Raw genomic sequence first — 144,179 nt, 5'->3', positions numbered from 1 at the left:
GAGACTACTAGTTTGCAGTTTCTGCAGTCAGTGCATGTAACAGCATGGTACTGTAGCTTTAGATAAACATGCTAGTTAAAATGCACTGAGTTCAAATGGAGCTCAGCATGTCTTCTAATATGGTATCTGTAGTGCAGCACAGTTCTTGATACGTTGTGTTTGAAGGGCAGGACTGACTGTTTACACTGAGAATCAGTGCTGTTCTGGTGATTTGTAGCTTTAATGAATTGCTGATTTCAGGAGGTGCACCTTTGTATGTGAATTTCTACTAAGTAGGGATTTTCCTTATCTTTTTCTTTAATGCAAAAAACTTGCTTATTTTAACTGATACTATGTTTGGCTCATTATATGCTGACCCGTGCTTCATTAAAAAATTAATATCCAGAAAGAAAGTAGCTCGTCCTGCGCTTTTAGATTGCGCTCCAGGCCCTGATTCCCTGCTTGGCCAGTGGGAGAGCCCTGGCACTGCCCTCTCGTGGTGGGCTGGCAGCAGGGGACCAGCTCATCTGCTAGTCCAGCAAAGACAGCATTTACCAGAGCTTCAGGGTCTGCTGCTGGGTACCAGGCTGTGAGCACAGTCATGTTATCCTAGAACAGGGTCAGAAGTTTACAGGTAAAATAACCATCCACATTAACTCTACCAAAGCTCAGGTAGGGCTTAGGGGAAAAAGTGGGTGTGGTATTTTAAATTTGTGATTAAAGTCATAGAATGGCTGGGATTGAAAGGGATCATGAAGATCTAGTTCCAACTCTCTTGCCATGAGCAGGGACACCTTTCACTAGACCAGGTTGCTGAGAGCTCCATCCAGCCTGGCCTTGAATACTGGCAGGGATGGGGCATCCACAACTCCTCTGAGCAACCTGTTCCAGCACCTCGCCACACTCACAGGAGAGAACTTCTTCCCAATATCGAGTGTAAACCTACTTTCTGTCAGTTGGCAGCCATCCCCCTTACCCTGTCACTACATGTCTTTGTAAAAAGTCCCCTCCATTTTCCTTGTAGGCTCCCTTCAGGTACTGGAAGGCCACAGTTAGGTCACCCCAAAGCTCCCTTTTCTCGAGGCTGAACAAAACCAAATCTCTCAACCTTTCCTCTTAAGAGAGGTGCTCCATCTTCTGTTCAACTTGGTGGCCAGTGTTTGCACCAGCCTATCAAGCAAGCCATGGAAAAGAGAGGCATGTGCAGCTGAGGGCATTGAGGCTTAGATAGCTTTAAATTCACAGAAGAATGTGTAGGTTATGGGAGAGCATTCATAGTATTTGATGTTTTGTACTGCACATAGCTTTTAATCCTTCTCCCAAAGACAGTGTTGCCTTTGATTCTTGAGGCAGCTTTATACATGGGCAGATAGGACCTATAGAGAGCTTGCAGAATTCTTTTACAGCATGGTACCTGTTTGAGCTGACCTTCATTGCTTGCTAAAAATCTCAACAGTCAAGGAAACCAAAGCAAAGAGGAAGAGAAAGCTGATTGTGGACAGTGTGAAAGAACTGGACAGCAAGACTATTCGAGCCCAATTAAGTGACTACTCTGATATTGTTACTACTTTGGATTTGGCACCTCCTACTAAGAAATTGATGATGTGGAAAGAAACTGGTGGAGTTGAAAAGCTGTTCTCTCTGCCTGCACAGCCTTTGTGGAACAACAGACTACTGAAGGTAATGTTTTTGTGCAAGTTCATTTTTAAATGGACTATATTCAGAATTGTGCTTCATGTACATCAAATGTTAGCATATAAATAGTGATATAGTGATGGCAGTATTCGTAATTGGAAGAAAAAACATTAAAAGAACCAAGGTAAATATTTTGAACATTGCTGTTATCAGTTACAAAGATAAATAAATTTTTAGAAGTTAGTACTGTTGGAGAGGAGCTTAAAAACTGAGAAAGATAGGCCATAATTACTTAATCCAAAATGAAATAAAAGGACACTGAGAACTGCAATAGTGAATAATGTAATATTTCCTTTGTAGCTCTTTACTCGCTGTCTTACACCTCTGGTACCAGAAGACCTGAGAAAGAGGAGGAAAGGTGGAGAAGCTGACAATCTTGATGAGTTCCTTAAAGACTTTGAAAACCCAGAGGTTCCCAGGGAGGAGCAGCAACAGCAACAGCAGCAACGAGATGTCATTGGTTTGTGTCTTGTCAAAGATGCTCTGCTTTCCCTCAGAGCATATTTTTCTCTTTTAGCTGTGCTTTGTATTAAGTCATCAAAGATTATGTGTGAAACAATGAGCTTTGTAATGGTTGTTTAGCTTGATGTGATACAACCTCTGACATAAAATAACTTTTTTCCTCTAGAAATAGGGGATGCTTAGGAATTGCTTGAACCAGTGGATTAAAAGTGCAGGCTATTGAGAGTGCTCAATTATAAAATAATAGCAGATTGGATATTGGTACAGTTTCTAATAACATTCTTAAGTATCTAAAAGAAGATTTGTTGTGGAATACAGATGAACCTATTCTGGAAGAACCGAGCCGTTTGCAAGAGTCGATGATGGAAGGCAGCAGAACCAACCTGGATGAGTCAGTTATGCCACCCCCACCAGCTCAGACTGGTGTGAAACGCAAACTGCAGCAAGTAGAACCAGAGCCAGTGTTACCTGTGAGTAAGCTTTTACTGTTTTAATGGGGAATGAGAAGTGGGCAGTGCCTTTGAGTAGGAAATGACACAGATTTGAGGCTCTAGCTTTCTGTGGTCCTTTGAGATTCAGTGTAGTAGTATGAGAACATTTGTCCCTGGGTATCATTGCGGTGCCTTTGTTAGGTGAAAATCTTACTGAAACATTTAAAATGCTGACAGGATACAGAAATTACACTATTTCCTCCAGTAGAAGTCTTCAAGGAGTCTAGTGTATTGCTAGGTACCAGTGTTTTAATTCCTTCATGTTTGTATTGATGAGAACAGCATTTTGATATTTTGAATATGACTAGTTCCAGTGAGTTAAAGTGTGTTCATGTAGCATTGCATCTGGTGATGTGGGATTTTAAATTTGCATGTGCCAATCCAAGGAATGAGATCAGTAGTTTGGATGGTAGCATAGTCAAGTTACTGGAAAGCCTTTTTACTTTACAGTGGTATAATTTCTGGTTTGAGTAGAATCTAAAGGATTGAAAATAGACACATAGACAGCAAAACAAAATTGGTTTTTGGTTTTCAAAAATGAAAAATTCTGACAAATGGCTAAGATTATGTACTTGGATTTTATTAAACTGGTCTGTAGCACCATTGTTCTATTGTAAAAGAACTGACAAAATTATACTGTTTGTTAAACTGTATTGTGTGCTCTGAAAGCATCCGCCATCACAACAGCTGGAAATACCACCTGTAGAAATGCCTCCAGAGGAGCCCCAAAACATCTGCCAGCTAATACCAGAGCTAGAACTTCTGCCAGAAAAAGAGAAGGAGAAGGAAAAGGAGAAGGAGGAAGAGGAGGAGGAAGAAGTAAGAATTCTGTGTAGAATCAGTTTGTGTGTTTCCCACAAGTGGATGAATGTTTGACTGTGGATTCAGTAAAAGGCATAAGCAAAATAACTCTCTTGTCTGTCCTTACAAATAGCCCTTGGAAATGAAAATTCTTAAATTATTTCATGACAATTTAATAATATTTATATTATTTAATTTTTTAAATTACATATACATTATGTTTTGAATTAGTGTTCTCTTGTTCTCACCCATGGCTGGATTAAACCACTATATATATTTATGATGCCTTAGATAAGAATTTTTGAACTTTAGGGGTGTGGTTCATTTTAAATAGCTTGTGCTATTTAATGAAAGTAGCTTTTTGCAAGAAAATCAGCCATGTCCTCAAACAGGACAAGTTGTCTCTTAGCTACAGTATTTAATAGCCTATGGTAACAAACTTCATTGATGTCTTTTATTTTACACCTGCTTCCAGGAAGAAGACGGCACAGGGGGTGATCAGGATCAAGAAGAAAGGAGATGGAACAAGAGGACTCAACAAATGCTCCATGGCCTTCAGGTACACATGATCATTTGCTTTCTCTTAAAGTAGCTTTTGAGTGTGTCCACTGATGCTTTTGAGCTGAGTTAAAATGTCAAGAAAGAGCTTTCTTTATGGTCAATGTTACAGCCTAAAATACCAGTTATCTTAGAGGGGGAGAATGCATGTAGTTGATTAAATCTGTATCAAACAATTGTATTGAAATGAAATTATACTTTTATAATTGTCACTTACTGTTTAGAGAACATTTGAATTTTCAACCTTTAAGTCCACACTCCATGTGCAACTAAGATTTCCAGAAATTTAAATTATAAAATAACTGACTGTATTTTTGATGAAATTATAGCACCTCTAACTTTTTGCTATGTGTCTTTAAGCAAACCCCCACAAGAGTCTGGGGATAACACCATTGTACAGGATGTTTACTTCCTGTCTAGGCTGGTTTGAAAACTTTTATGCCATGAGAAGCTGAATCTATTAACAACTGTGGAAATGTGACTTTGGCTGATTTCTAGCATGTGGATTCAGTCTGCACAGACATATACCTGTCTGTAGGATGGATTCTTGCTTGCTGGAACTAAAGAGGCTTTTTCTGATACGATGACTGAACACCACGGTGTTCACCCTGAACTGAAGTGCAAACTTCCTTTGCTTATCAAACTCTGTTTGTCCTCCACATACTCTTGGACTACCTTTGCCTTTCAGCCTGGTTTGTAGCTCCTTTGTTCCCTTAAACATTTTGGCAGCTCGTGAGATTTGGCTGAATGCCACATCCCAAATGGTCACACACCCCTCTTCTCTCTCCCAGCTTTAAATGCAGAGCATGATGCTCTATGGCATGGATTATCCTTTTGGCCATTTAGGGTCAGCTGTCCTGGCTGTGTCCTCTCCCAACTCCTTGTGCACCTCCAGCCTACTTGATGCAAAACAGCACCATATGAGCTGTTGTGAAGAAAATTAACTCTGCCCCAGACCATTTTAACTGATTAAAATAAAAAAACCCATAAAAGTAATTTCTAAAGTATACAGATGTTGAGTTGGTAGTGTTGTATAGTGTTTTCCTCTCTGAATGTTTTATCACAGTTTTTGAAGAGAGCTATAGAATTCTCTTTGGCCATAACTAGCTTTTTTCAGTTATATCTTCCATGTACCCAAAAGAGCATCACATTGGATGGCTGAAACATTAAATGAGATTTGGAGTTAAGGTCTGATTCCTATAAAATAACTTGGTTTGGCCAGCCAGATATCTTTTCGTCTTGTTGAAATTCATTCCAGGACAGACAGTTCTGCTTTAAATCGAAGACTTCAGCTGTTGTCCTGGCCAGCAAAAAGATGTATTATCATGGTTGTTTTTTTTTAATATATTCTTGCCAAGACTTTGAGAAAATCTTAGTGACTTTGGGTACTTAGTTTAAGACAGAGGAGTTTTAGAAATAAACAGGCTTTCACCTTGGGAAATTATGCATCTTTTAAAGAATGTTAGCTCTTGAAATTTTACTTTATTATTTTTGGAATTACATTTATTTTGAGAAATAAAGCTTGGTTTTTCTTTATTTTTTTCTTATTAAGAAAAAATTGTCCTGTAGTCAAAAAAGACTGGTTAGCTATTGCTGCAGAAATAAAATCTTGTGCTATACAACAGTGTTTCTGGAATACATTCAGCAGATTCAAGAATGATTTTTCACACATCCCTGGAAAGCCTACTAGGTTTCATTTAGCTAAGATCCATAAAGAAATGTTCACGTACACATTGTAATGTTCCCATTCTTCTGAATCCCTCTGTGTCCTGGGGTTGACAACAAACAGAATCTTGCCAAGAGTCATTGTTGTTTCTGTGTAGTTCTCTATTTAACTTGTGGTATCAATGTTGTGTTTTTCAGAGAGCCCTTGCTAAGACTGGAGCAGAATCTATCAGTTTGCTTGAGCTGTGCAGAAATACGAATAGAAAACAAGCAGCTGCCAAGTTCTACAGTTTCCTGGTACTGAAGAAGCAGCAAGCTATAGAGCTGACACAGGAGGAGCCCTACAGTGACATCATTGCCACCCCTGGTCCCAGGTTTCACATTATCTGAATGGTTCCCTAGAGCAGAGCTAGCGCTCGTCTCACCAGTGCGTGCGTGTATTGCCCCGTCTGTAGGGCCCACAAGACCATTGCAGTAAATTTAGATTTTATTGTCTGTATAAAGTCCTTGGTTTTCTCTTGGGGTTATTTTGGGGTTTGTATTTTAACTTTACCACTCAAATTTTTAGTGAAACTGCTGGCTGGGTTGGGTGACTTGAGTTCCAGCTGCAGAAACCAGACATCTCAAGCACCCAGATAAAGATTGTTTTAGCAGCTCAGAGCAGATGTGTGCAATATTGGTGCATGTGATGTTGAGTATCAATGAAAATGTCTTACAATAATTTGACTAGTTGATTCAGTAGAGATATTTTTAACCTATACAAGTAAATCTGAATGGCCAACCTTTTGTCTGATTAAAAACTTTGCCAAACTCATCTGAAATGTTCGGTCTGCTTCTCATAGTAGTAGTTTTTTCTCCCCTTCTCTAGATCTTTGTGCATACCGTGGGTCTCTTAAAGCTGCCAATATGAAAGGTAGTGCCTGATATGTCAGCTTGCTGTGTCACTGCATTTTTGCAGTCAGATTTTTGTAGCCCTTGATGCTAAGGGGAAACGAGTGTCTGTGGAAAGCACTTCCTCTACGTGATACATGAAAGGACAGAACACGTGAAGCATTTTAGATGAAACATTCCTTTTCACTTATCACCTTGTTATGGTCCACTACTGATAATGGCTAATTACTGTTAATAAGTGACAAATGAAAACTAGTAATTTCATTTAACCATTTAAGAAATCATAATGCTTTGGGTTTGTTAGAGCTGTATATAAACTCCAGACTTTTTAAAACAGACTTCTAGATTGTAAATTACCTGATTTTTTTATTAAGCAAGCATCTGACAGTACGAATAAGAAAAATTGCTAAATTCAGATACCACGTGTACCAAAAGGGCAACAGACTTTGAATATAGAGTACAGATGGGCACAATTCCACTTAATTGTGTAGTGTATTAATGGCTCTTTGGATATATTTATGGTTTTAGTGTCAATTTTTTCTGATAATGTACACTCCCATGTTCAAAACGTTTTACCAGTTTTGCAAAAGAAGTCCGGTTTGATTTTCTTTCTAAAGAATGAAGCTTTACTGTTAGACCAGGTAGCACCAGAAATTATGTGAATATGTTGATTATGGAGACCTGTCTTAACTTTTTTTAGGGCAAAATTATTCACAGTGAAGGTTCTGGTTTTAATGTTGGCACTTTTGTGAAATAATTTTGGGACTCTTAAATTTCAGTGTATACTCAACTGTAAAATTATGTGAATGTTTAAAAAACTCTGAGACTACATGATGACCATGTTTTACTAATCCTTGAAAAAGTTAATGTATAAAGTTACTGCAGCTTTATTTTCAACATGATGTGCCTGTAAAACCATAATTTTCTCCTTTGTAAAAAGAGACATTGTAGATAACTTGAATGTTTAATTATAGAAAAGGTCATTAGTTTCTTGTTACACGTTTTTAGTCTGTTTTTGTTGCTTTTCAAAGTTAATATTCTTGAAAATAGTTGATGCTGTTATGTATAACTTTTCTAATAAAAGTTGTGTTATAAGCTGTTATGTATTAGCTCTGTATCTTGTTTGAACACCTCCCATTTATGTAGGAGAGACTGAGCACTAAGAAATGGGTTATTTTGGTATTCAGTATGGAAAGTTTTAGCTCTTTAAATGATTAAGCTTGAATATGTAAATAGAATTTTTACCATTAGGAAGGAAGTGTTACTCTACTGGCTGTACTGTGCTTTTGTTCAAGGATTCTATGTTAGGAATGTGCGTGTGGAAAGTTATGGGAGACTGTCTATAAAATGTGATTCATCTGCATGCCTGTCCCTTCTGAATGCCAGAACATCTCCAGCTTGGAGTCTTTTAGGTCTGCTGTTCCCTGCTTCTGGAATTGCCTCTGCATGTATGTCAGTGCCTCTAAGTTACATGCTCCTCCTGGTACATCCAGACTCTTGGATCCCAGGCTGTGGCTGCAGCACATGGAGTCAGTTGGTTACCTCTAGGTTTATACATACAGGGGCGGTGAATTCTGACTGACACAGGCCGAGTGAGCTGGCTTAGTCTGGGCTCCACACACAGGGGACTGTCCTGCTTTTGAGTGACCTATGGAACCGCCTGGGCCCATCCCACGTGTGCTGTAATTCCCGGGGGCAGGATGTGTAATTCCTGTGGGCTGCAGGCTGGCCAGTGCTGAGCCAGGCCAAGTGTGTACATGTGCAGGTGCAGCACTGGGAAAGTGACTTTCATTATTTTGGTTCAATCTCTTTGAGAGAGAACTGTGGGAATTTGGGTGCTCAGACTAGGATGAAAGCTCTTCTTGGCTTTCCTTATATCAATAGGTTATATCAATAATCTAGTACAGTTTTATCAGCAGTTTGGCTCTTTGTTCATCACTGTGATCAACACTCATGATGAATTGATTTTGCTCAAATGTATGCCTGGTGAACCTCTAATCTGGGACACTGAGTGCAAGCTCTGCTTTACCACGTACAGGATTTGTTGCTAGTTCTGACCATGGCTTACAAGTAGTACCAACAGGCTTGCCTTCCTTGGGAAGGAGGCTTTGTGGTAATGCACTGATCAGCTGTTGAATGAGGTCTGAGGAATGGTGATAGAGCATTGGTGCTGATGATGAGATGGAGAAGGGCTCTCTGTTGCACAGCATTCATTGATTTCCCTATGACTGCTGCTGTTTTTGTTTTTGAAGTGCTTCAATAACTTCGTAAAGAAGTACAGCATCTGCATTTTATCATAGTTCCTCCTCAAACAAGTGTTGAATTTTTGAAGTTTTAAAGAAATTATGCATAAGCATTCACTTAGTGTTTACTAGGTAGAAGACGTTTTTGTCGCAGCTCAGTGAGTAACATCTCTTTTCAGAACGCTGTCTTGGGAGGGATTTAGATTTGATTGAGAGCATTACTGCAGAATGTATTCTTCACTGCTTCCCAGTCAGGCTGGACTGGCTCTAGTGCCTTTGGCTGTAGTGCTGCACTGCAGCAGTGAGGGGAAGGAACTGCTGTGAACGCTTCTCTGTGCTCCATCTTCCCAGTGGTGGCAATTTTGTTCTGTCTGCAGAGCTTAACTGCTCACAGTGGGGGTACTATGCATGCCCTGCTTTCCAAATTACTCCTTGGTGTGTAAAAAAGAGAACAGTTCAGGATTCTAAGGAAGTATTTCTTCAAGGAAATGGAGTCATTGAATGAGTTCCTGCCCTATGTGTGTGATCACCTTGAAGCCACACTGCTCTGTTTTATTCCATCTGGAGTGGAAGGGGAGAAGGCAGGTGATGTTATCTACAGCTGGAGGTTAAATACTGCTCTGTTTCTGGGAAGAGTATGAGTAGAGGATGCTTCCTAATTCACAAGATGTGATTTCAACCAGCTTATAAAGCAATGAACTAGCAGCTGTTCTGTGCAATTTTGCTTCAGGGACTTTGTTGGAGGGTCAAGTATATGGTGCTGAGGATGTTGATCTGTACCCATCTTCTGTGGGCACAAAATTGCCTTTTTCTGCTTGAGTGTTTACAGCTGACATCATACACTGGCAAATCAAGGAAGTCAAATTTCCAAGGTTTTTTTTTTGCTCCATGTTGTTCCACTGCTACACCCGAGTCTGTGTCATGGTACTTAATATTACTTTCTTGGGGATAGTGGGGTTAAGGTAGATTTTTCTGTTTCTAAATCTCTTAAGGGTCCATAGATTGTACACCTTTGCTCAAGTGGTTGTGTTTATCTTTGTGCTTTTTCAGACCTTTTTTCTGTTTCACCTCCAAGAAGCGGCTGGAGCAAATATACTGTGAATTTCAGCAGCGTGAACATAAAGAAAGCTGAACTGCCAAGAAGTAAATTGTCCCAACACACAAGGAAAAAAGGACAGTTCTCTGCATTTCTTGCTGACCTCTAAAGGTCTAGTAAAGCTATGGGAGAGGCACGAACAGGAGGTAGAAGGAAAGATTTTCTCTAGTTCTTATAACAGGACCTGGTTTTATATTTGTTTTAGCTTAAAACATCTTCATGCAGAATAAAAAAAATCCAAAATCTCAGGTAGGAAAAATATTCATATTAGTTAAACACTACTTTTAGTGTTCTATTATGAGTAGGATAAGGTGCCAGAAACTTTCTGGGAGAGCACACCCTCCAGTTTCATTTGGCCCTAGATATTCCCCAGCAGCCAGGAAAGATGCAAAAGGTAGTTTGGTTGTCATGAGCTGGGTCTCTACATGTTCTACTTTCCCCAGCCCCCCTGCTTTTCTAGTTTGCCTAATTTTTGTTTTCAATAAAAACATTAAAGATCATAACATTGCCTGAAACTAACACTAAATAATTGAGGATGTGTGGTTGACCTTTAATCATGGATGTTTATAAATGTTTGAAACTGATCAAGAATACATGTGATGAGAAACAGAGAGTTGCTCGTGACACTTGGCATTGTTCTAGAGCAGATGGGGGTTTAAAGCCAGTGCTGTTCTCCATGCAGGGACTCCTCTCTAAATTAAACTCTGCTGCTACATTCTTGAAACACTTTCTCCTTCCCTGCCTTGCAGTGCCCAGCTGGTGCTGGCAATTAAGTGTACAATGTAGTTTTCTAGGTTTGGGGGTATTGGGAACTGATTCAGGGTAAAACCCACCAAAAGAAACACGGGTTTTTTTTCCCAGCTGGATCAATTTCTACATCCTGTGCACTGGGCAGCCACACAGAAATTTGTGCCAGCATAACACAAGAAGCACCAGGCAGGAGAAGAGAGAAGGGAAGGAGTAAGGATTTCTTTTTTGTACGGCTGTGCCAACTTTGCATGTGTGTTAAATCAGTTTAAGAAAACTACTCACAAAGTTGCAGTTTGAATTCAGGAGTCCCGGCCCTGGCTAAAACTGTGTACTGGCCTGTTCATCATCAACTTGCACACCACTTATTAATATTCTGTTTTTCCAAGGCAGACGTTGGAAGTTCTCCCTGAAATCAGGTATTTCTATGACAGAGCCCAAGCCCAGCCTCTGCCAGCAGATGTGTCCGCACTAATTTTCTGTTCATTTTGTGAAAGTTAATATATCCAGTCCTCACGTTACTGGAGAGGAAGCCAGAATCGCAGTCAGTTCACCGGCAGCATGTACCACACAGCGCACTGGATTGCGAACTCTGAAACGAAGGGATCAGATTACCATAAAATGTTCCACTGCTGAGCATTTTTGCAGGAAAGTTCAGCTAAATTTGTCTTTGTACAAATTAAGCTGCTTCTCATATTTCTTGACTATGGGACTAATCTCCAAAACAAAAGAAATGCTGATGTTTAAGGAATAAGAAACCACAGTCAATGTTATAAGAAAAAATAGAAGGAGAATCAGCTTAGCATTTGGATTTCAAAGCCAAATTTGATGTTTAGGAATGTTTCTCTGGTCAAGTAACTAATGAGAGACCCTGAAAATAAACAAACGGTACCATTTTGCATTTTGTAATTACATGAATGCAAACTTGTACCTAGTCCTGCTGATGCTGAGGGGGGCAGCAATGAGCTGGAAAAGGCACACAAAGATTTGTTATGATGGCAGCTACTTAGCAACATGAGCTGCAGGCTTGATCATATCTCGAGACTGAAATAAGTGCAGGAGACACCAGTGCTTCCAGTGCTAAGTTTCATCTCCACATCTGCGAGAAGCAGTTCCAGTTCATTAACTGTGGCAGGCCGTTTGCTCCCTGAGGTGTGAATTGGGGCTGGGACCTCTGGGATCTCTTGCCTTCACCACTGAGCCTATGGAATTATACAGAGGCTCTCTGATAAAAAATTAGTTTAAAAACCAAGCCCAAAAAGAGCAGACCCACCACATGCAAGAGGAATCTATCAGGAATATTTAAATCATCTTCATGTCAGCAGCAAAGCCACTATCATTCCCATCTCTCTTGTGCTATTCCCTTGGCAGGGCAATGTGACCATCGGAGTGTTGCAGGTGTTGGGCAGGTTCTGCTGATCACCAAGGAGCTGCTTTTGGTGAGGCACAGCTGAACAAGCAGCTCAGCCCCAGTGCACACAGCTGTGCAGGAAGACTTTACTTGTACTCCTGACCCGACTGCTCAGAGCTGTTCCCTGGAGGCTGATGCGTGTTACTCTCAACAGACAGAGCTGGGGAGGAGGAGGATGAGCCTTCCGCAGAGAACAGTGTTAAGTCCAGCAAGAGGGGTGCACATATAGCCTTACATGAAATTATTCTGCATTTATGGCACTTCATTCTTATGACTTAGTACTGCCACTTCTGTTAGGAAAGGACCCTTCTGGTTCAGTGTGATGTGCAGATCATTCATGCCCTGAGGGAAATAACAGCAGGTACCAAACCCAGCCAGATGTGCTGGGCATATATATAATGGAGCAACACAACTCTGAATCCCTAAGGCTGGACTGAAAGTGAGAGAACTGTTGAGTTTTCATTGCAAGCAAGGTGGAGACATAAAGTCTGCCAGCTGTGGAGGTGGATTTAGCAGGATGAGAGACAGGGCCTGCAGTTTGGCTGCTGGGACAAGGATATGAGAAAGTTTCCCACCTGCTCAATAGATCACAAGTTCAAATATGAACATGCTGTCTCTGTGGTCTTTCCTCAAAACCCCTCTATGTCTCTTATCATCCCTGAGGCCTGGTTTTTCAGCAGTAACAAAGTTTTCTGACTAATTTGAGGGCCAAGACATTTTCAATTGAAGGACAGAAAGGGTAATTAAACATTGGAATGTGTTGCCCAGGGAAGTGATGGAGTCACAGTCCCTGGAGGTATTTAAGAAAAGACTGGATGCGGCACTTTGTGCCATGGTCTAGTTCATATGGTGGTGTTTATTCATAGGTTGGACTCAATGATCTCAGAGGTCTTTTCCAACCTAATTATCCTGTGATTTTGTGACGACATTTCTGGAACCAAGGTGTACTGCAAAGCAAAGCACACCCTTACCTCACATGCAAAATAAGGTATCATCACTGGAAAACCATAACCAAAACAAGCTTACCATACTGGAAGGAAAGGTGAGACTACTCTTTCTAGATTTTCATGCTCTTATCTCCTCAGTTTGGTACTTCTATTTTTGTATTAAAAACTAAGCAATAGTAATTTTTTGAACTTGACACTTTTTTCCTTATGGTAAGGGAAGCTAAGCAGCAAAATGCCTGAGTAAATGGCAAAGCAGTACTTGTGATCTGTGAAGAAAATGGGGCATACTATGGGTGATTGTGCCTGGTTGAGGCAGCACTCTATGAGAAGGGTACCACAGCTGCTGGATTGTGGTAGTGTAGTGACTGAATAAAACACACAGTTCCTGGCTCCACAGGTGAGAACCTTGGCCTGAGTGTTTTGCCCACAGGGAAAACGGATGCTGTTATGCAGTTGCCCCAAGTGTGGTAGTCAGCTGTGAGCTGCCAAGAGCTCCCTGCAGCCTTGGACTCGGGGTTTGCCAGATCCACAGAAGCAGACTGTGCAAGGACACAGGAGTAAACACTTCTCCATGAATGGCACTCAGCAAGCCACCTGGACTATGAAGTTCCACTCTCCTCCTTCCCCTCCAGTAGAGGAATTTCCCAGCCTGTCCTGGGAAATTTTCTAGTAAGAAGCCCAAATTGTGCCAAAGCTTCACCAAGGGTGAAGCCCATGTGAGAGGACCCTTTGAAGATGACTGAGCTGTGTCCCTCACATTGCTCCCCTACATCCCATCACCTCAAGCACATCACAGCTGCAGAGGAAAGCCACTACTCTGTTCCTCATCACAGCACAACCTGCCAGTGGCAGAGGTGAGGAGCAGGGTGCAGAGATCATCTCTCACCAGGAGCCTCACAGTTAGGACAGAGGCCTTGAACCAAAGTCATCAATGCACAATCAGCTCTTCATCACTTGGGAAAGGCTTAGACTAGGGTACCAGGACAAGGCACTTCCAAGCAAAAATCAAGCTGTTTTCACCTGAATGTTACACAGATGTTAGTAATGAATGCTCATCCATGATTCTTTTCCCCCTACTCCAATGGAGAAGTATCAAGTCGGCACTAAGTTTTAAATCCACCAACATGACTTAAAATGCTACAGTAAACTTGGGTCTGACATTTAAAGAAAAAAAATAGTGTTTGAAGGTCATTGAACAAACCTACTACAAAAACTATACATAATTTGAAAGCTTTAGCTTCTAATTGATGTTTTTCAAAATAATTCTGTTCCAAACACAGGACAGAGAAATCCAGTTTAACCAAAAGGTACAAATAGCAAACAAGCACGACATACTTGATTGCAGAATGTATAATTTGATAAATCATCACCATAATGTAGTCTGTCCATGTTCAAAACATATCCTCCTATAACCAGGTCACAGATTCTGTTAAATGTAGTAGAAGCAGCTAGCATTTAAAACAGTCCTCCAGAAACTGTATTTTCTCCATAATTTTTTTCCTTCACTCAGCTAAATTAGAGCTTTTTCAGGTTTAGGGTTTAGAAGCTCAGTTGTCTAGTAGGTATGAGTTCTTGATGAAAGCCATGTAACAGTGGGCAAAAAGTCAAGAAAATATTGCAAGCAGTTCATTTCCTGGTGCCTGAAGGATGTGTGTGAGGTCAAATCTTTTGTTGTGACTCCATATTCCCTTCTGAAAGGGAAAGGATAGTTGTCTTCATGACATTTCTGCAAGGATATTTTAATTTTAGAAGATCTCACTGTAAAAAGAAGGACCAAGAAGATGAGCAACCCAGGGAAGACTCTTAAGTTCTTGAAATATTTAAAGTACTATGAGGTGGAAACAATCCACAGAAAAATATCATCAGCTCCTTGCTAACAACCTAAGTATCTCCCTGCTTCACCACTGAGGACTGAGCTAACCTACTCCCTCCATGTCTGGATTGGTCTCAAAAAGCAAGAAACTTTTCTCAGAAAAAGTCTTTCCCAGAAATCACATTCCCAAATATCCTTTCTGTGAGTTTGCAACTGCAGTCATTTGGCTTTCAGTTATTTTTCTCCAGCACTGGCAATTTGTTGTTTCTCTCAAATGTTCATCTGGCTCTGTTTTGCTTAATCATAGTGTCTCCCAAAGGTCTGCTCTAATGAGTTTCTGCATTCGTACCATATGCTTTCTTTGCCATGGAGAGGTTTCGTTGTATACAAAACAGATTTTGAGATTCTTTCTATTCCCTTTCTCTTCTATCCTCATATCTGAAAAGTCTTCTTGGCAAAAGAGTTTTCTCAGGTCTCTTTACCTGGCTAGTTAGACCACATCTAAACAATGCTCCCATTTAAATTAGGTATGTGCCAAAACTTTGAAAGTCATTGTCCAGTTGCTTGATTTGGATTTAGGTTAACTTTTTTGGAGTCCTCATTTGAAATCCCAGAGGCTAAGGTCATCCGCACATTAATAATGTGGTGGCAACTCCCAGTGACAGGAGACACCAAATTTCTAATGAAAGAGCTGTGTTTCTAGGGGTGGTAGAATTGTATAAAAGGAATAAATTCTTTACTGAGAGGGTGCTGAGACAAGTTGCCCAGAGAAGTTGTGGAGACCCCATCCTTGGAAGTATTCAAGGCCAAATGGGACAAGGCATTGAGTTGGAAAGTGTCCCTGCCCATGGCAGGGGAGTTGGAATGAGATGATCTTTAAGGTCTCTTCCAATATATACCATTCTATAACTCTGATTCTGTGACTGCCATAATTTCTGGCAATTTTTCTCTCTCTGTACCCACAAATTCCCATTCCAAGTCACTTCTGCCACACATCTATTATTGACAGCACTGCTTAGCTTAGAGAAGGATCTCAATTCCAGTTCCAGTAGCACAAAAGAATTCTTTCCTACATTTTTCCTATATAAAACACTGTCTCTAGTTTTCTCTTTTAGATTCAATGGAAGCAGTGTTCAAGTGACGTTCCAGTTTTTCTGATTGTCCATCCAGCTGAAAGCCTCCATGAGTGTTCTCACATTGCCTGTTCTCTGGTACAAAATGCAATCTGTTGTCTGGTAATGTGGGGATGCATGGAAGAACCTGGTGCTTTTAGTCTTAGGAGCAGCAGGGAGGAAAACATCTAGTTCCAATACAGCTGTGGCACGAAGCCTTCTGGGAGGGAGCCATTCATGTACTGGCCATATGTGAAATACAGGAAGATGTTGACTGACCTGCAGGATGAAGGCAAGGACAGTGGACTAATGTGCACTGCAGGCTGGGACAATTGTGTAGACGAGTTCATACTGGTGAGCATCGGGAACATTTGTCAGAACAGATTTGTTTAGAATAACACTGGGGAGAAGTAACAGTTTTCCTATAGTGAAGGACTTTATTATTTATGGTACTAGATTAAAAACAGCAACACTCCCTGATATTCCTCAGAAGGACACTATTTACCTTTTGGAAGCTGTCATTTCTCAGCCTGTTTGTTACTGGAGGCTCATATGCAGGTCTGATGCACTTTGTCACCATCCCAGGGCAGCATCCAGGATGGTCAACCCCCTCAGCAGTGGTGCCAACCACAGCCCAACTCAGAGCTGTGCTGGATCTACCTTTGCATCCATTCATGGCACTGAGAAGGATATCTCAGACCCTCTTGGTGATGAGAATCCTGTCTAAGGAGGAGACTCACCACAACTGAAGTTCACTGGTGATGTGCTGCCCTCTCTGCTTCGCAAGTCCCTTGGCAAGTAAGCAGAGCATTAACAGCAGAGGATGGTGTTTTTCTCTGAGACATTACCTAACTATCAGCCAATAGCACCAAATCTTACCTGCTTATCTAGGCACTGCCAGAAGAGCAGAAAACAAAACTGTGCTTATGTTTCCAAGATCAGTTCCACTTTGTCTGCTGAAGTTACTGCAGCTAAAACATTTTACAGTATTTGAGATTTTTTGCCAGGGTGTTTGTCATATATCCTTTTTTTTCAGTCAGAATGTAAAAATGCGGGTGTTTAAAGTGGTAGGTGCTGCTGCCTATCTCTTGTCCCCAGCAAGCCTCTCCTGTCAAAAGGCAGGCTGAGTTAACATTCAGGCAATGCAGTCAAACTTCCACTCAACACTCACTGCAGCTGGCTCAGCGATGGAGGCAAGAAAGGCTCTTTTGCAAGGTTTTATTCCAGCAGAGTAACACCACCGCCAAAGGACAAACCCGGGGAAAGAGAAAGAGCCACGTGTAGCAGGCAGCTTATAAAGGGGAAGGGGTGGGGTGCGGAGCTAAGGGCTGGGCAGAGGGGCCTGGCCTCCAGGGGTAGGGGGGTGGCCACCAGGGGTACCAAGCCAGTGACAGGGGAAGGAGAAACCAGAGGAAGTTGCAACACCAAGTCCATGGGGTCTGTTTTTCCCTTTGGGAGGGATGACTCTATAGACTCTATAGTAGTTAATATTTCCAGGGCGGAGGGCTTGGGGATTGACCAAGGAGAGAGAATTCATGGGATGCTACAAGAATGGATTTTCAAATTATCTAGTTTCATCTTCTTTTGCCTGGTTTTACAGACATTTCCCAGTGTTCAGGCTACTTAATGCAAACACTGGCCTTACCTGCAGGATGTCCCCTGGTAAACCTGACTATTAGTTATACAAGCTCAGATGTTTCATAAGCTGGCAAGACCTCTTGGAACACTCCAAAATATGTTGCATTAATGTATGGGAAGAGGCTTAATCTACTTTTATATCCATTTTCAATAAACCACAATTTTCTCCAAAAGATCTGCCTAAAACCCTTGTCTCCCAACTTGAAATATGTTTCTGAAAGCAATAACATTTTCCATTACACCAGCAAAGTAGATATTAACTTTTATTTCTCAGAGTATCAGAACTTCCCATCCCTAAAGGGATGGCTTCTGTGTATCACTGCAAACTTGATAAATGACGTGCAATGAATCGAATTCGTGTCCCACCTTCAAGGCAGGGTTATTATAAAACAGAGGGAGCTATAGTAAGTGGAGTCAGAAAAACATCTCCTCCTGTTCTTAGCATACTTGGAGATTTCTGGCAAAAATTAGGACAAGGTGTTACTTCTGGATGTGCCCTTAACTGTAAGGGCAGCTTGCCACATGCTTCACTCATTTAGAGAAAACATCCCTGTGATGGATGACCCAACTATATAAAAATAATAGCCTGGTGATAAATTTAATGTGCAGCTTTGACCTCCTGCCTTTCTAGTACTTATGTGCTGCCGTTTTGCTTTGGCTGTCAGAGGAGGAGGGAGTCAAAGCAGGGAGCTCCTCATCTGACCCACCACCCACACCATGGCCAGTACTGGAGAAAGGAACACAGGAGGGGATCTCTTTCCCCAGGAAAACAAACCTACCAAGAACTACAAATTCCAAACTATAATTAAACCCCCAGTACAGAGAAGGAAGACCATCTCTTGGTTTTTTGCATATTGAGTAAGACAGAAAAAAACCTCCTCTCAGGGTTTAGAAAGGACAGAACAAATTGCCTGTTGCAGTTAGAAGCCACTTGCTCTCTGAAGAGACAGGCACAAGATTGGCTGCTGGGTGAATATCATAGTTCAGCACTGATCACTGGTTTGTCATTTTATTTTCCTGTTTGGTAGTCCTATTGTAGCTGCTCTGCCTATTGTCTCCATGTCCAGTTGAAATCTCCATGGTCACCCTCCTCTCAAGTGATTGGTGTGGTGAAGGCAGGTGAGTTGGACAAGTGCTGTAACAGAAGCCTGTCCTCTAACCCTGCACCTCAGATTTCTTCTAGTCAGGCTGTCCTGCTCAACAGGTACATTGAAAAACTCCAGTGAGAAATGGATCTGGCTGCTGTCAAAGAGCAGGAGTTTGGATGAGATGTTTGTTCATTCTTTAAAATAACCTTAGACAAACTGCAGCTTCCTGGGACTATACTTCCATCCAGAAATGCAGGTAAGCTAGGTATGATGGGGATCTTTGATGCCTCTCTGATGATTCTCCTCACGCTTTATCAGAAGCAAAACAAAATTGCTCTTGATGCTGAAATAAATTACCCTGATGTACAGATGCCTGTGTAGTGATCCGTCTGATGTCCAGACACATTCCTGGAAGAAGATCCTCAGATTCCTGACATATTTTTTCCAACCCAAACCTGCAGTCATCCAGCCCTGGTGCTTGTTGAAAGGTGGGTACAAAACCAGACGCTGGGTTTGGTCTCCTGCTCTTAAAACCCCACTGCTTTCTTGAAACCCATTGTGTCCACCTCTTCCAGCCAAGCTCCAACCTGCACCGTGGACTCTGCTTTCCAGCAGCAAGCCAGGGCTAGCACAGCATTCATGTCTGATGGAAAGGGCAGTTTCATTACTTCTAAAATTATTTGCTCAATGTGCAATGGGAGTGCTTGGCACAGAAAGATGCATAGCAGATGCTACAGATAAAGCAAAAGGGTTTGGGGATATCTCATGGCTGCTAAAAGGCACAGCCAGAAAAAGACCCACCCATTTCCCTCTAAAATGTTTGTGTGCAGGTAACAAAGATACACAGCCTGCATTCCGATAGTAGATGAAAATGTTATAAAATCCATTTTCAGGGCACATCTAGCAGGCAAACAGGCTGTCATCAGCTCTGATTCTGCCATTTCATTTTCACTCACTCTCATTCATGTGGAAAGATCCTGGAGCACCCTGGGCTGTGATCTGCTCAGTTCTATTTTTGGCTGTCTCCTCTCTGAAGGAAAGTGATTTCTCACATGTGGTGTTTTCCAATTATCACTTGTTGAGACATACCCCCTGGTTATATAACAAAGAGAATCAGGTGGCAAGTACATATTTACAAGTCTTTATTCTAGGGCACAGGAATACTTTATTGATCTGAGCTTTGAAATGAAGCTCTGGGTACTCTTGAGAATCATGTTTCTTCTCAGTGAGTTGATCCAGCTTCTTACTCTTCTGTGAGAGATAGAGAAAATTAACATCTAATTTACTTGTGTGTATATGTGAATAGGCTGTTGGTGGTCAATTGTACAGTGTTTAAAATATGCAAGTGTCTCCTACAATATCCTGTATTCTATGTGATATTAAACAGGCTTTTTTTTCCCAGTTACTGCTCACCCACTGCCCACCAAGGTGTGACTCAGCTGCTTCCTTAGTTTCAAAAGCTTAATCTTTTTGGTCTAAAGTATTACTTTGTAAAGCACTTTATCAGGAAAAGCATGGATTTGTGGAGGGATGAGTGGGTGAGCAAGCACCTTGCTGTGGCCTTTCTGTTTTCTCTGTCCCACTCTCCAGATATACAAGATTACCTCGGAGCTCTCTCAGCAGCATAAGTTTGAAAACTGAAAAAAGCATGATAATGATGAAAAATGAAGTATTTCCATTAGTAGAAGTGTATTTTGCATCAAAAATTAGCTTAATTATTGACAACATTACAGTAACACATCAAAGACAGGAAAACAAAACTCAGCAAGTAGGCTGGGGTTGCACCAGAATTTGAGAGGGGACAAAGCTGGGACAGCTGACCCTAACTGACCAAAGCAATATTCCGTAACATATGGTGTCACTGTCAGTGTATAAAGCTGGAGGAAAAAGAAGGAAGGAGGGAACATTCAGAAGGATGGCATTTGTCAAGTCACTGTTATGTGGGATGGAGCCCTGCTTTCCTGGGAATATCTGAACACCCACCTGTCCATGGGAAGGCTTGAATCAACTCCTTGTTTTGCTTTGATTGTGTGCACAGTTTTGCTTTACCTATTAAATGGTCTTTGTCTCAATCCGCACAAGATTTCTCACTTTAACACTTCCTGTTCTTTCCAGCATCCCACCAGGGGGGGTTGATGAGTGGCTGTGTGGGGTTGAGTTGCCAGCCAGGATTAAACCATGACACTTCCCCATCATCTGCTGAACCAGCAGTCCTGGGGCAGGTCTCTGAAGTTCCCCAGTGCATCTCAGCTGTGACAACAGGACCAGCAGGGTCTTGCTTGGAGCAGCCTTGTCAACAGCTGAGGGTCCCTTCTGTGTGAATGTGCAGATCAGCAAAACCTCCAGTCACTGGTTTTCCTCCATTCCACAAGATCCCAGAAGTGGCAAAAGTCCTAGTGAGAGCTAGTGAGAAGAGAGGATCTGCTTTGTTGATGCTGTGGATGTTTCATGGCTAATAACTTTTGATTATTTTTGGCAACCACCTTTTCCTTTGCACCACAGTGGTCAGCAGTTGTCTATTCTTATTGAAACTTGAAAAAATTTAACATATTTCTGCAGCTGCTGTTACTTTGATGAGCAATTTATCCCAGGATCTTTTCACCATCAGTTTCCCTCCCCCAGCTGTTTGCTCACATCTCTTGGAATGATTTCATGATCAGCTTCAAGCTCATAGTAGTCAATACCCCAGGTTTTTTTACAGGTCATTGAGCTACAGTTCATTTTCTTGCTTGTAGCTTTGGAGACTGAAATTGAGATGCACCAACATTCCCTTAATTTCTGATTCTTTTCTACCAATCTTTTCATTTAGAGACATCCTACTTTTTCTAGGCTGATAAGAGACCCTTTATCCCCCTTCTTTTTATGCATTTTTTCATTCAGAAAATCATATTGGAGAACCAACTCATAGGGCTTATCATCTATAAGTACAAATATTCAGCCTGTGGTTAGTTGTTTTGGCTCTGGTTGAAATAAAAAAGAGTACCAGATGTAAATATAATACCTGTAGGGACTGGGAAATGAAAAGAGAAATCCACAGTTTTTCTGAGAGTGCACACAGTAAGTGCAGGAGCTTCCTCTCTAAGATATGAAGTCTGGACTGTGCAGCCTTGCTTAGTGCTGGGACACCAGTCTTGGAGATTTCTGTGAGCAACAGTGAACAGAAAGAGTGCTGAGAAAGAAAAAATAGGTACAATCGTGCTACAAAAAAACATGGGCAACAAATTGCAAAGTTCAATAATAGCATCAGATAGCTGGGATGGAAAATGCCCTAAGAATGTATGATTACTCTCTGCAGAGGCTTGCAGTTGAAATCTCAATAAACTAAGTGGACTATTTCCTTATCAAATGTGACAGAGGGCAGAGCAGACTGTACAAATAAGCCATTATTTAAAGTCACCCTACTGAATAGTCTGACACCTGGAAATTCATCTACCAGTGAGATACCCTGCCTAAGTAAGTGACATTTCTGAACCTTTTCTACCTGTCAGTCATTAAGTTAGAAATCATTATGAGATTGAATAGTATGTTACTGGAAAAAATAAATGGTATGAGGAAAAAAAGGTCATTTTCCTCTACTCAGCTTTGTTTCCCATGCGGCCTTCTGTGCTTTTCCTGCCTTCTATGGATAGGTTGGATTCATCCTAATCTGAAGGAAGAGTCCAGTGGACACTTCTATATGTGCATTTCTGATCCATAGAATCACAGTATCACAGATTCAACTAGGTTGGAAAAAACCTTTGAGACCTCATGAAGTTCAACCTATGACCAAACATCATCTTGTCAACTAGACCATGGCACTGAGTACCACATCCAGTCTTTTCTTACACAACCTCCAGGAATGGTGACTCCACTATCTCCCTAGGAATCCCATTCCAATGCCCAATCACCCTTGCTGTGAAGAACTTCTTCCTAATGTCCAACCTAAACCTTCTCTGATGCAGCCTGTGTCCCCTTCTTCTATCACAAGTTGCCTGGAGCTGCCTGACACAATAAACCAGCGTGGTGGGTTTTATTGAAATGGATTTTATTGAAAAGAATAAGCAAGGGAGTTCATTTTTAAGGCAGCAAGGGTAAATCTGCTACAATTTTGCAAAGTTAATTAAAAACTGAACAATCTCATGATTGCATCAGTGTTCCTATTAAGACTAAATCAATAAACCAATGGGTTCGAATCACGGAATCGGTAAATTAATGCAGTGAGTAATCAAACTGGAGGGTGGAAATGAAAGGAATTACTTTATGTTAGTCCCGTTTTCAGCCCTCGTGAGAAAAAGGCAGCTTCCTTTCCATTTCTGGTTGCAGGCTGTAGTCTAACCAACTCATGAAACTATTTAGTCAGTGAAGAATCCCCCTTGCCATGCCAAGGGGACGTTGCAATCCCATCCTGTTTCACTTTGAGGAAATGCGTTTTAGAGAGTTCTCAGAGGTCCCTCTTTAACACGGCCTCTTCCTGCTGAGCTGCTGCCAGTGGTTTTGGGTTAACTGCTCTCTCCGAGTACCACAAAAGCTATAAACTTCCCAAAGATGAAAAAAGACTCCTTCCACAACTTGCAGAATAAATGTTACTAAGAAGACCCTCTGCCCCCAGGCTATCTGCTCTGTCCCCTCCCCAAACACTTCTTCACATCAGCAAATTGCCAGGTACTGCTCTCATGACCCATCTGCCTTGTGGAAAGGTTATTCCAGCACAGAGCTAAACATGTCCTGTAGCAATTACTCCAGCTGAGTGGCTTTGGAAGTGGAAAAATTACTTGTGATCAAAGACACTTTTCCTTGATTATATCCATGACTCTGAATTTGCTATTCCAGTACAAAATGTCCATCTAGTTATTTGTGGCACATAGGAAGCCACTCACATGGATGTCACAGAACATCCTCCCTCCAGACCTGGACTAAGTCCCCCTACACAGACTTGCTGTCCCTGCCCTCTGTGCCCACTGATTAGCCAAATATGTGGCAAAACTTCAGAACAATTTGAAATAATAACTTTGTTTTATTGTTTGTTTTATTTAAAGCCTCTCTAAAACTCAAGCTGTCTTATTTCTCAGAAGAGAGACCTAAGCCTCCTTGCTGTGTCCGTGACTTGCTGCCCTGTCTTTATCCAGGCAATTTCAGGAGGCTGTACTCTGTAAAACTAGATGCCATGCTATTTTCCAAACATTTCATGCACTTTATTGTCAATACAGAGTAATGCAAGGAAAACAGTGGATTTTTACTGGTGGAGATTTAATTCAGGTTTCACTGGTAAAATCTGGAGAGACACATTTTTAAAGATACTTTCTAGCAGGATTTTTAGCACTATCTTCACGTCTGATTTGTAATCTTATGAGTTTCTAGCTCTCGCTCAGATGAGTTCCTTCAGAAATCAGGTGTAATGCCAAATTACACCTGATGGGTGGTGGGTGTTTTGAGAAAACATAAAATTGTCCTATTTGTTTACCCATGTTTCAAACCCCTCTGTTACTCAAGCATGCTACTGTGCAAAGTGTCCCTGTAGGTATGATTTCCTATGTTTGTCCTTTTTGGTGTATTGCTTCAGTTAGGAGGGTGACTGTCAGATGAACACACTCATGAAGAATGGATTAGGATTAGGATATTATGATCAACACAAGATAAGGAAACCAAAATGCTGGAATTCTTATCCCTCACATGTAAAGTGGAAAATATACTTCTGCTTTTGTTTTCTTGTGTATAACATAGGATCAGGAAAGGTTCGCCTCCTATGTCCATCAGCACAGGTTATTACAGAATGGAGGGTCAAATCCTGGTCAGGGTGGCTCTCCTCCCGATAGTATGGGTCTCCCTCCTACTATCAATATTGTTCCTGTCCAAGTGCAGTGAAGTCCTCTAGGGTCACTGCACTGTGGTCTTCAGGGCAGCCAGGACAAGGGGTGAGAGACGCAGAAATCTTGACTCCATGTTTCAGAAGGCTGGTTTATTATATTATAATATATATTATATTACAAAACCACACTAAAACTATACTAAAAGAACAGTGAGAAAGATGCATCAGAAGATGAGACAAAGGCTTCTGATCAAAGTGGTCTCTGATCACATCTCACAGCAGACACTGGGGAAGAATGGGTTTTCATGGGGGCACTGGCATTGGGCCAGCGTCAAACCTTGACACTCCCAAAGAGTCTGACCCAGCTGCCTCCTTGATTGGTTATTAAGTATTAACATCCAACATTGACCAATCAAGGAAGCACCTGTTGCATTCCACACTAGCAGATAATAATTGTTTACATCTTGAAGCTGAGGCCCCTCAGCTTCTCAGGAGAAGAAAATCCTGACAAAAGGATTTTCATAAAAATGTCGTGGTGACACTGCACCACACTGAACAGTCAGTATAACGAAATTATTTCCTCCAGCTGAAATCACTGTTATGGTCTAAGGACTGGGGTTCAGCCAGCTGGGCACAAACTCATTGTGCCACCACTGAGTAACTCCAGAGGGCTGGGTAGGCCATGGTATTATTGTCATAGACTTCTGTGGGAGAAGGGAAAAATATACAGGCAGTTTAGTGCACTTCACTGGATTTGACATTTTTTTAATGAATTGGAAAAAATGCATGGTAAATTCATTAAGACTTTTCCGTGGGGTTCTCTAACCAGAATACCCTAGCTGGGATTTGAAGGACTTGAGACAAGATGTAGAAGTTTTCCCCTTGGATGAAGCCCAGAGAACATACTGGAAAGATAAATACATGCTTCTCTCCTCATCTTTTCTTTCTCTGTAAAACGTTTAGGCTTAGATCTTCCCTGGAGATAAACTGGCACAGTTTCAGTCGTTGCAGCAGAGCTGCAATAATTTACAAAGGGCCTGTACATTTTAAATCACGGCAGTTATGGCAGAGAGAGAGAGAGAGAGGGAAAATCGCAAACCGCGGTCACTCCTGAAGGACCACGTCCCCTCCAGCCCCGGTCCCCTCGGCTGCTCTCCTTGAGCCCGCTCCGAAGCCGGGCTCGGCGGAGGTTCTCCCTCATCCACAGCGCCCAGTGTGAGCAGGGCACGAGATGTGTGTGGAGCAGAGCTGCGGTTTAGTGCCCGTCCCGGGGCCACCCAGGCCTGGGGTCCCCGCTGTGTGTGGAGCGGGGCCCGGGACCCCAGCCAGGCCCTGAGCCGCCCCCGGGGAGCTCGGGCTGCCCCGCTGCCCTTCCCCAGCCCAGCGGAGCGGGGCCCGGGACCCCAGCCGGGCCCTGAGCCGCCCCCGGGGAGCTCGGGCTGCCCCGCTGCCCTTCCCCAGCCCAGCGGAGCGGGGCCCGGGACCCCAGCCGGGCCCTGAGCCGCCCCCGGGGAGCTCGGGCTGCCCCGCTGCCCTTCCCCAGCCCAGCGGAGCGGGGCCCGGGACCCCAGCCGGGCCCTGAGCCGCCCCCGGGGAGCTCGGGCTGCCCCGCTCCCCTTCCCCAGCCCAGCGGAGCGGGGCCCGCCCGCGGCCTCCCCACATCCCGCGCAGACCTCCGGCTTCCCATTTAGCGTCCTTCACAAGTAATTAATGCACAGGGCCGTATGCTGATTCCGCAGAGCCCATTAATCACTTTTGCTGAGGCACGGGGACTGTTTGTACAGAGTTTGCAGAGATTATCGCCCTGGCTCCGGGATTTGTCACGCTGCATTACAAATGGTGCTTTAGTGAGCTCCAGGGGTCCCGGGGGACATAACCTGTCTGAGGCAAAGGCAAATATTGTCAAGCAGCAGAGGTTTCCCAAGAAGGGGCTTATCTGTTCCAGATTGCTTGATCATATAAATAGGACTTCAATATGAGATACATATACAATTAATTCCTCAAGGGTTACATTTGATAATGGCACAGAAATTAATCTTCAGTCACAGAAATAACACTAGCTGTTTCAGAGAATTTAAGTAAAAGCCCGTAGAGATATCCACTATCAAGAATATTGCTTTATTTTACCTTTTGATAGAATATTGCTCTTATTGTAACCTGCTGAGATTTCTGTTTTGAACATGTTCTAACAGGGATTAATTAATTAGTAACCAAAGGGAAGGGCACCGCAGCTACAAAACAGCTGAGCCTCAAGCAGTGTCCTCTATGAGGGTCCCAGCTTTGAGATCCAGTCTCCCATCCACAACCTGGTAGAAGGATGACCCAAGATGAGACACACTCCAATATACAAAAAAAGTGGTGCTTATCACTAGGCAGGTGAGCACGATATCAAGAGAAATGTGTCCAGGGACTGGGATATATAGTTTTGGCCTGGAAAAAAGCCATGCTGGGAAATCCTTCAGAAAAAAATGTGAAAGCAGGGCAATAGCCTTCTTCTTCAACATAATGCTATCAGATACCTTTGTGGTGGAGGTAAGCTTGTGTATAACTGGAGAGTAGTTGAGAAAGCCTTAAAATCAAGTGTGGTTTTATAAAAGTATACATAAAAAAAGTTTTGTTACTTAGAAGTTTAGTAATTATGTATTTTGAGCAATCCTACCACCTGCAGCTTGAGTCAGCTAGCTACTTCAGAGAGTTCTGGAAGGCACAAGTGAACAGATGGTGTGTTTGTTGACACCATCAGGTAGTGGGCAGTGAATATTAGTAAACTGGCAAGTGCCCACCAAAAATTATTCTAAAGCACATAATTAAATAAATTATAAATAACAACAACAGCAACAACAACCCTAAAAAATAATAATTAAAAATCTCATTAGTTGAAAAGGAAGGAGTAGGGGGAGGAATGAAGAGTTTTTTCAGATTAATTATACAGCCTTATTTTTTACCTTTTCCTAGTCCATTACACACAGAGACCAAGTAAAAATCTAATCAATTAAACAGCCCTCAGATACTCTACATAACTGAAGCTAATTGTCTACCAATTTTATATTGTCAAGCATACGTAATAACAATGTTCTAGTTCTCACTATCATTAAGAAGTAAATACAGACTTGAAAACAAGTCCCCCAGAAATCACAAAAGGCCAAATACATGGAAGAAAATTCCACTGTCTGGCATAACGCAGTGATTTGTATGAATGCCATATCCCCATTTTAATTTTACCGTCTTCTCGGAAGCTTGGCAGGCCTGCCTGGGTTCTGATAGCACCAATCTTCGTGCAAATTTACCTCTGACTCAAGCTTAACACCAGTGGTGTTGTTTGTGTTTAGGGCAACAATAAATCTGACGTCTTTACTACACAAAGAAAAAAGAAAGACTGCATTTATGTGGGCATTCTAATGATGATGCAGAACTCTTTTTATTTTATATCCAGTTTTGTTTTTTATTTTATATCCAGTTTAATTAATTTAAAATTAATTAATTTAAAATTATTTTAATTAATTTAAAAAAATCTAATATAAGCAGGCAACTCATATTCTGAAAAGTCATAGATACTGAGAGGCAAGGCCTACAAATGGGATAAAAATACAAACATGGGACTTGAGGGAAATTCTGGTTATGGACATGGAGCCACGAAGCCTTTGAGGACTGCGAGAACTGTGGCAGGGCATGCAAAGAGGCAGTCAAGAAAGCTAAGGCTTGGCTAGACCTGAAATTAACCAGAGATGTCAAGACCAGCAAGAAATGAGTATTCAGACACATGACCAAAAAGCAGAATCACAGATAAGACACAGGACCATTGCTAAACGTGGCAGGGAGATTAGCTACTTCTCAGTGCAAGGCCACTGTCTATAATAATTGAAAAGTCATGGAAATCAGGAGTGGATCCCCCAGGGATTGACACTAGGCCCCATGGTGCTGAACATCTTCATAAATGATCTGGATGATGGGACTGAAAGCAGCCTCAGCAAGTTTACTGACTACACCATGCTAGATGGTGAGGGGGGCATGTCAGAAGGGAGAGACATCTCACAGAGAGACCTGGGCAGGCTGGGAGAGCAGGAGAGCAAGAACTGGATGAAATTGAACAAGTGCAAGGTCCTGCGCCTGGGACAACATAACCAAAGAGCCCAGAACAGGCCAGGATCTGTGCTTGGGGAGCTGAATCACTGAAAGGGGCCTGAGCATGGATGACAAGCTGACCACAAGTCAGCAGTGTGTGGCTGCAGCCACAAAGGTAAATTGGATCCCAGGCTGCATCTGCAGGGGCTTAACTTGCAGTGGTAGGGACTTCACCATCCCGCTCAGTGCTTGTCAGGCTGCACTTGGAGTAGTGTGTCTTGTTCTGGCGCCCACAATTAATGAAAGATGTAAGCAGATTCGAGAAGGTCCAAAGAGGGGCCATGAAGATTATCAGAGAGCTGCAGAACCTGCTCTGTGAGGGAAGAGTAAAGGAGTTAGGACTTTTTTCCCTGGAGAAGGGTTAGAGAGAGCTTATCACTGTGTTTAAAGGATGACTACAAGAGGACACTGCCTCTTCACAAGGATCCACATGGAGAATACAAGGTGCAATAAGAACAAGTGGCACTGGCAGAGGTTTCATATCAACATAAAAAAAAAAAGGCATTTTTTACACAAAGAGCAATCATTCAATGAAACAACCTCCTCAGGGATGGGGTGGAGTCCCCATCACTGGGGGTTTTTTAGACATCATTGAACAGGGAGCTAGATAATCTCATTTAGGCTCCCTGTTCTGTGAAAGGTTGTACCAAACGATCAAGATCCCTTGCAACCTGGGCTGTTCTATGATTCTCCCTTATTCAAATTATCATTTACATCTTAATTTTAGGGTACAGGGATACAATCCTAAGCCTAGTGTGCCACTGAGTTATATTTAGGATTTAATGTGTATTGGGTGAAGACTGGGCTCTCAGAGCAGTATAAGCACAGTAGCCAGTTGAGTTGTGAATGCTGGTCTCTGAAGAGCTTGGGAGCTCAGGGAAGCACATTCACTGTCATTCCACGGGCAAGAAGCCCAGACATGTTTAAGGGCAGTGGCATTCAGCTCGAGCACCCCATGGAATCTGTGACAAAGAAAGAGCTGAATGCAGAGTTCTTGTCCTTCACCTTTTCTCACAAGACTCTTCCTGTCCACACTCTTCCTTGAAGAACATCCATCTGAAGGCAGAGACTGTAGTTTTCTCAAGTGTGCCTGACTAAGCTGAATTCTGCTTTTCTTTTAGGTACTGCTGTTTGTGATGCAGAAGACACTTCAGCTTGGAAAAGAGATGAATGTGGGGAAATATCACAGATTTTGTCTATTCAGGCACAAGTGGCATGGGAAGGATGACTAAGGAATGACTCCTTAAACTTTTACCCTATATAAGGGCCAGCTGGTAGGCAGCAGATTCTTAACTGACACATGAAAGTATTTTCCTTAAGATGTGTTCAAGTTATGCAACTCTTTGCCACAGAAAATTAAAGGTTTAAAGTTTGCATGGTTTCAAGGAGAGATTGAACAAATTAGTGAAACAGAAATTCATTGTCTGCTGTGAAAAACAAAATATTTTCCTTGGGTCAGAAACTCCCTAATAAATTGTCAGAAAGTTGGAAAGTCATTTGGGGAAGCACCAAGAAGATGTTTTGTCAATTTTCATTCTACTCCTGAGAACAACATTCAGTCACTATTGGAGGCATGATGCTGGCTGAGACAGATTTTTGGACCATCGCAGAACAGCCCTGCTTGTATTCTTCAGAGCTGAAAGAGAGGTCAGGGTGGAAAGGGGGAGCCAGAAATTCTAGAAAAGTGTTTGTTCTCTCAGTTTTTTTCTGAAAACCTGTATGTCAAAGTGGGTGCCAATTCACAAAGTGAAAAATTTCCTCCAAGAAATTTCTCCAAGACAGTCTGAAAGAGTATCCACCCTGAAGAGTCAGATCAGTAGCATCTTTGGCCCCAGAGGAATTAATATGGCAACAAGATCATTCTGGATCAACCATAAGACTGCAACAAGAAACTTTTGAGGTCCCCTGCTGAGTTCTTGGAAGGAGATTAGACTTTTAAAAGAACCCATACCATGCCAGAACTGCTGGCTGGCTATCCCAGAGTATTGCAGTGAGTACCCTCAGGAGCAATTAACCCTATCAGTAATGGCATGAGTAGGGTTGCTCCTGGATGTAATATCTGCACGCTGGGCAGTGAGCCACGTGCAAGGTCAGGCAAACTCTACAGCAGAATGATTTGGCTGCTAACCTGCAGTGCTGCAAAGTGAGTGATATTGAAAAACCATAAAGACACAAAGTGTTTGGTGGCATGAGACTGACATTCTGCAGGACTTCTTGGGCTATCAGCACAGGATCTGTGAGCAGTTTAGTCAGTTCAGCTTGCTGTTTTGAAAAGGCAGAAACTGAGCCACAAAGGATAATGAGGTTTTCTTAAGGTAATTAAAAAGATTTTAAAAAAAACCCAAACTTGTTTATGGTTTATTATTGTGTTCCCTACTCTCCTTGACTGCTGAGCCACTTCTGGTTCACCTTTCACTGCTGACCAATTCTTTCCTCCAGTTAACACCGTGAAACCCTAGGATATATTTTTTTCTCTCTTCCTTGGTTTCTTTAAATCTCAGTGACTAATATATCGTCTTTTTTCTTCCTTCCAGCTCTTGGCTCTGGGTTGTTTTTAATTGGACCCTTGTTAACAGCTTCATTGTTTCCCTGTATCCATACACAAAGCACAGCTGCATGCTCTCCCTCTCAACTGCTGGAGAAGAAATCAGAAAACAAAGTCCCCCCGAGGGAGCCCAGCCTGTCTCTCCTATAACAAGCTGTAGCAACTTTTACAAAATGACTGCCTCTGTGCGCAGACAGCTGAGCTCTCTGAGACAAATCTGGGGCTTGGAGTGCACAGACATAATAATTACCAGAAATACATCACAAGCCCCTTTCCCAGCATTAGTTAGTCCATTCCTAAATCACAAGGTGCAGTCTCTCTCTCACTCCTGACTCTCTGGGTACAAAAACTTTTGCTTTCTGTCATTCTCTCTCAGAACACTGCAATTTTTCTCCCTTAAATTGTAAATGATAACACCTGCTGGGGCTCTTATTTGTTCATTCCCGTATCTCTGGCTGCTCCCTGTGTGAGATATTACGCCCACACAGAGGTATGAAATATACAGTAGCTGTTTGTGAAATTTCTATATGAAAGATGCAGTGAATATAAATAATGGTATTGTTCCAATGTTCTTCATCTTGTATCTGACAGAACATGTTCAAGAAACTCCAGGAGCACTATAAAGCTGATGGAGAAGTCATTCACACTCTATCAGTGTAGCTGAAAACAAATGAACAGGACTGATCTGGACATCCTATTTTCCTTTCACCACCAGAATGTATTTATTCCTCAAGTCATACCATATTCATATTTACTTTAATGATTCATAAACATCCCAGGTTCCAGAAGCTTCTAATTAACTCATCTATTTAGTGTCATTAACAGATGCCCAGGGAGTGATTTATTGTACAGTACCGGATCACGCTAACATATAAATCCAGCCAATTGAATTGGCAAGCAGTCTAGGTAAATATCTTCTGCTGCTTGTAGATGAGACTCCATCCTAAATTCAACATTAATGCCCTGCAGACTGTGGCTGATGTATTATTGTTTTCTTCCTCTATTACTCTGTACATGTAGCATACATTGTATTGTATAACACTGGTTATTTCCCTGTCTTTTTAAAGAAAAAAAAAATACTTAGTGAGCTGCTGCCTAGGATTTGGGGTATATTTTTATATTGTCTGAGAAAAGAGGAGATCAGTAGCCCCAAAGAAGTTTTTGGTCAAGCTCCTTTTGATTTACCTCTGGCTTCTGTAGTTTCAGAACTGAAACCAGTCTCTCTAACACTCTAGAGCACAACAATCCTAAACTTCATGAGAACAGTTATATTGGGAGCCCTGTCTGTAGCAGCGTTGTGGCCACAACTCCAGACTTTTTATTGATAAATAAGGCTGTGGCTTTTTGGGTAGTACATGGAGTGAGCACCTTTGACAGCAGAGTTGGCTCTGTGGGGTGCTCCCACATTGGTGTTTCTCACAGGCCTAGGGATGCTCTGAGAGATTCACGCTGCTGAATTCCTTAGAGGTACTTGCCAAGGCTCACAGCCCTGGCCAGCTAAACCTGCCTGAACCTGGCAGGCAGAGGCAGCGCGGCCGCTCAGCCGGCAGCCACCGCGGAGTGAGCTGCGAGAGCCCAGCCCGGGCACGGGCAGCCCCGCCAGCCACGCTCCGTGTGAGCGCCTGCTCCCAGGGCTACTGATTCAACGGTGTAAACACAGCCAAACAGCTGGACTCGATGCACGTGGAAACTAGGTGGGCTTCTCTTTCAAATTTCAAAGCAGTGAAACATATAATCTGATTGCCTGTGCTTGTTGCCTGGGTGGGAGCTCTCTCCCAAAGCTCACAAATTACTGACCCCGCAGGAGGAGAGTTGCATGTATGCGGCAGATACATTTTACAGCTTTTCTCTTAAGAGCTCACTCCCTTTGGATTCCAGTTCTTCCCAATGGCAGCACCATGAGTCAGTTTGTGTTCAAATGATAAGGAAACATAGATAAATGCTGTTTTAAATTCCTTAAGGTGGGAGTCATTAGAAGACTGTTAAAATATTGTTGCATTTTTTACAGAAATTATGTTCGTGCCTGTTCACAGTCTTTAAAAAAGGTGAATTTAAGCTTTGTGTTTCAATTACACTGAAAGGGACTGCTGTAAATACTTAGGGTGTTTTCTGCTCTATTTTTAAAAACAATATTTTTAGTAAAGTTGCTGGGTTTTAATATACTTGTGATTCAGAATGAGATTTTGATGGTGTACCAACTCTGCTCCAAGTTTTATTTACAGCAATGATATCTGTGGGTGGTTTCCAGGAGGAGGAAGAAATATAAGCAATATTTAGGGAGGAATGGCAAGCAAAACGACATTAATATGGGACTGTGCCCAAAGAAGTGAAGGTATAGGGACTGTGACAGCTTGAGAAAGGTGTCAAACAAATATGCTGTATTAAGGTATTTCTAGGAGTTACTAAATTTCTCCTCAGGACTCACTTCAGCAATCAATGTGAGAACACCACGATGAGCGTGACTGTTTTAAATTTCAATTAAATCTTTCACCTTGACTATAGCACCCTTCTTCCCTGCTTCTGTCTCTCACAGTCTGCTCCAAAGATGCTTATGGTCTCAAACAGAACAATGCAGACACAGCCTGCTCCTAACAGCTGTGTTGTGAGGAAGGCCTGGGCTGGGGCGGCAGCAGCAGTGCCATGAGCAAGAGCACAGCATGCACCTCCTGTGCTGGCCACATGTGACCCTGCAGTCTGCTAAGACTGGCCAACTCCCATCACTCCAGCTGTTTCTCAAACTCTGTGAAATAACTGTCTACATAATTTGAAAAGCCAACAGAAAGTGTCATAGCTATGTACTCCAGACATTCAAGAACCTGTGCAGACAGTGCACAAGAACTCCTTTGCAAATGCGTGATACACAGGCTGAAGAACTGTTTCAAACACCCAGCTTAAACCCATGTAGGTCAAGAAGCAGAAAGCTTTCCTTCTAAAAACATCTCAGTTAAGAAGAAATGCATTGAGAAAAGTTAAAAATCTGGTAAGAGATGACTGGGAACAGTGCGAGAGCACACTGATGCCACAGCTCGTGCTATACCACACATCCCTCTGTTGTCATTTCGGTCACTCACTTCAGACTCTAATGCCACCAAACATTTAAGGAGACAGAGGAAGCAATAACTATTATAGAAAATCAGGTACTTGAAACCAGTTTAGAAACTCTCTCCTTGTGCTGCTTTAGGCTGAGGTAGTTAGTTTTCTTCACAGTAGCTGCATTTTTGGATTTGTGCGTTAAGTATAGAGATGTTTTTGTTATTGCTGATCAGTGCTTACACAGGGTCAAGGCATTTTCTGCTTCCCATGTCACCAGCAAGTAGGAGGGGGGGGACACAAGAAGTTGGGAGGGGACACAGGCAGGGCAGCTGATTCCAACTGACCCAAAATATTCCATAGCATATGGCATCAAGCTCAGCATATAAAGCTGGGAAAGAAAGTGGGAGGACATTTGGAGTGGTGTTTGTCTTCCCAAGTCACCATTACACCTGATGGAGCTCTGCTTTCCTGGGGGTGGCTGAACACCTGCCTGTCCATGGAAAGCTGTGAATGAATTCCTTTTTCTGCACTGCTTGTGTTTTACTTTGCTCGTGTTTTGCACGCCTTTTTTTACTTTCTTTATTAAACTGTTCTTATCTTAACCCATGAGTTCTCTCAGTTCACCTTCCAATTCTCTCCATCCCAATGCAGGGGAACTTGAGTGAATGGCTGCATGGGGCTAAGTTACCAGCTAGGGTTAAACCACAACTCTCCTTCAACCCAGTTCTGTCCGGTTCCTGACCTTACAGAACAGCAGAACCGTCATCAGGGCCTGAGTCCCATCACCCTCAGCTGTTTGGATTCCAGGAGTCCTGCACAGCTCTGCTATACTGTGATGCCATTAGGTACTACCAGTGCTTTGATTCAGCAATTTTAAGTTGCATTTTTTTATATTAAAAAAAAAGAATAAACTACAAGTCAAATAGGCAAGATTGGAGATGCCCTTATAATGTCAGGAATAACAACACAATTGCACACCCTCTGTGATTTTCTTAATAAATGAAGATCAACACCAAGAGAAATATTGGTTCACGTGGTACTTACAGAGAAATTTAGGCTGGACAGGGCTTTTGAGGGCATGCTGTCTCTTTGCAAGAGTTAACTTTTGTATTCAGAGATAAATAAGCTATTGTGTTATATTAGGTCAGTTTCATAATCTCTAACAGGCCAGCTGTAAAAACTGAGATACAGTAATAAGCAGTACCACCTCATAAAAATAAATTTTAGTATTAACAACTGCAATACTGAGATACAGTAATAAGCAGTACCACCTCATAAAAATAAATTTTAATATTAACAACTCAATTTGATATGACCGCATATTAATCTATCTTTTTTTCCCAAAGTTCAAACAATGTTCAAGTTCTGTGTTGTCTGCAAAGATAGCGTTATTCTCCTTCATTCTTCTGCACTGACTGCATGGCTTCTGCTTTAACTCTATTTCGTTTTCTTTTTCTTCTTTTCTTCTTTTCAGCAGAAGGCTCCTGACCCTCCTGTGTTTTCTTCTTTTTCTTCTTCAGACAGCTGAGAGGATTGGGGCCTCCTGCCCTTTTGCGTTTTCTTCTCTTTTCACCTTCTTGCTTTACTAGTCCTTCTTTTTCTTTAAGCTCCACAATACTTTGTTTCTGGTACTCTGGAACAAGCTGATTTGTCTGCAACTTTTGAACAAATGCCAGAGATTTAGGAGAAGGTTTGTCTAGCACCATAGTGTTTTGAATAATAAAGAGGAGAGGAACGCCAGGCTTCCTTTTCACTTTGTTTGATAAGTCCTGGTCCTGCAAGATTAAACACTTTAGTCAATATTTTCAGATGAAATGGTATTTGCAATTCAAATGCACCTACTTTTAATACAAAACTATGAAGATAAATTACATTATGAAAAAGATAAGAAACTTAATCTAGCAGATATACATGGCAGTGCCTTTCAGAGCAACTAAATTTCAATTTCCTGATTAGCTGTACTTCTGATGCAAAATTTACCCACATTTTTCCTTTTCCTACATGCATATGCATACATACATTTTTTGAGGAAAAAGTCCCAATTCACTTGTATGCAGAGCACCACACCACAAGAAGTAACATATTTTTTTCTGTAATAAATAATTTAACTCCTGTAACTTACATAACGATAAAGAATTCTACTCTAAACTCTTTTATATATAGTATATAATTTATACATGCAGTCCCAATAACAAACCCAAGAAAAAACTGCCTTTTTTATTTGTATAGTTACTTATTCTTTAGCTCAAAATGTCTTAAAATTGAAGTCATATAGATGTTAACATTTAATTTCATTTTTCAGACTAATGTGCAAAGCAGTTCAGGGAAGGGGATGCACACACAAACAATATGCAAATTAACATTCACGAGTTGTTTTTTATGTGTCAATAGGTAAATTGACCTAAACTTTCACCTAAACTAAGCAATATCATTACAAAGTAAAAAAAATCTAGTTGTTCAAGTAGGAGAAAAGATTCCCTGCTTCGTAATTAGGAAATACATTAAAGAGCAAGAGCTTTACATGATTAATTCCCACCAACTATTTAAAAACCTCATAATCAAGGTTACTGTAGGCTTCTTTATACTTAGGTATCAAAACATCACTTCAAAAGAAATGGAGCTCCATTTCCCATGAGCTTTTACCTGTGTAGCAATAAAGAAGTGATGAGGGTTGCCATCTTCAATCATGGAAAGTAAACAGGTTGAACCACTCACAGGATTCTTATGGTGAGAACAGTTTCGAACTTGAAATCTCTGGGCAATTAATTTTGCTCCATACAGGGCTTTCCCCAGTGATTCAAGTTCTTTTATGACACATCTGAAAACCAAGAGAGACAATAATTTTTAAACAAAAAAACCCCTCATATTTTTTACAACAGCAAAAGGCTGATGTGAGTTACTTAGCAATGAGCAACACCCAGTTGTTCAGGCTCTATAATTTGTAAATGGCACCCAGAACTCCAAAAGCAATAGCCCATCTGAAGACATCAGCGAGGTTTCCTTGGCTATAAACATGATTAACCAATAATAAAATTAAGATATATTAAATGATTTTAAAATAATTCACATCAGTGACAATGCTGAGTCCTTAAATTTACGCTTAAATACCACCGAGCATATGAACCACTACCTAACAAATAAAATTATCTTAAAATTTAATTTATTTTTAAATTAACTTATTATAAAACTTGAAAGCGTAATTTATTTTTTAAATGGAAATAAAAGATCTGGGGAACAACAGGCCAGTCAGTCTCACCTCTGTGCCTGGCAAGATTATGGAGCAGATCCTCCTGGAAAGTATGTAAGACATGAAAACAAGGAGTTGACTGGTGACAGCCAACATGGCTTCACTAAGGGGAAATCATGAAAAATACGGTGGCCTTCTGTGAGTTACAGTGCTGATGGATAAGGAAGGGCAACAGATGTCAGCCAACTGGACTTATGCAGAGCTTTGCACACTGTTCCACACAACATCCTCGTCTTTACACTGGAGGCATGGATTTGACAGATGTATCACTTGGTGGATATGGATTGACTGGAGGGTTGCACTTGAAGAGTTGCAGTAAACAGCTCAATGTCCAAGTGGAGACCAGTGACAAGTGTCATTCCTCAGGGGTTGGTATTGGGACACTTGGCGTCTTTGTCAGTGACATGGACAGTGGGATCCAGTGCACCCTCAGCAAGTCTGCCATAGACACCAAGCTGTGTGCTGCTGTTGGCACTCCGGAGGGAAGGAATACCATCCAGAGGGGCCTGGAGGGGCTTCAGAAGGGCTTGTGTAATCCTTATGAAGTTCAACAATGCCAGTGCAAGGTTCAACAAGGTCAGTGCAACCCAAGCAAAAATGGATTGAGAACGAAGGGAATGGACTGAGAGCAGCCCTGACAAGAGTGGCTGGGAGGTGTGTTGGTAGACAAGAAGCTCAACATGAGCTGGCAACGTAAAGCCAACTGTGTCCTGGGCTTCATCAAAAGCAGTGCAGGCAGCAAGGTGAGGTAGGGGATTCTCCCTGGTTCTCCACATTAGTGAGAGCCCACCTGGGGTCACAGCAAGCCAGCTCATTTCCCCTGCAAGGCTCTTTTCATAACACTGGCGCTGTCATTATTTTCATAACACTGAGGCGCTGTCTCAGCAACTCAGTATTCTGACAGCAGAGAAAACATGTCCATTCAGCTGGCCTAAGTGGATGCTGGTCAAAATGACCCACAGATATTGCTGACAAAAGAAGCAAGAAGTGATGTTTCAACATGACAGGAATAGTTTGGATCAAAGCAATTCCCAAACCTTTCACAGCTAAGGAGGACATGACTCAATACTTTATACTGTTTAGAAATGCAGGCCAGTTCCATATGCTGTGCAAGAAGGCTCAGTGTGTCTTTTGAGCCTGGGGTACACCTATTCCTGGTATTTTCACTACTTGCCTCCATAGTGGGCAGTTGGCTGTACCATTATTGCAGATATACAATGTAACTGCCTTTTTGTATTTTAACATATACAATATACATAATCAAGTAATAACAAAAGCAACTTGGAGGCAACTTCAGTATGTAGTGTGCATGCTTTACTGCCAGATCTTTGTCTCACCCATCCTTGTCCTCCCTTGCGAACAGCTGCTTCGGAAACAACGCAGCGCTGGCAGGCCGCAGCTCCGGCCAGGCAGGAACTCCCTCCAGGCCCAGGAGATCTCCGCTTGCCCCTGCTGCTACCACCTCGCCAAGCAGACGCCGCGGGTGGGAAGAGACCCACCCGGCCCTCCCTCCCACAGCGGGGTTACCGCTGGCCCCGCAGTTCGTGCCACTTTCGGAAAGGCAGCTGGGTCCGAGGATGCTCCCAGCCCCCCGCAAGGTGCCCTCAGCCCCCAGCGCCGCCTCCTCCCGCGGAGCCTCTCCCCCCGTACCGCGTGGTGCAGAGCTGCGCGGCGCCGTCCAGGTACCCGGGCAGCTGCTCCCGGATCTGGATCTTGTTGCGAAGCGCGGCCTGGCAGAAGGTGCCATCCAGCAGCACCTGGTAGGGCTCGCGGAACTGGAAGTTGTGCTTGTAGAAGCCCATGATCTTCTTAGCGTGTTTCTGTCTCGTCACCCCCATGGCGCCCGCGCCGCCGCCCGGAACGGCCGCGGATGCCCCGGAAGCTGCGCCGGGCCCGGGCGGGGCCTCCCCGGAGAGCCGGGACCGACCAGGGCAGGGCCGGGGCAGCACCCGGAGAGCCGGGACCGGCCGGGGCAGCGCCGGGACAGCACCCGGGGAGCCGACCGGGGCAGCGCCGAGGTCTCCCCCGGAGAGCCAGGATCGGCCGGGACAGCTGCCCCGTCCCCGGAGGGTCCCGCCTGCCCGTCCCGCCCGGCACAGGGCTAACCTCAGGGTTGGTTCAGTGCCCCTTGTTTTGCGGTGCTGGGCTGGCTCGTGCTCTTTGCTAAGATAAGAAATGCCGAGTTTTCTTTTTCTGCTAGTTCACTGTAGTGGTAAAATTACAGTTGCTGTCGCAGAGACTGTAGTTTAATCACACATCAGCATACAGAATCACAGAATCAATTTGGGTGGAAAAGCCCTCTGAGGTCATCGAGTGCGGCTTAGGATCCAGCACCACTCTGCCAACCAGACCACGGCGCTGAGTGCCATGTTCAGTCTGAAGCATCTCCAGAGATGGGGATTCCACCGCCTCCCTGGGCAGTCCATTCCAATGTCTAGTTGCCCTTTGTGTTATGAAATTTCACCTAATGTCCAATCTAAACCTCTCCTGGCACAGCTTAACACTACATCCTCTCATCCTGACACTTGTTACCTGGAAGGCTTAGGAATACTTAGGAAGGCCTAGTCAGTGCCCATTGATATTGTTTGCCTGTATTGGCTACATCAATCTTAAATTCAGTGTGCAGAAAAACCAAAGTTGAAAAGCACATTCTAATTTTATTTTTTTTTTCCAAGACAATTTAATTGCACTGCAATCTGGGGACACAGCTGTCATTGAAAAAGTGCACAAACTCCTCCTTGTCCAACACAAAACATGAACACACCAGACATCTGGCATTAAAAAACCAAACTTAATGCCCCTGTTTTAGGCAGGCAAGAGGATGTGATACCCTAACACCATCAAAACCATAATTGGAGACATATGTCTTGCTATGCAGGTTCCACAGAGACATCTTTCTGCCTGGGACAACTGTGCTGCAAGCAAAACCATGGCAAGCACCTGCCAGTTTGTTGTAATCAGTCAGGCTGCTCTGAGATCATTTAAGCAAATGCTCAGCTGTCATATTGGCCTTTTTGCTAGCAAATAGACATGGAAAAGAAGTGTTTCCAAGTAAGTTAGTGTCAAGAGAAAGTGAAAAATAAAGGATTTGATTACTATTCTAGAAATTCAAATGTTTACATGGAAAAGTATTTTAAAGCACTTAGGATGAAAAGTGCAAAGAATATTTTCCATGGATCCAGTTGTGCTGTTGACAGTATTTTTCTGCCATTAAATCCTTTTTTCCAGCTGTCTTTAAGGGACAGTTGTGTGTGCTGCTGAGTATCATGGACATACATATGCCTTATTATGAGCTAAGTGACATGTTGAATTCATTATTAGACATAGTCTTATATATAAAAGTCTTCATTAAACTTCAGTCCTGTAGCTGATGTGTTTCCATAATGCCATGACGATTCAGTTCTCCTATCTAACTGCACAGTTTAATTATTGAAGATGTTAGACAAAAACACTCAGCAAGACTCCAAAGTAAAACCTCAGTGGAGAAATTATGTTTTCTTCAAGTAGGTTTTTGCTTGTTTATTTTTGTGCTCTGTGTGTGTGTGATAACAACTAAGTAACTGCCCAAAGACAGGCACTTATTTCATGTTAAGAACACTTTCCACACTTACAGATAGAATGAGGAATCTCCAGTGAAAACAGCTGCTATTACAGAATGGAGATAAAAAATTTTAAAAAAAGGAAATAAGAGCTTGAACTAGTTTTTGAACAAAGTGCAAAGTAAGATATAATCCAGAGTAGGGTGTTAAATACCATTGTGTGAGATACTGTATCGAATTCACAGGCAACCCCAACGAGGGGGAGAGAGAAATGATGCATCTGACTCCATCTTATCAGAAGGCTAATTAATTCATTTATTATACTATATTATTCTGTATTATATTACACTATGTTACATTACATCTAAACTGAATCTAAGCACTCAACTGCACACAACTGCACAGAAACTCGTGACTGTCAGCCGGCAGTCCCGACACACACACACACACGGCCCTGATAGGCCAAGGAAACAAAACATCATCACTTTGGATAAACAACCTCCATATTGAATTCTACTTTTGCACAAACACAGGCACAGCAGATGAGATAAGAATATTCTTGGGAAGAATTGTGCCTTGTTTTTCTCTGTGAAGAGAAATGTGGGGCTACAATACTGTTTTCCTGGTAAATAGTATCATCACAGACAAGTTGTAATGTAGTTGGCATATGTGGAATATGTTCAGAAGGCTGGCTTGAGGCAAAACACAGTACAGATTTCTCCTTTTCATTCCTCAGAAGATGGCATTAATTGCATGATAAACTACTTTCAGTACAATAATGTTTCATACATATGCAATTCTTTTAAATTTTATTTTAAATAAATTTAAAATATTAAAAAATAAGGTCTATAAGACTACTGTAGAAGTGCAGACAAGAACAGTTCTTTCAGCATTTTCTTTCATATTTTGATAGTATTTTGCATAAACTAAAATTCACCATATTCCTTTCAAGTTCAAATTTTCTACAATTCCCATGAGCCATCTGTAAAGTGGATTTTTTAACAAAATAAGCCTAGGGATATTATGAGAGGTGTTGAATCCAGACTTCTCTGGTGCCTGGGGTTTCTTGCTTCTGACAGCTGAAATCCATCCACTCTCTGGACCCAGTAGGATTCTTGTGCTGCCTTGTGTCCTGGACAGTGTGGCACACACAGAGGGCACTAACAGAGCCAGCCGGTCAGACTGCCACAGCACACAGAACTCTGCCAGAAATGACACAAAATGCAGAGCTTTCTAGCCCTTGTATTTTTAATTAAGAAGTTTCATCAATTATCTGGCTGCACCACCAAAAGACTTTGAATTTGGGGTTTTGTGTGTTCTAGTGTTTTGGGGGGTTTGGTTTTGGTTTTTGTCTTTTTTTTTTTTTTTTTTTTTTTAGTGAGCATTTTATCGAAGCACTAACAAACCACTTGCATCTTCAGTAGCCTGCCTACCAGCAGCGTGATTGTGGAAATGAGCCTAAAAAGGAATGTGCAGGTTGTTTTAACATTACCTTTATTAATGTGACTTGCTTCGTCCAAAGACAAGAAGCAGAATTTGAAATGGAGAACTTCTTTTTCTGAAATACAGCTCCCTTTTTGCTGCCAGACACAATACAGGTTTCTGGGTACAGTTCTGATCTGACAAAACAGTTCCTGTATCTTTATCAGCAATATTAATACATTGAAGATAAATAGACAGTATTTTTAAAAAAAGTTGTCACTGAAGAAGAAGCCCTTTCTCTGTATCCAAAGTGGGAAGGGATGTTCCTGCTGAACTTCCCAAGTCAGTGCAGAGGTGAACCAGGCATCACAGGAAGCTGGGGTTCACCAGGCACACTGCACACAAAATCTGCTCCAGCAGAAAATTAGCTCTCTGCAGAGCAGACTATCTCTTGGCATAAACGAGTTCAGCTCTGGTTTTGAGTGCTGGGTAATGCAGTAGTAGAATTAAATAACAAAATTGCTGTGACATGGATTAGTTGAAGTGAAAGCTGTTCTTTGTCAAAAGAGCTTTGATGTAGGCCTAGTAACAAGGATTTCCCCTAATAGCTGGCACTTGTCAGATGCTTGTAGCTTGTTGAGAAAATAGCTTCAGATTCTCCCAAAGTTGTCCTGTGTCAGACCTTTTTAATCTGAATATGTTGCTTTGGGCCAATGTGCTGAGTGGTTATCTGCAGTAAGTCTTAGCACCATGCTTAAATATGAGAAATGAACTGATTTACCAAAAAAAAAAAAAAGAAAATTATATGGTTTACAATTTCAACATTTAAAAAGAAACAAAACTGTAATAAACACAGCCCATAAATCATTGTTGGAAGGTATCTGAAAATACTTTTCTAGGTGTATTTTTTGTTAACTTTTCTGAGGTATGTATAGGCCATAGAAGAAGATTCAGATGCATTTACTGCTAAATTGTATATCACTCAGAATGTATATTATTCATTGCTGCCCCCACCTTTCATTACCTTGAAGCTGGTATTGAGCTTTTGAATTTTAGTCTTTATCATGTGCATTCTTCTTTTACAGTGCCTGTTTTTCTGATATTTCATGGGAATGCAGTATCTGGAAAGCTTTCTGCTTTTCTGGCTCTTCTGTTACCATAGCTAGAAAATTATTTCTGGCCATAATGGCCCATCATTGTATGTCCCATATTAACTACATTCTAAATTGCGTATCATAGGAAGCATACATTTAATGTAGAGATCAGCATCTTTAGTTTCACAAAGGGTAAGAAATAAAATACAGAGAATATCAATGCAGGTTTTAAGTGACTGCTTATAGTAGCATGTATTTTGAGAATGCTCTGGAGACCAAAGATTTTGCAGACGACTTTACCTTTCTTATTAGAGCTGAAAGAAATTATAGGAATGAAAATAACCAGTGGGATTCTTGACAGTTTCTCAAATGTTAAACCAGCTTTACTGTCTTTTTTGACCTTGAGCTAAATTCACATGAAAGATCAGAACAGACCAGATTCAGATGTTATCCAACACAACTAAACTTTCTGAATAGATACACATCTCTGATGCAGATCATTTAGTTTATGCAGCATTTTTGGTTGGTGCAGCTCTTTATGATGAACATATTAAAAAACTGGTTTCATACTCGTGTAAGGACACACAGGGACATTGTTTTGGAGCAGCCTTCCCTCCCTGCACTGTTCCTCAAGATCTGCACCAGTTAGCTGCCATTCTGCACCACGTGTGACACACTGCAGTACTGCTCCCTCCGTACTCACTTGTAGAAGCCCTTGAAGGATGTAAAAGTGCCATAATGTAGGAAAATAGGAAGCCTTAATGGAGTATCCAGGACTGGAATTGTAACTTCAGTTTGTGAATTGTGAAGAACACAGGAGACAGGAAGATACCTTGCCAAACCCTGACTATCCTGTACCTGATGTGCAAGGTAGGTAGAGGGGAATAACAGAGTGATGCTTTACACCTCATCTCCTGTTGTGCCTATTGCTTCATTTTGAGCAGAACACCCCTCTCCCCCTCTTACTGTTTCTGATACAAAGTAAATATAAGTCCATTTTAATTCTCTTAAAAACCTACATGGTCTTACCTTGGAGATAACAGGAAGCCCAGAAGACATAAAACATTTTTAATTTTTGGTATGCCTACTTCCATTTCCTCAGTTCTTGTTCTCCTTAGAGAAGGTTGTTATATTCATCATGGTAGGGCTTGTGTGTCATCGAGAATTAGAGGGGTCAATTAATTGATTGATTAATTAACTGATGATGAAGAGAAGGCTGAACAAATTGACATCAAAAGAGAAATTATGTGAGAAGAATTCTCCAACAAGAAATTAACTTATGGCCAAAATTCTGATTTATGCCAGAGAACTCACTTTGGTTGCCTGAGATACCATATGTATCTTTTCACCTTTTCATTGATTGCAGGGAGAAATCAGTTTACTGGGAACAGAGAAGTAGAATTTTTACAGTAATAAATCATGCATGCTCCCCACACTTACATAATTTTCTAACTTGATACTCTAGAAAAGAGTTTAGCTCTGCTTACAAACATATGGTAACTTTGTGAAATACTTTGGCTGTATTTTAAAGGCCAAAATTAGCACTTAAAATGTCTGAGTTTATTTTATCAAATGCATTTTCAATTTGGCAATTTTTCATTAATTCCTTGGTCATTTTTTTTGTTCCTGTTAGCTGTATGTTAATGGGTTTGAGATGCAGTAGTAAATGATCCATTAATAATAAAAAATAGCTATAAACACTTGAAACATAAAAGTTAGTAGGAATAGAAGGTAACTAAAAACACTTATGGGAAAATATCTATTGAAAAAAGCAGAGAAAAAAGGTTGAGTGGTGGAAACCCCCAAACTTTCAAAAGGAAAGAGCTTATATTTTTTAATATTTCTTTCACATGCAGAAATACCTTATTATGCCACTGCATTTTTTTTTAATATAATGCTTGTATTTCTAGTCCAGTAAATACTAAAAGGTTGCCTGTATAACAGCATGGCTGAAACCTTCCATGGCCTCTGAAACCTCCATTCTTACAGAAAAGAAATTGAATTTTCCAAGTTTATATTCTAGTCCCGTAGTTCCTTATTGCATTTGATGTTTGTCCCTGCGGGTTTCTATGCTGTTGCAGCTCCCACTTTTACAATTTTTCTCTCTCTCCTACACCTTATTACTTTCCATTTCCTACTTCAAATTAAAAAAAAAAAAACACAAACAACAACAATAAAACCAATTTCTTCACTTTGTCTTGAAGAAAATTAGAAAAAAAATGTGGAATAGACCTGAGCATTAGTATCATTAACTTCTAAAATCACAACTAGCCTCATGAGAAATAATAGTAATTAAAAATCCATCTGCACAAAATGCCCATGCATTTATGTAGCCTGATCTTAAATTTTCCCGTTGAGCTCCTCTGTAGAAAATAGTAAACATTGGATGAATACCTGACACTTCTGAAGGTGATTATTTATCAGTGAAACAGAATGTTATAGATGCTGTAGAAATAAGTATGAAAAGGTCCTGACTTCAGTGAGTTGCAGCTGGTGATCAGTGATATCTGAATAAATTGGGAATGGAGTGCTGCCTCATTTATCAGGGAGAACCTACCTTAACATGGGTTGGTATGCCTGGGGATATTTTATTTCTTGAAGTCTTAAATTGCTGTGGTCAGCAGGACACAAATAGCTGAAACTCCTGAATTTCACAAGGCCTATACACAAAGCTGCTTCCTGAGGCTGGGGCTGGAATTTGGAATTGCCCTGCACATGGCAGACAGTGCTGCTGAACATAACTGCAGTTATGGGTCTGTACTGTTACAGAGGCATGCAACTGGCAAACCTTCATCTGCCAGTGACACATGAGGCTCCCTGTTACATCTTTTTTGGGGGGAAACAAAATAATGAGCATTTAAGAGGTCTTGTCTGTTCCATGGCTTTGGAAATGTTACTCAGAGGTCTTCTTGCCATCCTTCTGTTCTCCCCCCATGCTGGGGGATGAGAGCTGAGTAGGTGTTTGGCTGTTGGCCAGGGTTAACCCACCACAGATATCTTCACAGATGCACAGAGGGACCTCTTGTCATTGGGATTTTCACTCTTCTGAAGGGATGTGAGAGTGGCATGAAAAGGAGAGGCTCCTATCAAAAGGTGTCCTGTGAATAAGAACGGGATTTCAGAAGGAGCAGAGGCCATGCCAAGCATAGAATTATTGTAGAATAACTTTATATTTTAATGTGAGGATTAAGTACAGCCTTACAATCACTACACTCCTCCCAAATACAAGCCTTACTTTACATGGAAAATGTGTTGGATTTTTACTACATTTCAGAGCAGTGCACTGCCTGCTGAGGCAGCACAAGTACATTCTCTATGTACCCATACAGAGATGTGCCACAAGCCTGTGTTTCCCCATGTTTGAAAGCTTGAGCCTGAATACATCACCTCTCTCAGAACACTGAGATTTTCTGAACTTGAAACTTCTGTAAACTGCAAGACATTACAAGGGGATTTTAAGTTTGTGTTAAGACAATCTTTTGCCACCTAGTTTTGGAGGTTATTTTACTGGAAGCAATTATTTATTTTTTAACATAATTAATGTTGTTTTAGGCAACTCTAGTTATTTGTGCAAGTTTGTATTTGGGTGTTGTTATGTCTCAGTGCAAGTACAGACTGCTATATGTATCCTAAGTGATTCTTCCCTATTCCTCTAGACTTTGTGATAATGAAATTAAAGTATTCATTATGCTTAGAAATATTTGGAATTGCTGAGAGGGCAGGGAAGAAAAACACAGAATTCAGACATGACCTATTTACCAAGTGGTAACAAGTCATTGCAGGCTAGCCCATCTCTGGTGCATGGTCTTAGCCTGCAGCATACACAAATGAAACTCAAGTTGGTTTAGCCCTTAAGGTAAAGTCAGTCTGACGATTTGGAAGGGATTATATCTTTGAACCCTAATCAGATAATTTCTGTTTAGCAACTCTAGTTCTGCTCATAGCCCTGATATGGTGCAGAGGTGCTTTGGGGGATATGACACATCTCAATTTCACCGAGGTTTTAACTTAAACAGGACTGGGGAATTAAAGGGTTTTTGGTTGGTTCCAGCTGTCTTTTGATTTAGAGTATAATTAAAAAATGATTAATGGAGATTGTGCACTACTTGAATTTTCTAAAGTATTTTGTGATGAAAGTCTTCTGTTTTGTGGTTTTCCTGAGTAGCTTGGGCAACGTTTCTAAATTCTTCAGACTGACATCCTTTTCGTGGCCTCCTTTTCAAGAATTCATAATTTTCAACGGTGAAATTTTTTATGGCCTCTTGCCCCCAGTGATTTTGTGAGTTTTGTAAAGTAGAAAGTTGGTATTTGTTTTTCATTTTTCATGTTAATCATAATTAACAAAATTGATTCAATTATTCCTGCAGAGCATTAAGTAGTGAGCCCTATGCCAGTCCCTTGAATAGGGATATTTTGGGTGCCCACAGCAATCTCTCTGAACATAGTGATGTTCCATGCTGTAACTACTTGTTGGGGTTTTTTGGTGGGGTTTTTTGGGTTTGTGGTTTTTTTTTTGCTTCTTTTTTTTTTTTTTTTTGTTGGTTGGTTGGTTTTTTGTTTTGTTTGGTTTGATTTTGTTTTTTGTTTGTTTGGTTTTTTATTACATTTACTTTCTGTTCAGAAATTTCGTAGGCCAGGATAATACATCACATTTGTATTAGCTCAGGAGTTTTCATTCTTTTTCAGATCCCTAAGAATTTGCCAGTGGTAAAGCACTGTGCGTTTCAGAAGGTATGTTTTCCTATTTAAATACCCTTCAACAACATCTTTGAAGTATTCCACAGATCTCCAGCAGTCTATGGATGGGAGTTGAAAATCACTGTATTACCACAGTACTGCTTCCTACTCTTTGTTTTCTTTAATTAAAACTATTTGATCAGATTTAGTTTAACAAGGGCGAGTGCTGGATTCTGCACCTAGGACAGGGCAACCCTGGCTGTGTACAGACAGGAGAATGAGAGGCTGGAGAACAGAGCCATGGAAAGGGACCTGGGGGTTAATGTCAAGTTGGGCACGAGCCAGCAGTGCCCTGGCAGCCAGGAGGGCCAACCCTGTCCTGGGGGCATCAGGGGCAGCATCTCCAGCCAGGAAAGGCAGCGGATTCTCCTGCTCTGCTCTGCTCTGCACTGGGGCAGCCTCGCCTCAAGTGCTGGGGGCAGTTTTGGTCACCATAATACAGAAAAGATATTAAACTATTAAAGAGCATCCAAAGGAGAGCAACCGAGGTGATGCAGGGCCTTGAGGAGATGCTGTACAAGGAGCAGTTGAGGTCACTTGGTCTGTTCAGCCTGGAGGAGACTGAGGAGAGACCTCATCACAGTTTACAACTTCCTCAGGAGGGGATGTGGAGAGGCAGGTACAGATCTCTTCACCCTCATGACCAGTGACAGCACATGAGGAAAAAGCATGAAGCTGAGTCAGGGGAGGCTTAGGTTGGATATCAGGAAAAGGTTCTTCACCCAGAGGGTGACTGGGCACTGGAACAGCCCCCCAGGGAAGTGGTCACGGCATGAAACTTGACAGAGCTCAAGAGGCATGAGACAACGCTCTCAGGTACATGGTGGGAGTCTTGGGGATGTCCTGTGCAGCCAGAGCTGCACTCGATGATCCTGATGAGTCCCTTCCAACTCAGCATATTCGATGATTCTATGACTCTATTATGTTGTGAATTAAAACTGGATATTCATGTTAATATAACACCTAAGTGAAATAATAATATCGAATTAAACAACTTCATTCTCTAGAAAAACTTCAAAAGGCAATGCCAGTGGGAGTGCAGCCTTCAGTCATGGAAACCTAAGGGCAGGACTCAAATTTTCAACTTTTCAAATTTTCATGATGGCTGAGCTCGCTGGCCACAGCACACTGCCCTGAAGGTCAGGGTTGTTAATGCATCAACCTCTCTACAAAATGCTTGTAGAAAAACCCCCTAATCCCACTGCTCATGCACTTCAGTCTCTTTGGGGCACAAGGCTCATTTGACCTCAGTGATGCTGCCATTGTGAACTTCCCCTTCAATCTCAAATTAAGAATTATTTTCCCAATGGAAAATGTAAAATGGGATTCATCATACCCTCCTTTAGACATCTATCACAAGGTGTCCTTAGCAGAGCTGGGTGTCCAGATTTCTTGCTAGGGTCAGTGCAGTTCTAGTCAGTGACATCAGTGGCATTTAGGATACGTTGTGCTTTCCTGGGATGATTATTATACTGGATTCTTTGCTTGAATTTGTTCCAGCACCAATGCAAGCAACTGACAGGGACTATTCTAAGTGATGTTAGAATCGTTTTATAAGAACAGGCAAATGTTGGGTCTGTGGCTGCAGGCAAATACAGATACATTTTAATATTGGTGTTGATAAATATGTTCTTCACCCTTAATTAGAAATGACTGTTAACTACATTGTTGAAAAGATAAATTTTTATGAAGTCACATATTTGGCATAGTGCCTGAACAGATTTGGGGGGTTTGGTAGGGCTGCCTTTCACAGCGTGCTGTATTTTTCAGAAGGAATTTGAAGAGTAGAGTTCGAAATTAAATTAAAAAAAAAAAACCACACAAAAAAACCCCTACCTCAGACAAAACAGAGCAGCAAAACCAACTGTTTTAATGCAACACAAACTCTTCTTCTCATTCCTGAGAATTGCATGAGAAGTTGATAGTTCAGGGATTTGTGTAATGTCAAGAGTTTGCACTGATGCCTCGTTATTCATGCTCAGGACAGAGATTCACATCACTCCACAGCAGTTTGCTTTTTGTAAAGATAATACACAAAGCTTTCAAATCTATTAAAAGTACATCTCCCTTAACACTTGCAGGTTTATTAGGTGTAAATGCCCCCCAAGACCAGAGTCTCCTCAACCATGCTGGGGAGCCCTTGCTGCAGCCCAGGGCTGGCCCAGCAGCAGGGCTGGGAATTCGGGTCACTGTGGCATCAGAACTGCCCGAGGTGGCCACAGAAATGCACAGATGGAGGTTCCTGGGCTGCCAGAAATGGTTTGCCAGTGGCCAGCTGGCAGCTGGACCAGGGCAGTGACCCTTCCCCTCCCCTCAGCACTGATGAGGCCACACCTCAAATCCTGAGCTCAGTTTTAGGTCTCACTACAAGAAGGACATTGAGGGGCTGGAGTGTGTCCAGAGATGGGCAACAGAGCTGGTGAAAGCTCTGGAGCACAAGTCTGATGAAGAGCAGCTGAGGGAGCTGGGGGTGTTTGGCCTGGGGAAAAGGAGGCTCAAGGGGGATCTTATTGCTCTCTGCATCTCCCTGAAAGTGTTGCCCAAACAGGTTCTTTCACCTGCTGTGCAAGAGGCCAATTCACATAGAGTTGAGGTATTCTATTTTTTTTTACAGTTCTGTGCAGAAACGGGTGCTGGGCGGCAAATCCACAAAGCCAGCACAATGACTACCAGAACTTTTCACTATTTACACATTTTAGCAAAGGCACTAATGTTCATTCGTTAGAAGTTATTTAGTTCTCTTATTAATTAGTGTTCTATCTTCTATTGGTTAATGATTCTCTTGCTTCTCATGTTAATTAGTCTGCATGCCAAGTCTTTCTCTTCCTTTCAGTTGGTGGCTTTCTGGAGTCATGATTTTTCACTGCTGGAATTACTTTTTACCCCACGGGAGCTGATGCAGCACAGTTGCTGAGTTGTCTTTATTATTTTCTTCCTTATCTTGTGGCCCCTGCCAAATGTCCTTGTGGCCCAGAAATTCCACATTCTTTGTGTCCACTGTCAGTGTCACATCCTTCTTCCCAAGCTCTTTGTTAACCTCCATCCAAGTCTGAGATCACTGAAGCATATCCAGCACTAAACCTTAACAAGGCAACAAGTATTTTTTGTTTCTAGTGCCTGGACTTAGACCTTGTTAGCTGCTATCTAATTCACAGATTAAGTCTCCTTTCTTGTTGATTAGGCTTGAAGGTATACAAAGAACTAATGTCAAAGAATATAATTTCTTAATTTTTTTTTTTTTTTTACATATTCCACATTTTGAAACCAAAGTAGGTTGTAGTCAGATGGAGGTCGGTCTCATCTCCCAGGTAAATAGCGACAAGATGATAGGAGCAGAGCACATGGCCTCAAGCTGTACCAGGGGGTGTTTAGGTTGAGCATCAGGAGGAATTTCTTCCCAGAAAGGGCGATTAAACACTGGGATGGGCTGCCCAGGGAGTGGAGTCAGCATGGATGGAAGTGTTCAAGAGACGCCAGGATGAGGCACTCAGTGTAGGTGATGAGGCCGTGGTGTAGGTGACAGGGAGGTGTTTGCTCGTGGGTTGAACTCGATGATCTTGGCGGTTTTTTCCAAGGTAAATGATTCTGTGACTCTGTGGACAGGAAAGGCGGCAGGGAAGGCTGTCTCGGCTGTCCCCTGCCGGATGAGCTGGCCCCAGGCCCCATGCCTAGCCTCTGCGGGCACACCCGGGCCGCGCCGCAGCCCTGAGCCGGCGCCGCCGCCATGCCGGACCCCGCGCTCGCCGCTCCGCGTTCCCGCCCGGGGCCGTTTTGCCGCGCGCCGCCCCGCCGCGCCGCCGTTTCCGGTGCAGCGCGTTTCCCTTTCCGGCCGTGCGGGGCAGCCATGGCGTCGCGCAAGGAAGGCTCGGGCGCTGCCGGCGGCGGCTTCGGCGCCTCCAAGGGCAAAGGCAAAGCCGCCGCCGCGGGGGACTCGGCCGTCAAGCAAGTGCAGATCGACGGGCTGGTGAGTAGAGCGCCAGGGGCCTCCGCGGGCGGGGGGCGAGCGGGGTGGCCGCGTGGAGCCGGCGGCGGGGCCCGTGCGTGGGGCGGTGCCGCCGCGGAGCCTCGCGTCCTGCCGGGACCGGCGCTTCTCGAGGGGCGAGAACGGCTTCCTACCCCTGCCCGGCTTCCCGGCTGTGGCCGGGCTCCCCGTGCTCGTCCCTGGTGAGGAGAGCGGCTCTCGCCCCTGTAAGCAAAGGCCGGGCCAGCGCAGAGTGATTTGTCTTAAGTGTCCCATTTCATCGTTCAGTTCCGCCGCCCCTGTGCCCGGAGTTGCTATTTGCAGCTTTCATACCTCATACTCATACCAAATACCCGGAAAATGCCGCAGGTGTAAGAGCTGAGATGCACCGTGGGTTTTTCTCTCACCTTTTGTGCTTTTTGCCTTCTCTGTCAGGGCTGCCAGGACCTCCTGCGTTTGCTTGATGAGAAATTAAATAAACTGACGGGCTGAAGTGGCTTAGCAGGGAACAGAGCTGTCCTAATACGGACAGTCCGTGCAGGCCTAAGGTGGAAGAGCATCTGCTAAAGTTGGTTCTTGGCTTTGCTGCCGGATCTTTTTGTGTTGGTTCAGGCCTTGTAGAGTTGGTAATACTGTTAGTGATACAAGGAGAAAAAGTTACTTCTTATGGATAGAAACGTTGTTTTTTACTTCATTATCTTTGCCAAGTGTCAATAGAACACTGTACAGCTGGAGTGTGAAGGAGAGAGTTGTTACCCTGGTTATGGGAAAGAAGATCATAGTTTTGAGACAAGCTTTGAAGCCTGCTTGGCATTTTTAGTGGTCGTCCTCAGCTCTTATCCATGAGATGTACAGTGTAGTAAATATTTGGGAAGACGAAAAGTAATTTATTTGGATGTAGTAGGTCTCGTGGAAGAGGAAATCTGAATCACATTTTTTCTGCTGTGTTCTATCCAGCTGTGTGTGTGCTTGTGGCTTTGGTGCATGGAGCATTTTCAAGGAGTGGTGAAAAATGACCAGTTGTGAAATGATCCAAAAAACCCAGCAGTGGGTAGCAGGCTGCTCCTGCTGCAGGCTGGTGCTGTACACTTTGATAACAACTGGGAAATTTGATTTATTTTGCTCTTGGTTGTTCTCTGTCAGGCATATAATCTGCTTTGTGAGCTGCTGTTGACTCAGATCAACTGCGATCTGATGCTCTGCTTCTGACAGTGCAGCAAATGCATATGGGGTTTTTTGTTCATTCGTTTCATGCTTTTTTTTGCTTCTCCTTTGTATTTTCTTCTGGTATAGCACAGTGGTGCCTCTCACATGGAGTCAGTGCAGAGGGAGGTGATTTATTGAAAACTATGAAAGCTTTCAACTTTCCACCTCCTGAAGGCGTCTCCTAGACAAAGTGTTCTCAGGACATTTGTCGGGTCTCCTGCCCACCCAGGGACGCCAGATGTGGGGTTTCACCCCCGGATTGGGGTGATTCCAAAAGATGGAAAAGTCCCTCCTCCAACCCGTGCCTTCGAAGAAAGACTCAGTAGTCTTCTGTTGTCTGTTCTCAAGGTTGTTTATTGTTGGTTATCTAAAAGATTCTTCTCCTGAACTGCTGTGGCCCGTTCAGCAGCTCAGACAAAGGCACACTGCCCTCCCAGGGGGCTGGTGCCATCTTTTATATCATATATTACGTGTTACATGTTTATACTTTTTCTCCAATGCCTACTATCTATATTGAATGGTGACTTTCCACTCTAAACCAGTCTGTGAGTGCCAACATCACCAAAGACATGGAGGCTAGGAAGGAGAAAGAAAGAGGACAGGGCACACCCAAATCCCTCCATCTTAGATCTCCCGACCCCCATGTACAAAACTTGGACCCCTGCGTACAAGGCTTAAAACCCCCCTGTACAGCACTCAAAAATCCTACCCTTCACTTCGTGACTACTTCTACTACAATGTCTAAACTTTTGTGACTTCTTGTTCTTCCTGCAAAGTTGGTAAACTGTTCCATGGGTCAGATTCAAAGCCACAGGGGACTCTGGCTGCATGCCAGGGTCTCAGATGCTTTTGACCTGGGTCTGGAACGTCCGAGAATGTCTGTGGGACATTCTGAGTTCCAACAGACATTAGCATTGGTTCATAAATTTCTGTGACACCTGTGATGGAGAGAAATGCATGAATTTGCTTGCTATGCAAACAATGTGAATTCTGTTATAAGTCCTTCAAATGTCTTACTAAAATTCTTCTGAGGTGTTTCTGATACCTCTCTGGTTGAAATGTCCTGTCCGCTCTCACAAAGTAGCGAGACTTCATCAGTCACCTTGATGATGGCCAGGGTGATTACATGCCAAGAATTCTGAGTTCAGGTGGGCATCGGGGGAGCTGGTGATCTCTTTCTCTTCAGTGGTTGTCCCATCTCATGGCAATGTCACAATTAACCCTTCAAATGGGGCTGCTCTGAAAGCAAAGGCATGTTTAGGTAGGTTGCTTTGGAGGCTGTGAGTGCAAACTAGAAGATGCATCAGTCATCTCTCTATGTGAGAATGTGAAAGTATGTTTAGAGAGCTTGGTATTTCAGAGGAATAATAAAGTTCTAAAAAACCCCAGTATTTGTAATGAAAAGAAGTTCTAAATGTCAGGATGTTACCTTAATATGTAGTGATGCAGTAATATCTGCTTCTCAGGCCTCTTTTTAAAATCTGGTACAGATAAAACATCCTGGAGTTAACTTCTTTCTTATTTTAATCTACTCAATTTCTTAATAAGTAAACTTAGATTGAAAATGGATTCCAGTGTGGATGGTCTGGTCTTCCTAAGAAATTAGAAAATGCAGGGTAAAAAATAACCCTACAGAAGCACATGATAAAATGTGCTTTTTCCTTCAGGTGAAATGTAAGAATTCATGTATTTGTTTTTGACCATCCTGACAAAAAGATCAGATTAAGTGCCATGTATGATATCCTGTTGTCTTTGCTTCCTGTTGTAGAAATTTGAATGGATATTCCATCATGATTTCTCCAGTCAAGGAGCCCAAAGAGAGCTTGTGTTTACAGCAGTGCACAGGCTTGGGAAAGAGTGACTGATGGGAAAGAACTTGGGGGTGCTGGTTGACAGCAACCAAACACGAGCCAGCGTGTGCCCAGGTGTCCAAAAAGACCAATGGCATCCTGGCCTGGATCAGGAGCAGTGTGGCCAGCAGGACCAGGGGAATGATTGTCCCCCTGGATAGAACACTGGTGAGGCTGCACCTCAAATCCCATGTTCAGTTTTGGGCTCTTTGCTACAAGGAAGTCACTGAGGACCTGGAGCATGTCTGGGGAAGGGTCTGGAGCACAAGTCTGATGAGGAGCAGCTGAGGGAGCTGCGGGTGTTTAGGCTGGAGAACAGGAGGCTCAGGAGAGACCTTGTCACTCTCTACAACTCCCTGAAAGGAGGCTGCAGCCAGGTGGGGGTCGGTCTCTTCTCCAAGGTAACCAGTGATAGGACCAGAGGAAATTGCCTCAGGTTGGCACAGGGGAGGTTTAAATTGGATATTAGGGAAAATTTCTTTACTCAAAGGTGGTTAAATATTGTAACAGGCAGCCCAGGGTGGCGGAATCACCATCCTCAAAAGTGTTTGAAAAAACATGTAGATGTGGCACTTAAATACGTGGTTTCATGGTGAGTACTGTGTGGTGGGGTTGGGTTGGACTTGTTGATCTTAGAGATCTTTTCCAACCTAAACAGTTCTCTGATTCTGTGATTATTTCAAGCTGTCAGAAATAATTATACAGAAATGCCATAATTTGCTTACTCGTCTTTTTTTTTTTTTCCAAGAAATTCTAGAAATTCTTCAATGGGAACCAAATATTTGGTAATTCAGCTGCTAAAATTAATCAGATTTGGTTCACTGCTACTATAGTATTTTCTTTCAGTAAGGTGCAATAAATTTCAAACTATAAGCTGATGTATTTTTGAACATAAGAAATAATTATTCCTTTGAATGATTTTTAGGTTAACAGAAAAGATTCTAGACTTCCTTCCAGTCTCGGAGACTTCTCTAAAATGCTTCCCTAGTGAAACTTCTAACCCTACTACACTGTCTAAATTTGCACCTATGGAGCACTTCCTTGGCATATTTATGCATTTCTCATGATTTTAGTAGTGATATCAGGCAACATAGAAAACTGTGAAGGCAGAAGTGAACTGGTGTGTCACTCAAAGGCACAAGATCTGGTAGGGTAAGTAAGTAGCATTTTTACATGATGAGCATCATGGTCTGTGTCATTCAGAAATTGAACTAATATCCAAAACCAGATACTCCATGTGGTGGGTTGTGGGTTGTGTCAGACCACTAATATGTGGGTGATGGATATATGGAAACTTTCTTCTGGAAAATAGCAGCTGTGGGATGGGAGATGGGGAACTCTTAGCAAGGCGAGTGTGCTGCTAGGGCAGATAAGTGTTATTATTAATCACTTTTGCCTTCAGAGGAGTTACAAGGGACTCTGTTTTTACTGGGAGGGTGTTTCATTCTCTGCAAATCTTAATGAGTTTATTCAAGGAAGGAAGGTAAAATTAGCTAAACTCATCTAACTAAATTCTTAAGCTCCAAAATTACTTTTTCTTTTTAAATCTTGAAAAAATTATACACCCAGAAATGGTTCTGAAGAACAGTGTTAGCTGGCTGAAAAAGGTTTGCTTATACCTGGCTCTTGCAAAGTAACATAACTAGATCATTAACTCATGCTATAGCATTAATGTGTGCATTGCTTTAATCATTTCACTAATGGGGATGATGGTTTCTTTTTTGCTCAGCCACTGCATACGATCTCTTTTTACGCATATGTCCATTGCACAGAATTTTTACGTATTGTAGGAAGTAGCAGAAGTTGTGTGGGCTTTTCAAAATGCCTATAGGTTTCTGTTCTTACATCTTCATAACTGCTGATGTGCAAAAGCCTCAATGCTTTTAAATTAGTAACAAATTGCCACTACACCTAAAGATATCTTTGTAAGTTTGTTTATAGTAAATACAAACATACATTGGCCAAAACATAAATATATCAAGAAAATGTTTAGAAGTTGAAGCGTTGTCTGCATTTGTGCACCACCATCACCAGAGGGGCTATAGTGCCACATTCTCTTGTGTCAGATACGAGTGATTTAATTCAAGATTGTTACTTCAAGTATCATTACATCACCCCTGATCTGGTGTTGGTGTGGTGTGCCTAGTGTTTTGTATTCTTATCTATGGTAAGTATATATAGAGGATTTGTTTATTTACAAAAACGTAGAAAAAAATATGTGAGTCTACATTCTTAAAAAAAACCCTCACATCATTATTAAATTATTTTTCAGTAGTTGCTCTGTTCATGATCGTGATATTGAAGTTATTTGTGACTTTTTTTTAAATTATCATCCATTTTTGCCATAAAGGGGTTGGATACATTGGACTGTATCCTCAGCTGTTCATAGGAAGGAGCCCTTCAGGATGATATGTTTGACCACAGTAAATGAAATAAGGTACTATGGTTACTGAAAAGCAATTTCTAAGACTTTTCTTTTAAATGTTTGTGTAAGGACTTTTTTAAATGACAACTTTTGACACTATGGAAAGAAAGGAATCAATTTCCATAGTGTTTGAATAATTTTGTAGTACCGGTGAAGCCTGTATTGAACTAGCTGAAATCTCTGACACTTCTTAAGCTGTGAATATTGTGCTTTTCCTAGCATTTCTTGTGTTACTTTCTTTCCTTCTTTGCCCTTTCTGAAGACTTTGCAAGAATGCACAGTGGTGGGTTCTGCCTGCTGTTATGCGTAGAGTTTCTTGACGTTGCAGAGCTGTAGAGTAATTTTTTAGGATATAACATCCTTCAGGCTGTATTGTATTTTGTGTGTCTTCCAAAGGAGTTAAAATGGAATTTTAAGTTGAGGTTTAATCTTGTTGACTTTTCCTTGACCTGTTTCCCTGAAGAGTTAGATGACATTATGCTGGCTCTGAGAGTTGGTGTGTGAATTAAATACTGGCTTGATATATTCATGGATACCTTGAACCATGGAGAAGACAGAAGAGCTTTGTTTTATATTCTATTAATCTTCATCTGTTAACAATGAGTAGCATGAATCTAACCCAAAAGGGAACTTCTGACATACAATCTGTGCTTAAATTCAGAAGAGAGAGCATTAATGTGTGCTGGTAAGTTGAAAGGGCAAGAGCCTCCTTGGAATATAACAATTTTCAGGCTTAGTGAAATTTCTTGAACTGCAGTGGGTAAAGTACCCATATGATGATGTTCTGAGAATGCAAATTTCAGTGTGTTTTGTCAGTGGATAGGAGTGGATATGTGCTAACAGAGCACAAACTTAAAATGATTTGTAAGAGTGCAGTGGTGCACTCAGCCATCTCCTAAGTGTTGTGGTAAGTGTACCCTAGTGAGGCATTTAGGACTGGAACATCTGGTATCGCTTCATGCCATGAAAATAGTGTGCTGACAAAAGGAGTTACTCTAAATGTGGAGGTGGCTTAAATGTGTTGAGCAGTGTTATACTTCAAGACTTCAAGGGGAAAATCTTACTTCAAAATAGGCTTTTCTTTCTTTTGCTGCTTGCAAAGAGAAATAATGTGTTGCCCTCTACACTGCTGTCATTAGCAGTTAAAATTCTCTGGTTCTTGGCCCTCTTATGGGCACATCAAACCGGTCTCTGGCATGGTGATTGTGAATTCATTGCTCCTGTGAAAACAGTAGATCGGGCTCTTGTGATTCCTATGTGGTGGTGTTGATACTGAGGACAAGAGTATTTCCACCAGATATCTTTCAAATAAATTCCTACCTTTTAGTGATTAAAATGCTACAGATAATGTAGCAGAAAATAATCATTACCTTTTGTCCTGGTTTGTGTTAGCTTTGACTCTATGTTTTGGGAGGTGATCAGTGATGGATTTGTTGCTGAGGCATGCATTATGTCTGCTTGTACACTGAACATTTTAAATGTTCTCCTTTGGTTTTCAGTTTATTGTAAAATATTAGAGCTTTGCAGCTGACATTCAGTGTGGTGTAGGTGAGGGAAGTGCACACAGAACTGCAGGCCCCAGGGAGAAACCCAGCAGGTACAGATACTGAAAGGCCCTTGGTGGTGTGTATGAAATTAACACCTCCTACACCCTATTCAGTCTTAGGACTTTTTCTTCCACCTTTTAAATAAATCTTACAGACTGTATGAAAGGCCTTGTAGGAAGAGGAGCAAACTTTTTTTTTTTGGACCCCTAATCTTTGAAAAAGGATTGTGTATCTTCAAGTTATTGTTGCTATAGTATTATATGATTAATCTTTCTTTGCCAGAGATATTTTTTGGATATTTTTCCTTTTGGGTGTTGTTTCTCCATATTTACCCACAAGCTCACAGTACCTTCTCAGTGATGATACAGTTTTGAGCATACTTTTCTTTCATATTATTTTTAATCTTCCAGCAGCATTAAGATTGCAGAGATGTGATACTGGCTTTACCAACAGTGTGTAACAGTTAATTACCTTACCACATAACAAAATCATATCAGCTTAATGGAAAGTAAATTAATTGTTAATGTATCAAATGGAAAAAACGTAGGCTTATATAATAAATATTCTTGTTAGTATTTTGTATGATTATTCAGTAATCTAAAACAAAGACAGTAGAGTTTAACTTTGATAATGTCTTTTTTAATGTGCATTCACAGAGTTACTTCATCGTAAGTGTGGGAATATTTTTGAACGACTTGTATATGGATATTTATTTCAGATAAACATTTTATTAATTTCCTTTGGCTTTATCAAATTTTGAAGTTAATAGGCTTATTTACTCAGTGGAGTTTGATGATATGTCTGAATTTTGCTTTGTGCATGCAATAACAGGCTAATTCTCTTTTGTAAATATTTGGGTTTTTACTCTGGAAAGACAGTGTTTGGATGTTGCTTTGAGCTTATAAGTCTTGTTGGTCTTTGCCTTTGTTCTGCTCACATGCAGTGTGTTTGCTGCACAGCCTTCCTGTTCCTTGGAGCCCCTATCTGTGCAAGAAGCAATGTGCATATCCTTTCCTGTTTAGCAAATTCTTTGGTGTTTAGGAATGTGGAGGTTTAAATCACTTACCATTATTTGGGGATTTTTTCATGCATACCTGAGGAAAGTGTGGAGTCTGACAAAGTCCTTTGTCAATGTAGGGCTGAGTTTTGAGCACTTAGGTCTTGGGGTTTTTTACTATTACATTATTATCAATGCAAAAAAATTAGCTGTTTTAAAGCTTTCTAAACTTTAGATGAGACGTAGGATATTTACTGCAGCTGTCATCACTCCTTGGAAGCAATTTGAAAGCCATACTGCCTTCTCCATTGGCACTCTCAGTGATAAAATTAGAATGGTTGTTTTCAATCTCTTGTCACAGTAGCTGTTATTAGAAATGGAACTCTGCTGGAAGTGATTTTCATGTGGCAGTGTTCAGATGATGATACAAAGGCAAGTGTCTGTTCGAAAGATGGGAAAGCTGAAGCAATAACTGACGTTCATGGTTTGGGCTTTTTTTTTCCTCTCAATTTTATACTTTTAAGTCAGCAGGAAAACTGAGACTCCATGCAGACCTGATTCTCTGGATTGCACTAGCTGTTACTAGGAGGATCTGTCTCCGTTGCAGCCCCTTAGCACATAACCGAATGTTTGCCAGAAAGGCTGAGTGTTTCAATGTGGAAAAAATCATTGTACAAAAAGTTATAAATTATTAAAACTATATGGAAGTCATTCCAGTAGGGATTTTACTGGTTACTTGGAAGCATCTGTTGAATGCATATGGAAGTCATGCTTTAAAGACACACCCTTTAAAATAGCATATTCCAGTTTCCTTGTGCAGGGTATGTTTTTTGAAAAAGATCAGTAGTCTCAGATGAACCCCCACTCCTTCATCCCCATCTAGGTCTGGCTTACTTTGCTAATTTTTGAAGGTCAAATAGATAAGGGTAACTGTCTTGCAGTTTTTCTTTAGCTTCAAAATGGTAGCAGTCTGGCAAAATCTGATTAAAGAATAGGCTGTTAAATAAAAATTGCTACTGCTGCTTTTGGCTGTCATCTTTAAATCTTTCTATAGGAAGCTGCTAGAAGTTGATGCTGAAGAAAATCTTATACTTGCAATGCACTCATCATGCACCACGAATTTTGAACACTTGTGATTCACTAATACACAGAACATGTGTGTTGACTGTATGTTGAAGGATAAATGTAAAGTTCTGGTGTTTTGAGCAGAAAATTTTGAAACTGTGCCTGTCTCTACCACTTATATATAATTTCAATATGTTGTTCTCTGAAGGAATATATTCCTCAGCTTTCATTCTGGAAATGATGGCTAGATATTGAATTCATTAAAAATAATAAATATAAATTGTATTGGCAATTTGCAAAAACTGCCTGAAATACTGAATGTTTTCAAAAGTTTTTTGTTCGGTGAGATTTGGGAACTAGAAGAAAAAATATACTAAATAGTCCTGGGGAAATGCTCCATCCTGCTTGCAGCCAGCAGAATTTTGGATGTTAATCTCATCACATCCCTATCTCTGCCTCCTATCAGTGTGCTAATAATGTCTAATGCCCTGCCCTCACACCATGAGGTCCTGGGCTGTCCTAGGGAAGTGTTTCTATGGGGAAGTGATTCTGCAGTGCCCGTAGCCTTGATGGTTTCCATGGGAATGTGCATGAATCCATGTACTGTGAAATGTGGTATGAAACTTTGCATTGCAGAGAACTGTGTTTTACCAGCGTGTGAGCACAGCAATGGGGAGTTTCAATTCATGTGTAATGGCGCATTTTGACTTACATTGAGGCAATATTGAAGTGTGCTAATGGCTTGTGATTAACCCTGCAGATAGTTGTTAGCCTGAACTGCTATAAACTCAAATATGGTGGGACAAAAATGAAGAAGAGATTGTTCTGTTTGGTAACACACACCTTGATTAACATTCAGTATTTTTCTGAATTCTGTTTTAATAACCTTTGCTTTTCTCCACTATTTAATTAGTTTTTCCTTTGATGTGCTGCAGTTTGTGTTTAACTGCTTCCTTTTGCAAGAACAAGCAGCTCACTTGGACATGAGTAAATAAATGACTTAAACAGATATTTCATGGTACCTACAAGACATTAGCTGATGAATGTAAATTCCTGGCAGAGTCAAGGAAAACCACAGCCTATGAAAACCCAACACGCCTCTAGCCAAAACCCAGTAATCTTCCCTTCTAATGTTGAACTTGTGCAGGAACAGGCTTGGTGTCTGTACTATTTCAGCTCTTCAGTCTGAACTCCACCTACCTGTGGAGTCTTGTCTATGTTTGTCTATTCCATTTTATATTTTGGGTATTAACCAGTTTTAGTTCTAGGTATTGAGAAATGGTGTCTTTCATGTTCTGTGTCTGGTTTTACATGAAATCAGTGATTTTTGTAGTTTGAAGTAGCTTTCTTTATAGGTTATGATTTTTTAAAAATCTCTGTGATTTTGAAAGTGTCTCAGTGATAGAATTAAGGAGCAGCTAACCCATGTTTGCAGCAGCTAAGCTTGCTTCCAGTGAGTGAATAGCCTGTGTGTCAGTCACTTGGCAGTGTCTGTAGGAATCTGGGCTTGCACTGTGGAAACAACCACCTTGACTGGAAGTGGGGTGCTGTTGGAAGGTGCAGCCAGGCTGTGTCGCTGTAGGGAGGCCCCCTTCTTGTTGGAATGGTTTTCCCTCTTGCTATTAGGGAAATTCTAGAGCTCTTGAGTCACAGCACTTTGGAAGTAATTCTTCTTAAAAAGAGAAATAAAGCAACTGAAAGGGCAGGTACTTAAGAAGTGTTTTCTGTGGGGTATTTCGGTGGTGGTTGAAGCTTTGCTTGCGGTTTGTGTTGAGCATGCTGCTGAGCTACACATAATCTATGCAAGAGTGTTCAGAAAGTGAAAAATGAACAGAATGTCTGCGTTTTCTAGACTGAGCTTCAGAGTAAGCAAGGTACAGCTTTTTCAGCCATGCTCCAAACAGTGCACATAAGCAGTTAATGGTCAGGAAGAACTGATAAAATGCCTCTTGGCCAGTCACTGACTAAAAATTGTGCTTTGAGTCAGCTACTTACTGAAATAAAGTGGCAAGGGATGTTATATCTGGCTTATTGCTGTATATGGATACTATCATCTTATTTGTCCTGTTGGAAAAAAGCCCTAACCAAATGCTGAAGGAAAGTGAGATGGCTATAAGCAAGAGGTAGTCTGGAAAACCATCTACATTCCTATAATTACAAGGGGAAATGGTTCCTAAACCAAGCAGAAGTGACAAAAGAGACTTGTTACATCAATAACCTGTTATGATTTGGGTAGTTTTCTTTAGCCTCATGTAGATATTGTGGGAGCAGAAAGGTTACTGATATTCCCTCTTGCAGTTATGTCATTTGAAGTCTTGAGGTTTACAAAGTAAGCAAGTGTTACAGTACTAAGTGATGCCATGAGACACTCAGGGAACAAAAAGCTTTGGATGCTTCTCATGTGCTTCCTAATACTCAAAAATATTAGTATAGTACAGAAGCATGTAACATCATCCCCCCATAGTTCAAGATGGACAATTTTCTGTTCAATTTAATATGGATTTCCAGAATGGTTTGGTGCTGAGGACCTACATGAGACTAAACTGACAGACTCCTATAATTTATAATTTCAGTGTGAAAATATATGTAGCATCCTCTGCTTGAGGCCTGCCTCAGATCAATACACATTGTTCATTGCTGGTGAATTTAGGCTCAGCTCCAAGAAACCTCTGCTCACGTCAAAAGGATATTTTGCTATTTGCACCCAGTTGAGAGGCTATGAAATTGCATGCATTGTTCTGTTATGCTCCTATATAATTATTGTTTTTAAGCCCCAAATTTTTGTCAAGTTCAGAAATAAGATTTTAACATCTGGTGTTGAATTTGCTGTTGAGTGACATAAAATGTAAGCTTACTGTTCCAAGAACTGTACTTACAAAGACTTCATAAACGTTGCTGTTTTGACTCTAGCAAGTCAAGATAAAGGTAAATTATTGCGGGGTGTTTGAGGTCTTCTGTCCAGAGGATGACTGCTACACTTACCAGATAGAACAGTGAGGGCTAAGGCTTGTTATTTCTGAAGTTGCTGTTCAGAACTACATTTTTCTGAAGCTACCTTGCTTTTAAGTCTACTCAGTCTTGGCCTTAGATTTTCCAACAGAATGTTTAGATTAAGTAGCTTTTGATTACTTCTCAGGGAATTAATTTTTTTTTTTTTTGACCACCAAACATCGTTAGAACTGAAGATATCTGCCAAAATAATTAAGATGTTTAAGGTCTTAATGGAAAATTCTTTAAATTTTTTTTCATTTATTTCTTCTGAGATAAAATTGGTCTAACAGTTTTAAGAACTTTTATTCTAAAGTTAAGTATGAAGAAGAAAAGAAAAAATGTCTAGACGTCCATCGTGTCAGGAATGGTCAAAAATGCAGTCCTGTTCAATAAGAGAATCTAGAAAAATTCAAAGATCTCTGCAAATAAGCTGAAATATGCATTTAAGTGAATTATGTGTTTATCAGTAGAAATTGTCATATTTATTGAGATTCATATAACATGAAAAATTCAGTTTCACCTCTAATCTTTAGTTTCATACGATGGTTTGGGTTGGAAAGGACTTTGAGAATAATCTAGTTCCAGCCCCCTGTCATGGGCAGGGAAGCCTTTCACAAGACCAGGTTGCTCAGAGCTCCATCCAACCTGGCCTTGAATACCTTCAGGGATGGGGCATCCACTGCTTCTCTGGGCAACTTGTGCCAGTGCCTCACCATCCTCACAGTTAAGGATTTTTTTTTTCTAATATCTGATCTAGAACCACTCTCTTTAAGTTTGAAGCCATTCCCCCTTGTCCTGTCACTACATGCTCTTGTAATTCCTCTCCATTATCCTGGCAGGCTCCCTGTAGGTGCTGGAAGGCCACAGTCAGGTCAACCCAAGGCCTTTTTTTCCAGGCTGAACAAGCCCAAATCTCTCAGCTTTTCCTCATAGGAGAGGTATTCCATCCCTCTCATCAACTTGGTGGCTTCCTCTGGATTCACTCCAACAGGTCCATGGCCTTCCTGCATTGAGGAGTCCAGAGCTGGACACAGGACTGCAGGTGGGATCTCATGAGAGTGGAGTAGAAGGGACAGAGTCACCTGCTCGACCTGCTGCCCACGCTGCCTTGGCTGCAGCCCAGGATCTGTTTGGCTTTCTGGCCTGTGAGTGCACATTGCAAGCTCGTGTCCAGCCTCACCTCCAGCAGCACGGCCAAGTCCTTCTGGGCAGGGCTGCTCTCCATGCATTCATTCCCCAGCCTGTGCTGGGGGTTGCCCTGACCCAGGTGCAGCCCCTTGCCCTTGCTCTTACAAAATCCGATGCAGTTCCTGTGGCCTACTTATTGAGCTTGTCCAGGTCCCTCTGGATGGCATTCTGTCCTTCAGGACTGTCAACCACACAACTCAGCTTGGCGTTGGACTCATGCCATGACTTTATGTGTTGGAGAGTCTTTTGCCATAAAGGTTTGTATCCAACAACTCTGAGACCAGAGAGTATCAACCTGTTGATTCTGAAGTTACTCCTGACATGTTATCTGTCACAGTGCTTTCTAGAACCCGTTTCTGTGGACTGCACTGATTAAGGTGGAATTTTTGATGTGTGTATATAAACATCTGTTTCCTTAATCATCTGGAAGAGTGCGTCATGTGTATCAGACATATGTTCTCTTAATGTTAATCGTTGCAGTAATATCTTTCATTTACTTCAGAGTTCTTTTTCTCCTGGCAGGAAAGTTGAGAGTGTCTGTTATTGTCTTATCAAATGGTGCTGTAGCCAGGAGACAAATCAGCTTAAGGCAAGTTTTTTTGGTCGGCTTCCAGAAATTGTCTTTTGTAACTGTGGGATAAGCACTTATCTGTAGTGTGTAAAAACCTCATCTGGAGCTATTGAAATGTTAACATTGCTCATGTTTCATGATATCTAGGTTTTTTGTATTTTTTTTCCAAGTCTTTGTTTAAAAACAAAACCATTCCGTGCTTACTTGGGTATTTCAGAACTGTTTAATTTCATTTTTGCATAGTTAATTGATTATTTCAGCACACCACCAGTTGTAGATTTGCTTTTGGTGTCAGGCTGCCTGGACAAGGAGACATGGCCAGTAAATTAGAGTAAAATGTTGTATGTCTTCATGGAGTATTAACTGCTAAACAGTTCAACTCTTGATCCAGAGGTGGCATATATGCATTTTAAGTATATCAAGAAGATGCTGATTCCAGGCAACTTTGAGGTTAACACAATTGCCTGAGTCATTGTTAGTAATGGCTAACATTGTGATCTATCCGTTTGCAGAGCTGCATTATCAGTTCTCTCTTGAATTTGGTTTATGCTAGGAGTTTAAGTAAAACTGCTCATGCTGAAACCCTCAAATATAAAAGTTCATGGTTTGACTTTTAAGGGTTTCTATGGAGAAGGCTACATATGTGATATGGATGTATTCAAAGTGTATCACACATTATTAGCAGTCATAGCTTTCGAGACCCTTTTGCCAAGCTAACTTGCTCACCGTGTCAGTAGTGTTAAGTACTGAGAGGACGTGAGCGTTGTGGCACCTTCCCCGTTGGTGCTGCAAGCAGCTGCGTAATGCAGAGTTACTGCTAGTGCTGAAAGCAGCTACATAACGCAGAGTTATTTAGACTCTCTCCCCATCCTCTTCACCAGATGCTGGCAATTGATGCTTATGGTTGTCACCACAAAGCTTTCTTGGGTGGCAAAAAATGTTAAGCATTTAAAAAGATATAAATACTTGATTTAAGTCTGTAGATCAGTGTGCTACATGTGTATTCATTGGGCTAACAGAAGCTCTCTCTTGTTTGATTTCACATGTGCAAAACGTGGCACAGGTACTGGCAATCTGGTTTCAATGTGGTGACATTCAGCTCTCTGGAACACTGCCATAACTGAATCCTCAGTGCTTTGATTTGCTGTTGTTTCTCTTTAGATAAATGCAGAAATGTGCATCTTGGTATATTCATGTCCCTACAGTGGGATCTTCACAGAATTTCCCCCCAAAGGCTCATGATACTTCAGCTGTGGGTTCATGTTACATGTATTTCTGTAGTGAAGTACAAACTTGAAATTAGCAACTATGATGCCAGGATGTAGCCCAATTTAAAATTTGGCAGTATGCAGTTAAAATATGTATCTTTGATGTTCTTAATAGTTTCAGGATGGCTTTTAATTTTTTTTATTTTTTTTTTTTTAGTTTGATTTTATTTTTAATGTTTGAGCAGTGCTTTGAAGATTTGGAGATTAGAAGCACTGCACAATTGCAAAGTTGTTGGTTTTTTTTAAATTGAGGATTAATGGTCATTAAAATCTGACAAGTGGCTACTCCAAGTGATTAAATTACTTTGGTGTATTGAACACTAAATTTACAAGGCTGGGGGACTCTTGAGTTTTATTTAGGAATTACTTGTATATCCCTTTCTAAAGAATCATTATGTATCTGAATATTTCTTACATGCTGATTTACTAAATCATGCTGCATATGATTATTGACTTGTGTTCAGGGTATTAGAGTTTAAAAATCGGAGGGCTTTTTTGTTATTTGATACATTTTCTCCTTAAAAACATAACCTTTCGTGTCTGGCCAGCTGCAGTATTTTAGTAACAGCATCAGTTGAAATGGTTTGGTTAATTTTTTGTAGCTATGGCATAGCAGTGAAGGGTCTGTGGGTATTTAAAAACAATCATTGCTTGTACAAAGGAGCAATATCTCCTATTAGGGGAATAATTGGATGGGAATGGTGTTTGGAAGGTGAATGGTGTTTGGAAGGTGAATCAGCATTGACTGAAAGATGCTTATACTGGTGTTCATTTAGATTTCTTTGGGATTTTTTTAAGTGTTATTTGGAAAAACTGATACTTTTCAATGTGCTGTGTTACTTGCATTTTTTATATTAACACTTACTACATTTATTTTCAGACCGGTATGACTACTTTGATTCTGTTCCAATGCTTCACAAACATAACATTTTTTTCTTTTAGGAAATGTCTAGATACAAATTAGTGCTCATTTCTCATTTTTCTTGGGTATATGTGGTTTATTCAGTATGAAGTATTGGTTTGTACATTCAGTCAGAAATGTCATGGCATTGGTGTTTGCATAGTGGTCAGCTCTTCCTGCTGTATCTAGACTAGCAAACAAGTGGAAATGACATTTTTAGTGTTGTAGCTGATGTTATCATTAAAGAAATAGTTCTGCTTTACACCTGCAGGTCTGTTTTTAGTACTGAAACACAAGTTTCAGAGCACATTTCCTGCTTGGTCATATGGCAGTGTTTTGGTGGTAGGTTTTTCAATCTGAGTTGAAGAGTCTGCTGTACAAAAGATTGGTGTCTTATGTGCTAAATAAAACTGTCCAGAACAAAGAACAAAATGAAAACAAAAATCTTGTGTCATTGGATGCATCTTTTTATAAGTGATTTCGGTAGCTAATGTACTTTCCAGTGAAGTCATAAACACAAACTTCTGCAGTGTCTAAATGGTTGTGAAATTTGGAGTATTGAGTTAATGAACTTTTCTACTCCCTTTCTCAGACTCTGTTCAAAAACAAGGTTGCAGGTAGGCTTCAGTCCCTGGGGTCTGTGTCTCCCTGGATAATGTCTGCTCTGGTCTTCAGGCTGGAGATTGAAAAGTGCAGGCTTGTGTAATAACTTCATTGTGTATTGGGGTATTTGGTTAACATTTAAGAGCTTTGAACTCCTAGTTTTCTTTCTCTGAAAATTCATTGATGCTCTGTGACAGCCCATGATTGTTTCATTTGTGACTTCTTTCTGTGAGCAATCATCATCAGAAATGCTGCAGCAAATTGGCATTGTATTGCAAATGCTCCTGGAGTGAAATCAAACAGGCAAATAATACTCACATTAACAGGGACGGTCAGTGTGCATAGAGAGCTCAAGAGAAAACGAGAAAAATACTGGAAAAGGTGAAGCTTACAAGACTGTAAAAAGGCTGAGAATAGTTGTATAGTAGACCACTGAGTATACTCAGTATACTCTGTGCTGTATGCTGGCAGGGTAGTTATGGATGCTGTGGCTGTGGAAGACAGGGCTTATGGCAAATATATGATAAACCATAGCTTTACACTAAATGCAAGCTGACTATTATTTATGTGCTCACTCTGGGGTAGATTCATCTGCTATGTCCAGGTGATCTCAAAATGGTAGTTGCTGTACTGTTTTCATCACTGTTAAATACTGTTTCACTGTCCACTGATCTTAATTTCCTTATTGTTTTCCCATGAAATAAGATGTACATAACTGTGGGGTTTCGTGCCCTGGATTGGGTGACCCTGAAAGATGGAAAAGTCTCTCCTCCAACCCGTGCCTTCAAAGAAAGACTCAGTAGTCTTCTGTTGTCCGGTCTCAAGGTAGTTTATTGTTGTTTATCTAAAAGATTCTTCTCCTGAACTGCTGTGGCCCGTTCAGCAGCTCAGACAAAGGCACTCTGCCCTCCCAGGGGGCTGGTGCCATCTTTTATATCATATATTACGTACTACATGTTTATACTTTTTCTCCAATACCTACTATCTATATTGAATGGTGACTTTCTACTCTAAACCAATCTGTGAGTGCCAACATCACCAAAGACATGGAGGCTAGGAAGGAGAAAGAAAGAGGACAGGGCACACCCAAATCCCTCCATCATAGAACCCCTGACCCCCATGTACAAAACTTGGACCCCTGCGTACAAGGCTTAAAACCCCCCTGTACAGCACTCAAAAATCCTTCCTTTCACTTCGCGACTACTTCTACTACAGTACCTAAACTTGTGTATGTGGCTTGTAATTCTTCATACAGAGTTGGTAATTTGCTCCATGGGCTAAGATCAAAACCCCACGTGTGTCTTTGGCTGCATGCCAGGGTCTCAGAGCCCCCTGCAAGCAGCTCTGGCCATCCAGGGCACCCAGAGGGATGTCCTGGGTTCCCACACATAACCAAAGTATCTCTTTGTGTCTCTGCTCAGTAGACCTGTTTTAACAAATTGAATAAAAAGGTGTGGCTGCAGAGGATTTGAGTGACAGGCATGAATGAGCATTGGAGTGAACTGTTGTTTTCCATCTATGATTGAGAAGCTTGAATGCAAGTATATCTAGATTAAAGAGGAAACACAAAGAAGTGATACTGTAATTAAACAAGGAATCAGTGGGTGTTACTCCAGTTCAATACTGAAATCCAACTTAGTTGGAAATGGGTATTTTCAGTTTTACCCTCTCTGCCCTGCCTCCAAGTATGAAGCTCGTTTTCCCATTTTAGCCCAAGAGGCAGTGTATTTGCAAATGATTTCTATTCTACTCTCCTTTTTCTTTCATTTAATCTGTATTGTGGTATTTCAGTACATTAATGGTGTTTTACAAAAAGTGACATCTGCTAATCAACAAAGGAGGAAGCTAGGGACAGATATATGTTCCTGATGTGTAAGTATGAAGTATGAGCTGAACTTCATTCCCTTGCCCCCCGTAGAATGTTCACTCAAAGCCAGTACTTGTACAAAGCCTGTTCGAAGGGCGGTTGAGCTGAAATCTACAAAACTAGTTTGTTTGCCAGCAGACGTTAAAGTAGTATTGCTTTAATGAAAACATAATCAGCAGACATTTTCTGTTGAATTTTGAATGGCTGGATTAGGGTTTAGTAAAATAAACCTCTCTTATGCTGGAGAAAGCGTAAGTTCTTTCAAGTCAATGTTTGTGGTTAGTGTCTTACCTGTGAAGTATAAAATGTTATTCAAGTATGAAGTGTTGCTAGCAAACGACTGACTATTTTTGAGTGGTTTTGTTCATACTGTTCCAATTTACAGTATCATCTCATGGGAATTATTCATTGTAGAGTTCAGATTTAAGGAAGGAAGTGGAAATTACTTTGTTAAAAATATTACAAGTAATTTGTGCATATCTTTTTTCTTTTATCATTGATTTTCCTTAAATACCGTGTGACATGCCATTCACATTATATAACTTAAAATATCATCTGAAGTAAAACTGTAGTGAGAAGTACTTTAAAAGATTAATGCAATTGAAATTTGATGGGATCTGCACCTTTTAAACAATTCCTACCAGTTTCTGCATAGTTTTATTAGATGTTTTGTTAGTTCCTTCTGCACTTTTTCCCTCAAGAGGGGCCTTATTGGACCTGCAAGATACTGGATCAATATTTCATTTTAGAATGGTGTTTCAGAAAATTGGTTTAGAACTGCATTTTGATGGTTTATTTAATGGTCTTGTTTTTTCCCCTGTAATATGAGGTTGGCTGTCTGTTCCTCAGCCTGTATTAAAATTGCTGTATTAAAATAAGCTCACTTGGTTTATAGCTCTAAACCATGCAACAAATTTAAAATTCCAGGTACATAGTTTGAGGACAAAAATAATGCATTTCATATTATGATTTTATTGTTTTGTGTTCTAGGTTGTGTTAAAGATCATTAAACATTACCAAGAAGAAGGACAGGGGAATGAAGTGGTCCAAGGCGTGCTGCTGGGTCTTGTGGTGGATGACAGACTGGAAATCACAAATTGCTTCCCTTTCCCTCAACATACAGAGGATGATGCAGACTTTGATGAAGGTAATAGTTACAGTTTTGTAAAACTTAAACTAAAAAGAAGATCTCTATGGGCTATAAAGGCCTTGTTGCCCCTCACAGTGAGCAGAAGTTTGTGTGTACTCAGATGTTTTACTGTGGGTTGAGGTGTCAATGGGTTAATTGGAGTGCTGTCCTGAATATCCATCTTAAAGCTTGTCTGTATAAGGGAGGTTAGAGGGGATGAACACTGTATGATACGGACATTATTTTAGGATGAGACTCCACACAAGAAGTTATATTAGTTTCCTGTCTGTAATTCATAATCACTTTTTATGGAAGTGGCTGTGTGTATGTGTGTGCATACATACACATCTGGATGTAGCTCAGCACATAGATTGCCTCTCTGTGGATTTAATTGTCTGCATTAAGTACTCATTGGAAACCTGGAGAGCAGAGCTTTGTGAATTTTGAGAGGCCATGGCTAACTTGAAGTCTGGGTGATCATTTTGCTGTCTAAGTGAGCTAGAATGTAGCATGGGTGGTTTCTGTCTGTCTCAGTGTTCTTCGCTGATCCTGTGTTTTGTTAGTGACACTGTAAGTCAGTATGATTGGCTTGGCACAGAATGGCATCAAATTTATAAAGCAAACTTAAAAGGCTTACAGTTCTAATCTTGATATTATATGTATGCATGTGTGTATTTAATGGCACTAGTAGAAAAACTTTATTAGGGTATAAAGAGTCAGTTTAACTTCAAGAGTAACTAAAGAGGCAATATAGTCAAAGTAGTTGCAGTTGCTTCTGTTTTGATAATGCAGTTTGAGCAAGATCACTTAATCTGTAAGTATAAACTGCTTTTTCTTGCTTACAATGAGATTAGGTATTAAATTAATATTTTATCTTACAACAAAAGAATCTTGAACTCTGCTTTTATAGCGGAGATAATTTTAAGAATTCTTTGCAATTTGGTAAGGTTTCGTCCCTGTTTATTGCTTCCTTTGTGGGATTATACACTTTGGTCAAAGAAAATAAGAGTACAAAACAAAAAGGAATCTTAATTGTCCTACAATAACCTGGTGCTTGAGTCAGAACTATATTTTACTAAAGCCTAAAAAATATTTTAAAGATTCCTTCTCTTCTGGAGCTCTTCAAAGGATTGAAGTAATCTAAATTCTTAATTGGACCCCATGCTTCATTTTTTTCTGTAGAAAATGACTGAATTATTTCCATGTAGCTGATAGGAGAGCAAGTATTGAAACGAATTTCTCAGTGTCAGAGATGGCTCCCATGCTGAGCTGTAAGCCTGTGATCTGGTATGCAGGGTTCAACTCTTTGTGTTTGGGAGAAACTTCCTTCCAGGAAAGTGATTTTTGGTACAAGTCTTTCCTTTTTTAGCAAGTAGGCAATATTCCTGACATTAAGTAAGGTCCAAAGGCAAAGCTTCCCTCACCTGGACCCTTTAGCTTTTCAGCTTTCTGTTCACGTGCTGTGGGCACAGAAAGCAGAGCAAACAGGCCAGAGTGGGAAGTGAGCCTGTGGCAGTGAGGCTGATTCTGCCTCTGGCAGTGGTGGGGAATCTGCAGCCAGGTCGGGGAGCTTCCCTGTAAGCTAATTCAGGAGAATTTCCTATTGGTTTCCATCTTCCCTAGCCTGTACTACATGGATGACAGAGATGTTGCCTCTGTATTCTTCTCAGTGAAATACAGTTAAATAGACTGAACCACTTAGAAAATGCAAAGTGCTTGTGTTCATTCTGCATGCCCTTTACTGGGGGGGGTCTGTTGAGCTCTTTAACCTATGTAGTAGAGCCTAGGGAAAATGAGAACCTAAACAAAAATGGCTGTTCAGGTTGCTAGCTTGAGCCTTTGGTATCTTTTTAGGCTCCTCAGACTTGTCTTCTGTTTTGCCAATGTGAAAAACAATAATGTTTTATAAATGCCCCCTGTTTGTTTTCCCTGGAGCTGTGCTTCCCTATGCAAGCATCCTGCCAGATTTTCAAAAAAGATTTCAAAAGATTCTTTTTCTTCTAGATGCAGATAATTCAAGTAGAGAAATCTCTTGTTGTGTGCCAGAATATTAAAATTCAGGATGCTAAAAACCAAAGAAAAGGAGGCACCTCCTTCCCCCGACGACTTGTGTGTTACTTCAGTACCCTACCTGGCTTTATATATTTGCACAAATTCAGGCTCACAGATATGGAGGGAAAATGCAAAGGCCTTGGCACTTCAGCGCTGCTATCATGCAGAATAATACTTAACTTTGTGCTCTTTTGTCAGGATGAGGTTGCATCATCTTCTGCCTTAGTGGTCTCAACGTGATTGTTGTTAAGAGAATTTGAGCTTTTGTACAAAAGGGTGATATTTGAGCAAATAAACTGTTAGGTAATTGGCAAGACACATTTACATGAATGTTTTCCTCTTTTAAGCTGTGCAAACCTAACACAAAACACATTTTTGAGAGTGCTAAGAAAATATCCTTAAATTGAACTTGAAATAGGTATGCATGACATTTAAGAATCAGTTTGATAAAGATGTATTTAAAGTTGCTTACAACAACCATTTCTTTAGATATGCTTAGTTATGCTTTTGTTATGGCGCCATTTTGTCTCTTGCTTCTAATGCCTGAGATAATATCAGATTTTGGCTATTTGCTGTTACAGAATTCTTTCAGAAATTAAAAAAAAAACCAAAAACATATCTGAACTTGTTCTTTTAGTGCAAGAACATTTTTAATGCAGTTTGAATTGGACTATTTCTGAAACTACAGAAAACAGAGAGAGGTTTTTTAGCTTCAGGTAATTCTTATTTCAAATTTGGACAGACTGTCCATCACATATGAATCCACAGGTGTTTTTCATCATAGAAAGTTTCTCCTGAAGTGTTGTCTTCCTATGATTCTTTTTACAAAGTGCAATTTTTTTGGTAAGATTTCTTGTCAGGGAAGTCTTAAACACTTAGGCTGGCCTGCTGCAGCATGAGATTTTTAGTGGGGGTGAGAGGGTTCAGCCCAGCTCTCTGTTAGAAATCTGTAGGTGAAGTTTAGTTGATGATGTGTGAGCTCACAGAGGAAAATTGCAGAATTGTTGTTGAGTCCTTAGCAAAAGATGCTTCAATGTGAATGTTCAATATTTTAGGGCTGCACTTTGGGCTTTTGGTTAAACATTTACTTTTCACATAATTGTGTTTCCTTATTGCTGGTGCACTTAAATCCTCATAGGCATTGACTTTATTTTTCAAAGGACTGATCTTAAATTTCATAAAGATATTTTCAGTGATTTATACATACAACCCCTATTCCTGTGCCCCCTGTCTCTGCTTCCCCACATCCTCCACCCCACGGATTCAACTCTTGTTTAGGGAAAATCAAATTTCTGCTGTAAGGATTTTTGGCTTAGGTACTTCTGTGAAAAGTTGTAGTATTCCAGCTTGTCTTACTGAGGGTAGTTTTCTGAGAAGTGCTTTCACTTTAGGGCACTTCCAAGCTTTTGTCTGAGCATTGTTTTGCCGTCTTTCAGCTAAGGTTTACTAAAAGCTTTATTTACTCTATGTTCTTCGTGATAAATAAATGTACTTTTCATGTCTATATATTTCTAAGCAATATGTTAAGTTCAATCCTTTGCACTTTATTGACTTTATCTTCTGTCCTTTTCACTGAGTAGCTTTTCTCCCAATTTAAAGGAAATTTATGTTCTGTTCTTGGAAATACAACAGTTAAAAATGAAGCATACCTCTTGTCACTCATTATGGATGTTGTGAGACATTATTTTGAAACAGATTTATTTCAGTCCGATGTATTTTAGTAACTTAGTTACAAAGCTAAGATGATAAACTAGGTCCTGTGGTAAATACACCAGTCGGAACTTTGAGACAGTTATATAATTATACATCAAAATAAGTTCTATATGGTTATAACTTTTTCTTCTTTTATTAGATTCCCTCTGAAGTGTTCCAGAAGGAAAGCTGATGCCTTCTCCCCCTGTCCCCCAACATGATTTTTACTTTGTTACTTAGATTAATTTCCGTTTTCAGGTTAGAAGTCAGCTAGATGATCATACATTCAATTATGTGTAGTTTTCTGTGCTTGAGGTTGTATTTAGTTGCGTAATCATTCGGTAACAACTACAGATAACATAGTGCAACAATTCCACAAACCCACCATTTTTTTAGCCTCAAATGGGTGCAGTTGCATGTGGACGAAGGTGTCATAGTTCATAAATAGTGCTTATTCAGGGTTTCACTTGGCCAGGGGCAGCAGCAGTTTGAGCTGCTGGGCCTTAGCTGCAGTCCTGCCTGTTCGCTCACCTGTGACATGTGGTCCTTGCAGAAGCAGAGGGCTTCAGGTAGAATCATAGAATCAAGGTTGGAAGAAAACGAGAAGATTATCAAGTCCAACTGTTGGCCACTAATATCACTGTAACCCTGAGCCACATCACTAGGACCAGATCCAGATACCCTTTAAATACTTCCAGGGCTGGTGAATCTGTCACCTCCCTGGGCAACCTATTCCAATGCCTGACTACCCTAAAACTGGAAAAAAATAATTCTGATACCTAATCTGCATCTCCCCTGTCTCAGTTTAAGGTCATTTCCTCTGGTCCTCACTGCAGGCGCAGCATAATAGAGTGGCCTCCATCTCACTGCACCATCCTTTCAGATGTTGTAGAGAGCAGTGAGGTCCCTCCTGAGCCTTCTCTGCTCAAGACTGAACTAACACCGCTCCATCAGCTGTTCCCTTAGGACATATTTTCTAGACCTTTCATAAGCCTTGTTGCAGTAGGGTCCAAATGGACTCTGTGAGGGTTGATTTCTTTTGCTGCTATTGCTGTAGAAGTCCTGGTGTCATTAAATCACTGCGTGTCCACCCCTCCCCCCCAGCAGTGTTGGTTCATCTGCTTTCTGTAAAGGCTTCTGTCCAGGCTAGATTTTGTCAGTTTTTCTTGTTTTATTCCCATTTTAAATCAAAGGTTTTATCATTGTATTTATCATATTGTATTTCTCTTGTATTGTGTGACAGACCTTGAATATGCAGTGGCTGTAACTATGTTCTGAATAGGCAGATACAATTTTAGCTGTTTTTTTCTTCTTTTTTTTGTTTGTATTGGTTTATTCTCTTTGGATATGACAGTTGTAGCTCATGTCTTTTTGTTGATTACTTTAAGAAAATGAAATGTTTATGAAATGAAGAAATCGAGTTACATGACATTTGAGTTTTATTTCACTAAGGACAGGAGCAGGTAATCCAAAATCTCCTTAATCACAGCCATGATTCTGGTTCCAGTTGAAGTCCGTTAATGTAAATTCCTCATCTGTGTTTTTTGTAATTTAGGAAGAAAGCCATACTGTGTAAATGTTGAGTTTTCAATTACTGAGTGCTGGTGAGAGCCTGTCAGATTTGTCCATGCATTTATGAAGTTATACTTCGTTCTCTATGTAAAAAAGGATATAGAATTTTAAGCTTGTTTGTTTGTTTGTTTTGTTTCTCTTTTTATCATTTGGGTATAATGAATGTGTGAAATAGTCCATAGGCTCAATAAGGTTTAATTTATGTAAGGAATTCAGATGATTATGATAAGGGTAGATGGTCAGTTGTTAAGCACTCAAAATACTGTCATCTGATCTTCGATTTTTTTTTTTGTGGTTTGCCAGAACTGATATTGCAATATATTGATGGACAAAATTAATCGTCATCTAATAAGATGTATCACATATTCAAGGTTCTTTAATATAACTGCTAATCACACCTGGATTATTTTGTACTTTACCGTCCCTAGTGCAAGCTCTTGATTTGTTTCCTGAAAGGAAGCTAATGTTGACATGCTTTGTGTAATGGTGATGATTCAGTGGAGTAGCAGGCATGCAGCCTGTTAAATGTTTTGCCTAAGTTTTCATACTGTGCAGACTTACCTGTAATGACTGGAGGTTTTTGTCTTCGATGGGTAAGAAAGAAGAAATCCCACTAAAAGGCTACTCTAAGGGGGTGCGGGCTGAAATGTGCCTTGGGTGTGTGGATGCCCGCACTTGTGTCTCTCAGAGGCGGCAGTGTATGCCAGAGGATGGTTTTGTAATCGCGAGTGCGAAGAAACAGTGCTTTTACTTCTCTTGCCCGAGGCAAGTGAGTTGTCCGGGTGTCCCTCCCGTGGCCCCTCGTGTGTCCCGTCCCCGTCCCCTCACCTCGATGGCCGTGTGTCCCTCCCCGTCCCCCCATGGCCGTGTGTGTGTCTCCCCCCACCCCGTGGCCGTGTGTGTGTCTCCCCCCACCCCGTGGCCGCGTGTGTCCCCCCGATGGCCGCGTGTGTCCCGCCGTGGCCGCGTGTGTCCCGCCGTGGCCGCGTGTGTCCCGCCGTGGCCGTGTGTGTCCCCCCGATGGCCGTGTGTGTCCCCCCGATGGCCGTGTGTGTCCCGCCGTGGCCGCCGAGCCGCCGTCAGAGGGCGCCCGTGGCCAGCGCTCGCCCGGCCCCGCCGCCCTCCCGGCCGGGTGTCGCGGGGCGTGCGGCAGCGCTGGGCACACGGTGCCTTCATCTGATACGGTGCATGTAATCTTGTGCACAAACGAATTCAGAAGATAGGTTAGAAAGCGCATTGACTATCCTGACTCAGTGGTTTTTTTCGGTTCTTAAATCAGTCTAAATGTGTTGTGTGATCTAAGGCTCAGCGTAGATGTGGAGAATTTGATTCCGACTTCCGTGTGTGTATCCTAAAAGCAGGACGGGAGCTTGCTTGTTCTGCGGGTTTGCTTCTTTGCTTCCCAATTCTACCACGCATAACTAAGAAAGAGGAGGCAGAGCAGTTGTGATGGAACTCCTTGCTTTATCTAAAGGGATTTACACTACTGGACTGTGCAGACTTAAAAATTGCATATCAACTATTCCACTTCTGACAGTATCGCATAAACTGCCTGAAATGCTTTGTTTACTGCATTTCTGGGCTTTCAAGTTAATTTTTACTGTAGGGGCAGTATTTTAAAGTGGTAGGTTAATCCTTTTGTTCAATATCTAATTTTATATCAAAAAAGAGAAATCATTTTGCTCTTTAAAGTACCACACATATTACAATTTTATTTAAATCTGTTTCCATTGAAATTTTGCTGCAAAATAAGTTAGTGTAATTTGATTTAAAATGCAGAATGTTCTACTAGCTCTTAGCTTTTTTTTTTTAAGAAAACATATTTAATGGCATTTTTCCTTGAGCAATTTTAGACAGAAAAACCTAGCCTAAAGTCTGTTGTAGGTTGCTTGATTTTTTTTCTCTGTAATTCGCAATTGCAGGGATGTTATTATCATAATTAATAAACTTCCATGCTGTACTTTACTTAAAATTGTGTTTAAGAATATTCACTTACTTAGCCTGCAAAAGAGGTTAGAAAAGTGTCTGTTTTAAGAGATAGGTAGGTAGATGTATATAACTGATTTTTAGCTGCCTTAAAATGAGCTGGGAAATTGTATCCAACTCAGCTATTTAAACATTTCGTTATATGGAAGATTTCATCTTGAAGCCAGGAGTTTTTAGTTCATAGCTTGTGTTCTATCTTAGCTGTATTCTTTATTTATAATCATGATATACAGTAATTTAGTTTGTTATATGGATATTTAATATAATTTTGTAAAACTTGCAGAAACTCATTAGTTTTTATATGGTCAGCAATATGAAAGCCCAGTTTCTTTTACCTTCAGTTTTGGTAAAATATTACGAATGAACTATTCGGAATTTAATTTTTTTGATGCTAATATAATCAGCTCAGCATTGACTAAAGACATGAAAGAGCACAGAAGCAGATAACCAGTTAAATAATGAAAGTGTGTGTGTATGTGTGTGTGCGTATATATATACATACATGTGTGTGTACATATATATATATATATATATATATACACACACACACACACACACACACACACACACACTTAATATCTACTCTTGTGTCTACCTCTGTGTTTGGAGGAACTAAAGCTTCATCCAGAAGGAAGCCCAGTGCAGTGAAGACAACATTATCAGTTCTGTTAAAAACTTTAAAGATCTTTATCCTTGATGATTATTCCTTGGTCTTGGACAATGTGGTACAGGAGTGGCTGTTTCAGCAGGACTGCCTGGATCTCACTCGTTGTGCTTTTTGCATGTCTTTCTTGGGTCTGTAGCATGTTCTTTCTTAAGGGACCAATTGTTTGTGGACCTTGTTGTTCCCCTCAGCCTTGGCCATACATTTGGACTCCGCACTCATCTGTTCTTTTCCCAGTGGGTCTGGACCAAGAGGAAGAGAGAGTTCTTTCAACACCTTCTTATTACCTCTTTCCATTCCCCCTCCTTTCCTTTTTTGCTAATGCAAGTATTTAGCCATTTCCTTTCCCAAAGAAAGCTGTAATGAACTTGAGGGAGCTGAAGGCAAGCACAGCAAAATGAGCAGATCCCCTATTTTTTTTTTCTGAGAGCTAAAATTAAGGAAATGCCTATAGTTCTGTTGAAAAGCAGTTAAAATCAATACGTCTGTGTGAGAAGTAATAGAAACTGATTGAAATAAATACTAGTAGTAAATTATGAAAAATCATTTTCATTCTTATTTCTTGTTCAATAATGTTTTATGACCTTATCAACTGCATAATGTGGAAAATTATGTAGCATTATTCTCTAAGAAAATGTTCCATACTAAAGGTATAGTACACATGAAAGCTGAGTTGTACCTCTTTTGGTCATAGTGTTCACATTTATTTTTTTGATGGAAAGGCAGAGACAAGAAGCTGGCCCAAGGTTCAGGACTGAATTTGGAATTAAATAGTTGAGGAACAGACTTGAAATCCATTCTGCTGGCAGGAAACCCACTGCAGCAGTGGAGTTAAAGAGATATAAGAATTTTTTTCATAAAAAATTATAGAACTTTAGAGATGTACTAAAAATACTAGTCTTTGATAGACAAGAGACAAATCTCAGTAAAGTTTATGTTTGTTTATTTTAGCATCAGTTGTTTATGATTAATATATATTGTGAAATCCAGTGATGCAGTCAAAAATTTATGGAGAAACTGAGAAAGTTCAAACTGAGCAAATCTTGCTTATCTCTGTAGTTTGAAGGTAATCCAGCATATAGAATCTTAATATCAGCAAAATTTAAGAAAGTGAAAACTACTTGAAAATGCTAGTGAAGATGAGCAGGGTGTGCATAGTTGCACATGTATAGTATACAGTAACTTAAATTTATATAATTCCTTATTGACTGCATCCACAAAATGTTTTTATTGCAGATAAGGCTCTCACCCATCTGACTGAAGAAATTCACTCTGGTTTGGGTTGTGGTGTGTCGGTTGATAAGTTGCAGTAGTAGTATGTAGCTAGTAGTATGTATCTTGCCTTTTGTTTCACTGTGCTGAATACACAGTTTGCTTTCTTTCGTTTGATTACGTGCTTCAGTACAGCGTAAATTCGTGCAGTAGAAAAATATACATGAAAATAGGTTGTTTACAGTAAAATACTTACATGTTTTTGTAAGTTAGTGTGATAAATCCTCTGTACATATTTATAGCCACATGCAGACATGCGGAGTTCCAGTCAGAAATAAAAATGGAAAGATTTCTTAAAACTTTTTTAGGAAACAAGACAGGCATATTCTTTGTGTGATATATATAGGTCATAAGGGACATCTGCTAAGGATAATTTTCTAACACTTGCTAACAATCCTAATATAATATGGCCTATTCATCAGTCATATTGTTCCTGACTTGGCTAGCGTGGGTTTTAGTGATTCCCGATGTGCATTTAGACTCTCTTAATTGCTAGTTTCTTGCTGTTCTATCTTATTGTTTTGTAGGACAATGCATAAGCAGGCGCAGAATAATCCAAATGGTTTCCCTGGCCATATTAGGCACCTAACAAGAGATGTATTTGCTGTGCAATGTGTGCGTGTTTTTGCAAGTAGAAGTCTCGTTGAAACAAAATAAATCTTACCAGGGAGGTAATTCAGGGATTTGAACGTCCTGTTCAGTGTGTGTGTGTGTGTGTGTGTGTATGTATATATATTTATATATACATATATACACATATATATAATTATATATTTATATATTTATATATACAAACCTGATCCGTGTGGAGTGTATTGCAGATTTTGTAGTGTTCTTTTATGCAGCAGAGCAATCGGAGGGGTAAGGGAGGAACTGCAGACTCTGAACATCATGATTTTGAAGTTCTTAATAAACTGTTTAATTGTGCCAGTTTTGTGTCTTTGGTTGAGAAACAAAAGCTTTTTTAGAGATATTTGCAGTAGAGCTGAGATCTAATCTTTTTGGTTTTAATCAACTCAGAATTTCACTTAGCTGCAAGGCATTTGACTCCTGAAGAGGTGCATGTAATGTTCTTGCAGCTTGTACACGTGAGGCAAATAGTGCTGGGCTTCATTGTTTGAGGGGAGAGATGTTATGCTGGAGGTTAGGTTTTGATATTAGTGAAACAGGAAAACTGACCAGGTGAAGTTTGGCAAAAGATGTTTGCAATTTGACTTTCGCATGTAGATGGAAATAGGGGTTTTGTTCTTTTCCTTTTTACCAATTTGTATTGCTTCATTGTTCCATACTGTGCTCTTACCTACGGATGGAATAATAGCTGTTTAATGCCTTAGGATAATTGTTACAATAATTAAGTGTTTTATCTTGATGTGTTTTCTGCTGTTCTGTGATAGCGAAAGAAAAAAAAGCAAGAAACTGTAGCTTTTGCAGCAGTTTGGGGGAAGCTTTCTTTATAACTTACTCTCGGTGTTGAATCTTGTTTAAAATAAAGTGTTATCTCTCTGATCAGTTTTGGGAAGAACAAAACAATTTTATTTTCTAGATTTGTTACTCTCATTTTTACTCAGTTGTTTTTGCCAAGCACGGTAGATGATCTATAAAATCCTGCATAGCTGCAAAACATGAAAATTGTTTGTTGGTGCTTTTTGTTTTGGGGTTTTTTCCAATTCTTTTAGTGATTTTTACTTCTGTTCTAACAAAACATGTTTAGGAAGACTGGTTTGGACTATTAAAGCAGTGCCAATGATGGAGAATAAATCATCCTGGGACTGTGAAGTCAGTTTTTGAGTGTAGTTAAAAGGTCGTAGTCTACACAAATGTTGATTTCATTCAGAGTTTAAATCTGTATCTCTGTGGCTTAATTGAAGTATTTTATGGGACTTAATAGTTGTTGTCCGCATTGAATAGTTGAAAATTTCATTCATCTGTGCACAGTTGATTTAAACAGTTTGGCAATAAGTGTGTGTAAACTACTTTGCTTGGAGTATATGTACAGTTTAAGCAGAGAACTGCTGATTTTCTGTAACTGCAGCCTGGGAGAAAGAAGCAAGGAGAGACTGAGAAGTCAAGACGCTGTTGTAAGGATGCAGTTTGGACACTGGGTGCCACTCCTGGTACACACTGAGCCTGAAAGACTTTCTCACACAGTGGAACAGCAGGCACTTGTAAAAATGGAGGTCTTTGTATACTGAGGAAATTCTGAAGGTCTTCGTCCACTGAGCCTAGTGGTTCTTGTAGCTGAGAAACATTGTCCTCAGTCCTACAAGGAGTAACTAAAGATACAGGGGCAGGATTTTTTTTTTTTGCAGTTCTACTGAGGATGGTTTTCTAGGCTTGGTGTGTTGCTGTCTAGTTCCATACCTCCCATCATGTATAAGAGAGACAAGAGTGCAACACCAGCTGTTCAGGAACTGGACCAAATATGACAGTTCTCATCAAAAATAGAAAAAATAATTGCAAAACCAAAAAATGTTAATGAACTGTCTGCCTGGAAGCATATATATAGATATGTATATGTATATATATGTATATGTATGTATGTATTTTTTATATATAGTTTCATTCTGCCATGTGCTTTTTTTTTTAGTTCATTTCAGAGTCAAATTCTTTCGGTGGTGCGTTACTGATGGAAGACTAGAGGAAAGGACAGTTGAGGATGGGTTTGGGATTGGTCAGTTTACTGGACTTGGAGGCAGTGATGGTTTCCAATAGGCACCAAGTGTTGAAGATATGAGGAATGCTGAGGAGATGGAATAAGGAGTGGGAGTAAGAAATGTTTAGATGTAAATTGGAATGAGGTTAGTGCTTCCACCCTGAAAGCTGTGTAGCTCTCAAACTAGGAAGCGTGACCTGATTTATGCTTTACTGTGCTCATGCCCAGAGGCGTCAGCTGGCTCTGGGTGTCCTGAACATTATACAAACACATACTTGCTCAAACATTTTAGAAACAGCACAGGAGTTTAGGTGTCCAGTTCTTAATGGCTTTCAGTGGAATATTGCTGGCATCTCTACCTGGCTAATTTGGAAACTGAAATTTCAATTATAACTGAAAGGCAAGTGGGGGTTTGGAAGGTGAAATTCCATAGCATTTTAGAAAGATTAGACCTCTAAACCTTATTTCCATGCAAAAAATTTGTCTCTTATGTATGAAAAGAAATTGAAATAGTGGGTCAGAAAATAACATGTGCTTGGAGAGGAAGCAAGACACTACTTGAAATGATGAATGACAGGGTGAGGGATGAGGAAGCGCCTTGTAAAATTCTACTTTGATGCAATGGTGTAGAATTAAAAACAAAATATCCCTCTATCCTCAAATGTAGAAATTTGAGCTCTTGGTTTTACTTTTTAAAATGACATTTGAAAAAGTTTCCTGCTATTCACAGGGCTCCATTGTATGATACTTGACCAAATCTTCCAAGGCATTTTTCTTGTAATGATGTTTCAAGTGAAAAATTAATTGATGTATTCGGACACATAAAGCACAAAGTTAAATGAAGAATAAATGTCAAATCAGCTTTTTTTTTCCTCTTTGTCTGCTTGCTGTCAGAGCTTATAGTAATTTTAAAGGTAATGACTTCCATAAGTAGTTAAATTTTTTGACTGTGTTTTTACATGAAACTTTCAGATTAAATCTCTTAAAGTTGGCATTAAATTTTTAAATTTTTTTGACTTTTTTGGATAAATATATTGGCCCACAGAAAACTATGGCAAACATGAGTCATTTGGTATTCCTCTGTAATTAGCTACGCTTTATGTAGATGGTGAATAATACAAAGACACACTGGTTTCTGTGGTTTTGCCAACTGTGGCGAAATGCCTGATTTTAAAATTAGTATTTTTCAACTTTTTTTTTTTTAAATATTAGACCTTCTTATCAAAAGGCACCAGATATATAAACAGAGCCAGAAATGAAAAAACTGGCACAAACCTTTTGTTGACACCTGGAAATCTATTAAATGGGACACTTGAGATAATGAGTATGGCATACGATAAGCTAGAGCCACCTGGGTTTTATTGGGCTACTCGATGCTTTGATCACAACTTTATTTAAAGAGGTGTCTGTTTACAACATCAATGTTCCTTGTCATCACTGTGATTTAGATTTTAATCTGACACAATACAAAGAGGAATTGCAAAAATCAAGACAGTACTCAAATGGGAAACTGGTAGGGGAGAGATGCTAGTTCAGTGTGTCAACCTGGGAACAAAAGCACCTGTTTAAACAAGACCTGTAATCTGAAAGAGCAGTAGATGACTTTCAGTAGATGTGGGACACATCATGCCGTGGAAAGAGTGGTAATAACTCAGGCTTGCTGGCAGCAGACAGAGGAGTTTACATGGAATGGAGTGCTGGCATCTAAGATGGAGGGATCAGGGTAGATGTCAGTAGGGCCGTGTGTGTGTTGGCTTGGTGCAGCTGTGTCCCTTAGGAGCTGGTGTCACAAGGAGGCACGGCTGTAGGCCTGGCGCACAGCTCTGCAATGCACTTCTGGTCCAGCCTTGGGTTCCCAGCTCAGCCCTTTGCACAATGCAGACATGCTCCTTAAGATTTCCCTTTGCTTTCTCTTCTTGCATTTAAATGGCACTTTAACATGAAAGAAGGAGCACTTGGGTCCAGCTTCTGATCCTGCTCATACTTGCTAACCAATTAATAAAATCTGATCCATCTGAATAACTTGAATAGGGGAAAGATCTGGTTTTATTCTATTGATAAAATTGTGATACAGTTCTGCAGCTATGAAATGAAGTCATCACTATATACAAGTCATGTAGGTTATAACTCTTTGAGGCTTTGCTGATTGGCAGAGGTAGGAGAGCTGCTTGTTTGGTGGCATCTGGGTATTGGTTTGGTCCTGGATACTCGAGCATATTACTTAGCCTCAAATGACACTGCTTTTCTTGCTGAGTTATCTGCTGCTGAAAATTCCCTCTCTCCTGCCTTTCCACCCCATTTTAGTATTAAAGCTGTATAACAGCCAGTGTTTTATAGTAATGGTGACAGTAGTTCTTAATTGGGATTGATTCTGTTATGTGCTTTTGCTTTCTTCAGTGTAGAGAGAGTGAAGGGACATTTGATTAAATCTCTTGAAAGAAAAATGGTTTTGCCCGATATTTTTTCCTGTGTCCTGGGGGGTTGCAAGAAGAAGCAGCGGGTTCAACTTGTGTTAAGGGTGAGTCATGAGGAGAAACACCATAAGAGTAGTGGTACAGTAGGGCAGGTTGAGTGAAAGTCTGGGGAGGTCGTGAAGGATACGTTAGCCAGATGTTTGCCACAAACAATGTGTAATGGGAGGAAACAGCTATCAGATGACTTTTAGCTCTGTCCCTATTATTCTGATATCCTATTTATCCTGAATTTGAAAGACTTTTAAATTACTGAAACTGATGCATTTCAACTACTGTAATTTGATCAACTAGTTAAGTAATATTTTCCATTCACCCTCCTGTATGTGGAAGTCTTCATTTGTGCAGGGGCTGATGTGAGGGTGTTTTGATTTAATTGCAAATATGTACAGTTATGAAATGGAAACCCAACATTTTCATGAAAACAACTCAATTGATGTAGTTTAAGTATGTCGGAATAGTATAAAGAAGAAATAATATTTTACTTTTAATTATTTGTCATTTTACTTAGTTGTATATGTTGCAGGTTTTTCCCTTTTAACATAAAGGAAAGTAGTTAATGTGAACATGGTAAACATGGAGTAATGCCCAAATGTCTCTTAAGATCTGCTACTTTATAAAATAAGAACAGGTAATTTTATTAGGAAATAGGGCAAATTTGGGGGAAATAGGGCAAATCCTCCCCATTTTTAAATGTCTGATTTTGGTGGTTTTTCTTTTTTCTGTTTTCAAATTGCATACAAAAGTTGAAGCTTCCATATATATTTTTTATTGGAAAATCTGTTTTTTTCTTGGTATTTTCAGCAATTGTAGCGTTAATATTAAAATTCATTAAATATGTGCAAGTAACGGTTTCATTAGTCCACATTTTCTCTTTCAGAACAAATAATGTTTAATAATTAAGCTAAATATTTTAATAACTTTTATCACTGACTTTTTTGCATTCAAGGAAGTGCTACAATCTTAGTTGAGATGGCAGCAGGTCTGTATTTTCAGGCCATGCTCGTGCACTTTGTCTATAACCTTCCTGCTTATTTCACTTCACCTTGCTTCAGAAGGTCTCATCCTTGTGTCATTATGCTTTTACTCACTTTCAAAGCTTAAGTGAACCTCTGAACGTGTCCTCGGGAGATGTTGGACTGCCCTGATGGCTGAGGTCCTGTCGCTCCTCCCGGTGCCCAGCTGGTGTGTACCTGGCGCCGCTGCGCGCTCCAGGCGGGTCCTGCTCGCGCGCTCCTCCCAGCTGCAGTTCCAGCCAGACCTGTAGCCAAGCCCCTGCTGTACAGGTGTGAGCTGGGAAGTGCCATATAAATGGGGACAGATGGTCACTGCCTGGGGTTATCTGGACCTAGCCTGTGTGTTTAAGAGACTTTCAGTTCTCTCTCATCAATGGGTTTATTTCTGTCTGGATCAGGTCTCAAATGTGGTGCTCTTCTTAAGGTTAAAAAGGTATTGGTGGAAAGAAGCAAATGTTAGTGGTCAATTTTTATATTCAAGTGTCAAAGAATAATATTAATGTACACTTCCAATCCCCATTAACTTATTAAGTTACTTGCACCATACTTGTAAGTCTTTCAGCCAAATATATGTGTTTTAAATATGGAAATACATTGATAAAATTATTTGTTTATTGTAAATTTGGATAAAAATAGTCATTGTCACTTCTAAGAGCACATTTTTGGATAGGCCATTTTTAGGAAGGGTGTTGTTAATGTTCTGGACCTACAGCTCAAGTAGACTTTTTTGTTTTTATTTCCTTGTAACATATTGGAGATCTTTGGCTCAGGTAAAGGCCTATCTCTGTGTTTTTGAAGATTACAGCTAACAGTTATAGTTACTGTTACTGCAGCTCTCCAGGTCATAGGTTGCCAGAAGTGCCTGATACTTCTCCCTGAGGCTGGAGCCAACAGTTCTTTTCAGAAGGTGTGCTGTGGTTTAAGAGCTGTGTCACCAGGTGAAGGAGCTACAGGAGGAAGTGAATAGGTTACGTAGTATTTCAGCAAAGGATCCAGGGATTGACCGGTTCTTTTCAGAGACACCACGGTCTCAAGACTCTCGGGAGTCTTAAACCTCCATTGCAGAGGAAAAGCAGGTGGATTCAGAACCCTGCAGGGTAATTAGTCAAAGGACTATTAGTCAAGGGTCTGTTCACAATGAAGGCTGGGAGCAGGTCACAGCACATAGCAGGAGGAAGGTTCCTCCTTGGAATTTGACAAGTAGGACTGGCACCTTCTGCAAAGGTGTGAGGCTCTGGAACTAGAAAGCCAGACAACTGATGAGGTGAGTGAAGGTCTTTCTGGGATAGTGAGGCCTCCTAAAGCAATGCCACCTCTACCCTGTGTCATGACCTCCTCTGTTAACAGAAGAAGGGGGTGGTTGCAATAGGAGACTCCCTTCTAAGGGGTACAAAGGGCCCAATATGCAGAGTGGACCCCAATCACAGGGAAGTCTGCTGTCTCCCAGGGGCTCGGGTAAGGAGCATTACTGAAAAACTCTCCAGTCTAGTAAAGCCCTCTGATTGCTATCCACTTCGGATGTTCAAAGCTGGCAGTGACAGAAGTCTGAGAGCAATCAAAAGAGACTTCAGAGCCCTGGGGTGATTGGTAGAAGGATCAGGAATGTGGGTAGTGGTTTTTTTTGATCCTTCTGGTAACAAGGAATAATACTGATAGGGATAGGGAGATCCATCAGGTCAGTGCGGCTCTGAGGCTGGTGTCAGTGGAAAAATGTTTGGATTCATCCAAGCATCCCCAAGGAGCTGGCTGATGTCATTGCAGAACTGCTCTTGATTTTTGAGCAGTCTTGGGAATCCAGAGAGGTCCCAGCTAACTGGAAGCTGGCAAACATTATCCCAGTTTTCAAGAAGGGCAAGAAGGAGGAGCCCAGAAACTACAGAACTGTCAGTCTTACTTCAGTGCCTGGCAAAGTTAAGGAAAATATTATTCTGAGAGGTATTGAAAACACCAGACCTATGACAATGCAGTCATAGGTCACATCCAGCATGGCTTCATGGGAGGAAAGTCCTGGTATCAAACCTGATTTCCTTTCATGTCAGGTAACTCATCTAGTTGATTAAGGGAAGCCAGTTGTTGTAATCTTTTTGGATTCCAGTAACGCTTCTGGATTCCTCTCTCTCACAGGATCCTTCTGGACAAAATGTCCAGCCCACAGCTGGATAAAGACATCATGGGATGGGTGAGCAACTGGCTGATGGGTCAGACACAAAAGGTTATAGTGAAATGAGGTGACATCAGACTGGCAACCTGTCACTCCTGGGGTTCTACAGGGCTTCATCTTGGGCTCTGTGCTGTTCAACATCTTCATAAATGACTTGGACACAGGACTGCAAGGGACACTGAGCAAGTTCACAGATGATACAAAACTGGGAGGAGCTGTTGACTCCCTCAGAGGCAGGGAGGTCCTGCAGAGAGACCTTGACAAATTAGAGGACTGGGCAATCCCAAACAATATGAAGTTGGGAAAGTAAGAGAAAGTGTCAGATTCTGCACCTGGGATAAGGCATCCATGAATGTATGGAAAGACTGGGGAATGAGAGGCTGGAGAGCAGTGCCATGGAGAGGAACCTGGGGGTCCTGGTTGATGGAAAGATGAACATGAACCAGCAGTGCCCTGGCAGCCAGGAGGACCCTGTCCTGGGGGCATCAGGCACAGCATCGCCAGCTGTGCAAGGGAGGGCATTGTCCTGCTCTGCTCTGCACTGGGGCAGCCTCATCTTGAGTCCTGCATGCAGTTTTGGGTGCCACAATATGAGAAAGATAGTAACTATTAGAGAGCATCCAAAGGAGGGCAAAGAAAGTGTTGAAGGGCCTTGAGGGGAAGCCGTATGAGGAGTGGATGAGGTCACTTGGCCTGGAGGAGACTGAAGAGAGACATCTTCAGTCCACAAGTTCCTCATGACGGGAGGAGGAGGGCCAGACACTGATCACTTCTCTGTGGCAGCCAGTGACAGGACCTGAGAGAACAGCCTGAAGTTGTGTCAGGGGAGGCTTAGGTTGGATATCAGGAAAAAAATTGTTCACCCAGAGGGTGTTGGGGCACTGGAACAGGCTCCCCAGGGCAGTAGTGACAGCACTGACAGAGTTTGAGAAGTGTTTAGACAGCTGAGGCACATGGTGGGGCTCTTGGTGGTGTGCTGTGCAGGGCCAGGAGTTGGACTGGATGATCCTTGTGGGTCCCTTCCTACTCATCTTATTCTGTAAAGTGGTAAAATAATACACCTTCCAGTATCATCAGAGATCACTGTCATATCTTGGTTAACACAAGGTCACCACTCTCATTTTATCAAGTTGTGGCTAAAAGTGATAAAAGAATTGTAGACATAGATGAATAAGCAGAAGTTTCATAAAATTTATTTACTAATTCTAAATATGTTTTTTCATCTATATGCATTCAAACTCTTACAACTTAAGACTACTCTGGCCCCCCACTTTTTTTTTATGTAGGTACAGAATGAATATAGCATGATGTGAAGAACATGCTTGATCAGGTTTTTTAAACCCATCAGTAGTCTTTTAATTTAAAAAGTATTAACTGTTTAGAAGTCCTGTTGATATTTTTCTTCCCAAAATGCTTTTCTCCTGTCAGAACTAGTGTAAAGGTATATGTGTGCTTCCTTTTGTCGCTGTGTAAAAGAGAGATGTCTAGCGCACTGAACATCTATAAAACTCTGTTGCTGTTGGCTCTGTGAAAAGGGAAAATTACTCAAAAGAGACTTGGAAGAAAATAATGGAAAGGGACGTAAGTTTCAGGCTTGGGGAACTGCAAAGCACTTCTGAGCTGTGGAAGGAAAAAAAGATTACTTTGTTTACACTAGTAAATCATAACTTGAAGCTATAGCGAATGCAGGTCTAAAGTGGATTTAGCCAGTGCTGTGTAACTTTGATCATCATCATGGTTTGTTTTGCATTTCCTTCATAATGTCCCAGGCTATCTTTGAAATGGCTTTGTTGTCATCATGTCATCCACACGTGCAGACTCTGAAACTGCTCTTCTGTCCTATCTGGAACCTTGCAAATGCTGTATTTTCTTTAGCTTTCTAAAGTGTTTGGTGTCTTATTCCATCTTTTTGTATGGAATGTCACTCTGTGATAAATCAATTTTTACTGTCACCTCTTTTTTAGGAAGTCTCTCTTTTTAAAAGTCTCTCCCATTCTCTGTCCAGATTATGGCATTAGGGTTACATTTGATTTATAGTTCTCTTGTCTCTTGCCTTGATCTTTTTCTTTCCTTCCCCCAGCTTGTCCTGTTAACATAGAACAGAACTGCCCGTGCTTGCACCGCTGCTCTTTTTCCCCTGCACTTCCTGCTCAGAAACCTTTTTTCTACTTGGTCTTCTGACCTGCAGACCAGGCTGATAAAAGCACTATCTCTTTGCCGCACTGTCGTTTTTGCTGCCTCTGCTGGATCTGTATCACCAGTGATCCTGAGTGTAAATCTTCCAGTGTTTATGTTACTGCCTGTTCCAAAATTAAAACTGTGTTCTTAATTTAGAAGGAAGTCTCCATCTCATATATTATTTAAATAACATTATGATGAATGAAGTGTAAGCATTCTAACTGGTAATAGAACCAATGCATGTTTTGAAAAATATGCAATTAAAAGTTAAATTCGCAAGGGTGGCCGGTGGTCTTTTTGCTGCTTCTACTTTGCAGCTTTTCTGCTCATTAGATTGTATCTAGCAACATACATTACATGCAGCTGACAGAAGTTTCATGGATCTTGTAGTACTGCAGCCAAAAACACAGTCTGTATCCAGCTTGCAGGCTGGGTGTTTGGGCAGTCTACCTGAAGCTGCAGATGTCTTGAACCAAATGCCCTGTTTTATGTAGGAAAGTGTAGGTAGCTGAACCACAAAAGTGCACTGTGTCTAAGATGTCTGCTGCAGGGAATCGAGCCAACGTGTGTAGTAGAGAGTTTTAATGGTTATAAAGCTGCCAACACTAGGTAAAAGGTGGGATAAGAGAATGATTTGTACCTGGAGTGTGAGATTAATACCCTGCACTTGCATAGCACCTTTCATTTGACGATCTTGGCATGCTTTATGATCAGTTAATTGCCTCATAACCTCTCTGTGAGGTAAAAACTATCACTAGTTTACAGTTAAAGAAGCTGATGCATAGAAGAATTGAAGTAACTTCCTTGGGATGCCTGGGTAGTTGTGGCAGAAATATTTTTAGTTCGTCTCATGCAAATTTTGGAGTGTCTAGCATCACAACACTTAATTTCCCTACACAAAAGACAGTAATTAATTCTAGCTCTTTTTGTTCCTCCAGCTCTTCAGTTGTGTGAGTTCCTTCCCTGTGCTTGTTTTCCCTATGGTCCTTTGAACTGTGGTCTTACAGGTGACAGCTGTTGAAAAGGGAAGTAATGTTCTTTTAACTGAGTTAGAGCAATGCAAATTGTCTGTCTCTTTTAAATGCTGAAGAGCAGAGTATTACCATGGAAATAGTTAAGTCTAGTCACTCTTCTCAAAACACAGGTGTCAAAATACATTCTTCGTATGTTCCCTTTTGTTTTTGTCACTTAAAGAAATCATAAACCCGTAGTCCTATAGTGCCTGAGTTGCCATGCTTGAAGCTAAATATGTATTTTGCTGGTGGTGGCTGGGCAATTCTGGGTGAACTAAGAAGCAACTAACAATGCTCCCATGAACGTATGGCTTTATCTCTGTTAGAATTTACGAGCATTAAATAAAATTGCATTTCTCTTTTAGTGCATGGACACACCTCTTTGTTACCCAAAGTAAACTTCCAGTTGGTTTTTTCCTAATTGTCTTTTTTTTTCATGTTATGAATAAAAGAACCGGAGCTATTTTTTTACTGTTTTAACCATGTTGGTGTAAAATTCCTGCTTGTCCATACTGGTTAGGAGAACAGGAGTACGTGGAAGTTAAGTATGTTCTGGGAAAGGATACCTCAAGTAATTGATTAAAGAGGCATATGAAAATGAAATTTGTAACAGTGCCACAGGCTGCATCCTTTGTAGTAGTATATGTGAAAAGCTGTCTTCAGAAAGGTGACTCAAAGTAGTAATTCTTAAGGTAGAGGTGTACTTTCGAATTTTTTGTGAACTGTGACAGTATATATTCTGATTTAAAATACATATGGATAAAAATGGACACTGCTTACATACCTCCCCACATCATGAAACATGATTTTCATTTTACATGTACCAATTATTACTAGTGACTTCCTTTTGGTTTTAAGACACTGGACAGTCAAAGGTAGTGAGAAAAATACAATAATAGTCATGTGCTCAGTAAGTAGAACACATTTTTTGACCTCAGCTTTGTAGAAGAAAAAAAAAAAGTAAACAGGATTTTCTGTTAAAGTACTGTGGACTTGACAGAACTGGTAATTGGTTTTAATCTTTCATTTCAGCTGCTTTGCCTCACAGGATGAAGTAGGGTTTTTTTCTATTTAATATGCCACAGTGCATCTCATGCTGCAAGGCAAAATCATGAGGTGAAGTATTCAAGATAGATGCAATTTTTTTACTTACCTTTTTTTTACCCCAAAGCTACAGTTTGTCTTTTATTTCTGATCTGCATCTTATTTAGGAAAGCCATCAGTATTTCTTCCTTAAAATAAGAGTGACTAGGGCTGAACATAATTTAACAAGGTGATTGCTGTGATGGGAAGGGTAATGGATTGTTTCTGGGGAGAAAACTTAAAATCATTAAGGTTAGAAAAGACCTCCAAGACCATTGAGTCCAGCCTTTTACTGAACACCATAGACTAGTGCCACGTCCAGGCCATCCTTGAACACTTCCGGTGATGGTGACTCTGCCACTTTTCCTGAGAAGCCTGTTCCAATGGCTGACTACCCTTTCAGTGAAGAAATTCATCTTGATGTCGAACCTGACCCGTCTGTGACACAGCTTGAGGCCATTCCTCTTGTCCTGTTGCTTGTTGCCAGTGAAAAGAATTTAGCAGTTTTAAGTTCAAATGACAAGTTGAGCGGTTTTGAGCCAAATGCAGTTGCTGATGCTGTTTTTAAAAATTTTAGAATCACAGAATGGCCTGGGTTGGAAAGGACCTTAAAGATCACCTAGTTCTAGCCACTCTGCTGTGGAGAATTATTCTGTCCAGCTGCTGTAATGTGTGCATAGAGGTAACGTTAACCAACTCATTCCAATTCATCATACAACTCCAGGAGTTAATTAGGGTCAAATTTGTGTTACAGCTTTAAGAGGCTCATACTGCTAAGTGTTCAAACTGGTAAGGTAGAGAGTGGAGCAGAATTTGTCTCTCGTAAGAATACCTGCAAACCTTCCGATGGTGACTTTTCTAGTGTTTGGTACTTGTTCTGCATTTGACAATTTAATTAAAGAGCAGCCTGTTGCTGTAGCCTGGGTAAAGTTATGGTCATGCTGAAGAAAAGCAAACCCCTTTGGTTGTTTTTCTCTTCTGTGTAGTATAAAATACATGGTATTATGATGTTTTACTAATTTCTTTGCTCTTCCTGCATGGATTTTCTCTCCTGCCGGACTTGCATGCGTTTTTCATTGTTGAAATGGTATTGATGCATCACCCATTTTCAGTGCTCAGTTCATTTGTCACACAGAAGAGAACTGACTCTGCTGCCGTAAAATTTGTTTTATTGCCAATACATTTAAACACTTTTGATTAACTTTTATTGGGGCCATTTTATTAAATTTGATGCCTGCGAATATCACGCTGAGGTAAAGATTGCTACTTCGGATGCCACAAATTTTATTAAATTATTATCTCAGAGCGTGGTGGTTCTTTGTTCCTGGCCTGGACAGCAAGTTGATTTGGAATCTGGCAAAAGAACTTGTTGTTTCCTTCTTTTAAATTGGCATCCTGCTAAGTAGTAGGGCCTCCTGGTTGCTTTACACAATTATTTTTAAGATACGCAGAAAACTCCAGAAATATGAAGAGACTTCTTTTAAAAGCTTGGTGTTTCATTGAAAAATACATTTATTTTGTTTGCCTCTTCTACAAAATAGTTTGTAAAATAATAGTGCCCAAGAAAACATAGCTCTTACATGCAGTGTTATTGTCTTTACAGAAAATAATCCAGCTGACCTATCTGAAACACCTATTTACTGTTTCCCTTCACAGTGGGCTGGAAATGGAGTTTTTAGCATTTAATGATTCAGCCCTGAAGGAAGAGATCTCGTTTTTATTTTTTAAATTGAATTGACTACTTTTAGTGCAAGTTAATTAGACTTTACTCCCAAGAAGAGTAAAACACTAGTAATCTCACTGCAGGTCAATATTGATTTGAAGATTACACTTTAAAAATTATTACATTTTCATTATTTAAGAAACTTTGCTGTGTAAAAGTAGGTGTCCTTACATTTGTTGATAATAGGTAATTTTTACAAATGTAATGGATGTCATGAGATTCTGTGTAATGAAAACTATGTAGTAATTAATTTATATCATAACAGTGAAATAGTATTATAGGTCCATTCTGCTGAGGATAGACAAGTCCCAGGATGTCCCAGTTACATCCTGGGACTTGAACAAGCCAAGTGAGTTACTAAATGGACTACAAGATAATGTTTACTTACAGTTTAAACTGGGGAAAGAATGTCTTTATCATGTTTTTTGAGAAAAAATCAGATGAATTAGCCATAGTCCCAGTGGCAAATAGGCAAAGAAGGATTGGCAAAAAACATATCAGTGAGAAATGCAGATGATGATAGTGTGCCACTTTTATGTTTATAAGATGGTAATTTACTAGTTTTGTATTTACTCAGGGAGAGTTGCCTAAGTAAACAGGCAAAGCTTAAGAAGCAGGGACAATGGAAAGAAATATGGGCATTAAATTGGCTAAGAGTGGAAGGAGAGAGAAGAGAATTTATATATGAAGAAACAGTGTATTTAGTGTAGTGGGAGTTGTAATTCTGTGTTACTGGGGGTGAAGTGGTGATGGGAAGTAGAAGTTAAAACTCAGGGTGTTATTTTTTTAGTACAGTCTCTTTCTTTAAAGATAAGGCTAAAATGGGTAAATTTATTTTCTGCATTGTAAAAATCAAAGGATTTGATTCAATGCATAAAAACCAGCATTTGAGAAATTTGATGAACTGTGTGCTAAGTGATTATTTTACCTCCACAAGAGACCCTGAGGCCTGCAAGTTTTTGACACTGAGGGAAATGTGTAATTTTTTAAAATAACTCCTGCTGTTAACCTAAGAGAGAACTTCCATATGGAAACCTAATATATGTTCCCTTAGTCATGCCAGAAATGCAGATATGGCATTTCATGTAGGTTTTTGTGTGGCTCCCAGACACACAATTGCTGAACATCTGAAAGCAAAGAATGTATTTCACCATCAATTGGTAATAAGCTGTGTTTTGTATGAAAAGAGGATAGTCATCTTTGCCTTGTGCCACCTAATCTGATAACACTACAAAACACTACAAAATGAAAACGGGGGCATCTGTTCTTGAACATGTGGTGTTTTCTTTTTTAATAGTAATTTCTACTTTCAGTTTGTGTCTTCTGTTCAAAAAAGATTTTGAAGCTTTTCCTTTCCCCGGGCTTCTGTGGACTAATCCTCTACATCTGAAACCATGGCTTTCCTTTTCTAAAAATGAAGGACCTGCATATGAAATGTATAATTACTTGAGCTTCAGGTAGATCTTCATGTGGAGGGCCAAACCAAATTAGACTGCTCCCTTTTTGTCAGAAGAATATGCTTTGTATGCCTTTTAAAAATTGCTAGAAGTACTTTTTCATTGTGTGTTCCATCATGGTAGACAGTATTTCACAAAAACCACATATAAAGTACATATTACAAAAACTTAGTGTGCTCTGTAGATATTCTGGAAGGTGATCTGTCTGCATACCAGGAAAGATGTTTGCTTCAAACATACTCAAGAAAACAAGATTATTTTCCTAAGCAAAGTGAGCTGTTTATACAAAATATTGTCACTTCATGACACATATGAAGTTAATGGCTAGAATCTGTTTGAGGTGCTATCAGATGGTAGTATATGTTTTTGGCGCACCATGCTAACTAGTATTCTGATGTTTCAGGTTAGATTTTATTTTAAACATAATTTATCTGAAAACTGGCCATGTAAATATTGCTCTCCCTCCTCCCCAACAGAAACATTCTTCTGAAAACTTTGAAAATCTTCTTTCCTTGAGATTTTTTAAATGTGTCATTGTAAAACCAACTGGGGAACAAGACCTGAACAATTACAAGAGTCACAGTATTTGAGATCTGCTTTGCTGCTTATTGTAGGTATATTGCTTTCTTTAGGAGTAAAAAGAAAATACTTTTCAGTAAATTACTATCGCTGGATGGCCTTCATGGTAGTTGAAAAAGAAATAGCTGATTTGCTAATAGATTGTGTAATTTGTTATTGAAAAAATGATACTTCACATCTATTAGAAGACTGCACAATATTATAACCAGCTAGACAAAAATGGATTGTAAGTAATTACAAAATAAATAAAGCTTGTGGTTCTTACTGTGATACTGGAAAGGAGGAAAAGTAAAATCTTTAGAAATATTTTAACATGTTGTTTTTCTAAGTATAATTAATTAATGGCTCCTAATTTTTTCCCGTCTAATTTGTATAAGTCAGTTATTACCAATGGGAAAAAAATTTCAAACAATTGGATTTCAAATGGATTTTCAGTTGCTTTTTTATGCAATTCCACAAAAGATTAAGTCTGGTAACTTCACTGTTTCATCCAATGGGCAGATTAAAGCAGGATTTTTAAGCATTTCTTTAGAATAAGCCAGCTGCTTACCCAGTTCTGAAAATTCTAATAGTCTCACCTAATTGAGGAAAAAGACAATGACAAATTGAGTTGACCATCATCTAGTCCCACTTAACACCTAACATTACAGGCACAAGTAATCTACTGTTTTTCAGATGCATTTTTTTGGCTGTTTAAATAACATGAAGGTGACATGTTGGTTAAAAGAGCCAAAGATCTTGTAAGATTTTTCTGGTTCTTATAATTTTTTTAGTTTCTTGATAGCTGCTGTGGAAGTGTGGGCTATTGCAGACAAAGGGAGCAGTTTACAAAGGTGGAGGAAGGGTGGGGTAGAAGCTTGGGAATGTCCCTTAACAATATTTCAAAGGGCCAGATTTATTCTATTGAAACAAATCTCCCTAGGTTTACTTTGCATTTATAAAATTGTAAGTTTACTCTCTTTCTTTTAGAAAGTTGAAAATTTGGTGGCAGGGTAAATCTCAATTGACATTTAACCCTAGGATGAGAAGGTACCTGTAATCTGGCCATAAAAAAGGCACAACAGTGATCAGAATTAAGCAATAAATGGTAAAACCCAAATATGTTAAATGTTTCAACCTGTTAAATGTTGAAAGTATTTACTGGAGGAGATGATAGTTTTCCATTCCAAGTTTATAAGGCAGTACTATGTTACATTCTCACAGAAATATGCAAGTAAAGAGATGATAAGGTGAGATATCTTCCATTTTACTAGACGCAGAACTACTTTCAATGTATAAACTTCAAGGGTAACACATTTGGTTTACAATAAAGTACATGCTTTTAATCAAGTTTTTCCTGTGCTTTAGCTGATGCAGTCTGATTTTTTGCAAAACCTCTCATGAGTTCTTTGTTTAAGCACATTTTAAACCGTAATTGCACGCAGTGTTCTGGTGAGATGGAGGGGCCTGTATCCTGGAGTGTTTTGTTTGTTTTGGTTTGGTTTTGTTTTTAAGTGTATGCTGAAACAGTTTTTTAAAAATCATTCTGGTGTTTTGATTCTTACAGTACCTCAGCCTTTCAAGTATTCAGTTTAATGAACTGTCTCTGTTAAAACACAAGCATGTTTTCTCTGTTGTTTTTTATGTGCCTTGAAGTTGGGTATCTCAGAGGATTTTTAGAGTAATTTGTATGCTACTCACTAATTTTTCATGGAACTCAATCTTTTCCCAACATTTTTATTTAAGTGACTCAGAAAGTGTAAATGAGTTCTTCAGTTCCTAGCAAAGTGTCCTCCTTGCTTGCAGCATCCATTTGATGATGCAGCAGATAAAACCAGCACTAGAATAGTGGCCCCAGAAGGGTTGCTGTACATTTGCTTATTTCTGTCAAGGTACCTCTAAACCCAAATGTGGTCATGCTGCATTTGTGTAATGCACCAAGTGCCATGTTGCCTTGCTTGGGAGTGTTATAAAACTTATAAAATTTATATATATATGTATATATATATATATGAGTTATAAAATATTATAAAGTAGACCTGATAAATTAATAGATTTTTATCAAGTTTTCTCTAACATCCTGACAGAGGAGTGGTTCCTCAAAGAAAAGCGAGAATGATTTGCAGCTGGTTTTGGACAACTCTTCATAAGCAAAGTCGGCAGTGTTTGTGCTTTTTGTAAAAAATGTGGCTGAAATAATGCCAAAAGGTGATGGGAAGTGTGAGAAGGGAAGTGTGAGAATAGGAAAATGAAAACGAACCTTTAGTATTGAAGGAGTATTTACTTGCAGGAAATGGAGAGCTAGACAGAAGTTGTTGTTGTAGCAACAACAGCTTTTCCTTTCCCCTCCATCCTTCTTAAAAATTTATTAAAGCAGTTGACTAGGAGAACTGTCTGTATTAGCTTGGTGAATTGATATGAAGAAATTATCAGTATACTGGTCAAAGCTAAAGGAAGGCCAATTATAATAATTTTTAAACAAGAAGATATCAAGAGACTGGATTGTTTATTTGTTGCTTTGTGGATCCTGCACATAGGAATGGCTGTGTTTTAAGTTGCAATTGACTTCTTTTAAGAATGTGTCTAGGAGACAACTTGGGAGGATCCCCACATTTTGACTGTAAGCAGTATATTTAGTGAGCTTTATGCATCAAAAGAGCAGGTGCGTTTCAAGGTGGGATTTTCTATGCAGCATGAAGCTTGCTTGGAATGAAAAGAAAATGAGCTGTAGGGAATGTCAAACTAAGGAAGAAAGACTGGGGAACAATAAGAAGGAAATACACTGAATAGTTTTTATCAGCTGTCCTACTCAGAGAGGAAGTTGAGAGGTTTTGCGAAATGGCTAAAAGGTGATTCAGTGGATTGTATAAAGCATGAGCTGGTGAAGTGGCTTTCATTGAAGACAAAAATGCCCAATAATGTCACTGCCTAGTAAAGGGCATGGAGGTGTTAACTGGTGCTGTGGGAACATGATGTTATGATGCAGTCTGAAGGATCAAGCTTAATTCCAGGACTTGATCCTACATTTGCTGTAAAATTGAACATATTCCTCAAGCCCTTTAGTTATTCTGCTGTTTTGCCAGTCTACGAAGAATAGAAATCTCTGGTTTCTTGCTTTCCCTTGCTTTCCCTTGCTTTCCCTTGCTTTCCCTTGCTTTCCCTTGCTTTCCCTTGCTTTCCCTTGCTTTCCCTTGCTTTCCCTTGCTTTCCCTTGCTTTCCCTTGCTTTCCCTTGCTTTCCCTTGCTTTCCCTTGCTTTCCCTTGCTTTCCCTTGCTTTCCCTTGCTTTCCCTTGCTTTCCCTTGCTTTCCCTTGCTTTCCCTTGCTTTCCCTTGCTTTCCCTTGCTTTCCCTTGCTTTCCCTTGCTTTCCCTTGCTTTCCCTTGCTTTCCCTTGCTTTCCCTTGCTTTCCCTTGCTTTCCCTTGCTTTCCCTTGCTTTCCCTTGCTTTCCCTTGCTTTCCCTTGCTTTCCCTTGCTTTCCCTTGCTTTCCCTTGCTTTCCCTTGCTTTCCCTTGCTTTCCCTTGCTTTCCCTTGCTTTCCCTTGCTTTCCCTTGCTTTCCCTTGCTTGTCTTCTTTCCTGTCTTCCCCCTCTTCCTTTTTCACAGTTGAAATTTGAATAATACTTCTTTTTTGTGATTCATCTTGGCTGCACAGAATTATGCAGAGAGGAAGACACTTGCTCTGATGGTTCCTGTCTTGACTTATTTTGTGTAGTTGTTAATTGGTCATAGATTGAAATACAGTATGTACCATTATTTCCTCTGCATAACTTATCTTACTCCTTCTTGCCAGTAGCACCAGAGATCTGTGTACGTGGATGGGGATAGTGATTTGCACACACTTCAGGATAGAGAGAAGACTGTAGAATGACTTAAAGCAATGTATGTCAACATTTTCAAGTCCTGCAATTCTGCTTGGCAATAGAATTTTCAGAAACTATTTCTTAATGTTATGTAAAAATACTCAAATCAGTAATTCTAACACCAGCAGCCTCTGAAGACCGTGACTGTTAATGCACTCTTCTATTGCATGTTTTTCTGTCTCAAACTGGACTGGATCTTTAATCATTAGAATACTTTTTGTATTGAGACATGGTGCCCCCCTCAAATGCCTGTTTTCTATGACAAAACAAATGCTTACTCTTGAGACAGCTTTCCCCACAGAAGTGAGGGGTTCTGTGGCTGATTTTGTTTGGTTTTTTGTTAAGAGAAGATTTGTGTTTTGGAATTCTGACACTCCTTTTTAATAATTTGCTGCATAAATCCTGTGTCGGTATGTACGGCACTCTGACTGTATTTATCCTTCACACTGTAAATTCAGTGAATTACAGTTTCCAGTTAATGACACAGGGCCCTTGCTTTTAGTTTTACAATATTTTCTCAGTTTCTCAAATGTAAGAAACAAAGTACATATGTATTATTTGATCATTCTGTAAGTTCTGGATGACTTTAAATGATTTAAATGTTCTTTAAGTGTCTTGCTGCTGATGTTTTTCGTAATCTGTTATAGCTCTTGTTAGGGCACTTATTGCTGCGAGCAGACCATTTCATTGCTCTGCAGTTTCCGAAGCAAATGATCATTGCTATAGGAAGACCTTTTTAGGTAGAGTTTAATTTAAATATGTTCTTGGTTGTTAAATTTTGTAATTTAAGTATCCCTGGCAAAGCAACTCTTAGCTAACAAAGGCATTTGTATTGTGGCCTGAAAGCAACAGCGTATTGATTAAGTTGGATGGCTTCAAGAATGGTAAATTAACTGTAACATGTAATTTATCCCTTCTTTGATATTTTTAGGACAGGTTTTTTAAATGATGAATAGGAAGAAAAAAAGAATTGATTGGGTATTTCTAGTTACAGTGCTGTTCATTCTAGAAGGAGTGATTTGTCCTCTGCAGTTGAAGTTATTATTTTATAATACATGTGATTTAATCTATCGGCTGAGGGATGGGAGCCATCCCCACTATTCCTTTATGCATTTGGCTGCCTTCTCCTGCCTTGTGCAGGATCTAGGGCTTGCATGGCCACAGAGCGAGTCAGATCAGCTTACTGATCTACTGGAGAGTGAATCCAACAAATTGATGAAGCTCATGTAGCTGGAGGAAGAGGAGGATTGGGTATGGACCAGCCATTTCAGCAGCAGTTGAGGGTAAAGGATTGAGTGTGACAAGAAACAGTCTAATTTTTGTTGCCAGCTTATTTACTTTGTTGTCTGTTAACACAGCAGAGAGTTGAGTTTATCATGAAATTACCAAGAGCTGTAAACATTATTGTGATGACTTATTTTATTCTCAGCCAAATATGCAGATCATGTCAGATACAATGATTCTGACATCAGCCTGAGCAAAGTATTACCCGTTTCACCACTGTAGACTTGTCAAGTTCTGTAAAAAAGCTAAGCAGCTGCCTTGACTCTCATTAAGGGAAGAACTAAATTTGAGCTCACAAAGACAGACAGGTTACTTGAGCATTTAGACAATACTTGAGATTCATCCAAACTGCTCTACTATGTACAAGGCAGTGTAAATAGATAATGATTTCTAGAGCCTAGCATGGAAGCTTCATGGGGCTCTATGCATCAGATTGACATTTTGCTTGTTTGTGTTGGTTTGGGTTTTTTGGGAATACGGGGTGGGTTTTGCCCCTACAGCTGCTTTGAGTTCTGAAAAACTTTTGCATCACACTTGTCTTCAGAGTATTCCAAAGTTACATTGCGAGGTGGATTATTTGCAAGTGTTATTTGGAAGAAAATCTGGGGCTTGTTTGTTTCTTCTTAAATCTGAACAAATGCAAGTGCCCCCTCCATGCCTTGGTTCTCCTTGAGTCCAAAGAGGTCCTTCTTTGTCCATTCTTCTCCTGTCCATTCTTTTCTGCAGGGTGTCAAGGAGGAGGACACAAGTAACACCTAATAATTTGGTATGCTTGGTATTGCAATTCTGTTTCTGCATGATAGATTCTTGGTATTGTGCATGATTTATATCATGACACTACTGGCCTGATCACGTTTTCTGTGGCCAGTCCTTAATTTATGTTCCCTAGGTGATCACATGACATTTATATCTTCCCTGTTTTTCTCCCATGTCTTGCATTAAATACATATAAAATTTTTTTTTATTATTATAATAATGGCATTTTTGTAAATTGAAGTGTGAGAAAAGGCTCTGTACTTAGGGAGTTTTCTGCAGCACAGTTTGTGTTACCATGTAATCTGTTTTTTGAAAAAGTTTCCATGTTCCTCTGATTTAACATCTTAATCACTTTCAGTTCTACTATGAAATTTTTCTCCAAGAAAAATAAGTTTGGATGTGGATATTACTTCTTCATCTTCTCACTAACCAGATGCTCACTGGGTATCAATGCTTTTTTTGTCCCAGGTTTGATGTTAGACTTGTTTAGCGACCAAGTTTGTTGGTCACCAAACAATGTTTAGTGATCAGTTCTGTTTCCACTGCCTGTAATGTTCCTACCATTTATAACACTGTATAAAATCCAGTCTCTCTTTCGTCAGTACTAATGGAAGTGAATGATAGTATGAGGTGATGGAAACATTTTATTTCCTAAACACTTCCCAGTTTGCCGTTGATTTTGGTTTCCCTGGTGGACTGATCTTTCACAGCTGTTGCAAAATGTAAGTGCGTTTTTTCCCTGCTGTGCAGATATCTGCCTTTTTCTAAACTCTCCATGGCACAAGAGGGTCTTTTTAAAATGTCACAAATATAAAGCAATTTCTGTTGGCATTAAATGTAAACATTTTGCTGTCATTGTTTATGGAAAAAATTGAAACTTTAGGAGTGAATGGGTAAAAAAAGATAAATATTGAGCAGTCTCGTTATAGAAACAGGAATGTGAGTTACACATAGTTTGTTCCTTAGGAAATATCTTACATTCAGTTTTATCAGTTTCTGCTTGAAAATATTTGGGGCTTCACTTCTATATAATTGCAGTAACTATGCCGTCTACTGTCTACTCTTTGTTATTTTGCCAGTAAGTTTTGTCAAATGTAATGACATGGATGAATGAACTGTAAATTTGCTTGCACTCTAAAACTAGTGAAACTATATATATATATATATATATATATATGCGCATATCCAGTTTTAGATATATATTTATGTATATAAATATGCCTAGATAAATGGTTTCATGTGTTTAAAACTTATGATATAAAATAATAGGATGGGTTTTAATTGAGATAACTTTACTTTTAAAAATTATTTTCCACTGAGGGTTAGCGCTGGGCATTAATGCATACATATGGAAGCATAATGTTGATTCAGATGGAAGAGGAAATATCAATTTAGAGTGAGGAATGTGTTCACTATAATCCTCCCTGTTCTCAGTTATTCTTGTAGAGCTTTGCATAGAGCTTATAGCTATGGTGCGGGAATACTAACTTCAGTAGCAGATGTGAGCCTGAAGCTTATTACATGTTCCACCAGATGTTTCATTTATCTTTAGGGCAACCTTCTGGTTTGTTTTTTATATCAAACACTGTGAGAAATAAAATTCAGAATACATTTTAAACATGTTATGAATATGTGGAGATAAAGGAAACCTTTTATAACTTGAAGAACCATTGTAATGTCTCATATTAAATATATTTTTCTTTTAGATTGTATTTCAGCATGATATTTTATAATTTCCATTTCCAGTGATCCAGTCTTAGACTAAGCTTGCTTGTGAAGATAATGTAACACTAAACAGAGCAGATTTTGTATGTTTATGTAAGCCTGTTGTCTACATCTATATTTATTAATAGTTCACGTGATTTGATATCTTACATATTTACTGCTAGAGATTGTTCACAGCATAAAGTAGTCTTTTGGATGAAGAAGCCTCAGTAATTTCAGTAATAATTGTGAATGTCTAGAAGAGATCCCTTAGGCTGATGCAGTTGATATTTCTTGAAGGAAATCAGTCTTTTAATTTCATCTTTGAATAAGTGGGCCACTTGTGTGGCTCACTGATTTTGTCTTTTATGCGCAGAGGCCTTCACCTCTTTGCAGAATGGGGTATCAGAAATTCAGCTTCTGTCCACCCACAGCCACTCCTGTGCTCAAACCATGTGCCACCCTTGCCATATTTGAGTTACAGCATTGTCCAAAAGTTGATGTGTGTCTGGTGTCTGTGAACAAAAAATAAGTGTAGCAGACCCATGTCATGGAAAGTTTTGCCAGGGAAATTTGTAGAGGATAGCAAGTGAAAGGTTTATCTGTGTTCAGTGAATTTTGTTCATCAAGCATGTTTAACAATGTGAGGATACATCAGTGAATTTGGAGGTCTGTTTTAAAAGCTAATTAGCATGTCTTTAAGTCCAGGGTAATATTCCTGATCCTCCTCATGCTTCCAAAGTAATGCCTAAGAGAGGAGGCTGTGAGAATAGACTTGGTTCACCACATGGCCTTTTGGCGAGAGAGGAGGAGAGGAGAAGACCCTGGCCTCTGTCTCTTTTAAAGGACAGCAATGGAATGGGCAAAGTTTCAGTTGTGTTGGGGTGATCAGATAGCTCATTTAGCAGTTGCCTGGAAATCTCTCTGGAGGAGTGGTTGTCCATCGCTGAAGTGGGATGGATCACCATGGACTGGGTTATGCCAAATACCAGGTGGAGATCTGGATTTGTGAAACCATTGGGAATTCAGCTCTCCTGCAGAGAAGTTTCAGTAGTGCAATTGTCAGTTTCTTGAGCGTTTCAAACTCTCAGGACTTTGGCAAGGACATTTTTTTGGTGTTGAATTTTCCACTTGCTAATGGAGTGGGACATGGTTTCAAGACTCCTGAACTCCTTATGTGTAAGAATTGAAGAAAGATTATCTGTAAAAAAACTGTATCAGACTCTTAGCTAATCAGCAACTGAATGTATTGGACAGTGAAAAAACTGTTATGCTGCCAATCAACATGATATGGTTGGTGTTTTATGGCCAAAGCTTTGTGCATGTACACCACAAGCTCTGTGTCTGTGTGGATACATGAAGGCTCTCTAATAATCATCGCTGACTCAGTCTTCCCACAGAAAGAAGGATTTTTTTTTCCAGTCCCCTTGAGTGTATTCTAATGATAAAATATGGAGGAGGTGTTTAAAACACAAATTGCAGGTGTGAGTAGTTGTTTAGAGACTCTTGAGAATGATATAAACATCTTTCATCTAAGGCAGAGTAAACTTCTTACAAAGTTTGCAGATTCCCTGCTGGGACCTGATATTGTGATTGTTATACATAAAAATAAAATACATTGGGAAATTTAAAATAATTAGGTGAGCATAAATTGAGGTTGTTCTTACTGAATTGTCACCTTAACAGATACCTCAAAGTTGCCACTCTTCCACCCATTAAACTTGTATTATTTTGAACTGTTTTCTGGTATAAATGTGTAACTGTGGCAAATGGAAGTTTTTAGTTTTTTCAGTGAACTACTTCAGGAAATAGCATTCTTTGCAATATCTTGCAGAGAATAAGTCTTCAGCAGTCCATCCAAATGTAATTCTGGTTATATTGATATTAAAGAGAATTTACTGAGTCTGCTCTTTATGGCTGCAACGCTATTTTTTAAAAATTTAAATGCAACTTCAAAAATAGGACATCATGGTAGATGTACTAAAATGCTTTTTAATTTGCATTTCTTTCTACCACGTTTCTCTGTTGAACAAAATGAATTCTCTAGGCCTTTATTTTCGAGTCCTCTTGACATTGCAGTTCAGTGTTATTCAGTCCTTGGCTTTGTTTCCTTTTTGTCCTTTGACAGTTCTGTATTTTTGTATTTGCTTACCATATTGAACTGCAGATGCAAATCTAAGCACAGTTTGTGTAACAAAATATTTTCAGACTGGCTTACCCATGTTAATTTTTTTAAACCATTTCTGTTACATTTTTGACATTCAGTGAGAGTGTCTAAAATAAATATAGTCTCTGGCTGTTAAGCAAAGATTTTGCACCTATTGTGACTCATGTCTTGTTTGCATTTGAAAAAGTATTTAGGCTGAATCCTTTGAGAATTATATAGTACTCTGATAATTGCTTTTAACGTTTTCAATAAAAAGATGAATGCAGAATGAAAATAAATGCTTTTGAAACACAAAAATCTTCAATGAGACTTCACACTATGGTTGGTTGTTTCTAGAAACCCATATTTTATTCAAGGCAAACTTGGTTTACTTATATTGTGGTATTTTTATTTTAGCAGTTAGCAGAACTTTGTGATTTTGGCCTCTTTAAAAAAAGTGTTTTATGTGACTGAAATGAATGTTTGGCATTTATTTTTGTTATTTTTCTTTACTGTATTCTAACTTATTAAGCCATCTTTTCCAGCAATAGAATCATTGAATTGCTGAGCTTGGAAGGAGTGTTTAGAGGTCTCTGGTTCAATCCTCCTGCTCAAAACAGCAGAGCTAGAACAGGTTGTACACACGAGTTTTAATTGTCTCCAAGGCTGGAGCTCTACGGCTCCTCTTGACAGCCACTGGGAAGTTTGCCCTTCCTCAGAGTTTGAAAGCAAACAAACAAGGTATTTTGTCATATATTGAAGTTGAATTTCCAGAATCTTCACACACATGGATAAGATGCTTCTGAGCCTTCTCCAGCTCTCTCAGCCTCTCCTGGAATGACAGATGCCCCAGTTCCCAGTCATCTTTGTGGCCTGTCCCTGAGCTCTTTGCAGTAGGTCCATGTCTTATGCTGAGGAGCCCAGAACTGAATACAGCACCCCAGATGTGTCTCGCCAGGGCTGACCAGAGAGGAAGGATCACCTCCTTCAACCTGCTGGGAATGCTTTGCCTAATGCCCAAGAACTCCCAGCCTGTGCTGCAAGGGTCCATTGATGGCTCAACTGAATGTCCATCCAGGACCCCCAGTTGCATTTTCTGCTGAGTTTCTTTCCACCTAGTCTGCCCCAGCTTGTGCTGATGCCTGGGATTCTTCCTCCCCAGGGGCAGGACATTGCATTTGTCTTTGCTGAACTTTTTTCCAGCCTGTTTAAGTCACTCTGGAAGTCAGCACAAACCTCCTTCTGGTTTTTATCATGGCAAACTAGCTGAGGGTGCACTCTGTCCCATCATCCAGGTCATAAATGATGATGACAGAAGAGTATTGGACTCAGTATCAATCCCTTGGGCACACAAAGAGTGACTGGCATCCGGATGGACTTAGTGCTGCTGCTCACAGCCCTGCATGGCTCATCATCTTTGTGGCTTTTTTCTGAAGTGTGTTTGGATAGTATTAATCCTGTTGTATTCTTTTTTTTCCCCTCCAACTATAATTTGAGTTTGTAAATACGATGTTGTTACAAAGGGATTTTGGCAGTTAGTGAAAAATAGGTACCACCAAGTGATTTGATTATTCATCTCTTCCTCAAATGAAACTGTTTTGCTTCAAGGCTTTGTTCAGAATAAATGGTGAGTTCTGTCCCAGGGGTTTGTAGTCTTCAGAGAACAAGCAGGAGTGGAAAGAATTGACTTGTCCAGCCCCCATCAGGGAGTCCTTCAGCTGAGCAAGCAGTGGAACCACAGCCTACTGCCTCCAGCTCTGATGTACTGTGCTTTTTCTCGTACTCATTAAAGAATTGATTGCAGTGAATCTGCCCCTCTGCTTCCCAACTTGTTTCCAATGTAAAAAACCTTCTTTAAGTTTATAACTTCCTTCTTGGCACAGAGCACTTTTTCTGCCTGTTCAAACAGGGTGTGAGTTCAGTTCTTGGCTACTTTAGAAGAACAAGCCACACTTAGATATAAAAGTTGCAAGTGCTGTGTTGCTGAAATATTAGCTTTGGCTTGCAAAGTCCTGCCATATGATGTTACAAGCCCTAGAAAGAGGAGGAATTCATCCTGACTCTGTCTTGTGTAGCTTGATCTAAAAGCCATGAGCTTTATTTTCTAAATTAAATATTCTTAAACTGTTGTGGGTTTTAGTTTTGTTTAAATTATTTGATATCTTTGCATTTGATCATAGTGCACAGTCTCAAATTGCTGTGTGCCAAAGGCTGCTCCTGCAAAGGCATGATTGTCTTTTACCTCAGATACCTAACCACTCCTGGTTTTATTGTTCCTCTTGATGGGCTATGGAACAGACTTCCTGAATCTGGCCTGTACTCATTGTTTCTTTGAGGACACATTGAAGAAGTGATACTGATGCAGGCATTACTAGTGTTAGCTTGGGCTTTAGAAACTCCACTGAGTGGTACCAATGATGATGCCATTCAGTAGATGCTGTGCAGTGTTGTAGTTCCTTACTGAAGGAGTAATGCTCAGTGAAATGGGAATCTGTTCTGACTTACCTTGGTCTGATTTTCCCTAACCATGATGTTATTATCTGGGCAGTGGTGAGAAATTGTAAGCTGAAAAATTTTTGGAGTGGGGGTAAGAATTAAGATGAACTTTGTAATACTGGGAACAAATGCTGTCAGCCTTCTGTGTCTTGTTTGTTGCTGAGAAGTTGCCCTTACCTTACGTTTTCTGTGCATATAAAAGTATGGTCATGTGCTTTTTACCATTACATTTGCCATGGGAAATACACCTTGATTCGTGGTTAAATATCTATCTACATATGGGATGTGTATATGTATATGTTGTTTGTGTGTATGTATGTGTTCTTTCCTCTCTCCCTCTTCTTCCACCCCCCTCACATCACTATCACACACATGACTGAAAATAAAGGAGCCAGTAAGTGATGATGCATTTCCTTGGGAAGAAAATGTGACATGTAGTAGCTAACTGTGCAGGTTGTCCAGGACAAGGTTGGAAGTCTGGTATAGAAATAGTTTGGGGATTTGGAAGATGTTCATGCAGTTAATGCACAGTTAGTCTGGATCTGTCTTGACCAGTTAAAATGCCATTATGGTGTACCAGGTTTTACTTTCTTTACATGCACGTAGAAAGCCTCTGAAAACGGAGCCATTGTTGTTTAGGTACTGCAGTAGATTCCTGTGTGTTAAAGCAAGATCTGATGTGTGTGTGTCTCCCTGACTGTGGTGGTTCTTGTGGTAAAGTGGTGCGGTGGCTGCCACTGAGCCTTTCAAAACTGTACCTGCTGGCTTTTCCATGCCTTTTCATCTGGGTCGTGAGTTGCTAACCCTGTTTTAAAACGTCCTTTTGGAGTTATTTAGGTGTCTGTGCTGTTATGCCTGAAATTGTACACTTCTAAAACCTTAAGTACTGTAATACTCTTTCACTAATTACATGTTGCACACACTAATTAATTGATAGATGCTGTGGTAGTAGTCATGTAAGGAAACAGTACAATGATGTATTAGTGATGTTCTTGAATATTTCTGTTGTGGAATTGGCATAAAAACAAGACTTTACCTAATGAAGCATAACACTGGCTTTTTTCTAACATAGTTGCTTAGCTGTATGGGATGAGATGTGTTGAGAATTTGGATGCCATCAGTTCTGGATGATGAATTTTTGGTCAGGGTCATGTCTCTCACTGCAAGCTCTTGCTGCCTGCTAGCATATGTGGCCACTGTATAACTTCTTGCATCTCCAGTACCCTTCTAATGCTATCACATGTCATGTTGAAATGCCCACAATATTATATGTAATATTTAGGGAACAAAGGAGGCTGATTTTCATGCAGGAAAGGACTACCTCTGTGAGAATTTGATTTAATCTGTTGTTTCTTGGTGCAGCTAACAGCTTCCAAAATAACTGTGCTGTGACTGTTGGTTGGCAGGGAAGAGTTAATAAAAAAGCAGAAAATGTCTTGTGATCTAATTGCAGTAATTTAAGAGTCTTTTGGGCAAATGCTTTCACAAGGTTTAAACTGGTAGTCTTATTCTTCCTCCAAAATTGAATATTTTTCCTCAAGCTCCGTAGAAAATGTTGATCAGTGCCTTGTACTTTTGAATGCATCTAAAATCAGTTTCCTTTGTATTATTTCAAAAACTTAAAACTATCCTGAAGAGAATTGCAAACAGCTCTTCATAGCCATCATGCTACAATAAAATACTAGTGTAAGATGTGCCCTTCAAAAATGGAGTTGTTTGATATACTCAGTTCTCTGGCTCTCATTAGGCATCATCTCTGTATGGATCTGTGGCCTCCATATGTGCAATGCAAACCTTTCACTTCATCTAGAGAAACCTTTAGGTGGACGGGTTGTTTACTTACCCTTTTGTAAGCCTGCATGTTAAGAATTTTTTGTGTTAGAGTTTGGATAATAAAAGCTGAGTTTTCTCTCTCTTTTGAAGAGTTGCCTAGTGATAAGAAGTGGTGTTAAATATGTGTGTCTGTTGTGTAGTGGCAATCATTAGCTCAAGAACCAAACCAGAAGGGAACCTGTCACTCTAATCTGCCTGCAAGCTAAAGAAGGCCAAAGATTTCTGTTGTGGCAGGGATTGCAAGCAAAAGAACTTGACTCATTTTATCTGGAAGTCGGTGCTTGGCAAAGCAAATGTCTGACCCTGGATCTTGTAGTGAAGAGATACTTTGTCATCTGTCTAGTGGGTAGGGCTTGGCTTGAATTCTGACTTATTTGTACCTCCTGTGAATTAGAGTGTTGCTCATGGCTTGAAGACCTGGCTGACAGCCACGAGGAGCACTTGTAGATGGTCCTACAGCAATGGTCCAAGTGAAGCAGGCCTTTGTTAGAGCTTTCAGCTTAGTCATTGCTCTCTGAGCTGGTCAGATGGGATGTCTCAGGCTGTGTCCTGGACTGCTCAGTGGGATATGTTACTTGGAGATGTAAGTGGTGCTCTAAGAATGTTGTAAGAGGTGTGCTGAAGCGTCCTTGTGACATTGTGTTCACCTAGGTATTAGACAAAGCTCCTAGTTGCTCTGTTAAATGAGGGTGATAGTTAAGTGCTGTTCTTACTGAAGGAGAAGGAAGTTAATGTGGCATTTCATAGCTGTTTGCTCAACAAGTAACAGAACCTGGGCTAGACAAAACTGGTAGACTTTGTAAAACTGGTTGAATTTTGGGGATTGTGTGGGGTCCTTCTGGCTTCCTGAAAGGAGCAATAGATGCTGACTGCTTCAGGCCTTCCCGGTGCATGGGGAGGTCTTGCCCTGCACAGTAGGCCCCCAGTGGAAGAAGCAGTAAGGGCAATGCTGAAGATACAATCCTCTTTTTTTAAAATAAAATACTTGTGTAATTTTGATTCAAAGGATGAGTTTATGGGGGTGGCTTCCACGTTCTTCTGTTTTGCCAAAAATTGGAACTTCTCTGATTCTCTCTGCTAAATGTTATGTAGTGTTATCCCTACATGATGGGCTGATGGAGGTCACAGAAAAATAGCTGGTGTAACGGTGTAACTTTCAGCTGAAGAAATAGGCAGTAGCAATGAATTGCTATAAAGACAATTCAGGAAAATTGCTGTATGGGGGCTGTGTGTGCATCAGTGGTCAGACTGTGTTTTATGAACTTGAAACTTATGAACAATGCGAGAAATTCTTGAAAGCAGACTTGTGCATATTTAATACCAAGCCATCAGAAAACCACTTGCTTCATTGTATCTGGTAACACAAGATGGGTGTTTTGACTTTAAATAAGCTGTGGAAGATGTCCCTCCACTTCCCACTGCCCTTTGAATTTCAGCAGTGCAAATAGTGATTGGTAGAAAATACCCGAACTTTGAAGTTTTACAAAGAAGAAAAGTGTTTTTTCTGTGTTTTCAGGGGAGATGAGGAATTTAAAAGGTCCAAACCCCCTTATGTAAAGTCGTTATTTCTCTTCACTTACTGAAAAGTTATTAACTAAATGAGACTTTCTTGTGATGCATGCTGTATGAAATTACTGATTTTCAAAATGCAGAGATTTTTGAGTTGTTTCCATTTCAGTCTGTTCCTGTTCTGCTTTCAAATTGTTGAATATGAGAATCTGTGTTCTATTAAAGTAAAAGTGACTGTATAATTCATTAATCTTTAAACATTTCCAAATTTTTCCAGGTAATTGAATAACCTCTTTGAGTATTTATGTAATATAAAATTTCATAGAAAATACATTAATCTGATTGACATTTATGTAGGAAAGGAATTAGTTTTATCACACATTTTTTGTTGTGTGTTTAATTGCTTTGTAACTTTGAGCATTAAGGTAGATATGTTTTAAAGAATATGTTGATATTTTGTAAAGAAAGAACTTTTACCTGTTAATGTATCCTCACTAGAGTAAATAAGCTAAAATCAATGGCTGTTAAACAAAGTTAAGGATATCTTAGGAAACTTTAAAAAACCCACTTATTTTAAAGGGTGTGCTTTGTTAGATATGAAGTTACTGTAACACAGAGTTGGTTTTTAACCATGCTAATTCCTTTTCATGCCTTTAATCCTAATTTGCATGTTAGCAGCTAGAATGATACTGGACAAAATTGGTGTAAGTAAAAGCTTCAAGGTGCTGAACTTCATGAGAATATGCTCCTAATAGAAAACAGTTGATGCTTTCATTAGGCATGTGATGTTTATTAGGAAATGAGATATCATCTTCCTGCCTTCTTACAAGGAAAGCAAGCTTTAGGCTGAACAGATGGCACTTTTAGTAGTACAATTTACTGCTGTCATGACAATGTAGGCTGACTGAAACTTTTTCTCTCGATAAAGATTTTGATCTCATATCAAATTTGTCTTCAATCAATGTAGAAATAGTAGTGTAGTAAGCCAAATGGATGCTTGGACATGAATAATATTTACCTGCCCTATAGGAGAAAATGGAGGATTAATTGGCGAGTGTTTGTAAGATGCTGCGAAGATGGATCTTTCTAGATAAATGTGAAAAAAATACTCCAAAGATATGGCAGAAAGCCTTCAAATATGTTGCTTTTTCTTTTGACCATTTCTTCTTGATAATCATTGCCAACAAAATAGTTCAATTTTATTGCTTGATTTTAACTTTATTTCAAGATGCTAGTTTGTAGTGGATTTCTGAATTAAAAATGTTTTTTGAAAACTCAATGTTTTAATATTTTTGAAAGATAGTATTATAATGCTTTTATCCTTCGGAATAATGTCGCATACATTAGAAGACAATTTCTCAAGTTACCTTGACAGTCCTACCCATCATATTGAGGCTTGGATGTACTTATTTAAAAACAGGACAAGTTTCCATTATCTTGAATTGTGTAGAGAATTATGTGGTCAGTGAGATTTAGCTTGTCCAAAGGCTTATCTGAGTGTTTGCTCCTGTGTTAATAAAGTGCTGTAATAGGTTGATGGCTTTGATTGCCTCCTGATTCACTGGTTGTGTGCTTAGACCAGAGTCCCAAACCCGCTGTCAGAAAACCCTGGGTGAGTGCCAGCACATGTGCAGGAAGTGGTGTGCTTCCATTTTCTGCTTTCCCGTTGTCCTGTCACGCACATCCCTGTGCTCCCCATTCCCTTGTTTTACTCGTTTGCTCTGAAAACTTTTCCTCGTCCTTTATTCCCACCAGTGACAGAGCTGCCTTTTCCTACCTTGCTCTACTTGGTCGGGAGCTGTCAGCTGTCCTTGTGCTGGCCTATGGCTTGTAGCCACCTCTGTAAAGAAGCACGGTAGTCATGGGCAGTCATTGCTGGCTGTGCTGGGGTGTCCCTGATCCCAGGACAGTTCTCCCTGTCCCTAATACCAGCGCTCTGGTCACCAGCTCTGGTGGGGACTGTGCTCTGGCAACTGCTGGCTAAAGTGGTAACAAATAACAGTCTGGAGGTTCATGCTTACACTTGAGTAAGTATCTCCAGACAGAAGCGCTCCAAATGTTGGTTTTTATTTTTATTATGTTCTGTTACTTTTCACTGTTCACCTACTGATTGTGATATCTCCTCTGGGTGTCCTGTACTTTTTATTCTGTTGAGCACAATTAATATCACACAGTGCTGTCATAAAACTAACATTGAGTTGTGATTGAGGTTAAAAACAAATGAGTTTACTGAGTGTACGTAATGAATGGGTACTGAAGAGTCTTTCCTCTGCTGTTTCTCTCATTCTTTCTCATAAAAGCAAGGACCTTTTTGTTTTAGAAAAACATGAAGGTACTAGCAAAGCCTCAGTTGTTGTAATAAGCATTCACTCAGAAGAGTACTGCTTTTAGTAGAGTAGTAGTGTTGGTGGCATAGATGGAGGGAATTCCTAAAGATTTGTAGCCAATTTATCTCATAGCCTGTACAGAAAATTCAGATTTGTGAATGTTAAGTTTTTCTTACTCTGTTGCTAACTAATTAGAACACAAAATACCTTAAAAAAAAAAGGCTGGTAAGATGCTTGGAACACCAGCCCTATGAGGAATGACTGAGGGAGCTGGGGTTGTTTAGCCTGGAGAAAAGGAGACTCAGAGGTGACCTTACCACTCTCTCCAACTCCCTGAAAGGTGGCTGTAGTCAGGTGGGGGTTGGTCTCTTTCTCCAGGCTGCAACTGACAGAACGAGAGGACACGGTCTCAAGCTGCGCCAAGGGAAATACAGGTTGGATATTAGGAAAAAGTTTTTTACAGAAAGGGTGATAAAGTACTGGAATGGTCTGCCCAGGGAGATGTTGGAGTCACCATCCCTGCATGTGTTTAAAAAAAGACTGGATGTGGCACTGGTGCCATGGTTTAGTTGAGGTGTTAGGGCTGGGTTGGACTTGGTCATCTTGAAGGTTTCTTCCAACCTAGTGATAGTGATTCTGTGATTTGGCCAGATACGTTCTACCCTTTTTTTCATTCTTCAATTTAGCAATTAAAATGGGGTTGAATTAAGTCTTTTGACTTGCTTTTCGTTTTGTGCTCTTACAACTTTGACTCTTGGACTTTTGCCTATTTTCACGTGATTTTTTTTCCCTATCCAGCTACCTACAGACCCTGGTCTGCTTAGCTTCCAAGCTTAGACGAGGTCAGGTGCTTTCAGCCCGGTATAGCAAAAGTGCATAAAATAGAGCACTGTTTTGTAACCATGACTTGATATTTCAGAGGAGGAAATTAATATTATTGAGGAAGGCAATATTTACTTTTAATTTTTTTTCTCCGTGAATAGGGGAATTGTTGAGTTACTGAGCTTTTGCATTTGTCTTGGGAGAAGTGTGTGTGTGTGAGGTGGTTGGATATAGATAAAAATCTGTAAATATTTGTATGCATATGTGGTGCACACTTCGGACAGAGAAATATATTTCAACAGTATCTAAAGTCTTTTTCAGATGAAACATTGCCTTTGCTGGAATTAATTCTGAATTCTTGTTTCTCTTTTCCCATTCTTTTTAGTTGTATTTTTAAACCATAACAAGTTGATTGTGGCATTCCTTTTTTTGTATCTTCACAATTGGAATTGTTATCAATAGATGCAGTTATTGTGATTCATAGTTTTTTAGACAATTAATTGAGATTGTGTGTGTGGAGGGAAACGAATTAATCTGTTGTCTCCATAATTCTCTGTGCTAAATTAAATAAATCAATTTTTTCTTCTTTTCAAATGCATACGCTGGTTCCTTGAACTAGCATCTGCTAACTTGGTTTAGTCATTGAAGATACTGTCTGAAGCATACATGTGGTTTGGCAAAGTTAATATGTATAGAAAAAACCAAATTTTTTTGTGCTGTGAAGTGTATAGCACTTGTTCAGTACGCATGCTACCACATGGTAGCACTTCAAAACAGATAAATTATTGCATTAAAAATACAACCCACATTAATAGCGGTGCTATAAAAGGAATATTTTGGTTGTTTTTCAGTGTATTTTGACCAGATTAACTCAAATTTGCTATGTTCATGTTGATAGTTAAATTCAGAGAAGTGTTGGCACAGAAACTGGATGCTGTCTCTTCTGATGGACTTTTGTGTCCCTTGGACAGTATGCCTAATCTTGAGTAAATTTGAGGTAGTTTTACTTCATCTGTCTGCTGGGTGCTCAGCATTCTTTAAGGAAACAATATTCATCCTCAGATTCATTCTCCTTGAGAGTGTCTTTGTGAGGAGGCTGTAGAGGGTGAGGGAGCAGTAAAGGTCCACTTTGTTCTTGAACCAGTGACCTGCCCTTCTGGAGGCACTTGTGACTTCTACTCTTTGAGCACACTTGAAGGACAAATTTGGGAAATGCAGGTTGAAGCAAACACTAAGCTGTGAGTAGCAGACCGAAGGCTACACAGATGTTAGTGGTTTGTAGCTTAGAGTTGGTTGTTAATCTTTTGCACAGGGTCCACTGCAGCAAGCTTGGTGATGAGCAGCGTAAAACCAGTCAGTCTATGGCACCTAACCCCGGTACAGAGTCCTTCCCTTTTAATGGGGTGTGTCTTTTTAGGAGGTGTGTGGATTGCTGCTCTTTAAATCAAATTTCTTAAGGTGTATCAACTTAAATTATCTTTTGGAAATTAAGGCCTTGAGCCAGTGAGGTGTCATTAAATATACTGCCTCCAGACCAAAATATACTGCCTCCAGACCCCTATTGATCACATGGGTTTCACATGTCACAATAGTTACTGATAGTCTGAATGTGGCCAGGCTGAAATGCGTCTCCTCTGATGGTAAAGATAACTATTTAAGGAGTGAGTTTCAGCAACATGCATACGTGATCCCATGAGAGGTGAATTCTAATGAATTTTTCTTGGTAAGGAAACAATTCAGTAATAAGTAAACTTGCATCATGTGTCAGTTGTTTTTGAAATCTAGGCTTTTAAATTTGTTCGCATTTTAGAATAATGATGGACCTTTTTTTCAATGCTTCAGCTCTTTTGACCTATTCTGAAATTAGGTTTTCAAATAGTGAAATTACTGACCAGATATTTCAAGGTATAGAAAACATGGCTGGATTGTCCCAGTGTTGAATGGGCCATTACATCAGGGTTCAATTCTTTGTCTTGTATCTGATATATTATGTATTTTTTCTTTTGGTTGTGTTTTTTTTTTGTTAGATTTGGGGGTTTTTTTGAGGGGTTTTTTTGTTGGTAAGGTAGGGTATATATCTCCTATATGTTAAAGCCAGATAAAGTTTCTAATATTGGCAGTACTTTCTAGAAAAGGAAAACGTCTTTGTTATTCTATTAGTTTTAAAAATCCTTTACAGTATTTATTAAATCAAATAAACCACTGTAATAGGGTTTACTGTCAAGATTTTTCAGCATTTTGGTAATACAAATCCACACAAGTCAGTCATTTTTAAACAAAACCCCATATTGTATGGTTTTGCACTTTGTTTGCTTTAAAAAATTATAGTAATGCTTTCTAGCTTCCTTAATTTCCTCCCTCCCCCCCCATTTGTTTGCAAACTAACAAAAATTTGCCATTTTAGAGGAAGGAGGTGGTGTTTTTTAATAATAAAAAAAGCGAGAGTCTTTAAAAAATTTTTTAAAATCTAAGAATCTCAGAAAGGTGCTCCGGAGAGCATTGATGGCTCAGGAGGCAGAGTTTGCATGTTCTCAGTGCAAGCAGCACCACTGGGAAGTGCAGGTGTGGCAGTTGGCTTTCCTCATAAGGACATCCCCCATACAAATAGTTCGTTTTAAAATGTAGGTACAGTGTCTAAGTGTGAAGGAGAAGGAGGCAGCATCCTCGTCTGGCTGTTCCCCTGCCCTTCTCTTTGCTCACTTCAGTTCTGGGTGCTCTTAGACTAAGTGGCTCTTTCAGTGTCAGCTTTGCAGAGTGGCTTGACTGTGACATGAAAAAGTGCACAACTGTCCCAAATGCTAGCAGATTGAATAATAAATAGAAGAGGGAGTTCTTGCCCAGTCTATGCTAAGCTTCCAGGTAAAAAGATGACGTTCTGTAGATTGGGCAAATGATGTAAAGAAACAGTGGTAACGGTATCAACAAAAGCAGCTTGGGGGCTGTTATCCATTTGTGCAAGTTGGCAGCTTGTTGGAGCTATCTAGCTACTAATACATGTTATAAAATATATATGTTTGGTTAAAAGAGTTTCCATTTCTCCCTGGTGGGGACTGCATCATGTTTTAATTTCTGCAGTTGTTTTCCCAAGGCAAAGACGTTAGCTATTGATGCTTTATTGGTTCTTTGACATTTTTTCCACTATTGCCTTCATTATCATCTAACTGCTAACAGTCATGAGAGGAGGAATTGCTGACATGAAATCTGGATGGTTTTCAGTGAGTCCTTTTTCTTCTGGATAGTATCTCTTGCATCGTGTTTCATCTCTTACATGTTGCTGGGTGTACTGTGTTTAAGAAAAGAACTTGTCCTGGAACTTGGTTACCAGTTAGCTCTCAGAGGAACACTTTTGAGAGCATGATATGCATTTATTCAAGTTTGTAAAAGATCTGGATGTTTTCCTGCTCTTGAATATTACATTTCTCGAGGTGGAAATTATCTGGATGTGTCAGCTACATGATTTCATAGGAATCTATGTCTGAGTATCTTTTCCCCATCATTACATGACCACCTCTACTTTGAGAGTGTCCACCATTAGAGAATTGCCACTGCAAGAAGTCTAGCTCAGCTATCTAAAAATCCACATTTAATTTAATTTAATTTAATTATCACAAAATCCTTTATCTGTTTCAGCTGCTTTTGAAAATCCTTTCTAGTTTTTCCTCTTAATGACTTCATTTGGCTACAAAGGATTTAACTATAAGTTCATTTTTTAGCATGTTGTAGCAAGTCATATGAGAAACAAGTCATTCTTGCTTTCTACACAGATATACCTTTGAAAAGCTTCTTTTAACCAAAATAGTTTATTCCAGCTACACTTAATAACTGGATATGCTTTTTCAATTCAAAATCATTCTTACATGAGGAGTCTTTTAGTTGGTTTTGGAAGGAGGTCTGTGTTCTTGTTTTAATTATAAAATTTTGAAACTTACCATCTTCACCTCCAAAAAATCCACAAAAACTTTTAAAGTTTAAGGATTGAGCCTCTTTGACAAACTAGATCTTTGCTTTTGAGCTAAACACTGAGATGCAAAAGCATTGGGCTCTGGGTAGGTAACTTCACTCAGCCTGTCCTCTGTTTCTGGAAGTAGTACAATCAACTTGCTTAGGTCTGGCATGGGGAAAGGTTTTCGTTCTCACTTGGAAATACCTGTTTGATCAACTGTGCAGGCTGCCCTGAAGAGTGTAGAGGCATCTCCAGATTTGCCTTGGTTTAGAGACACCTACATCAAGCAGGCCTCTTCTTCACTCTCAGTGTTAGAACAGAGCCCAGATGGTTTTCCTGTATTGATTTTGGGATGCTGTATTATCATGATGCCCTAGATGAAACACAAATTTCAAGTAATTCCTGTTAGATGCTATGGTATAGACTGTAATCACCAGCATGTACTGATAGAAGAAGTCTGCAGGGGTTTCTGTAAGGGTTTGTAGGTTACTTCAATACAGCAGTCAGTCAGATATGGCAATTCAATGAAAAGGCAATTTAAGAAGACTGCAGAATGTAGTTTGTGCTGCAAGGGTGAGTGATAAGTTGGAAAAATATTTGTCCAGTCTTGAGTAATGTCTCCTCATATCTTTAAATAATATGTGTGTATTTTTTCCCCCATTTGAAAGGATATGAAGTGGGGTCTGAAAATGTAGCACATTCCCCAGCTAATTAATTTGTGTTTCTCTCTTTTATAATGAATATCATATTTGCATCGGTACAAGGAGAAGCCTTGAAAAAAATTACCAAAAATGAACACATGGGGTGTGTGTGTGTTATCTTCGTAATTTTTGCAGCTGCAGACAAAACTTAAGGACTGTGTAGTGTTGTTGCATTTGATTTCCTATGAGTTGGCTCCAAATGTTGGTTCATCTGATAATCACACTGATTTCTCTTTCCTTAAATTTAACCAGCAGTCACAGCATCTGTCTGTTTAAAAGGTCTGATAAGTGATAAAGTGTGTTGTTCTGTTTGATGGGATTATGTTAAATATTCCTGAACAGAACTCTCTTCCATGAAGGTGATTGTTTGAATGAAGCATTTAATAGAAATAAAATTTTTGTGTTGGTACAAGGAAGCATTACAGCTGTTGGTGTAAAAAGCCTTACAAAAATATGTTCTCTCCTGTTTAAGGTAACTTGCTGTATTTAGATATATGTGTATTATAAACAATATGTACATGCATTCATCCTATGCATTTATATACACCTAAAAAGAAGAAACAGTGTTAAAAATTGGAAATAAAGTGCAGTCAAAACTATCTTAACAGCTACAGCTGGTTCCTCAAGCTCTGATATTGAAAATGTAGTTTTATGTTGTGAAAAAGACACAGTTTGTAATCTATTTCATATATTCATTAAACAATTCTCCTTTTGATTCCAAAAGTTATCTAACTCCAGACATTGCAACTTAAATCACAATAAGTCTTTGTTAGTAAATGGTAAAATGTTACTGCTTAATGAAACCCAGTATCAGATTTTTTTTTTAAATGAATGTGGAAGGTAATGCACGCTGTAAATGACGTGTAACAATTTGTTGATCACTTTGGCAATTAACTGCAGCTGAAAAAAGTCTGCTTACTCAGGCTGGTCTTACACTCATTCTCTGAGGAAACTCTGGGTTTTAATGAAGACAGTCCAGTGAGTAAACAAATTTCTAGGCAGTTGCAAAAATGAAAATAAAATACAGTTTACTCATTTAATATCAAGCTTTCTCTTTAAATAGTACTGATTGTGTAAGCTTACTTTTTTAACATGCTTTTTATTTAATCCAGTCCAATACCAGATGGAAATGATGCGAAGCCTGCGCCACGTAAACATTGATCATCTTCACGTTGGCTGGTACCAGTCCACATACTATGGCTCTTTTGTCACCCGTGCCCTCCTGGACTCCCAGTTCAGTTACCAGCATGCAATTGAGGAGTCTGTAGTTCTCATTTACGGTTAGTATGAGGTTTCCTTTATTACTCTTTTCCCCTCTTAATATTATTACTACTATTTTTGTATTCTGTCTTTTGCCTGTAAGAGTAGCCTGGCAGGCCTTTTCGAGTAAATACCAACCCTGTGTCTACGGCAGCCTCAGCAGCAGCTTAGTCTAGACAGGGTTTCCTTCTTTCTGTTTATTTTTCTTGCTATCAGAGCCCTGATGTGTACGTTTTGGAATGCTGGAGTAGCTGCTTCATTTTTATTCCTTCATCTCCCCTCCCTCGTGGAAGGGGCTGGTGGAACCCGACCAGATGTCTAACAAACCCCGCTTGCTAGCGTGTCTGGCTCTGTACGTGACTGACCAATCATCACACGAATTGCCAAGTTTTTTTAATACCTCTGACAGAAGCATACAAAACCTGGACTGTTTCTTAGCACAAAGATTTTTTTCTTTTCTGCCTATTTAATGGTGTTTCCTCAAGCTCTCCAGACCAGATGTTCTGTGCTGTATCAGAACCGTAGGCAATTTAACAGCTTTATAGCCTCCCCCTCCCCAAACACTCACAGTTTGCCATATCTGGCAGACTTGCATATAGTTTCCAGCTGAGAAGTAAATGTAACGTCCTGAGTATCTGTCAGAAAAAATACTAATGAATACGATCAATCTTATGAGCTGCCCCAAAATTGTTTCAGTATGTTAACAATTGGATTACAGTAAAGAACAAGTTGTTAAAGTATACTTATATTGGCTGGAAACATTGCATCATCAGACCTTGATGAATTTTCCACTTGTTTCAGTCTATTTTGGTTTTCATTTTATCACCGATTGCTAAAAGTTTTACTGTGTTAAGTTTCAGACAACATGAATGTTAACACAGCTTTTATTCTTGTGTTGGCATGCTTCAGCTGTTATCATGCTGCAAGTGTTAAGCTTCTTTGTCCAAGGAATGTAACAGTTTGTTTAGAAAATTTCCGCCTAAATTCAAGGCAAAACAAATCTTTGTATATACCAGTTACATTGCCATGCACAAAGTGGCATGGCAGCTTGATCTGAATTAGCCTATTGCTACTCTAAAATTACTTTTTTCATACAAAAAGTTGTTTAATGAATATTTTAATTTACTGCAGAATGACTGGAAGGAAGAATCTTTATTTAAATGAGGTCACTCTTACATAAGTTCTGTGGATAATTCATACAAAAAAAGGAAATGTGAATTGGACCTTTAATGGGTAAATAATATGAATAGAATGGATCAAGATTCCCTCCAGGTTCTCCAAGCTAAGTTTACTACTTGGCATCACTTTATATTGTTGGTTGTATTTTACATAGCAGTGCAGTAGGACTGCCTCTGCTATGGTGTCTTTTCTATGTTTGTTATCTTAATTTTTTTTCACTAGGACTACTTAGTAATTTTCCTCCTGTTTATGTCATTCAGATATTTAAAAAGAAAAAGGCAGTCTGGGTTTGGTAATAATAGGCTTCCTTCCATTTTTAATAATAGATCCCATTAAGACTGCCCAAGGGTCTTTGTCACTGAAGGCATATAGGCTGACTCCCAAATTGATGGAAGTTTGCAAGGAAAAAGACTTCTCTCCAGAAGCGTAAGTAACTTCAAATAAGGTTTTCTCATAGGGTTTGCTGAGTTACTGGGATGCAGAATGGTACCTGGGATTGTGGAACGCTGTATTTTAAAATCTCATGTAACAGTGTGTGCTGGGGAAAAAGGACCTCTACGGGCTGAGACAATTGTGCAGTGGCTGAGGAGGTGTGAAAGCCTGGCTGGGCATTTCCAGAAGTGGAGGCACCCGAAATGGGTTTGGGGCTAGTCAGAGGGTGTGCTGTAAGGACTATGGGGAGCAGGGCCAAAAACAGAAAAAAAATTAAGTGGAGGGAGGGAAATAGCTGATCTGTCTTTAAGCTCTTTTTTCCCCCCAGAATTAAAATAGAACAGGTATTCTGGAATAGCTGTCCCAGTGTATTTGTTCTAAATTAACTCCCCATGTGTACACCATCTTCTGGAGTAAAGTAGAATAATTACTCTGTTTCAAAAGATTAGCTACTTGTTACAGATGTAGGCCTTAGCATCCTTTGCCTCCAACTGCTTGGTGTTCAATATCAAAAGTACAAACAACTTGTTAAAATCACCTTGTTGAGGAAAAATGTATTCATTTCATTGCTTGGTGTCTTGAACTGTAATGATGAGGGAAAAAATCTGTGGTCAGTCAAGAAAAAGAGAGAGTGGAGGCAAAAAGTGAAAGTTTTTGTTCCAAAATCCAGTATGAATATAAAGAAGTTAAGGCTTTATTTCCTTAGAGACTTCTAAATCATGCTTTTATATCCATATTTTATGAAAAGTATTACTGTCTACTTTATTTACTTTATAATAAAGCAACAGCAATAGTTTTTTATGTGTATATTGTAAAAAAACACACACTAAAAATTTATGTTTTCATATTCACCACAGAATTGAATTATTCCAAAACATATAATATTTTGTGAATCTACTTTTTTGGTTAGTAAAATTTTTACTTACTCAGGTATTGGGAAAATTGTTCTTCGTTGTAGTAGTTATGATATTTAAGGATATTTTAGCATAATGTAGTAACTAACTGTTTAGCTCTGCTCAAGAAACACTGATGGCAGGAAAACCAGTAAAATATTTTGGAAGAGGTAGAGTTAATCCTGTCAGTACAGTCTCTTGCTGGAGGCTTTTTCACGTAGGTAATCTGTTAACAAGCAGGGCTGCTGCTTGTCTTCTGAGAATTTTTCCTAGAGCAGCTTTTCCTAGTCTTTGTAAACGTGAGGTTTTGCCATGCAAATGCTTTCTTAACAAAACTTGACTCTTGTTTAATTGTGGAACTATGAAAATCAAGAATTTCTACAAAACTGTTGTTTGTTGGAGCAACAATTCAACAAAGAGAATAAGAGAGATACTGTTTATATTAGTAAATATTCCATAACTTTTTTCACAGCTTGAAAAAAGCAAATATTGCATATGAAAATATGTTTGAAGAGGTGCCTATTGTAATTAAGAATTCATACCTGATCAATGTGATGTTGTGGGAACTGGAAAAGAAATCTGCAGTAGCCGATAGACATGAGTTGCTCAGTCTGGCTAGCAGGTAAGTACTTGTTACAATAATGGATGTACTTTTATTCGCTTTCCCAAACCACAGTTTAACACCTTGGGTGAAATCCCAGTCTCATTACAGTCCATGGAAGCTTTGCCTTGACTTTTAATGGGGTTAACACTTTGCCCTTCATGTTCTTTTGCTGAAGGAAAAACTGCATGGTAAAACTGTAGCATTAGATTCAAGGACTAAATTCAGTCTCTAATCCTCATGTACTTGCAGTGCTTGAAATGTATAAATGTTTCAGAAGAGTGTGTTTTTTCAAGAAAATACGGGCACTCAGAAATTTCAGGCAAATAGATCTATAAAAAATAGATTTTGTTAAATACTCTGTTAGTAATTGCATAAATTATTTTAATAAAAAGGAAATTGCATTTGTTTTACTTCAGCAGCAGGATGAATTTGAAAATAAAATAATAAAGGATCTGATAAACTGGCAAAAATGCCACTGATTGTCATGACAAGAGAGCATTTATGATGTCAGAAATTGTTTTAAGAGTTTCCAAAATGGTCTTCTCATAACTTTGTCTAGGAATAACTTTTTTTTCTTGTAGCAATTTGCCCTTAAAATCCACTTTCGATAACAAAGTGGGCATGACTTCTAGCAGTATGATCAAGAATTAGGCAGTATTTAAATCTTACACAACACAGTTGGATTGTTATTTGAGATACACAAAATAATGCAGTATCTTGTTGCATGTAGAAGTTAGGTTGTATTCATGAATTGGTTTTTGGGGTAAAACACTTCACTTTGGCATCATGATTCTGATCCTAGTGGCCTTTTTTCTTTTTCCTTTTTTCTCCTGCTCCCCTTCCCTCCCCCATCATGTAAAGCTGAAGTTAATGAATATGTATTTCTAGTGGTCCCGATGTTGCCTAAGTTAGCAGAAATTTTCCACTTTGTCTACTTGAGCTTATGTGGATGTTCAGAGGGATCTGATAGCTTTTAGAGAAAGTGATCACAAGAGAATGGGTATAGGGTTGAACTCTGCTGGGGTATTTACAAATGCCACAAGTAGTACTTAGTCAGTAATTCTGTCCAGTAAAGTTGTTACTTTGCACACTGGAATTAATGAAGTGAAGAATTCTTGCTGAGATACTCAGTGTGCTTGACTCTGCATGTGTTCTGTAAGTCATTTTCTTTCCATGGTCAAAGATCACAAAGCTTTTCCCTTTTGAGGAGAGGGTGAGGACAATGGTTTGATTCCTTGTGAGCTCCATCACTTTGTGGAGAAAATGAGGACCGTGCTGAGGATACAGAAGGTTCCCAGGTGGCCTGGCAGCATTGCCCTTGGTTGATTCTTTGGGTTTCCTCCTGTATAAAGGTCTGGGACTACCTGACACCCTGGATCTAGTAAGGGCTGTTGCTAGTGACACAACACAATTCTGGAAATGGAAAGTAATTTGAACAGATCACAAATCAAAGCTTTAGGTCTTATGTAGTAATTGTTCTGTGCCACTGTCCTGACTCAAGATAAAAGATAAGAAATGTACAAATTACTTCTGTTCTGGTGTTAAATGTCTGGTGCAAGACAGGCTTTTGTGTTGGTCTTCGTATCAGTAAAGGGAGTAGAGGTGAACAAGAGAAATACCAGCTCAAAACTAAAACCAGACTTTTCCTGGCAGATTTTTGAAGCTCACCTGGTCTCTGAGGAACGTAACTTGCTTAGTTTGGTTTGAAGGAGAGAAAGTTTTGGGAATCACTCTAGTGGTTTGTTTGGAGGTTTTTGTATGTGTCCTTTGTTTAATATTTGATAGCTACTTCTAGTTACCTGGTAGGTTACATTCAGTGATATCTTATATTGGTATAACTGGCAATGCAGGTGGCAAATTAAAGAATTTTAATGCTTGTTTATTCATGGTTAGGTGACTTTTACTGCCTGCTGAAATATTTAGCCAGTTTTTACTTGAATTCAGCTATGAAGGTTACTCATGTATTACCTGAAGTAGGGAGTTCAAAGCTCCTCTATTCTGGAGTTTTATTTTCACATTTCCTTATTTTTGTCTTTCAGCAGTTTAGGCTAAAACATTTCAGATAACCACTTTTAATTTTGGTGCATATCTTCCTCACTTAACTTTGCTGTTGTTGACAGTAACTTCAAAGCTTCTTTTTGGGTTTGGCCTTGATTTTTGGTTTTTGTCTTAGTTATTTTGTTTAATTGTGGGGTTTTTGTTTTCGTTTTTTTTGTTTGTTTGGAGTTTTGTGATAAGTTTGTTTGTTTGTTTGTTTGGTTTGGTTTTTTGTTGTTGCTTTATTTCTTTGGAGTCTTGGATTTATTTGGTTTTTGGGGGATTTTTTGGCTTCTTGGGAGCATCTCTGAACTTCTAGAATCTCTGAAGCAATGATTTTGGCAATAAAATTAGTTTCCCATATTTCCTGTCTTCTGGAGAGTTCGCTTCATCAAGATTTTCACATGTTTAGCCACCCACCTTGTCTGAGTTTAAAGCTCTACCTATTTGAGGCATTTTGCTTGCACCTTAGTATCTTTCTTCATTTGAAGTATATTTGTGATAATTGTATATAGTAATTTACTTTTTTGGACATAAAGTTGTCTTTCTCTTGTGAAATATGAATTGACTCAAATACTCTAGGCAAAGAGGTTGAAGGCAGACTAGCACAAGGTTAGCAAGTAATAGCAAGTAAAGGCCTTTTACTCAAACAGTTATCCTGCTACCCTTAAGGACCAAAATGTCTTGAAGACCTTGGAGTACTGCCAGTCTTTTGATAGAGACTCAAGAATTAAAATCCTGTCAGATAATGTTCCAGATCTGCAGGGAAATAATTACAACCAACTTTCTCATTCTCATCCATCTCTTCCTTATTCTATTGATGATCTAGTTTAAATTAAAAAAAGCTTTTTTGTGGTCTAGCTTCATAATAGGGTTGTTCTATAATATCTCAATTTGTCTCAAGCAATTTTTCTAATAGTGTGCGTCAGTAGAAGCAAACATGTGCTGAACATTTATTGCACTAACATCTACTTGGCAGTTATATTTTTCAAACATCAGATGCAGTATTTTTGCAGAAGTAACATAAGAAGGGTTGCTTTGGCTTTCAAAAACTATATTAACCTTTACACATTGCACTGCTTATTCAAAACTCTCAATGTGCTTAACGGATTATTAAGATAATTATGAAAATCTCTAATTTGTAGGTGGGGGAACCTGACACAGAAGTAAATGTGTTGCCCAAAGGTACACATCAAAGTCAGAATAGAAAACAGAATGGAACTCAAGACTCTTGACTTACATATCTCATTCAAACAAAATCCTCTTAAACATCACAGGTTGAACTCAGGCTGAAATGCTGAGATGTAAACAAGTTCTGCTAAGTGGTGGGAATGTACCTTACACATTTTTAATCAAAAAGATGTACTTTGCCCAGTAGAACTTCTCTAATCCACCCAAAGCTGTTCCCACCAGGAGGAAAATTCTGACAGGATGGCACCTTTCCCAAAAAGCAGTGGCTGAGAGGAGGCCTCAGTTGAGTGATGGAAAGTGGAAAAAATGAGCAGCAGATACAGCATTTTCCAGCACTTCCTCTTGCTGTCCCTTGTTCTCATCTTCCTTAGCCATGGTACAAGCAAAATAAAATAAAATAAGGGAGAGGGTCCAATTATGGCAATCATTGGCAAGATTAGGGGGCTGTCTTTTTTTGCACATCTCCAGCTTCAGGATTGTTACAGCCCAAACTTAGGTGCCTAGGTGCAGCACTGTGACTCGGGTCACAGAGGAGCAGGAAACAGCCACGTGGGCCAGCACGGGCTGTGCCAGCTGAGCCCAGGAGCTGCACCTAGGCACAGGCAAAGTAGTGGGGGCAGCACATGGGCACTGGGAGCCACAGGAATTGCTGCTTCTCTGAAGCTTGGGTGTCTGACTTGAAGCTTCATTTTGGGTGTTTCAGACCTTTAGCAAGCATGTCTGGAGTCCTTTTCTGATTAAAGATGCTGAAGTAAATATGGGCTTCATGTGTAGTTCCCCATTATGAATGCTATAGAAGCAGAGCCAGTTTGAGGTTCCAGTCCCAGCTGTTTGTCTTGTTTCTCCCCACTACCCCCATTTCATCTCTGCATCCCTCCCACCCTCAAAGATTTTTATTTCCTCATCTGTTTCAGAATATGGCTGTACAAATAGCTTTTGTGGCATAGTCTGATGGAAAAAGTCAGACTCCCACTCCTCCCTTCCAGCCTTCCCCTCTGCCTCCCCTCAAAAAATAGAAACCCCAACAGCGGGTGTTTTTGCAGTTGCAGTGGACTGTTTCTCTGAAGTGTGAAGTGTGCCCATGCAAACAGTTGAATCCATACAACTCAGAGTGCTGTAAGCTGTGGACAATCAGGGAGAGGCAGGGAGATGCTGATGGTGGAACCTCTTAGACTGCCTTTGTTGGCAACAGTGAACTGGACCTTTGCTCTCCTTAAAATATATCCGCAAAGAGAGGCTTTGGTGGTATGAGCACTCCCTTGGGAAGAGGAAGGCTTGCATTCAGGTCTCTTAGCCAGATCTGTATCCTCAGAGGATGCCCTTATGTAGTGAGTGATCTGTGAGTTCAGTTAATGTATAGCTGTTGCTTACTCCTTCTGTGGGTGCTGGATTCCATCACTGCCGTCTGCAGGGCTCGCCAGCAGGAAGAGCAAGACAGGAAAGACCATCAGTGTTATCTGCAGATTAGGCTACTCTGCTCACAGGTTTCTACTTTTCACTCTCAGAATTAATTGACCCTCTGTATTTGATAATTGTTAAACAAGAAATCTGTTAAACAAGGAATCTCATGTGTCAATGACCTGATCTTATATCTGCCCTTGTGGGTAAACAATTACATCCCATCACATACAAGGCTGTTACAAAAAAATGCACGGCTCAAGAAACTGCTTTCCAGACTATAGTTTCTAATGTGTTTTATGATGTAAAGAGGCTTTGACAATTTCCCTCTGGCAGATTGTATGTGTTAGTCATTTTGGAACATTTTTGATTATTCTATCTAAGCTACACAAATCTCAAATTATAAATTTCCAGAAGTTCTATGGGTCACTCCTTACAGGTCCATGATTCTAGTTGTGGTGAAGGAGTGTTCTCACATTAGATTATTCTTCATTAGATGTGTAAGAATCTACATGGCAGGTACTTTTTCTGATTTTTTATTTCCCCCCCCCCTTTTCTTATCTATATTTCTTCACAAAAAAGAACACAGTCCCCGTGTGAGAAGGGGGTCTTTGTGATGAAAGCTGATAGTTTTCTTCCTGATGATTCACTGTATCAGAGGAGTGGTGGTCTCCTGGTGCTATCTTAAGGTGGAGCTGTCTTCTAGCTCAATTCAAGAGTGCCTTCAGGTCATCACCACTGTGTGATCTCAGACTGTGTGATCTCTGATTTGTTTCAGATGAAACTAAACTGAAAAGAGGCTTTGGGAGGATAATTACTGTGCCTCAGCCACTTGCAGATCACCGGACCATGTCAGAAGTAGTGATAAGAACCCCCCCAAACACATGTAGCATGGCCATTGGTTTCTCAGCACCAGCTGTTTTTCTTTATAGGTCTGTTCCTGTTGGTCTGCATTACTCACTAATTTAAGTGTAAACTCAATTTAATTGACTCTTCTGCTGAATCTGCTGACTGAAATGCAGCCATTGAAATAGCAGTTTCTTTATTACTGATCCCCCCAGAACAACAACAAATGCAAGTGCTGAGCTCTGCATTGTCTACACTTGACAGTCACAGAGCCCTGTAGGGAAGTGAGTCTAGATAAGGATGCAAGCAGCACTTACTGGCACCTCTTTTAAAAAAAAAATTTAAAAAAAAATTTTTTTTTTTTAACTTTTTTTAAATTGTATTGATGCATAGGGGACATGTAGGTACCTGGCAGTGTGATCTTTGAGACCTGCTGTAGGGATGCACAGTGTATGGAGGTGCCTAAAGCACCCTTTGAGCAAATTAGGTGTGTGATGAGTGTTACGGGCTGGAGCAATGTGATCTAACTTCCAAAGTATCAGCAGAGTAAACTTCAGCTGAATAAAACTTCCTTAGAGATCATACATACACATTTTTACAAACTACTTCCTATTTGTCTTTCTGGTTTTTTAAGAGATGGAGCAAAAAAGGCTATCAGCCACATGAGAACTGAGGGAGAAGCTGGTTCTGTATTTGCAGCATACTTATCACTTCATGTCTTAGTTCACATCTGTTTAAGTTATCTGTTTTTTGTTGCCCTGGCAATGAGAGCAAACCCTGTGTTACTGCAGCTTCTGACAATAACTCTCTGTTTCTGTGCTCTGTTGTACTAAGCTGGTCCCAAAGAGATTCACATAAAATCATTCTTTGTAACCAGCTATATTTCACATGGACACTATCTGTAAAATAATTATGTATTTCTGTTGTGCACATACATTACAAGGCTATTAGTATGTATCTGTACAGGCATTTCTGATAATATCCAGTTGTAGCACTAACTCCATACAATATAAACTCTGTAAAAAACTGAAAACATGCACGCTCCTGGCCATGGCAATATTCCACAGTTCTAAGTATCATGTGCTTGAAATATTCAACCAAAGAAAACCCCAAGAAGTTTAAAAATAATTATTATAGTGGTGCCTTTCTTGCTGCTGTGGAGCTGAAATCCTCCACACCATTTGCCTCTGTACGCAAGTGTGATTTAACATTCTGGCTTGTAAATAAATTGTGGTCTGAAGTTCCTGATGCAGACCTTTGTTCAGTGAGCAGCCCAGTGAGTGAAACAGCTGTCCTTGCACTCAGAGATAAGGGTGTCTCCAGCTCTGTTCTCTGCAGGTATTCCTAAGTGCATGATCAGCTTCTGTCTCCAGCAATGAGTTCTATGGATTCTGGAAATAATTTACACTTAGTGATGTGCATAGTATTACATGTATGTGTCTCTTTTGACTTTATGCCTGTGTCTTCCAGTTAGAGTTTCTCCAGTCCATAGGCTGTAGGATGATAGGAGAGCATTGTGAAAGAAAAGAGAATCTCAAATAACATAGTGAAACAGTGATTTAAGGGTGTGATTCTGACACTCAAGTGCACCAAACTTTAAATTGGAAAGAAACGCTCATGATTATTAGTCAATTTCAGTTGAGGAAAGAAAGAAAGATGGAGTTTAGCTTTTGAGTTGTTGGTCTTCAGCCAAGTAGGACAACAGAGCCAACAAAACAGCTTCTGATCAAAGGGATCAGTAGAGAGCAGAAAGTGTCCTTCTTTTACTGCTCTACCCTGTAAACACAATTTAGGAGGATGTCTCCATGGGCACCAACCTAAAAACTTCCAAAACTTTGACTTGGAAGATATACCTTAAGTTGAACATTCCTGCAAAATACTGAATGCATTGCTAAAAATGGTAACAATAAAAGTTGTTTAACAGACTGCATTTGTCTGGCCAAGGCAGTAGATCGCATAGCTGGAACTGGACACGCCCAGCCTGCTGCTTCCATGTTGCCTGTGGTATGGAATGTGGAGCTGGCTGGACAGGACACAGACTCCCTCTCAACAGCTAGGATCAAACCATGTCTGCTGAACTTCCAGGCATGGTTGATGAGATCGAGTTGTGAAGAATATTTAACTGTTCTTACTCAGAATAATATTTAACAGAGGGATAATTAAAAATTTGTGCAAAACCAAATTCAGGTAGTGAATTTTAAAAAGTAATTTGAAACCAAACACTTTGAGCACTCCTCCTGGAATGTTGCTTGGGTTGCATGTCACAAAAGCATCAGACCTTTTCTTTTACATGTATGACCTGCATCTCTGATGACTGTAAATTCATGCAAGGCATTTTTTTTTCATTAGTGGGAGGTTCCTGGAAAGACCAAAACTCTTAAACTTGGTATTTGCAGTGAGACAAAGATGCTAGAGGAGGAGATGCCATGTAAAGTATCATCAAATAAATACATGAACAGAGATAATCAGGAACTTAAGAATTTGCAAATGGTGCCATTAGTGCAGAAATACTGGTCAAGAGACAGAATTAATTTTTAATTTTAATTTTTTTGTAGTAAATTTAATCTTTCATGAATGTTTCTCCTATTTCAGTAATCACCTTGGGAAGAGCCTGCAGCTGCTGATGGACAGAGTGGATGAGATGAGCCAAGACATTGTTAAATACAATACTTACCTGAGGAACGTAAGCAAGCAGCAGCAGCAGAAACATCAGGTTGGTAACATGGAGAATCTTAAATGAGAGCATTTTTTTCTCACAAAATACAGTTTGGGTTGTGTAATCCAAGACAGATGAATTGGGATCTAAGCAAGTTCTTTAAAAAATACACCTGTTAAGCAGTGTGGTGGGTTGACCCTGGCTGGGTGCCAAATGCCTCAGAAAGCGAGTTTATCACTCCTCTTCTCAGCTGGGCATGGGAGTAGAAAAGTAGAAGTCTCATGGGTTGATCTAAGGGCAGGGAGAGATCACTCACCAATTACCATCTCAGGCAAAACAGGCTTGACTTAGGGTAATTAATTTAATTTATTATCAATCAAATAAGAGTAGGGTGATGAGAAAGGAGCCCAAATCTTAAAACACCTTCCCTTCACCCATCCCTACTTTTTGGGTTCAACTTCAGTCCCAACGTTTTCTCCTTCTTTCCCTCCATAGTGCCGGGGGCCAGGGAATAGAGGCTGTGGTCAGTACATCATACATCTCTGCTGCTCCTTCCTCCTCAGGCATAGGTCCCCTCACATTCCTCCTCTGCTCCATGGGCTGCAAGGGCACAGCTGCTTCACCATGTTCTGCACCACAGGCTGCAGAGGAATCTCCTTCCTCACTGACCTTGGTGTCTGCAGGGCTGTTTCTTTCACATAATCTTATTCCTCTCTCTTGGCTTATGGCATATTTCCCCTTTTTCCCCCCATCTGAAATGTTTTATCCCAGAGGTACTGTCACTGTCACTGTTGGGCTTGGCCTTGGTCAGTGGTGGGTCCATCTCAGAGCCATCTGCTGTTGGCCTTCTTGGACATGGGGGCAACTTCTGGCAGCTTTTCACAGAATCCACCCCTGTAGTCCCCCTGCTACCAAAATCTTGTCACACAAACCCAGTACAAGAAGATTGGGTTAGTCCATGGGTAATTACCAAATGAATTCACGTCTAGTGACATATGGTATGGATTTAGCTTTCTTTGCTATTTTACATATTTATTAGTGATTTAGGATAAACCAAAGTAATTTATAAATACACCATGGACAAAGGAAGAAGAGATTCAGTAAATGAAAGGGATGAAACTACAAGTTTTAGTATCTTAGTACCATCACATGTAGTCATGCATCTAGAAATAAAGAAGCATAGTCTAGTGGACTGTGAAGAAGTTGGACTGTTCCCTGATTGAAAAGGACATTTGAGTCATATTTAGTATCAATAGATAGTGATGCTGATTGGGTGATGCTGACTTTCAATTCCTGGTGCCAAAGGGCCTCTTCAAAATCCAAAGCATTAGAGAATTAGAATTAAAATCCATTGATTTGAGAATCTTGACTATGAAGAGCAGCACTAGGTGACCCTGCTTGAGTAGAAGGGTTGGACAAGGTGACCTCCAGAGGTCCCTTCTAAGCTTAACTAATCTGGTATTTGAAGACAGTGTTACTTTTTGCTCTTGCTGCACAGATGAAGCAATGCTCTGTCTGACTGTAGGAGGATGGTGGTAAATTGGAAAAAAGCACTATGAGAATTATTTGAAAGGCTGGAGAGAAGATTTTGGTGAACAGAATTCACATAATATGATAAGTTAACAAGTTACTAGCTTACTCAGTAGATAACTGCATGAAGAATAAATTTGAGCTCTTTTATCTAGCAGACAGAGATATGACAAGATTCAATATTGGCCAACTGAAAATGGGCCAGATCACTTTTAAGATAAAATGTTGCAGTTATTGCCACACACAGTAAGTGATTATTAACAAAGAGCACCTGTTGTTCATGTAAAAGACTTCATCACTGTTTTAAAATCAAAACTGCTTTTTTTCACATAAGTGAAGTGTAGCTTGCAGAGGAAATATTTTAGGGAAGCAGTGCATGATCAGTGGTCTGTCCTGGCCATGGAATTCCCAAGGACATAGAAGCTTCATGCATGTTATCTTCAGATTTTTTTCCCCCTTATTGCCTAATTTGAATAGAAAGATGGCATCTACTTCAAAGGGTTTTGTTAACAACAAGGGGATCTTATTTATTTTGAAAAGCAGAGCAAAGTAGGTTCCATGGTGTCTCACTTAATTTCTTTACTAACTATAGCTGCTTTAGTAGTGGCTCATTGCAGCATACTTAGTGGTCGTAACTTCATTTCTAGAATGGAGCAATTGTGATTAAGAGCAAGCCATTTCAATAAAGAATAATAGGCAGACTGCTGAGAAGTGAATGGGGTAATGCAAAGAAAGAAGAAACTGCATGCAATTCACATACAAATATGGGCATTTTAGATTTTATTTTTAACATTGTCCAAAAACATGTATTTGTCACTACTACTGGAAAAAAATTACTTCATTTGATTGTGCCACCAAGTAAGAACTGTTTTCAAACTCATTGAATCACGGATACATTTAAGTAAGCAAGAGAAAACACTCTGTACTCTTTGTCTCCTTAGATACTTTTTTTTTTTTTGTGAAGACTTTGAAGATAAACTTTATAACTAAATCCTCACTGCCACATACAGTATGAAATCTCACATAGTTCCTGAATTTATGAGCTTTGCAAGAACAAATGTTTAACTGATAGCTGCAGAAATGTTTGTCTCAATTTTTATAAAGTTTGAGTAATCTCTGTGGCAAAGAGAAGTATGGAAAACAATTTTTTTATATATATATAGCAGAAAAACTTTTACAAGCTGCTATTCTAGCATAGTAATGGAGAAATGAACCATTGTGCTTGGTTTCAGCCACCACTTTGTTCTCAGTTTGGAGTTAATATTTTTTTGCTTAAAATACTTTATTTAATCAAGTTCTCTTCCCCTTTCACATAAATATTGTTTTGACCTTTAACTTACATAAAATGGAGAATTTTTGGTTTGTGTAACTATCTGAGGTGATGGCTTCTCATGCCTACATATTCCACCTTTGCTTTTCTCTGTTGTGTGGGGCAATAGAGGCCTTTCTCAACCATGCTCTATTCTTTCCATCAGATACAGTGTTTATCTTTGAAAAATTTTAGAAGCTACCCCCACTACCTCAGTACTATATGATTCTCCATGATCTCACTTATTTAAGGTGCCATTGTGTGGGATGGGGAATCCCTTGTTGCCAGTGAATTGAAATAAACTGTGAATTGCATTATATTGTTTGTTGTAACCTGAATTGCATTAAATAATGCAATTTTTAAAACATACTTGCTGGTTTCTTGAAAACATCCAAAAAGAAATTTTTTTTTGCAGCTTTGGAAGTCCTGCTGCATTTTGATTCTGTTGTTTTATTTTCAGTATCAGCAGAGACGTCAGCAAGAAAATATACAGCGTCAAAGCCGAGGAGAGCCCCCTCTTCCTGAGGAGGACATCAATAAGCTTTTTAAACCACCACAACCACCTCCAAGAATGGAGTCACTCCTTATTGCAGGTAATGTTTAGCAGTGCTTTCAAATCACCTTTCAACAAAAGAATATCTGCTTGGGAAAAAGTGCAGTTGTATCCTTTGAAAGCATTTTAAGTTTTCATTAACTTTGCCATTATGGTATGATATTTCGGCTTGGTAGCATTCCTCATCCTATCCTTGATACTGTAAATTTGACATTTTAAAGGAGAGATGGAGAAATGCTCCAGGGGGAAGGCTTTCTCCATGAATGGGTGTAACTGCCCCCTTCACTCATGTGCTGGCCCCTCCCTCAGCTCCAGAAGTTCAGGAGCTGTACAGACAAGACTCAGGAATAAGCTCTTTGGGCTGGAACTTCTGATTCAGAACAGTTGATAGCAGCCCCAATTTATTGATAATATTTCTAGGTTGAAACTGGTTGTTGCAGTGGCTGAGAAGGTTTTGCTTTTAATTTCAAATAGAGTGGAGATAATTTCTTTGTTTTGCATGGCCAGAGATTTAGGGAAACTATCCCCATATTCTTGCACTACCAGGAGAGGGAAAATATAAATGGGAACAAAGCATAGATAGAGATACCACACCCCAGTTTCTTCAGTTCACTGTTTGCTGTAGGCATAGCCACTGTCAGTGCCTGTTCTGTGCCTCCTGAAAGGGTAAAAATACCTGGGACCTCACAGTGCAACCTTGGTGCCCCACTAAGTTAAATAAGTTTGGAAAATGTCATGAGAAAGCGAATTGTTTAACTGCAGCAGGCTTTTTGGATCAGATAGCTATCACCTTGTTTTGTACTGAGAGAAAATTCAAAATCCTGGTAATGTACTGTACATCAAAGAGTGCTTTGGCGTTAAAAAAAAGTGTATTTTGAATTACCTGAATTTTGAAGTGACCAAGAGATTATTATTTTATTATTTAATAGTTTCACGTTGATAATAAGTGCTGTGTTTAGAAGAGAGAATATTCTTGATTTATTACTCCTCACAGAGTCTTTTAGAAAACCCTATTGTTTTTATCGTTTTTAGCAGTTACTGAGTCCTAGCAGCATTAAAGTACTTAAATATTCAGCTCTAGCAGAACTTATAAATGCAACTGAAGAGTGTATATGTGTAGACGTGTGTTTTATGAAAGTGAAAGCTTAGGATGAATCACCCCTTACGAGAGAAGAAATTGAAAACTATTACAGTTAAAGGAAAAGACAGTTTTCAGCCAAAGCACTTTCTTTGTTCTTTTACCATAGTCAGGGGAAGAATTGAAAGCATCCACTTCAACTTAGATGAAGTAAAGTTTGTGGATAAAGAATAAAACTTAGGTCTTTGTCTCTGTGGCATTGAAAAACTTCTCAAATAGAGAGTGAGTTCTCTACTTCTGTTTAAATCGAGAGTTTATTGGCCTTCTAAACAGCCTTAATTTTGATTAAACTGGCTTCAGGTTTTGCTATTCGTAGCTAACAAGGGAAATAACTTGTAGCTGTAAGAGTATAAAAATGTTTTGATGGGCACATTTGATTTGCAAAGCACTGACAAATCTTCATACCCTGGTGATTTTTGAAATAAAGTGAAATGTTAGGTAGAAAAAAAGGCTAGCAGAATGTCAGAAAGGAATGGCACAATTTTCAGTGTGCTGCTGAAAAATACTTCTTGCAGATATTTTAATAGAGAAGGCATATGCATAAGAACAGAACTGAAATTCAATCTTGTATAATTTTTAGAGCAGCTAAATTGAAGAATTAATGTGATTGAGCTTTCAGTTCAGCAGCAAGAATTGCTTATTCTTTTTATTGTCATATGTATTTTCAGAAATTGTTTGTACTATTGCTGGAAAATTAAGGATTTTTTTGAGCATACCAGTTTACCTGTTCTCCTAATTTAGTTTCTTTTTCTTCCCAAACATATTTGGGCATCCTGAAAGTATAAAATTCCTAAGTGTGGAGTAGTTAAGCAGAGTTGGTGGCTTCTCTGTAAATCCTCAGTGATTCATGCACATTTGGCTTTTGAAAAACAATGTTCTGGGGTGTCTTTCTGAATTTCAAAACTGACAAGGTTTTACTCTTTCCTTTTGACAGGTCAAATTAATACCTACTGCCAGAATATTAAGGAGTTCAATGCACAGAACCTGGGCAAGCTTTTCATGGCTCAGGCTCTCCAGGATTACAACAACTGAAGAAACTTTGATGAAGCCCTCAACAAGAAGTGTAATTTACAGCTTTACACTGCTCGTAATCATCTTGAAAATTTATTATATTGGGAGGAAAGTCTTGTAAAACAGAGTCAACTTGGTTTATGTAGAATTCTCTTATAATAGAAAAAAATAAAGGCACATTTTAATGCTATTTTAGTATTTTCTTACTTCTTGGCCGAATTGAACTGGAATTTTCTGTGGTCACTCAGGTTTTATTCATGTTTAGTGAGAGCAAATAATACAGGTTTTATTTGACTTGGAGTCAGAAATAAAAACAAATGTTACAAATATTCAGTATAACTGACTTAGAGAAGAAATTTAAGATTTCCCAGTTTTGGTTGAGAAGTTCCAACTGCAGTGTGCTAGACCCTTGGGGCAGTTGCTCATTTCATTTTAATCTGTTTGGCCGATCTGGTGCAGTGTTCCTTCTGTATCACTAATGTTTCTTAGTCTTCACATTCAAAACATAGAAAACCGGTGGGATGTGGAGACAGGTCCCCACCATATTTTGCTGTGTCCCCATTTCCTCTTGCTGCCACCAACTGGGTTGAAATCAGAATCTGGAACCAAAAGCTGGAATGAAAACCAGTTAATGGTTGGACTTGGAGATCCTAAAGGTCTTTTTCAGCCTAAGCGATTCTGTGCAATCCAGTGATGCTACTGAATTGTTCATGACAGAAAGTCCAGAAGTAGCTGGAGCAGCCAGTGCGGTGTAAAAAGAGCAGCATCTGCTGGAGCTTTGTCATGTGGATGTGTCCTTATTCCTGAACTTGGTCTACTTATCTTTTTAAGATGAAAGTTTAAGATTTAGTACATGGCAACTCACACATGTTGCTGTCGTGATTTCGTCTTTTTTTCCTCTTGAGTTCTTGCATGTCACTGTGTCTTGAACATCAAGAGCCTAAAATGGCTGAAGAAGTGTGCTTTAATCTTTTAAAATAGCATCCTCTAAATCTGGACCTAGCATGGAATATTTCAGCCTCTAAGGTGAATATTTTGGAAAGTCCTAAGTGTGTGAAACCTGGGGTTTGAACTAAGTACTTATTCTTTTCCAGTCTAAACTATAGTGATTGCAATATTTTTGAAGATGTGCATACAAATTTTGTTCAGCCCTCACATATCTGTCAGATTGCCAGGCTGATATTTTGCTTTTGAAACCATGGGTACCTTTTTTATTGTGTTAGCTTTCATAGAGTGAACTCCTCTGAAGTCAAAGATCACTGAAGTATCCTGCTACAGTGCCACATGATTGAGTTTCATTTCCTATACAAAAAATACTCAAACTGTGTTAATTTTTCTAGTTTTCTGTAGCACCAAAATAACCACCAGGGAACAGAAGTAGGAGCAGATAATTAGGCTAAGATGAGATATTTGAGAGACAAAAAAATGATCTCCTGGATAACTGGGAATAGAAGACTGACTCTGTATGTGTATGGAAGGAAGCAGCAGTAATCTTATACATACTAGGAGGTCTGCAAAGTTAGCAAAACAAATACTTGGAACAGGTTAAAAACAACCTGTGTGTTTTGAATTAGTTCTTTAGGATAGAGGATGTAAATGGAGAAAGAAGGCAGTAATATTCTGCACTGAAGTTTAACAAGCTTAGTGGATTATATTTAGAAAGATTGAAAATGGGCTAATTGTCAATTAAAGTCCATTAAGAAATAAGGAAGACTTCAGTAGAGATTTGTAGCTTCTAAAGGCATAGACCTGTGTCAGAGAGGGAGATGTGATACAAAAGTAGGTGAGGTGTAAGTAGATTTTGGAGATGATTTAACTGTTCTGTTCTGAATTACACTTTGGTCTTCTGTCATAGTGGAAATAATCAGAGGAAGCTTCTCTGGGAAGCAAGAGAGGTAGAGTCACTTGAAAGTGTTGATCAATAAAAAAGAATTGACATCTGGAGATTGGAGATTAATTGGGATGAGGCTGTGTTCATACTGGATTCAGTGTGGACTTTCCCCACTGTCTATGTATTTCTATAGGTTTGCTTTTACTTGTTCTTTACCTAATGTAAGTGAGCTGGCAGCTCATTCACCACAAGATATGTCCTTTCTATTTCTGATTATCATAGCACTACCCGTTTTTTCTGCTTTCTTGTCTATGAAAGGCTTTTCTGTGTACTAGTGCATATATGTAGTGACCTAATGTCTTTGAGAAATGAGTATAAAGAAGTTAGAACTTCTTTTTGATCCGCAAGCTATCGCAGAGGCAGGCATGGCCTCTGCCCCGTGGCTCCCTCTCCATTACATGTCCACAGGTAACACATGCACACAGGAGACCGAATGTACATGCAGGGGAAAACCTGCCTTGTGGCCACTAGGTACACACACTGTCTGCATCAAGCTGTCATCTCCTGTCAGGCTCCTAACCATGCAGGTTTGTGTTGGGATAACTGGCTTGTAATTGATTTTTTATTTCTGCAGAACTGTAATCCTTGTAAGAGAAAGTGTTACTATGGTATCCATCTCTAATTGGTGTGAGTCTTACAGGCTCTTTAAGCTAGATGTGCAAGTCCTTCAAAAGTGACATTTGAAAGAAAAAAAAAAGGGGACAATTATCTTAGTTTTGGTGCTGGAGAAGAACAGCATTTCTTCTAGTTTTTTAATACTTAGGATCTTCACTAGTACAACTGGTGAGACTTTGCTGTGAGATTTACTGCCTCTGTTCCACTGCTACTTGTGAAATGTCTAATTGTACTGATAATTGGAGCAAATGTGGATGTGAAGCGCTGTCTCCCTTAACCGCAGCGCTAGCTCAGGTCCCAATGCCATGGCTGCCACTTACAGGTGCCCCTTTCCCAGCACCCTTCTCCTGCATAGACAGAAAGGCTTTGCTGGTGAAGGGTGGAGTGGATGCAGCTTAGTATTGCATAAAGGGGCAGAAATTCCATGCTCTGGTCATTTCAGGTAGTCACTGCAATGGATGGTGCATACACCCACTCAACTCAAGGCAAAGTGGAACAAGTTAATCTTAGCATTTCTAGCAGTGTGAAATGTGTCTGGTGGGACCAGCACCCCAGTTAGGCTCAGGACAGGCCATAGGAAAAGGTGCTAAACATTGGACCTTCTATTGGTATAACTAAAAAAATAAATAATTCTTTAGATACAGTTAACTGCCACAGCTGTTGTCAGAATCTAGTCCTTAACGTTAATATTTAAGGAAAATGAAACTAGATGGGAGAGCTTTTCTGTAATCAGAACGTGCTTGATGTGACCTTGCCTTGACATCATGATATGATGCACTGTTTCCATTCTCTTTTTGGTATTCTCAAAGTTGGACCAGACTCCATCTAGACTGTACAGCGTTCTGCTGCTGACTGCCCACATAGAAGAAACACAGAGTACTCCCCCACTTCTACCCAGATTATCATGTCCTTTTTTCTTTTCAGCTCTCCATGGTATTCTCCCAAATACTTAAACATTTAGGAGGCATAATTTCTACTCTCGTGTGTCCTGTTGAAGCCTGGACATGTATGCAGAGCTGACCAGTGTGGGTATAAGGATCTGCCATGTATGAATGGGTAGTGTTTGTGCAGATGTAAACACAGAGGGGCAGAGCGGAGAAGGTCTCAGTGAGGTTGCAGATGTCCTTTTTGGTGGTAGCAAGGATGCTCCATGGGATTGGCATTGGCAACCAATGACGCTTGTAAAGAACATTTGACTTGTGTTTATGCTCTTTATGCTTTGCAAATTTCTGCACCCATACGTTCATCTTGTTGGTCTGTATTGCTCAGTTTTTTTGCTTTCTGACAAATCTCTGATTTGACAAATCACGGGTGACAATCTGAGGCATCTTTAAGAAGCAAGCACTATTTAATGGTTCTCACTTGGCAGCCAAAGGACTCTGAATGCTCTGTTGGGACGTCGTTAGGAGCTGGTGGTGCAAATAATATCCCAGTCAAAATATGTGGTGTGTGCAGCAAGAGGAATTGAATTGCTGTCTGTAGAACTGCTTCTCATCCAGATTGACAGCCGTGGGGTGAGAGATACGTCCCTCATGACTTTCCATGCCTGTGCATTTCTTCCCTTGAATTTTATACTGTCTTTTAATTTTCTTCAGATTTTGCCCACAGCTTGTTGATTTTTAAGCAAAACCAGCATGCTGCTCTAAAACCCATGCCTTCTGTCATTATATTTGCTTTTCCATGAATTCTTCTGGAAAGCTTTGTCTGCAGATGGAATGATGCTTTAAATTTTGTGATCTGAACATTCCGTTTATGGTGGAGGTTTGAATTGCTCAGGTGTCAGGTATGATCCCAAATTCAACTTTCTCATGCCCCTGCACTTCAGCTGCAGGGGCCTTAAAGCCTTGGCACTGCTCAGGAGATGGTGGTGTTGCTCTTTGGACTAGTCCAGAGGGACTTGTTCAGAAGCTTTTCATGTCAACTGTTCTGCTGGAAGGAGGTTTGTACAAAGTTGGGCTTGTGTTTTATTTTTGATCTTTTATTGACAGAACAGATTGCTGTTGACACAACTCATCATATGCTTAGCAGTAGTGAACTGTGCAGAGCTGTGGAGGATGTCTAAAAACAACAGCTTTGCAAAAGGCTCCTTACTGAGAGAAAAGCAAAAGACTCCTTAATAAAAGAAAAGTTAATGTCTTATTCAATTAAAGCAAACATTTATATGTGAGGAAAAATGGCCAGATCCATTTTACAATGATATTAAAAGGCATTAGAGTGTCAGTAAAATAAACAAGGAAGAGTAGCAATGTATTCATCCATCAGAAACACAGCTGAAGCCTTCCAAACTTCATAAGATGAAAAGAATTAAGTGTAACAAGGATTGCCATTCTGGTTTGAATGATCAATTTATTCAGTCTCTCTCCATTACTGAGGGTGATGTTGCTTAAATGTCATACAATATATCAATCTTTTTTTTTTTCCCCTTCTGGATTTGACCAATATATATGTAGTTTTATATATGTCATGTTCTTATTACTCAGTGTGTGATTTCATCCCTTATCTTTCAGTAAAACTTATGGAGAGCCATATCCCTCAGGTTAGAAAGTTGACATCTGGTTGGTAGTTTCAGGGGTCTCATAACACATGCAGTGTTTGCTTGCTTGTGTAGACTGATGTTTGAAAACAAAGCACTTACATAAGCTTTCTCTGTCACAGAACTGATTAAGGTGGTGGGGTTTTTTGTTCCCATATCTTTCACTTTGCTTCTTTAACATTAGGCCATTTAATTATTAGCTCACAGATTGCACCTAAGGCAGAAAAATGTATTATATAACTGGAACTCACCAGTTGCAATACACTTGCCTTTTTCAAGATGTGGTAAAAAATGTGCTTGAAAGGGAAGTCCTGACTAATAATGACCAGTTTATGTATTTTAGAAGTAAGTAGATCAAGGCTAGTCTGTCTTGCAAGAGTTTTAACATATGAGCAGTTTCTATTTTGGACCAAATGTGTGATTTCCACACAGATAGTTA

General features: G+C 39.9%; 3 protein-coding genes across 3 annotated transcripts in view; 2 read left to right on the top strand and 1 right to left on the bottom strand.

Moving 5' to 3' along the window:
- The window catches only part of RAD21 (RAD21 cohesin complex component), a 20,995-nt gene extending 13,354 nt beyond the window's left edge, over positions 1 to 7,641 (top strand). Inside the window, exons 9-14 of the mRNA XM_038128519.1 lie at positions 1,436 to 1,659; positions 1,975 to 2,134; positions 2,455 to 2,606; positions 3,297 to 3,446; positions 3,904 to 3,987; positions 5,850 to 7,641. Coding sequence (XP_037984447.1) covers positions 1,436 to 1,659; positions 1,975 to 2,134; positions 2,455 to 2,606; positions 3,297 to 3,446; positions 3,904 to 3,987; positions 5,850 to 6,041 — 962 coding nt within the window. The 3' untranslated portion in view covers positions 6,042 to 7,641. The remainder of the gene's footprint in view (positions 1 to 1,435; positions 1,660 to 1,974; positions 2,135 to 2,454; positions 2,607 to 3,296; positions 3,447 to 3,903; positions 3,988 to 5,849) is intronic.
- A 27,753-nt stretch (positions 7,642 to 35,394) lies between these two features.
- Positions 35,395 to 39,259, bottom strand: UTP23 (UTP23 small subunit processome component). The gene is made up of 3 exons (XM_038129862.1): positions 39,020 to 39,259; positions 36,766 to 36,940; positions 35,395 to 35,897 (listed from the first exon to the last, which is right to left on the bottom strand). The coding sequence occupies exons 1-3, from the start codon at positions 39,205 to 39,207 to the stop codon at positions 35,511 to 35,513; spliced, it is 750 nt and encodes a 249-aa protein (XP_037985790.1). The 5' UTR covers positions 39,208 to 39,259; the 3' UTR covers positions 35,395 to 35,510.
- Positions 39,260 to 51,972: 12,713 nt separating this feature from the next.
- On the top strand, positions 51,973 to 138,891 carry EIF3H (eukaryotic translation initiation factor 3 subunit H). Its single transcript, XM_038125916.1, has 8 exons — positions 51,973 to 52,125; positions 71,592 to 71,748; positions 121,777 to 121,944; positions 123,430 to 123,529; positions 124,901 to 125,050; positions 133,097 to 133,217; positions 136,460 to 136,592; positions 138,625 to 138,891. Exons 1-8 carry the CDS (start codon positions 52,006 to 52,008, stop codon positions 138,720 to 138,722), a joined length of 1,047 nt encoding a protein of 348 aa, XP_037981844.1. The 5' UTR covers positions 51,973 to 52,005; the 3' UTR covers positions 138,723 to 138,891.
- Positions 138,892 to 144,179: the final 5,288 nt, after the last annotated feature.

Source organism: Motacilla alba, chromosome 2 (genome assembly GCF_015832195.1).
Source record: "Motacilla alba alba isolate MOTALB_02 chromosome 2, Motacilla_alba_V1.0_pri, whole genome shotgun sequence".
NCBI lineage: Eukaryota > Metazoa > Chordata > Aves > Passeriformes > Motacillidae > Motacilla > Motacilla alba.
Note: the sequence above shows the minus strand (reverse complement) of the source record. Positions and strands in the feature narration are given on the sequence as shown.

Bases quoted from the DNA above. Each gene is read 5' to 3' on its own strand.
- UTP23 (XM_038129862.1), bottom strand. From the start codon at position 39,207: ATGGGGGTGACGAGACAGAAACACGCTAAGAAGATCATGGGCTTCTAC. The intron at 36,941-39,019 runs GTACGGGGGGAG...CTTGGTTTTCAG, and splicing joins GCGCAGCTCTGCACCACGCG to ATGTGTCATAAAAGAACTTG. The intron at 35,898-36,765 runs GTAAAAGCTCAT...TTAATCTTGCAG, and splicing joins ACTTCTTTATTGCTACACAG to GACCAGGACTTATCAAACAA.
- EIF3H (XM_038125916.1), top strand. From the start codon at position 52,006: ATGGCGTCGCGCAAGGAAGGCTCGGGCGCTGCCGGCGGCGGCTTCGGC. The intron at 123,530-124,900 runs GTAAGTAACTTC...CTTTTTTCACAG, and splicing joins AAAGACTTCTCTCCAGAAGC to CTTGAAAAAAGCAAATATTG. The intron at 136,593-138,624 runs GTAATGTTTAGC...TCCTTTTGACAG, and splicing joins GGAGTCACTCCTTATTGCAG to GTCAAATTAATACCTACTGC.